At 40.7% G+C, this 116,066-nt stretch overlaps 1 protein-coding gene across 1 annotated transcript; it reads left to right on the forward strand.

Moving 5' to 3' along the window:
- The first annotated feature begins 19,327 nt into the window (after positions 1–19,327).
- cacng2b (calcium channel, voltage-dependent, gamma subunit 2b) lies at positions 19,328–110,117 on the forward strand. Its single transcript, XM_084714808.1, has 4 exons — positions 19,328–21,439; positions 83,398–83,481; positions 103,610–103,750; positions 107,887–110,117. Exons 1-4 carry the CDS (start codon positions 21,229–21,231, stop codon positions 108,417–108,419), a joined length of 969 nt encoding a protein of 322 aa, XP_084570934.1. The 5' UTR covers positions 19,328–21,228; the 3' UTR covers positions 108,420–110,117.
- Positions 110,118–116,066: the final 5,949 nt, after the last annotated feature.

Below are 116,066 nucleotides of genomic sequence, written 5' to 3' on the forward strand. Positions count from 1 at the left end.
AATACAATTCACTGCAATACAGCAGTAGATCTACAGGGGGCCTTTGCATCCTTGCATTATTGGTTCAATGTACTGAGAGGCAGGGGTTTGATTTCTGGCCAGCGTAACATTTTAACTGTATGCACACAATTTAGCCTAGCATAATTTTTGTGTGCAGAAATTGTGCTTTTTACATCCAAGATTTGACTTTGATGAAAGATATGGTCATATTTAATCAACAAATTCATTGAAAAATGGATAGAAATCATTCCAAACCCCTGCTTTACATTGAGCCATTCTTTGCAATAGTGCACATGTCATCTAATGCATTTAAAATATGCATTTAATTATTTTGGAGTATTTTGTGTTTTGCTGGGCAGAAAAAAATAATGCCTGAAGAACTTTTATTTGAGCAATATTCCTACCACAATCACAAATACACTTTAAAACAAATTAATTTAAGAGTGAAATGTCATCTCAAGATGAATTTAGAGTGGAATTTATGTGATTTTTTTTACACATGCAACCTGCATTCATTATAATCAGTCACGTGTTGCAAACAGTGATTTTCACTAAAACAATTCCTACTGACCAATTCAATTTGCACCGACCAAGCTGTTTTAACTGACCAAACTGCAAAAAAGGTTGATTTTGAAAAAATGCTTGACATATTATAACTCTCTGTCAGTTATTTCATGTCTCAAGCTTTACAGGGTTAATTAAATGCATTTTCTCATATCAGTATTTTGTATTTGTATTTTGATACATGTAATGACAAAATATTTGTAATTTGTGACACGATACTTGTGTGTCATCTCTGCAGGTATACACATATCGAGTTCCAACTATTCCCACCAACACCTCAGAGTTATTAAACATGCAGTGGCAGTGGATAACCATATGATGGCAGCTTTTGTACAGCAGACAAGACAAGAAAAAGCTTTATGATCAGCTTTGGATACCGGCAATGACTGTGATTGTCTGTGCACACACAAATGATGTTGCTTGCCCTGTGAATGTGCATGTGTGTGCATGTGCATGTGTGTGTGTGTGTGTGTGTGTGCGCATGTGCGTGTGCAAGACAGAAAACCACTTTGTTTGATAACATCCACCACCTCCCTCACACTCTTCCCTCTTCACCCTCATCCTTGATTAAAGAATGAGACAAGCATGGCACTAATATGCAACACACACACTCAGTCACACTCACACACACACACACACACACACACACACAGAGTCTGTGACACATGCACTCAAGAAAAGATAGATTGAGCTGTAGCTGATGTGAGAGCTCTACCAGGAAGGCATGGACACATAAAGACGCAGCGAGACGTATTAGCAGAGCTTGTCAAGCTTTTGCAAGAGCAATGAGGAGCGATGGAAGGAGGAGGGATATGGTGGTGGTGGTGGAGGAGGTGGGAGGAGGAGGAGGAGGAGAAGGGGGGGCTTGTTCCCATGGAAACTGTGCAGTCAGCACATCTGTACGTGTTATGCGCTGTCCTCTCTCATCGGCATCCCGCGGCCTCTCCCCACCACAGCTGGACATGACAGCATGCGCTCACATGTAGAAGAGACGCGCACACACGCACGCAAATACACTCAACCGCTGCCCTGACCCCGTTACCATGGTGACCATAGAGCCCTCAACCCATGGGATGTTATCTTAGGATATGGGGAAAAAATGCATATGTGTGCATATGTGTGTGTGTGTGTGTGACAGAAACCAGACATCCACACAAGTTGCTATACCAGCATTGGGCAACAACTGTCTCACCCTCTCTGTTTCATCACCAGGTTTTATCCTCTTTTTCTTCTCCCCCCCTCTCTATCTCCCCCTCCCGTCTTTTTTCCTCCTCTCCCTCTGTCTCTCGCCCCCTCTCCCTCCAAGCATGAGGAGAATCAATATGTTTTCAATTTGCAGCAGAGCCTTCCTCCTCTGCATCCTAATCAGGCTGCACTGGCCCTTTAACTTCCAGAGAGAGACGTAGAAAAAGACAGAGAGACAGAGAGAGGGGTAAGAATTAGAAGAAGAAGTGGGTAAAGACCTCAACCAAAGGACATTTCTAATACGCAGCTAAGATGCCCACATCAGGATCAGTGGAGCATGTGCTAAAGAATATTTTTCTGCTGTTTCACTACAGGGTACATGAATCCTATAGAGTCCTGACGTCACATCTGGGCCATCCAGTGTGCCACTAACTTCTATAACTAATTACAACTGATTATAAACTAGAGCCTGGATTCTCAAACTGTGGGAAGTGATCACTGGTGGTACGCAAGCTTCCTCTAGTGGTACACGGAGGAATGTCTGAAATTAATTTTAAAAGTTAAATAATACATTTAAACCACATAATGCCACCTAAAGCCAACACGCTTTCAAAGGAAGAAAAATAGAAAAAGAGATAAGTTTTATCTTTCCTGTATTTTTGTCTCAATATCAGCCTGCTATGTAGTCACGATCATGCGCACGGTGCTTGCATACATTATCCATGATTGTCATGAGCTAAACTGTGATGGCAAGATAACAAGCAGAGGTACAACATGGAGCCTGAAAATAGATGGTTCAAAAAAACTGCAAACCTGGAAGTATTACGAAGAAAAGTGCAGATCGGGGAGGTGTTGAAAATGAAATGGTCAACAGAGATCTGAGCACAAGTGCTACTGGCCATTTAAGAAGTGTCAGTTAAGTGTCAACAGCAAACAGCGCAAAAGAGTAGGAGGGGTTGGGTTACCTCCAAAGTAAGTGGGAGATAGACTTACAGGGAATATAGCTGCCTCCTATGTGAACTGTACGTAGATGAACAGATTTCTGAGGTGGTACACAGTGTAGAAAGTTTGAGAGACACTGTTCTAGAGAAATAAAACAGCTGTTTCTGGTTAAACAAAACATTACTCTTAAAAAACAAAGGTCTGTCTCTGTAGTGGTCCTTTCCACAATGTCTGTCACTTTACATTTACATGATTTTAAACATGAACACACGACAAGATTTGAAAATAATGGCACACCACAAACGGGATATTATCAAGAGCATCGTACCAAAGATGAGAGCACGATCTCACGTGGTTATATGTGGAACTTGATCTTGTGTGATCTCACGGGGAATCAGACGTAAACTGGAGATAGATGCACTGGAGTGACTTGCTGTAGTAACATTAATGTTTTGCATTGAGAAAAAACAAAAGCACGACTCAACACTTAATAAACACCTGCCTACAGAAGAATCCGGAGAAGTACAAGTTAACAAGCCGCCATTGCTGCAGTGGCATCTCCCTGCAGTTTGAGCGCAAATTAATGCGAGCTGCCATAAGACGTTTACAATTTTCTACTTTTACAGTTACTTTTGACAACAATGTCAGGAAAAACCTTTGCAGTTTGGCTGCTCCAACAGTCATGTCAAATTTTAACTGCGGACAAAAACGGAGAGACAGAGAGTGTACAGAGAACCACGATGTGTCATAGTGGATCAAAATATTAACAGAAAGCAAATTCGGGGTTCCCTTCTAGACTCAACCACCAAGAGCAACAGACACAATGTGCAACTGCAGCAATGGTGGCGCCGCAAGATGGCAGATCACACAAAGCAGTCGCCGGATTTGTAAATAAAAGAAGAGAGGGTTTAATCTAATTTAATCTGGGAACAACCAGCAATGCTGCATCCATGGGTCTTCCAGGCACATGTGGAGTCAAACGCAATGATGATTCTTATTTTCAGGTGATTATACACTGATGAAAAGATGGCCATCTTACAAATATTTTACTCTATTTAGCCATATTCTGCCCGTTAACCCCCATAAATGTTACACACTGGACCTTTAAAGTAACTCCCATATGACAGGAGCATCGACATGTGGACTTTTGGGAAATGGTGTTTGCTAAAAACTAAATTTTGAATACAAAATAATATCAAAGTGTTTTTTTTATTAAGAGTTTACCATCCCTAATATAATGTACTGCATGACATAATGTTGATAAAGGCCACGTAGCATAGCTGGACTTTTTTTGTCATCAGGTTTGCTTTCTATCGATAAAAACCAACCATCTGGACACAGTGGACATGCCAGCAACACTGCCAACAGCTACACAGTTTGTGTAATTCATTCGTAAAGGTACCCTGTGGTGTGTTGGACCACTAGTGGTACGATATATTTGGTGAGTTAGTTGTTATTTTGCACCCGATGATAAAGCCGTCCACTGTCTCTCCATGTATTTCTATATGAAATTGTGGTATTAAAGTAGATGCATGCATTACAAGTTAACATCCCCCAGAGTGATGCTTTGTTTTACATATATATTATGTCTTTATTGGCTCCTGTTGGTATCGGCTGATAATGACTAGATTTCTCCACAGGGATCAGTTATTATCATCTTATCCTATTGTGCTTGTAAGACAAATAGTCATCCTGATTCATTAAGATATATTATGTCTGCATTGCTTTTAATAATGCTGTAATCTGGCTCATTCATACTCAAGTCTTTCTGGATTCCCTCCTCCAGGAGGAGGTCAGAAGTCAATGTCAGCTACAGATCAGTGATCCAGGAGATGGTCGTGATTCAGGCTGCGTTCCAATCCACTGTACTCCCTGCTCCCTGCTCAGGGAATGTCAGTTAAGGGAACTTCCGTTGACAAAAATTCCTCCATTCGGAAAACACTGCAATGTCACCAATGTAAACATCACTTCCTCCACTTGTTAGGGTGTTAAACTAAAACACCTACGTACCTTTTGTGATGTAAGCTGTGAACAGTATTGGGCAGTAATATGTTCCTCAGTAATATATTACTGTAATATTACTAATTTACCCAGTAATATGTAGTGTAAGGGATTCCAGTTTCCAAAACAGTAATCATATTGCAGCTAAGTAACTTTGAGTTACTTTTTGACTCCTCTTTGTTGGCTCTTATGACGACACGTGTGCAGCAGATCAGGGCAGGTCACCTCAACTGCTGACCAAAAAACTAAACAAAGGACAGAGGACGAGGGAGACGGAGAGAGTCGACTTTCACAGGTGGAGGTATTGTCATTAATTTGAGATTGTTTGGCTTCTTTGTTTCCTCAACAGCCAACATCTGGACAGCAACAGCAAACGCTTCGTGAGCGTCAACGTTCACTGGATCAGGGGTTCAACTTCGGAGCGCAACAAGGTCAACTATCCCTTTAAGGCCTTTGTAAGCAACTTAGTGTGTGTGTTTCTCTAAAGAGATACATATGGATCGCTTTTTCCTGTGATACAAACCCTCTATCCAACACAAAGCTGCTAGAAATGATGAAAGCTGTGATAGTGGAAGAAATATGACCAGAAATGTTGATCATGTAAAACCCATTTGGATCAAAAATGAACCCTTTGGTACGTTTTACCAAAAACATAATCAGTTAATGAGTGTACTCACATGCAAACATGAAATATTTAAAAGGTCTGTTATATTATGAGATATAATCTGTGATGATGAGTTGCTGATCAATAGTACAGATGATTCAATCTTGAGAGTCTTGTGGCCGACTGAGCCGTGGAAGTGCTCCAGCTGTCAGTCACATAGCATCGTGTGTGTGGCAAATGAAATGATGACTTGAAAATTATTATTATTTTTACTTCCTAATCCAGTGAGTCCCAAAATAACTGCTCCCACTTCACAACTCTGCAGGACATAAACAGGCTCCTTACTGGCGGTGCAGCTTGCACTGCGACTACACGACAACTGTAAATAAACTAATAGAAAATAATGACAGGTGACAGCGGATGAGGTGGGCTCTGTGTAGGCCGGTGTGTCGGCTCAGCATCGTCGACACCACGAGCGGCAGCAGGCGCGGAAAGAGCCAGAAACACACTGACAGAGAGAATCTCCAACAGGAAGTCAGAATATAAAGTGAAAAATAAAGAGGCAGAGAGAAAAAAACGAGTAAAAGAAATCTTGATTGAGCTCCTGTCTTCCTCTCCCTCTGCTCTCCTCTGCCCCCATTAACACCAACTTCTGAGGAGGGAGGAACGCCTTGGGACCTCCCGCGTTCACCCAGGAGACGAGAGGAGAGAGGAGTTCACCTCTGTAACAGCGGGGTCTGGGAGACAATACCCAGGAGGAATGAAAATCCACAGCAATTAGCCCGTCTCTCCCTCTCTGCCTTCATCGCGCTCATTCCTGCACTTATCTGCTTATTTAAATTGTACCCATGGATTAAGGATGGAGGCGTACATGTTGTCTGGCGATTAGCTCTTTGACCTGCGGTCCCGACCTTGATTGAATGTGAGGCTTTGGATAGGTGACTAGTCACTCGTCATCTGTAAAAAGTGGTGATCGCACAGTAACACAGTATTTTTCAGTTGAAAGGGTGAGCAAGACATTATCAAATCTTAAAAAATTACTGTAAACGGATTTTTCAACTTTAAAAGTTGCAAAAGGTCTAATTCTTAACGGCTAAATAGGCCATTCAAAACCTCTTGTGTTAGCTGAAAAAATGTGAAGCTAAAATTAGGGGCATTTTTTCTATCATTGTTACGCATGTCTGTAAAGCTGAACCATTCTTGAAGAAAAAAGTAAAAAGCAATACTACTAACACTAATTCCTTTTTTTTTGGTGAAAATTTATTCTAAAGGATTTATTTATATGAAATATATGTAATTTAAAAAATGTTTTAGTCTGCTTTAATTTTTTTTTAATTTCTAAACTTGCAAAATATAACATTTTGTCAACTCTGTAAGACCGCAGCTCCATCAGAATTAGTAATTCTTTCAATATAATAAAAATAACACAATAAATAAATAAATATAGACACAGCCCTGTGTGTGATTCAACTTCATCAGCTGGCTGCCAACTCCGTCACAGAGACAGTGGTGGAAAGAGTTGTGACAATCTGTACTCAAGTGCAAGTACTGTTACACTGCTAAAATATTATTTAGTTCCAAGTAAAAGCACTGGAGTAAGAGTACAAAGTATTTGTTGCAAAAACTACCCACAGTATTAATTACTTTTCACAGTTGATGTCACTGACACCTCTCCAAACTAGGGTTGCAAATTTTCGTTTTCTTGAACCAACAGTTAAAAATACTAACAATCAGTTAATTATTAGTAACTTATAAGATACAAAGCATCATTTTCAATGTGTTTTTTTTTTTTTTGTTTTTATGCTGCAAACGGCTCCGTCAGACAAAACAATGTCAAATGAGGTGCAGTTACTGCCTTGACTATTGATTAAATATTCATGAATACATTTTCAATTGGTTAAATTCTTAACAGCAATTAATCAATTAGTGCTTAGTAATTAACATCCTTAGTCCAAATATGTGCTGCTGTAGCGTTTTGTTTTAAGTACAGACTTGAAAATCTACTCATAAGAGTACAGGTACCCCAAAAAAGTGCTTAACTACAGTAACTTGAGTATTTGTAATTAGTTATTTCCAGTATTTTTTTCTGAATTTACATAAAAAATAAATTTAAAAAAAATCATAGTATTTGACGATCCAGGAATAAAACTCACCAATCAACAGTCTTTTTCCAGAATCTACGTACTGCACCTTTAACAGGAACACTGAACATTTAAAAAACAGCTCTGAAGTCATTTCACTTGGTCTGTTTTGGTTCGATCCAATGAGAAACGTGAAACAAAATGTTCCAACAGAGCAGAAGAACATGAAGGTTTTTTTTTCTTCTGTCTGAGCTACATGAGCTTTCACACAAAGAATAATAAGAGCAACTCCACATTATCACGCTACATTTTCAACATTATTTTTCTCAGTAAGTTGGCCTCTTTTTTGTTTTTAATTGTTTTCCTTTTGTTAGCTTTGTTTTTTTGGTGGAACCAAGGAGTTTGCTTTCTTCAGTTTCTCATATGGCTGCTGTAACTATTAAAGTTTTTCTCTCTGAATTCATTGTGGTAAATTTCCCTCTGATCCTTCTTTTGTCTGATCTTTCTCTGTTTAGATGTGTTCATTAGAACACTAGAAGCAAGAAATGTGAATGTAGGTTTGAATCACAGGAGGTCAGAGGATATTTAGTGCAAACACAGACTAGGAAAATGAACAAAAGATGTGTAACAAAATAATTAGGAGACAAAACAAAAGTCTGATTTCATGCAAAATAAAAATCACTTGCCAGTACTTCAATTACTGTAAAATTGTAATTGATGCATGGATATTTCAGGCATAAATAAACAAGCATGCAGTTTGCACACTTAAAACATGGCATCTGCTCGTGACTTTTTATTTCTGCTTTTTTTGCTTTTGAGGATTCGGAACCCTTCTACAAATACTGGGGGAGAGAGTGTTGATGTATTATTTATATCATGCAAATTAGTCCTGAAAGGAGGTCAGGTCAAAAACATTTGACCAAAAAGAACTGCCATCTCTTTAGTTAAGATGAGAAAACACTGAAGATACCGCTACTTGTAGAAAATAAACATGATACTTGTGCCACTACAGATAGTTGGGCCAATTTTGTGTGTGTGTGTTTGTGTATGATTTGGGTGAAATTACACCTTAAACAGTTTTGCATATTCTCTAATAAACAGATACATTTTGAATAAATGAGCAAAGCTGTGGCGTAGCATTTTTTGCTCTTTAACAAAGACCATATTTCTCATACTCTCATGTTTGTGAGTACAGTGAGCATGTTGCTGTTTACCCCTCCGGTAACAGCTTTTGATAACAGTGAAAATTTATTCTGACGGGGTCAGCTAATGTGAAGACCAAATTGGAATAAAGGAGACTTGGATTACAGCCGCAGCCCATACATGTAAGTATAAGATTGCAAAATAATAAGAGGTCCAGTTTTGTGCGCCACAGCATTCAACACAAACTCTGACCCATTTTTATTCAGTGTGCAGGCTGCCTGTTGTCTCAGTGATGGTCTAATTTGTTGAGGGTAATTATAGTAATGTCTGAAAACGAACTTGGACATGATTTATTCAAACGATTCCACTTTAAATGTTTTCACTGTAAATTAGAAGGCAGCAAAACGGGGAAGTGGAACAACAGAAACAAAACAAGATTTCACTTCATGTCTTTTCCTCCAAAAACTCTAGTTTTGAGAGAACAGATAGCAACAAAAAAGAACAGCTGGACAAAAGCTTTTCAATGCTTGCTTCATTGCTACAGCAGAAGATATGAAAAAAAGCATGAGCCCCTTTACATCAGCGCTGGCAGGAAATTTCCATTGTTCTCCCACTGAAAACAATGAATAAACCAGTTTGTCCTCTATGGAGTACCACCACAATGTGAATGCAGCATGAAGTGCTCTTAAAAATATATTCAAAGCTGTACACTTTTCTTTCTTTGCTCCTCTCTTATCTGCTCTCCTTCTCCCTCCACATTGCTAATTCACCAACCCACCACCTCTCTCTGTCTGGCTGTGACTTTGCTGGTGGCGCTGGAGCAGAGCAGAGGAGGAACTTTCGAAGTAGGCCAGGTTGCAGCAGGTAACGCAGAGTCATTCATGCAGACTGGAAGCTCGCGATGAGAGCGAGAGGAACAGGACACCCTGGCTCACCCTCAGGCAACAAGGGGGAGAGGGAAAGAAGGGAGAGGAAGAGGGAAGAAAAGAGAAGGAGGCGGAGGAAGGGTAGAAAAAGTGCTCGGGAGTGTGACGGAAAGAGACAGAAAGATAAGAATTGCGAGGCTGAAAAGGAAAAATGAAGCGAGCAAGAGAGCAAAGAAAGACAGGAGGTAAAAGAAGGAGGGAGGAGAAGAGAAGGGAGCCACATTAGCTTAAATTAGACATGTACGAATGGGGCTCTTGCATGTCTGTAAGGTCTGTTGTTGCGTCATTTTGTGCATGAAATGCACATAGATCCACTTAAATTATTATAATGCTTTAAAAATGGAGCAGATGTTATGCACACATCTTCTGCACACTCATTCTTACACAAATGCTAAGAAAGCAGTGGAGAGAGCCTGCACAACATGACTGTAATCAGTGCATTGGGTCATGGCAGTGAAGCACCTCTGACACTTTAATTTGCATGTAAAAATGGTGATCCATCTCCAAAATGGTCACTTTGAAAGGGTGTCTTCAACGGGTCTAGTACACAAAAGCTGATGATTAACGGATTGATCAGTGATATGTTTCAGAACAAGCTGGAAACTTTGACGTATTATCACCATAATAGTGAACTTTTTGCACACCCACTGGCACAGATGTAGTCAGTACCACAAATTGTGGACGAAGCGTCTGTGGCGTCACCCATAGGTCTCTCAAGAGGCATTGTGAAGCGCACAGCGCGGTGAGTCGATCTGGCCATCGCCATGACTCACCTCCAGCTAATCCAAACAATAGGCGAAAAGAATAAAGTGGCTACCTGGCGGCTAGCCATCTGTGACAGCAAAGTGGGTGCACCCTCATTGTAATTAAAAATTGCATATCAAAATTCATTCCCATGTTAATATCTTCTGTTGAGCGTTTTAATATGGGGCTCTATGAGGACTGATGCACTTTTGGCGCCAGTCTCAAGTGGCCATTTGAGGACCTGCGGTTTTGGAACAGAGCAACATTAGCATTCATTTTGAGTGGTGTTTACTGACAAATGTAAGTCCAATATTCATTCTCGCTTTAGCTCTGTTTTGGCCTCGACACCTCCTAAAGGAAGTGTCATAATCTATGACTCATCAGCTAGCAACAGCCTTGACAACAGCACCTTGATTGGTTGACATACATACAGGCAAATCAGTGTTGAATTCAGAAGTGTGGTGTGTTGTTTATATTTTTTAAAAAACTGGGTTAGGTCCTAGATTCACAAACTATGAGCATCACTGGTGGTTCTGGTGGGGTACACCTTTAGTCTCCTAAAAATATAAAAATGAAACTAATTTGAACGCATAAAATCAAAATTCTACAATATTTCAAATAAAAATCTAGTTTAAATACATTTTGTCTTTTCTGTAATATAACAGTTACAAGTCTAAGGTACCTTTCAGACTTTCGATCAGTCCAAATCAGCCCAGCAGTTCACTTCAGCTCACTTCAGTTCCAACACCCTGACACCAAAGAAAAGAAATACCATCCTGTCACCGTCCTCTGGCTCTGGTGGCTCTGATAAAGCTGCTAGACTGAGTGTCACTGTTTCAGGTTGTTTACAGGTGGTACAGGCTGTTTGACACTGCGGCAGAGGAGTGGACACGCCCCCAGTGTTTCAGAGCAGAGATAACTGCTTTTTCACAATTTTGAGAGCTGATTTTATACAACAATTTTTTTGTGGTGTCACAAACTCAGAGCACAGTCCATGTTGCTTTACAGTATCTTTAATTGTGAAAACAATGTTGTTGAAGAGGAGTTGTCACTTCGTACAGTCCCTTTTCACATCATTATTATTGATTTTTTGTCATTTTTTAAATTGAGAGTCACCAGATTGGGGAAAAATATGTATTACACAAACAGAAACAGCAGGAGAAGTTCTACTTCTTGGCGCAAATCACCATGATGTTTACTGCAATGACTCACGACTCGGTAGATAAATGACTGTGCTCCTCTTCATGGGCTTTATTTTTAGTTTTAACTTGCTGACAAGTTCACTGGTAAGTTAGCGAACACTGACAATGTAGCTAGCGTGCATGCTGAGTTATGGTGCTTATGGTTGCAACAACATGTGAAAGAATTTAGCCCATCATTTTCTGGTGTAAACCTGCATGAAGATTAACATTCAGACAGTTATGGATATGTACCACTAACAGGCTTCCTAAATTGATCTATGACATTTGTTCCCAGCCTTATATGGTATCAGAGAACCCAGTAAAAGAACAAGAAATAACAACTACAACTCTAATTGGAACATACATATGAGAAAAAGATAAATCGTATCTCTTAAATAATGGCAGGTAGAGCCTAAATGGACCATAAGAAGCACTTATAACAAAGTGGATCCTGAGACATACCTTTGAAGGAATTAGTGAATTAATAGAACATTTTTTTCTGAAAAAGTACGTTGAAGCATATTAGTATAAATCTCTATAGTTTTGATGGATATCTGGTGCTGCATCGAATATGTTGCTTGACAATGCAACAAGCCCGTCTAAGACAAAAACGCAAAAAAAGAGAAAAACAACAGACAAACTGCACACGTGTCATCGGCACGCCGCTTGTGCAGAATGGGCTCATAAGATACAGCAACAACAATGCAGCAACAACAGCGTGCTGGTCATGATTAAGGGATTTTCTGTGCCTCTCCTCTCGTCTCTGGCCATCAGTAACCAGAGTGCAGCAGGGACTTGAGGCTGTGGCTGGATGAGAGGAGAGGAGGAGGAGTAGAGTAGAATGTTAAACATGTCCTCTAGACCCCAGAGGAGGAGGAGGGAGGGCGGCCAACATGGCAGACTGTTCACTCTCTGCCTTCTCTCTTCTTCTCTTACGGCTCTGTTTTCTATCCCTCGCTATCGTTTTCTCTCACTTTCTTCCTCCCACTCCATCTGCGGCTTCTCCTCTTCTTCGGGAGATCTTTTGTGTCTCTCATTTGGAGAATGTTCATATTCATCATGCTGTGCGTCTTCATAGCATCTTAAGATTTAGTTTTGTCGCTGCAATTGTAATTCACCCAGTGTATGAAATGTTATTAGGCTGAAGCATTTGCGTCACTGAATGAGGTAACGCTCATTTAAAAGAAGTTAAACCTGTTCTTTCACAATGATTGATACAGCAATATCATAATACCTCACGGTACCTTTTTGGAACACTTAAACACCCTTGGTTAACAAATCCCAACATTTTTTGTCACACTTCCCTTTTACAGACAAGACTCTCCCACAGGTGAGGACATGCAGCACATTGTAATCACACTGAAACTAAATGAGACTTCCAACACACACCAAAATATGTTGTTAAAAATGACCCACACAAACATTTTCTTATCTTGACTTGCACAGATTTTGTTGATTTAGTTAATTGGTTGATTTTTGCTCAGTTTTTGTGCTTCTACTATTGGTAAATAGGCCTCAGTTTTGTTTTTTTTTTTGGTCTGTTTTATGATTGGGAGTCTGCACAGAGTCTATTATTTCCAGATTCTCTATGCTGTTCCTGTGTCTCCCTTCCCACCCAGCTAGACCTGCTCTGTGCAGCTTGACACTAACCTGATACACCAGATGGTTAATTACACAGAACCATCTGGGAAGCTGTCCTTAGGAACAGTGTGGAAGAGGGCAGGCACTTTCAAAAAACACTTGACAGGTCACTGGATGAACCATCTGTCTATGAAGTCTAACACGGGCTAACTTCAACCAGTCAGATCAAACTCTTACTGAAGCCTTCGATGCTCTTCTTTACTGTTCTTTCAGTGAAGAAATACTCTCCAGTTCTGATATGACTGATGCTATTGCAGTATCTATGCTAACCTCCCCAAGAGTGACCATTGTTTGTTTGAGACGAGTCGCTTCCATGGATGTTTCTTCATGTTGTCTGGCAAGACGGATTTTTGCATGATCTTGCAAATCCACCAAGGTAAGCCTCATATGACAGCCGTCAAAAATAGACTGTGCATTTTCTCCATGGAACAGGGTAGAGAGCCGCCTCTTGGACACACTGCGGCGCATCTTGAATCATAAGCCTTTTCTCGATTGGTCGTGATCAGCCCCGTGCCCAGTGGAACCAAACGGCCATATTGCACAAAGATGGTGTGTCATTGTACACATGAGGAGGTTAGGGTGAAACCAAAAGTCAACATGGCTTTATTTTGACTTTTTCTTGCTTTACTGTGTAACATATTTTACTCACATCACTAACAAAACTTACACACTTAATAGCTGTTTAACTCTGGCTGGTCCCAAGTCTGGCAAGTCTTAACTCTGGCTGGTCCCAAGTCTGCGCAAGAAAGGAAAAAGTCTGAAGTTAGTGTCCGTGTCCCATAAAAAATTCACATGAGCAACTTGGGAACAACTAGAGTCCTTTGTCAATGGACTATATCCAGGAAGTGGTGTCAGGCATGAGTAAAGTAGCCTAAAACAGGTTTGTGGTACCTCCCTGTTTCCAGTCATTTTTCTGAGCTAAGGCAGTGGTTCCCAACCTTTTTCTTTAAAGGCCCTATTTTCTATCCATTGACTTAGCGACTTCCTCTATAGATTTTTTCATGATACATTTAATGCATAACATTAACAGTACAGATGTTGATTGTACCATCAACCCAAACCGTGAATGCAATAACTGGATTTGGATGATAAGCTGATGCTGATGCTGATGTTTGGCCATTGCTTTATAAGTCCTTTGGCTGTTTAAACTACATACTTTGACAATGAAGGACATTAGCAGATGTGAAGACTTTACGAATATTGTGGTCTTCTTTACATACTTATCCTGTGATTTTAGTTTCAATGTTAAATGATAATCTAAAATAACAATTTGATTTAGTTTCATCCACAGAAATGAATGAAATTCTCATTTTTCTTACTTTGTTTTTAAAGTTCTCTTACACCCTTTAAAATCAGTGCGGCTTCACAACCAGATTGGGAACTAGTGACCTAAGCCAACCATCTCCTGGCTGTAGTTCGGTATTTAGCATTGTGACATGGGTTATATCAATCTTAACCCTCAGCAAGATAACAAATATGCGCATAATCAAATTGCTCTGTCAAATTTATGTCCCTACAGGGTCTTTGCATTTATAAGGTTGATGAATATCCGTTTCAATGAAATAATCTGATGCAGGGGTACATGCAGTGACAGGAGCATGTGTGGACTTTGTGTGTGTTCCGAGACGACATTAACAAAAATACACTGTGCATGTCATCACCCACAAATGGTGCAGGCAGCTCTAGGCCAATCGGTGACAAGACAGAGCCTCCCTCATTACATCCAGATCAGGCTGCTGCTGCAGCAGTTATGGCCTTTCAAAGTTTGAAGTTTTGACATTTAATTACAGCATCCCCAACAGGCAACATAGTGTAATTCCAAAATGCTAAAGCAATGCCAGAATCCATTGTTCCAAATTTCTTCAACAGTCCAGACCAGAAATGTGTCGGGCATCATCTGAGACATGTATGGATGAACTAACGTGCTGAACCAGTGTATTTCTTGGTTTACACATTCACTCCGAGTCTCCTGAATTGCTATTTCAGGCCAGCAGCAGCAGCAGCAGCAGCTTTGTATCTCAAAGCTGTAGTGAGCAACTTTGCATATCAGAGGCTGCAAATGACAGCGAGAGATAACTGTGAAAAATCTGAACTTTGGTACCTAGAAATCATGAAATGTTGTGTAGGAATCGCACCTCCTCTGCGAGTTAGCCTTTGTACTGTATAGCCCACAGCTACGTTGCTGCTGTATGTGTAGGATGTGAGCTCTGCGCATCTGAAACGTCATAACTCATCTTATCTGAGAGAATCTATTTCTTGGTGCCTGTAATCATTCTCGTTAGATGAGGACTTTACTCTGCACATCCAATGCAATCTAACTGTAAATCATGATTATGTTAGTGGAGAGTAAATCCTATAGGATCAGCACGATTTGTTCTAAATATTCCTTTCTTTTCTACCATGATGGAGATCTACATGCATTTTGACCATATTAAATTGTGAATGAATAAAGCTTGTTGTTTAAAATTCTACAACATGAAGAACTGACATGAGCAAATAGAGCAAAACAAGACGATCTAATAACGTCTGGATATAATATTATTCTCTGTTACCACCCCTTTTGTGCTTTAGAGTACTAACTCATTAACTTTTAGGAATGCATGATATTGGACTTTTGCCAATATCTGATATGCAAATATTTTCCATTTTCCATTCATTTTGTCTTATTGCAGATGCCCATATTTGCACATATTTTTTTCACCTAATTGCAGAGAACATGAAGTCTCTCCTGTAGTGGAATTAACATTTTTATGCCCACATATTGTGATGAGCCACTGGCAGATGCAGATATAAAATGTCTGTGTCTTTTTGTTCTTCATCAGTTCCTTGTAATGTCGGCTCTTGATGGGCAAATAAATCTGCAGTGTTTTTGAAGCCTTTATCGGCGGATACCAACGCTGTGCCAATATTATCGTGCATCCCTACTGAATTTGAGTATTTTTGTGAACGACGTTTTCTGTCTGACCCACCAGGTAGACCAGAGCAAAGCGAGCGATTCAGTATCCTGCTCAAAGACATCTCAGCAGTGTTGATGTTTGCTTAAACTACTACAGTACTTTTTATTTAAAGGCACAGATCACTCCAAAATCGAAAATATGTATTTTTCCTCCAGATTGTTTTAGTTTGAGAGATGTCACCCTTGGCTCATCAGCAATGTCTCTTTCCAGAAATCATGACCTGGTGACTCGAGATAACCAACAGTCCCTATTGTGAGTTGTTTATGGTAAAATCTACCAGAACTACTTTCTTTCAAGTGGAAACTGCTCACAGCAAGGTGTGTGGATTATCTTGAGTTACCAGGTCATGATTTCTGGAGAGGTACATTGCTGTTGAGCTTTTCAAAAGTATTTATCTGTTTATTTATTTTTTGGAGGTGCTCTGAGCACCAGAAATCGGGTGTCATCTAATCCCATTATACTGGAGAGAAGGTAGACATCTCTACAAGTGATATCTCCAAAACTTGGCAACACACAACAAAAAGCAAAAAAAAAAAAAAATCTAGATGGATAAATAGCTCTACAGGTCAGGTGATCTTTAATTTTCAAGCAAGACCTGGTCAAGAAGAGAAACAGAAACAAAACTGAACAACTGAAACACCTGCATGAAGACATTAACCTGATGCCTCCATGAACAGCAAATCACCAACAGGCAGAAATGCAGCTTCGACCCATCTTCGCCTCTGAACATCAACAGTTTCTGTTACCTCCAGGCCAGCTTGCTGCACCGAGCGTGCTTGTGCGTGCGTGTGTGTGTGCATCTGTGTCTATATCCCTGGCAATCCCCATGAAAATACCATGTGGCTACGGAGCAGCCTATCACAAGAGGGAGACAGTTGCTGTGCTTCTGGATCCAAGCGAGGGAGCTGTCCATTTCAGCACCGCGACGAGGCAGCAGTAACCATGGTGCACTGTGAGGACGAACAGGATGTGACTAATGAAACACAAACAAACAAACAAGACGGGAACATTTTTACACAAACTTCGGAATATATTTAGATATATAATTAAAAATATACAGACATGATCTGGTCTCATATGCAGATGAGGTCTACATTCACACAGATTCCTGGTGTTGTATATCCACCTACATCCATCACTGATATATACATTTGCATGCATAATGTTTGGCTACTGACAGCCTACTTTACCACGAAGATTAATTCATTTTAATGCATGCTCTGTGATGATATTTGGAACATGTGTCTACATATAATATGAAGTATGTTTCAGTGTGACAGGATCAGAATCACTGTCTTCCCTGCAAGGCGAGTGGATATGAAACATATGACAGAGTCAAACATACATATCATGGATCACTGAGCTTTACAACCTAACCCATCTATTTCTGCTGAACCCATCCGAGCCCTTAACCGCCAGGTCAGGTGTTTTACTCTCACCGCTCACCCCCTTCATCACCCGTGTCTGATATCTCCCCCCTCACCAGGAAATTAAAACACACGTCAGTCCGTTGGAAAATAATAACCCGCTCATGATAATAACGTGACACTTTATTGATCCCCGTTATAGAATTGTGGGTTTTTTTTTTCTAGACTCCCTCCTCTGTGAAGAGGTCAGAGGTCACAGGGTGGTGGTGCCTTGCTCAGCGGAAAGCTGCAGCCAAAGGGATTTGAACTTGGGGACGGTGCACGTTTATAACCATCAGTCACACCTGCTGCAGGATGAAACGCAGTCAGAATAGTGCAGATTTTTTTTCTTTTATTGCCATGGTATGTCTCAACTGAAAAACATAAAACACTGTGCATTGTAACCCCAGATTCATTTAGCAATTTAGGGCAACTGTACTGCAAAAAATATCTGCCTTAACAAGTGATTTGCTCTACATTCAGGTCTTATTTTAACGGGGCCGCAGCTGCCATCGGGGCCAAACCCTCTATATTTTGGGACTCTTTCAGGTGTTCAGTGAAAACTGGAGGAAGCTGCTACTCCAGATTTAAAAACATTCACATGGACACTATTTTTTGGACTTATTTCACTATGTTTAGAAGGGACTGAACAATATGTTGAATATTGCAATATAGCTGAATACCGTCCCTGCTGTGATATGACAGTTACTTCATTAACATTATTATTAAGGACTAACACTGACTGCTGCATTTTTCTTGTTTTGCGATTTAATTCAAATTCTGGCTACTGTCCGTGATATTATTTCATCTTATTATGCACTGCATAAGCAGCAGTGCAGTGCAGCTTTATGCAATATAGCTATGTTTGTGATTCTAATTATTTTTATTGTATTTTATCTTATTCTATCTATTTTAGTCTAATTTAATTTGTTCACCCTAAAATCTTCAATAAATATTTCCCCTGGCCTGTAGTGGTGTTTATTCATCTAGTTTTTTTGTTGTGAGTTTCAGAGCTGTGGAGATATTGTCTGTAGAGGGGTCTAACTTGTCTCCATTATAATGGAACTAGGTGGCACTAGAACTTTGGTGCTCAAAGCAACCAAAAATACATTTGAAAAATTCAAAACCAGTCTCTTTCAGAAAATCATGACCTGGTTAATCCACAGACCTTTATAAGAGAAAGAAAATTGTTCTAGTAGATTCTGAAATAGTTTTGGTAGATTCTACTGCAGAGAGAAAGTAACACCTATATATGAAACTGATCACAAAAAGGTCTGTGGATTATTTTTGAGATACTGGATCGTGATTTCTGGAAAGAGACATTACTGTTGAGTTTTTCAAATTTATTTTTTAGGTGCTTTGAGCACCACAGGACTAGTGGCATCTGGTTCCATTATATTGGAGAGAAGGCAGAAATCTCCAAAACTCTGCAACTCACACCAATATATATATATATATATATATATATATATATATATATATATATATGGATAAAAAGTATTACAGGCTGGAGGAAAACTATCTATCTACTGTTCCTTTAATTGATTTCATTTGGCCTTGGTGTTTAAAAATATTATTCCAAAGCATTTCATGTAAAATACTTTGAAATCTCATTGAACAGATAAAAATGTCTCAATATGATGTGAAAATTAGATCAAGAAAATAAAATAAAGAAAATGATTCTACAAACAAGTTAATGTGATTTTTTCTCACCAACACGCCACGTGTCTTTTTTTGTTCAAAAAAAGAAACACTGAGATTCAGCACTTGGATGATCTGACTTGTTGAAAAGGACATTTTTTGCAGTGCGCTTGTTTTTGCGTAAAGTGCTGCTGCTGCTGCGCACGGAACATCTCCCTCTCTCTATCTCTCTCTCTCCCTCTCTCTCTCCCTCTCCCTCTCTTCCTCGCTCTCTGGTTGTGTCGATTTTTTTCATCCTCTGCTTCTAACCATCATCCACCCCCTCCTCCTCCTCTCCTCTCTCCACTTCTATCTCAGCTCTGCGAAGAAGAAAAACGAGGAAACCAAGGATTGATGTGTTGCTCGTCTTGAAATTTTACATTTTTTTGTTTTTGCGCACATAATCCCCCCACGCCTGACAGCCTCGCCAAAACAATCATTTGCTTTTGATGATTTCTGATGATTTTCATGTGATGACAGTGAACGGCTGCGTGTGTGTGTGTGCGCTCGTTGTGCTCCGGTTGGCCGTGATATAACCGTGTAGGATCGTTTGGATGCTGGAGGAAGAGGCTCTGACGCTCCGGGAAGCTTCGTCCATCCCTCCGTGTCCTCCTCGTTCCTGCGACCGGCTGCATGACCGGTGATGCTCGGCCTCTCCGCCTGGATGCGCCCCTCTCTCCGCGGTGTGCCGTCGGTACCGCTGCCTGTATCCCCCTATAGCAGATTTCCACTGTCGCCGGAGAAAGGTCTAGGGACCACATATGGAAACTGGGGATCAGAATTTTAGGAAAAAGGAAAACTAAGCAGGCTGTCGTTTGATTTCCATAACTTAATATTTTTTCCTCCTCTTTTTGGCTTGATTTTTTTTTTTATTTGGAGAGAGGGGTTGATCGTCCCTGGTTGGTTTATTTTCCTTCATCTCTTAAGGAATGGCTGGTTTTCATGGCAGTCATGGTACCGGCTGATTATTTGGCATTATTTATCATTCTGCCCTTGATTTTTGGGGAGCGCTTGATTCTGCTGGTTTGAATTTGTTCTTTCATTTCCTTCAGCACATCCAGTCCTTCCTATCCTTTTTTTTCTCCACATATTTTGGGCCCTGCCTGTCTGTCTTGCCTGTCTCCCGTCACCCTCTTCCCACAGAATACATGTGTGATTCTTCAGAGATGAGCCTCCATAATTCACTGATCCACTGGGTAACATCAAGGTAGTCAGATCTCATCCTGAATCGTGTCCTCATCCGGTTGGAGGTCTCTGCTTTTTTTTTTTTCTTAGCCTTTTTTGGGGCCATTTTAAAGAAATCAGGCCGCCAACTGTGTTAGTCTTAACCACCCTCCACCCCCACACCCCAGTGTGTCTTCATCCCTGCTCAGTATGAATTAATTCACACTGCGTGCATGCGTGTGCTCGTCCGTGTACAGGTGTGTGAAAGTTTGGCTGTGTGAGCGAGTGTGCATGTGTGTGTGTGTGTGTGTTTGTGCGCGTGTGTGTGAATGACAGTGTAAGCTGTATCTGACGGCCCATGTGGAGAGTCAAGCGCTCCATGACCATCATTCCATACATCACCGTTGAAGCTGTGAGGATTGTATAACACATTTAAAACTGCTTTAGTCAGCTCAGAAAGCCAAATTCAGGCCCGAGACGTCCGGAGAAACAGAGCAAAAATCCTCCATCTTCTCATTATCTCGGCCTTTTTCAGAGTTTGACATTTAGAGGCCTTCCAACTCAACAAAGTAGGCCTACATCCCAGACCAGGTCTCTTGTGGGATCTGCTAGAAGCCTGTGTTTTTAGGTCAACATTTTTTTCCAGAGCAGGGCAACTTACTGCCACTTGAGGACTAGAATTTAGAAACCTCTGTAGCTGAGGGTTCTGTCATCCTCGCCAAAGTCTGTTTGACCCATCTGCTGGGCCAAACAGCCACCCATCCACCCCACAAACCTCCACCCCCCATCTTAATTTTCACCTGTTTGCTGTCCCACCCCAAAACCAACCATACGATTTCCCCCGAGCTCCCCTAACTCCCCCGCCCCCCCAGCGGCCCCCCGCTACCGTCGTCCACCCGACACTGCCCACCCCCCGTTTTCCGAGCTGGCGTGGCGACGCAAACTCACAAATATTTACTTCCTATACATCAAGAGGAAAGGGGGCCCCCCTTTCGTGGAATGCGGCAACATGGGCGTGTTTGACCGCGGAGTTCAGATGCTGCTGACCACGGTAGGGGCCTTCGCCGCCTTCAGCCTTATGACCATCGCCGTGGGGACAGACTACTGGCTGTACTCACGCGGCGTCTGCAAGATCAAGAGCACCAACGAGAACGAGACCAGCAAGAAGAACGAGGAGGTGATGACGCACTCGGGCCTCTGGAGGACCTGCTGCCTGGAAGGTGAGCCGGAGATGCACTGAAGAAGCCATATATACATGCACAGATACACCAACAACACTCAGGCGCACAGGCAGATCGATTCCTCCATGCCCACACACACACACACACACACACACACACACACACACATACACGCACAGTCCTGCATTTGCACTCACATGCCTACACATACGCTCACATGCCCACACTATTCTGTATGTACTCTGCATCCATTTCCACTCAGGAAAACGCTGTCTTTAACCTACACGCACACCTCTGTTCTATCTATCTATCTATCTATCTATCTATCTATCTATCTATCTATCTATCAGGGGTGAAAGAGTACACAAAATTCACGGTTCGGTATGCACCTTGGTTTTAGGGTCATGGTTAGGTATGCTTTCGGTGCAGCAAGAAAAAGACATAGAAAATAACATCACTGTCATTTATGCAGAAAAAAATGAAACATTTAACAGTGACTCATTGTCTTTAATTCTTACTGTAACAGTAAAGATGCTTAAATAAGGACATTTTTTCAATAGGACCTGTCCACAACGGACTGACTAACATGCAGATGTGAAGAGACATCCCAGAGGAAATTTCTGTTTCTCACAATTGTCTTTTCCTCATCTCACAAAAAATAAATTATATTTTGAGCTTACTGAAGTCTCATCTCCCCCCCCCCCCCCCCCCCCCCCGCCTCTCAGGAAAAAAAAGGAGCAAAACTAAAGTAGGGGAAAAAGCAGGAGATGTCTCAGAGGTTTCTCCTTGACGATGGTGTGGAGCTACAAAACTTTAAATTGACCACTGAGACAAATTTAAGGCCTCATTTAAGACGACAGAGTTTTTTGTAAATCTCACTGTTATTTTCAAGATTAGTACATTAAGGCAAAGAACATTTTAATATCATCAGTTGGGCTCAAATTTATTTCGGACTGAGATAAGACAAAGGCTATTTCTCAGGAGCCGAATTTAAGAAGCATCAGAAATTTGTCAAGGCCTCATATTGGTCTTAATATAGGCTCATTTATGTCTAGGAGACGCAGGCTAGACAAAGACGAGATCTTAATTTGAACTTTTCCTTTCCTTTGGGATTGCAGCAGACTATATTTGACTACATGTTTAAATCCTGCATTTACTTATTGCTTTGGTCTGAGTCTGCAGTGAGAGGCTGTCTGAACTCTGTGGGGTGAAGGACTCACCTGTTTTTGTCACGTTCAGCTAATCAACACATTCTGGCGACGGCGTTGTGAATTATGTGTTAAAGTGTTTCCACAGATGAAGCAACAGACTTCAGTTGAACAATGTTGGCAGCAGTGTTGGGGAACTTTCAAAAGCAACTTTAAAACCTTACAAAAGTACTGTCATTTAAAAGTAACAGGTTACACTACAGCTTAATCATTTAGAGTGTATTTGTATTACTAAAAATGAAAAACCCCTTTGCGATTTTCTAGCCCGTGTTGGTTATATTGTCCTGACGGTCTAACGGCAAACTGGCTGAAGGCATCACACAGCTGAAAACAATAAAACATTTCAAAAAGTTTGTCAAAAAGTGAGTTGGAAAGTCGGTTCCTCTGATGAGACTTGCAGGGCTAAAAAGCCCCTCTACAGATGCACCAGTCTGGATGGCGTTGAAGTATTCTCTAGAAGAAAGTTTTGATCATGGGGAATTTGTTCAATACATTCATCTGACACCCGACTTCAGATACTCTGCAATTTTGTTGTCTCCTCGACAGACACTGAAATCGTAAGCTGTGACTTTCCCCTGTCTCAAATGCAAGAACGTCACCCTCAGTCTCCTCCGGCAAGAGGTGCAGGTGGACGTGTGGTAAATCTATCTACTTCAAATATTAGAGGGCTTTTAATCTAAAATTGCAGCTTTCTTCTTCTTCTTTACATTTAGTGAAGTAAAGGAAGACATAAGACTTAACCTTCCATTGAGATGTTGGAGTGAAGGATGCAGCTGCTTCCCAATACACGATTTGGATGAAGCTTCCCAGCATATGGTTTGGTTTGGTTGCTTTCTTGTCCGGGGTTTCGGTTGTCACTGTGCGGTCTGTCATGGCTGGTGTGCAGGCTGGCTTTTTTAATTGTCTCAGCAGAGAGCAGATCGGCTCACTTAGCTTAACTGCCACATCGGACCCCAGAGGACATACATGGGTCAAGCAAGGTATACAGCTGACTCATACAGCCACCAGTCCTGTTATAAGCTTGTAGCTGTAGGAAAAGTATGCAAAACTTTACTTGGTTATCTTCCTGACAGCCGGATGTCTGTATTTAGAGCGATGGACAGACACACTAGAATCCATTTAAGAGTTTTTAAGTTTGTCTTTCTCTTCTCCATACTAGTCTTGAAGTGTTAGTTAATCTGTGCAAGACTGCTGTTGCAAAGGTGGAATGAAATCCAAACTTGAATCAAAGCTTTAGCAGATTGATTCAAAGAAATTGCACTGTTTATTTTACCATACTTTGAGTCCAAATCCCCTCTTTGCTGCATCTTCATTCCTGTGTCTGTGCCAGAGGGATACTCACTGGTGTCAAGTCCCTGCAATGTTGTTAGTATGTTGTTTGTTGAACCAGCGTGTGAGGTTTGGCAAAGAATCTGAATTTTGAGAACTCTGAGAAACAGACTCAGATGAGCCCCGTGTAAAGAAGACGAAGGATTACAGAGACTTAAAACAGTCACATATTTGTATTAGTCAACACTCAAGTTGGGGTCTGGGGTTGTGTTTGGGTTTTTAAACTTGAAATGGTGACTGTAAAGGGATAAGAAGCTGCCACACAGGTTTGTTTGAGAGCTGAGATGGAGAGAAACCTGGTTTAAATGTGGCATAAATTGATTTTGGCCTATAACATATCCCTCAAGACATCATTTAAACATACGGACCGTTACGTGTGTGCGTTCGACAAATGTATGCATGTATGAAGAAAAAGAGAGAATTTTAGCCTCATCCATTCCACCCCTCCTTGCCATCAACCCATTTTTGTTAGGGAACAGAGGATCTTTAGGGCGAGGTAGCAGGTCAACATCTGCCACATACAAGTGGTATAAACCATTTGCAAGACAGGAAGTTTAATTTGAGACACAGCTCAGATGTCTGTGTCAAGTTTTTGAAAGTTTTTGAGTTTATAAGGGCTTAGAATATTAAGATTGATGTATATGATATCCATTCCCATGGTCAGTTATGTCTCAAGTTGTTCTAGCCATTTGTTACACAGATTTGGTGCAGAATTTAACCATTTTTGATCACTCAAGAATTGATAAAAATGGTCAGAAATCCCTCCAAAATCTCAAATAAAGACACCGGACCTTGAGGAGCACCACCAGGAAATTCATGCTTTTGGACACTTCTGTTTTTCTGGAATTAAGAGACCCTGTTATTGCCACACGTCCTCTGAATGAGAGGACTAAACAATCCCTGAGTTTTAAGGCTTGCTGCTTCTCACAAGGAAAGTGATATAAGTGCATACACACACGCTGGAGAGGGTCTCTACACACACACACACACACACACACACACACAGGCGTACACCATGCCTGTGTGATCCAGCTTCATCCTAGATCACATACTGTAATACGCAGCCTCAGGTTTAGGTTATTGACAAGACAATGCTGTATTGTGATCACAGTTTTAGTGCATTTGTTTTATTTCTCCCATGATTCAGGTGGTTGTCTTTTGGTGATTGCTACGGGCAGGCATACAGAGAAAAATCATCTAACTTTGACCTTGATGCCATACATATTTTGAAGTTTCCAGTTTCCAACTTTGTGTTAACATGCGCACTAAAGCTGCTGTCATGTTATGTGGTAGCTTCTGATTGCCATTTTTGGGTTTGTAAAGTGGTAATTATGACGTGGAATGACACACATCGCTGAGTCAAAACTCTTTCTATAGGTTGAGGTTTGTCATAATAAGCACCTACCTATTACTCATGTCCTTTGTGTTGGCGTGTGTGTGTGTGATTGTGCGCACTCATGCATACCCAATGATGGTGTTGACGCCGTGACGTGACGCTCTCTCATTGTGACCTCACATTTGTCTCATTGGTGGAGTCATGCAGCCTGATCCTGTCACACACCTGGTTATCCACTGTCACACAGCCCCACTGTAGCATTAAGATCTATCATGAGATAAACTGACGACCCAAACTGACGAGCTCCTTGCCACAGTTCATGGCACGTATAGCAGAAGTCCTATATATTTATGTAGCAATTTTCATCTGTTCTACATCAGTACTGCAGCTGGTTCTGTTTTTTTAACCTTTTGCAGAAGCAGAGGGGTGTAATTGAACACTAAGCTCTTTACAACATGCTAACTGAATTTCCTGATCTGACATTACAGAAAAAATGTGCAAAAGCTCAAATAAAGCACATGACATTTAAATGTTGTATCAGTAAGAACTAGTGTCAATTTAATGTCAGACCACTCATCCTAAAATGAAACATAACCCCTTAATTCATACAAAAATGTCAATCACGAAAGATTGGAGGTCGAGGTTGAACTCAGAAAACTTGTGCCACAACATCAAATGATAGTTAAACATACTCACCTGTCGTCCAGCTTGACTGCTGCTAGTTTTATACCTCAGTTCCATATTATACTCAGCTAACTTTTAGCTAATGTTGTGTTTGGTTCATAGCAGGCTAGACTGTTCCTGTGTTTGAATCTTTTCAGGTTCACACAGGTGATTTTTCTGCTGCTAACAGGGCAGATATCACAGAAGCCGATGTGCCGATGAAGCTGAAACATTATAATGGGCAGGCAGCTGATTAAATATTAAAACATATGTAATACCGAAGACAAATTTTCTCAGCTTTCCCAAGTACTAAATCTTGCCCTCGTTCCTTTGCTACATCTTTATTCTGCTACTGTGGCTAAATCCATTTTTCATATAAGGCTATCAGGGGTAACACATTGAAACGTATGTGCTTCGTCTCTTTTTCCAGCAAAATCTGCACATAACCCTCAAATGCTCGCTATTATTCAACATTATTTAAACAGGATTATGCAATTTGTTTTACAACATACATTTTCCTTGTTAATAAATCTTGTTTCTATTTGATGCATTTGTGTTAGAAGTCAACCAGACACAACATACTTAGCTTTGCTGTAATCTTATTGTACTATGACTAGTTCTCCTACTTGCCTTGAACAGTACGGCTTGGTTCTATGTTATGCAGGTTGCTGCTGCAGCGTTTTACCAGGACAACCAACAGTTTCCATAAGTTTTACATTTTCATTTATGCTTTTTGAGCTTTGTCAAAGGCTGGCCCCTGGCTACATCTCGAACCTGTTGACCCTTCATAGAGCGAGAAGGTCAGAAACTCGGCTCTTAAGGCCACAACAGTGGATATTCTTTTGTCTAAGTCTAAGGGACTAAGAGAAAGAAAAGACTTACTGTTACATCCCCCAGCCTGCCTAAAACAAGGCTTAGAGCTGCACAAAGTTAGACTTCAAAGTGGTTTAGACAGCTCCACATCAGTGTGTGGCTCAGACTCTCTAGAATGTCCAAGAGGAAATCACGTCTGATGTTTATAGATTATTATGTTTACTCAGTTAAAAACAGTATGCTGTGTAAAGTACACCACACCTACAAGGTTTAGTACAGAGCAAAAGCATTTTTTTTAAATTCTATTTGTAAAACAAGACATACAAATATAAACAAGGTTCAATAAATTATGGATGACCAGAAGACACAGTGGAGGTAATAGCAATAGATTGCAGGAATGTATCTATGTTCCCCGGGTACTAAGTTTCTCAAGTCTTATGTTCCCAGGTTCCCCAGCTCCATATACACACAATTAGTTAGGGGTTAGCATAGAATATAGGACCCAGTAAACATAGCAACCTGGAAACACAGGACTTTAGGAACTTAGGACCCTGGAAACGTTGACACATTCCTGCAACAGACAACAGACTCTTTTAGCCCTGACATGGGAAACACTCTGCTCTATGTTGATCTTTTACCACAGCCGCTGCAAGAGCTTTTCGACATTTTAGCAAGGCTAGTCAGTAATAAACTGCAAGAATAGTAGCCAGCACAGTATCACGGTAACCAATATGAGCCCCTAACTGGTTACTAATGCTAGCTGACTGGGGAAAAAAACAAACCAATCCAGTATGAAACTACTGGGACTGGCACTGAGATGCAGTATTGGGGAGGCTGAAATTTTGAAATGTAATAAGTTACAGATTACTAGCCCTGTAAATGTACTTTAACTATAGAGTAATGTAAGTCATTACATTTGTTTACTTTCTGGTTACATTTCTGTCAAATGTTTCATACTGGGGAATAGAGCTGAAAAGTACTAAAAGTATGAATTTAAACTAGGCAGTTTAAACCTCACAGCTTTATTTTGTGTGACTGATTGTGGTTACATTAACTTACCTGCAGAGCTGCAGAATATCAGAGTGATTTTCTGATTTCAAAAGGAAAATATTGTTGAGACTCCAGCACGGAAAGGTGTGATTGTCCGGTGAAATGGCCACCCGCCTCGACGTGGTCTGCTGGGTTCAATCGTGGCGACTCAAGTTGCCTCGAGCAATGTGCGTCGAACTGATTGACAGATGGGAAGTGGTGCAAGTTAAAACAAGAGAACCAATCAAAAACAACACTCAAAATCTGAGCACATACTGCCCGATGGAGCCTGTCTTGGCATGGAGACAGCTCCTTGTAAGCCATCCTACCCTCGATGGTGCTGCACTCAAATTTGATGCAACAGCCTAATGCTGACCATCATTGTCCAGAAATATGGTGCAAAAAAGGTGCAAAGCATTAAAGTTGTATTCTACTTATTATATAGCTTTGTTAAATACTCAGTTCTGATCGGTCAGTCGCAGCATTCTGTTATTTCTGTATAGAACAGACGATTGATATGGGCACAATTCTGATAATTTACTCTGGAGGAGCAATAAAAATCATTTTTAAATCAATAAAATCATATTTAAATGCATATTTTGTGTAACCATGTAATAAGGGGGATAATGTACGGCGAGCAGGTCAATTTTGCAAAATAAACCCCTTCAAGACCCTTTGCACCTCATGTCAATATCACTTACTAAGCAGAACATATTTGGATGTAACCCCTTTGTAATCACCAACAGAATTGCATTTATTTTGTAATTGAATTACTTACATGTAAATAGTTACATGTCACTATTTACTCCCGAACACTGGCGAGATGCTAGCTACCTGTATACATAACCTGTCCAAAAAAGGCTGGTAGGAAAAAGGCAAGAATTACTGGATTTCAGGCTCCTTTATCAGGTCACTTACGTCGCCCAGAATGAAACATAACTAATGAGTTTTGCTCTTGTTCTGCGCTTCCGTGTTCCTTTCATCCTGCATCATGAACTTTCATTCCTCTCAGTTATCAGCTGGTTTCATTTGAAATTAAACTCAAAAGCCAACAACTGTGTGTGCAACTTGTTTCACATCACTGCTTTTTCAAGCTCTGTCTGAAAACTGCTAATTTGGTGCAGGTGTGATAAAAGCTACCTGTGATCAACCATGTGATCACGTTATGTAATCATATCAGAGACAAGGTCATGAGAGTAATTTTACTGCTGCAAGTTTGGAGCTACTCAGACACTGGTTTGTTGTGAATTTCAGGACAAAATGTGTTTATTTTTTCCAAGACAGAAAACATGAAATCTTGGCAGAGGTTGCAAAATTGTGTCAAATCACCAACACATTTGTCGATGTGAATGCAGCCACGCCAACTCACTCCATGTGATATGCTTATTTTCCCCGCTAAGTGGCTTTACTTTTCACACTCTAAGCTCACTCGGTGTCCTTGGCACTGGAGATTTGAAATGGTTAAGAGCAGAGAGGAATCTGAGAGAGATCCAGCTCACTCTGTGTGCTTCGCCTTCAGAGCTACAGTTGCTTTAGAGCTGCGTGGTGCAGAGAAGAGAAAGGGAGAGGAAGAGAGAAATTGGGAGGTGTTGAGAAAGAGAAAAAAAAGAGGGAGAAAAAAAGAACAAGAGAGAGAAAGAGCAGGCAGCCCTGGTTTTCTGTCACACCCCCTCAGGCATCCTGTGCTATCTTTAACACACAGGCCTACGTTCTATCTAACCTATCTTGCCCTGGCTTTTAACATAATACGTCACAGTGTATGCTTTTATTTTAATGCTCGGGACATGATGTACGTGATTTGCAGATACCGATGACTGACTGACTGTTGTAGCTCTGTCATCGCAGTTAGCATCACATGTTAGCATCAAGATCACACATGACATTTCCACGTTGAGCCTTGAGTTACATATTGCAGATTTGATTATGTTTCTGCCTTCATGCTCAGGCCTCTACACAAATGTGAGTGCGTTTGAGTGTGTGTGTGTGTGTGTGTGTGTGTGTGTGTGTGTGTGTGTGTGTGTGTGAGGCAGGCTGTCTCAGAATTGGAGTGCATTACGGCGATGACATTAATTATGCTAATAGCAATCAGCTCTGTTAGCTTTGCAGTGCTGATCATCAACAGAGCCTTTCCACGCCGCCTCTTTATCTAAAGCTCCGACCAGTGATTTGCCAGGATAGGGATGTAACTAATTACAAGGAATCAGATTACAAAAAAGTAAAACTAAGAAAAAAAAACTGCAGAGCGCCTCTTTATCTAAAGCTGCAGTTCGTGGTTCAGAGGATGGGGAGCACAAATGACATGTAATCTGATTACTCAAGTAAAAATCATATCGCACACTGGTGCTTTATGAGGCTTCATTACTTGATATGATGGGATTGGAAGTGATTATTACGAGCCGATTTATTCAAAATTTCTGTGATAATGTGTGATGTGGGGTCTGTGGGCTGCCAGATAGGAAATAATATTGATGATGGCAATACAGACAAATTAAATGATGATTTTAGGAGATAGTTCTGTTAACACTGTTCAAGTTACTGTCTGCACTTTTACAGACAAATAATTTCTTTTCATGTCGTTCTGTTTTGGAGGGTTCTTGGTCTCTCGGTCACATAATGACCATTGCAGACAACCAATCATGTGCATCCATAGACATATCAGCCAGTAGGGCACATGGGTCTGTGGTCATGTGGCTTCAGGCCAATCATTGGCCTAACAGAGAGGCAAAAGGAGGGTCCAATTAAAGGCATACCATAGTAGTGTAGCCAAGGTGTAGTAACAGGTTTAACAAACTTTTATACAGTGTTATAGAGAGAGTAGCAAGATACATCACAATAGAATGAATGCATCAGAAACAAAAAAATCAAAATATCCATAACAAAGAAAGCACTACAAAACCCCATGAATGAGGGATGTTTAAGAGCCTCTATAAAAACTCATTAGTTGTCCTCATTCAAGCCCTGTAGAAATCTAAAATGCTTTTTTTCTGAAGAAATTGACATTACCACTTCTTTGACTGGTCCTGATGCTGCTTTTCACTTAAGTGTCTGACAACGGGACCAATCATTTATTTATTTTATTTTATTTTATTTTATTTGGCTTCTTTTGTTTTGTTTGAGTAAACAGGCAGGTGTGAAGGGAAAAAAGAAGACTGGAACCTAGAAAGAGTGGATGGTTAAAAACATCAAATACTAATGATTAAAATATTAAAACAATAGTTAAATTTCTCGTGCTCCTCAGTGACACTCAATATCTGTAACGTTACTAAGATAGTTGATAGTCGCAGGAAGCAATGATGATCCGTCAAATTTGCGAAAAAGTTATGGGATTGGCTGAATTTGCGTGAATTGTTGCTATCACAACTTTGCAACTTCCAGGAGGGCCTGATTTTGTAGGACAGCTGGGGATATGACAGGAAAGGGGGAGAGAGGAGGGGAATGACATGCAGCAAAGGGCCGGAGGCGGGAGTCAAACCCACGGCTGCTGCAGAGGACTCACTGCCTCAGAACACGGGGAAAACGTTCTACCAACTGAGCCTCCAGGCCACAGCAACAGTTTTATTGTAAGAAATGCAAACAAGACAGGAGGCCTTGTTTCTGCTCTGAATCTGGTTTTGGAGTTGGAGTTTCAAACTTCAGAACATGTCTCAGAACAGGAATATGATGCATTAATGATACCCACAGTTATAACATAACTGATACTTCCTCAAACTAGCCTGTGAGATTATTCATTATGATCAATTTTATTGCCTCAAGTGGACTCAAGTGTCTCTCTGTGTTCATCCTTCCTTATTCCACAGACTGAAACCACATTTTTTTACTTTGTTGCAAAGCCATTGAGTATTTGATTTGAATAATAATGTTAATAGTTGGTCACTTACCATTTGCACTTATTGCAAATCAGTGACGGGAAAAGTCTTCCCTCCGAACAAAAATGGGAAAGCATATTAATGAACATCTGAACTCCATCACTTCATTCACATTTTGAATTTAATTTCCTATTAAAGAGAAATTTTATTTTATTATCCACAAATTTCCACAGATCACGAGTAACTAGTTTTAGGGAGAACAAAGGTCAAAGCTATCGTCCCTTCATAAAAAATATTAAAAGATGTAACAACGCTCTATTTGTGGTGTGCGATGGAGGAGTGCTGGGTAAGGAAATAAGAGCCATTGTTCTGCCTCTGCACTGAGGCTGGCAAACAGTCAGCATCCAGCAGCGCTCTGTGGGCGTGCTGTTGTTGATACTGTAATAGAAGTGACTGACAGGTCACGGCAGCTGTCAAACCTCAGCCGTCAATGTGCTGCAACCACCCAACTCCTGGAGACTCTTCTTAACAAAGCAACGACAACAACAAAAAACTATTTGAAATTATTTTTAGACTCATAACTTATTCAAATGACGATATCAGTTGGTTTTCTCTGTCATGTAAAGCACACCAACATTTTTCCAGCAAGAGCTGAAAAATTCTGACAATTACAGGCTTCCTCTGTTTTGAAAAAGATGTTGATTTGATTTTAAATCATGATGCAGTAATTATAGTAAGTCAATATTATATTACCTGATACTCAGAAGGTGCAATAATGTAGCAAATAGTGTTTATAAATGATCCAGTGAAAATCATGTTTTAACCCTGTTTACATGTCAATGTGGTGTTTTTCATGTGTTACAAGAAATAAGCAGTAAACTCCCTGTCTGAGCATTTCTTGTTTTGACACTGTAGTGACATCATAAACCAAAGGAACCAATCCTGTCAATCGAGAGGGTGGCGCTGTATCATAAAGCGGCGATGCCCAGCCCAAAGGAGAAACTGGATGTAGCTAGTTACCTTGATCAGCTAGAAAACCAGAGGAGGAGCCAGGTAGGGCTACTTAGGGGTAGAGGTGGGGGTTGGAGGGTGAGGACAGGGTGGGGACTGTTTGCATATTTGAACTTATTTTGCTAAAAATGTAGCAGACATATCAGACACAATTGATCACTTCTTGCAGCGCATTTGTGTGTGTGTGTGTGTGTGTGTGTGTATTTAAAGCATGACTGGAGGTGGACGTTAAACACCAAGATTACTCATTGTTCCAAAAACTACAGTACATGTTTGATTCTACATGGTGTATCACATTTTAATTTTTCATTTTTATTCCTACGTGCTTATTTTTAGGCATGCTAGTGTGGCTAAAATGGATGGCAAATGTTGGTCAGTCAGAAAGCCCACTGCTTTGGTCCAGATTGTCCTGATCACTGAACATTCATGCTCTCCAGAGGATGAATCCTAATGACTTTACCACCATGAGGTTCACATAGGTGATTCTCAGTTAAATGTCTCAGTCACTATAGGATAGACTGCCAAATTTGGATCAGGCATTCAGGATTAACTGTAATCACTCTGGTGGTTTATGTCCAAATACCTGCAAAACTAGCAACATTCACCCCAGCCTCAGCTATACTTTTACTTAATTAGCATGTGTTAGCATGCTAACACATTAAACTACTGGTGAACTTGATAAATTATTATAGATTACATTATTGCAATGCATTGTGACGCATTACATATCTTATTTAACTTAAAAAGAGGTCAACAATGACTCGGTTACACACGTGACACGAGCACCATTCTCCTTGGTGAAAGTCCTGTCTTTGTGTGACGCACCATCCATCCCACCTCCTCCAAGTATAAAAATATTCTCAATATGCTTGTGCATCATTTTATGTAGATTTCCCCAAAGCTGAGCCTGTTATTCTGATAGTTTTAGATAGATTTCTGCAGTTTTAAACACAATAGACACAATGTGCAAAATGTGAGAGCAATACATGAGGCAGGAACATACACACAGGATAAACATCACATTAGGTACCTAAACCTCTGTTTATAAATCACACATACAGTATTAAACTGTGTAAATGTGTGTATTTGTGCCCATAGTATACAAGTGCACACACACACACTGACACACACACAGACTTGTCAGCCTCCTGATAGCCGTGCAGCCATCACACGTCCTCTGGGTCCTCACACTGCTCCATCCAGCAGCTATCGAGTCTGCTCCAGTTGGATTCACTCTGTGTGCCTGTCATCCTGGACGGATGGCCCCGTGTCGGTGGTCCAGCTGTGGAGGCCGGCTCCAGAGATCCGGCATGTCGCGGTCCTTCCATGATGGATCTTGCCTCGGGACAGTCTCTCGTTCCCAGGCACAGACCGGAGCTGCCCTGGGGGCCCCAGCCTTGACAGGTGGAGCTCAGCAGGCTCTAAATGCTGCTATTAATCTCCATCACGGCGGGTTTGAGAGCGAGCGAGGTGTGTGTGACAGGAGATATGTTTCTGGGAATGAGGTGTGAGTGTCTGAGAGTGTGTGCGCTGGGTGTGTATGTGTTTGTAGCAGCATTCAATTTTAGCTTTCATCAGACTCAAAATCATTTTGTTACTGGAGACATCTGAACCCTTTGAACCTTTGAAATGCTCACCACCTTTAATAATTTCCATCTAAGCAGCAGTAGTGGCCTGAACTGACACTGCGTCCTCCATGGCTGGAAAAATCAACCTTTGGACAATGGTCCTTTTAAATTTACAGTTCCTAAGTCAGGGATACTCAGCTTACTTAGCTGAGGGGCCACCTTTGCAAAATGACAAGAGGCCAGTTAATAAGCAAACATTAATAATAACATTATTTGTCACATAAAATGAATAAACCTCAGAAGACCCATAACTCATCTTTCATTAACATTCTTTATTTTAAAATTAAATTACTGAATAACTTTAAACAGACGAATCAGATAATTTACTGCAATCATTCCCAAACTTAAGAATCCCATGGTCCAGTCTGAAATCTGAAAATCTGAAATCTTTAATCACAACTCTGGTCAACACAGAAGACCAATCCTACCTATGACAAGATATAAGATACTTCCCAATCTGATGTAAAACCTGAAGTATAAGCGGTAACTTAAACCCTGTGGCTTTGTTTTATTAATTCTGAGCCCTTTTTGAAGTTCATAAATATTTTAAGGTAATATCCAACTTTCAAAATTGAAATTTTATTTAATTATTTTCCATGACCGCTCAAGGCCCACATGCAAAGGCCTTGGAATCCCTGTTTTACTGGATTTAAAAACTGAAACTGCATTTTAATAGGAAATGCTACAGTTACATTTGAAAGAGTTTATACAACATCAAAAATATCTGGAGCCTCATCCATCATGAGATTCTGGAATGATTCTTAAACATAAACATATAAACATAAACTGTTCCCACAAGACAGAATGAGTAGCATATTTAGGCATATTTAGTATAAAATACACATTTATGGGATCAGAAATATCCTCATTTGTGCGTAACTTCCTCTTCGCCTGCAGAGCTCGCCATCTGATCCTGCTGTACAGTGCACAGCCGGAAAGGCCATCACACAAAGATCAGCCGTCTCACAAACAGCCTCATTTATTCACACAAAACTGGCATATCTGTCCCTCCTTCCGGGGAAAAGCTGGATGAATTAATTTGCTTTCATTGTGGATTAGAAAATGGTCAGAGGGCCACCCAGCACCATACTGGGGGCCAGATTTGGGCCCCGGGGGTTGCAAGTGGAGAACCACAGTCGTAAGCTTCGATAGGTGCATGTTTTTTGTAGATGAGTATGGAGGTTTTCTCATGATAGCTATAAGATTCAGTCTAGTAACAAAATTTGGTTCCCAGAAGGTTTATTTTACAGCTGTGCCCCGGTTTTGCATTTTCATTTTGCACAAAGTTAAAAGAAAATCCTGGTATTTTTAAACCTCGGTCAAAGCCTCAAATCTCTACAACAGAGGTATGGAGTTCAAAGTTTGAATGACCCATAGTCCGAACGAAAATGAATAGACTAAAAATAATCCCTCTAAATCATCTTATCAATTCATAACCTGCTAGAAGTGTGTGGTGGTGTTTGCTGCCTGAGCAGACCCCGCCCTCCGCCCGCGTTCTCTTATTTTATCATGTTTTGCTGCGTTGGGGACATTTCTGGGCTTCAGCCTTGGAGCCCTCAGGGCTTCAGCCTTGGAGCCCTCAGCCAGTAACAGCTCACAGGTTTTGAGGTTGGAGCTCTATAAAAAATGTCCTCTGCTCTCTGTCTGTCTACCTTTGAGTTACAGCACAAACTTTACAAGGGGTGCTTGTATACTTGTGCACATACCTGTGTGTACTTGTACTGACTATATTGTCGGGACGTAAACCTGCTCACACAGTATATGAGCGAGGATTATCTTGTGGCTTGCACACTGTTTCCATGCACACACTTAGACATGCTTATGACATTTGTGTATATTCCATGTGCATATGTTGGTATGCTTGGGTAAATGATTATAGTGCAGCTGTAACATGGCTCTGCTCAGTATCATAATTCTTACCTTAAACATATTCAGAAATTTATTGGGGTGCATTTTTCCATAATGTCTCTTACAGGCTACCCATCATGTTTTTCCTGTTTTAAAATTGGAGGCGTCCCAATGAGTCGTCCAGCTGATTATCAAATCAGATGGTGGAAGCTTTTATTGAAGAAGAGAACTTATATATGTATATCCATCAATATCTATTTTACAACCAGCTTCACAGCTGTGAGATGGCTTTTGCCTGGCCAGCACTTTAGGAAAACCTTTAAAAAAAATGTTTTCCTTGAGAGCAAATGTTAGTGATACTCACGTAATGACAGTTTGTAGTTGTAGTTTGTAGTTCTCATAAATTTCTCATCATCTGCAGCAGTAGTTCTTACAGATGCTGGAAATCCTTTAAAATGAATTTGAATTATAATGTTGTGTTTTTAAGGTTTGAAAAGCGCTTTGATTTTGGATAAAGTGCTCAAAAGTGCTTGAAATTGCAATTGCATTACTTTCACAACAACTGAAATCAGAGAATTTAGATTTTTTTATCTTCTTAAAAGATGACTCAAAATAATTAATTTCTTAATTGATCTTTTCATGATCTTGTCGCTTTTTTAATAATTTATCATAGTTAATAAATTGTTAATTAATGCATTGTTTTCTCAATTAAGTAATTAGTTGTCCACTAAATCTCAGAAAATGCAGAAAAATGTTGGCCAGTCCTGAACTGTCTTCTTTTGGCCACAACACAAAAACATTCAGAGAGGTTCTCTGAGAGGAGTAAAGAAATCAGAAAATATTTTCATTGTTAAAAGCTGAAATTACAGATTTTGGACTTTTTATTTTCTACTGACTAATCGATTATCAAAATGCTGATTAATTTAATTATAGATTAATAACCGATTAATTGATTAATTGATGCCACTCTAATAGAAGTCTGCTTAAAGAGAAATTACACATTTTGAAATTTGAAACTTTAATGTGTTACAGTGAGGTACCGGACTTTTCTACTCTTCTTACTTTTTCTACTTTAGACTTTTTCAAAGCCCTTTGCTGTATCAGCTGTTTTAAATCTGTTTGTAGGTTTGTGGCTATGAGAGGGACATCATTTTGTATTTTCTTTTGAAATATTGGCAAAGAAACTGCAAACATTTTGAGGCCTGACTGTCTTGTGAAGCTTAAAGCATTCTGTTACACACCATAGTATCATGTTTAATCAGTAATTCTGTGTAGTGAATATCAATCTAATTAATTAACAGGTATGATTTTACAAAATATATACATCATATGTATTATCTTTTATCACTCAGTGGTGGTTCAGTCCCTAATGATCTTCTCTTCATTAGTTAATTATTGCAGTCAATCCACCTTTAATACCCAGCAGCTCCTCTCGTCCTCTTTCATGGCGGTGCGGGGTATCTGCGGCCACATGATGCTGCGTAACTATGGCGATGCAGCGCTCTGTTGGCAGCACAAGGCCGCCTGTCAAACAGGCATCACAGCCTCTCAATCAAAGAGACTGTTTACGAGCACTCACACACACCTGGGACTGACACACACTCCACTCTGCACCATGGGAGGGACATCAATCACACACACACACACACACACACACACACACACACACACACACACACACACACACACACACAAACACAAACACACAAGGATACAGAGCACATCTACACGCACACATATGGTTACAGGTGTAGTGGAGACACAAGGACATACAGTTATCACACAACACGTGTTTACAACATGTTTAATATTTTAAAAACCACTTGCTTATAAGCTCAGCCAAAGAATTTCTTAACACAACATGCATCGTGTGATTGTTTATCTCTATGTGTATTATGATCCAGATCCAGATAAAAAATGTATAAGCATGTTCTATTATTGAAACAAAAAAAATCTGAAGATTGTGCTTTCTGGTCGACTGCTGCACTGTGGACTAGAAAGCACTAAACAAAATGCTAGAGGCAGCTCTTCCAAAACACATTTAAGAGAAGGCTGTGATGCTGGTGTATATCATCAGTTTTTGTTGCAGCTATATTTTGTTGTGCACCCTTTCCCTCTACTCTTCCAGAGAGGTGACGTATACTGTATGTGCAGACATATACACAACAATATATGACCAGTATCATGGGTTGCAATGTGATATATAGGAAATAAGTTTCTGCTACACGTTTTTTGCCAATGTTGTGTGCAGCCGTTATGCTGGGCTAGTCAATATGTGTAGAGTAAGTTTGTGGCAAACACTTCATCACAGCGTGTTAGTGATGTTACTGAGCAAATGATATGTGCAGATTTTGCCTGTAAATCAAAGCAAATAAAAAAACAGTCTTAGCAATGGTGTAACTTAAGTTTTTGCTGTGAGAAAATATAGCCTTACTGTGAAATACCTGCTTTTAGAGTGGAGTTTGGTTTAACAGTCTGTGCACTTGAAAGAGCACCAGGAACAGAGGGTATTTCAACGTGAATAATTCACCTAAATTAAGCTGACTTACCTTCTAACAATGAACCTTGTAAACAGCATAAAGTAACGTAGGAAGTTTGGCAGAAACTAACCTGTTTTCTGTTTCTCTCAGCTTGTAGTTAAAGTTCACTTAATAAGCACAAACTGCAATCAAAATAGAGACAACAGCTCCACTTTGCATGGCGTTACCTAATGGCAATCCTAATAAACTAACACACTAATTTAATTTTGAGCTAATATAAAAACAGAAAAATCACCCTTGGGTTAAACCGGTCATTGCCCATTGTGCAAACTTATTTTCAGGCTCCAGTGTGTTTATTTGCAGAATATGGCAGAAATGGAATGTAACATCCATAACTATGTTTGAACAATCTCCTGAAAATAGGAATAGCTGTGTTTGCGTTTTGGCTACTGTAGGTTTTCCTACACGCTTGGAAGGGGAGGGTGAGACAAACTGCAATCTGCAATCTCACTGCTAGATGCCACTAAATCCTACACACTGGTCCTGTCAGGGGTTGTAACCGAGTATATCAAGTTCAGCGTTTTACAGTGCAGGTACAATAAATCACACGCTGTGTTTTAACAGCACTCTCAGTCATCCAGACCATGAGTCCTAACAAAAGAAAACTGGACTTGCTTCTCAATTTTGAATATTTTTTATCAGTTCAAGACAGAAAAGGTCAGTCCTGACTTACTAGTTCTCATTTCACACTGTTAGAGTTTGTGCAGCTGTACCTGGGCTGTGGGTTTCAGAACATAATTCCTGCCGTTCAGATAAATCCAGATACTTTACTTGTTAAAATCTCAACCATGATTTCTGAACAGCTTTCTGTAAATAAATAATGAGTGCTAACTATAATTCTGTTTTATTCAGAGATTAATTTGATTGTTAATAGTAGGGCTAAATTATATCCTGTTTTCATGGCATGGGAACAATTTAATTAGTCAGTATTTTACAGATAAGTAATAGTGTATAATCTTGTGTTCCCAACTGTTTCGTCTCTTAGCGTGAACTTGGAAGAAGTCTTACCAAAGATGTTTTCCTTCTCAGACTGTTTCACTGAAGGAGTTTTAGAGGCCTGCAGATATAAAGTATCCAGTATTACACAGGGGGAGAAAAATGTGTGATTTCCACCATCATAACAGAGTGTCACGTGCTGTGTTTCACAGTGGAGTCCAGTGTTTTATGGTAGTAACAGTATGTCACGTTCTTTGTTTTACAGTATAGTAGGTTGAGTGTGGTGTAGCAGAGAGCTGTTGGCACCTCCACACAGTCTGTTTAACGCCTGGTGGGAGAGGTGCTGACAGGCCGACTGCTCCCTAATCCTACAGACATCGGGAGCCAAAGGGAATGACCAGGGAACTCAGTGTGTGTGTGTGTGTGTGTATGTGTGAGCAATATGCATGTACAGTATGTCTCCTTCTGCAGATAGATATACACACGGGTAATCCCACGGCTGTTGTTTGTGACTGTTGACTGTGATTTTAAAAAACTTTTGTGAAAGGGATAGTTTGAATTTTTTGAAATGGGGTTTTGTGAGGTACTTATTGACAGTCAGTGTATTTGCAACAGTAAATGGCCCTCAGCATGCCCCAGTTTGGAGAAGCAGAGAGGAGTACGAGTATGGAAGCTAAGCAATGCACTGCTGTGCAGGGGTCTGCAATGAAAGGTATTTCAGCCACTTAAAAATGTCCACCTAAAAAAAATCAATGTCAGTTTAAGTGGACACTATATTTAGGATATTTTCACAACTTTACCTTGCCATCAAACAGAGTCTTGCAGCAGGAAACACGGTTATTCAAGCCAAATATCGCTCTTTCCCTACCAGCCAGACTGTTATTGTGTGACTTTGGTGTTTCACAGGGACAGTTCTGATTCACCGAAGTCACACAATAACACAGACAAACTAACAGATCGAGGCGGTGGTAGACCAGCAGCTCCTGTGTTCTTCAAGGTAAAATGACTGATTTTGCCTGTGGAGTTTGGTTGGGGAGGAGATAGCAATATTTGGCTTGTTTTACGGCAGTTTTCCATCATAAAAAAGGCTGTCTAATCACAAGATAAAGCTGTGAAAATATTCTAAATGTTTAAATTGACCGTTTTTAAGTGACTAAAATCTGTTTTGCTGCTGACCTTGTCCATCACTGTAGGTAAGACACTATGAATAAGTACCTCATATAACCCTATTCCTTTAAATACATGTGGAGCTGTTTCAACAGAAAGACCTAGATACTCTATACTCTTAAGACCGAGAAGTACATACTGTACATCAGCCGTGTTTGTGTAAAGGTCTATTGATGTCAGCTACAAGACAGATCAGCCATCAGAGCCTTTGGTCCCACCTACCATCAGTCACAGCAGAGTGACAGATCGACTGAGCTGCTCTCAGAGGGAACGCAGGGCAAAGCTGCTGCTGTAGCTCCATTATGGAGTTTGTCTTAGTAGTAACATATGGTCCGACTGATGGAGTAACAATGCTGTCATCTGTAAGCTACATGAGTCATAAAAACACTGTCATAAACATAGTGTCTGTGTGTGTGTGTGTGTGTGTGTGTGTGTGTGTGTGTGTTCCCAGTCTCACTTGCCTGTATTTGATACATTAGCCCATTGATTACTGATAAGCAGTCAGACAAGCAGCCCCCGACACAGAGCCACACAAACACACGCACATGTTCCAAGACACAAACACACTCATGAACACATGCAACACAAACTACATGTCATTTTGTTCTCACTTACACGCTGTGTGAGTAATGGTAGTAATATGGTAGTAATATCCACTTTCAAAATAAAGGTCTTGGATAAAAATCTACTAACCACCCCTATAAACAAGATTTCCCATAAGCCCCATTAACTTGATCTATGTAATGGTTTGTCACACAGAACCGTCTGAGAGGTTGGCCTTGGGAACTGTTTAGAAATGGGCAGGCACTTTCAAAAAAGTACATGAGATTAATGAATCATATGACTTAATCAAAATCTTGCCGAAACCAGTCAGTACATGTGCAAAAACATCATCATCTTCGATGAAGAAATTTCATCTGATTCTGATATAACCCATGCTAAAACAGCATCTATGCTAACCTCTTTTGGAGCCGCCAGTGGCGGTTTTGAATGAACAGTTGCTCCTCATTGTCGTCACATCTAACCCAACGCCTGTCGCCGCCAGGATTTGCTCACAGGAACTTGATTGGTCCAAACTACCGGGGTTCAGCCACAAGTGCATAACTTGAAGCACCTGGCAAGACAGATTCTCTCATGATTTTGTGAATTAGCTGGCTCACAAGGTAAAAGCCCCGGATCAATTTTATGCGTGTGGACAAAACCAAGTTACGATGACCTAAGTACCTGCATTGCACCCCTTGTAAGTTCTCACTGGAGCTGCAGTTTTTCTTATGCTCACAAAATAATCGTCATTTTTGATTTGTCTTAGAATATGGAAAGTAAATCCCAAAAGCATGCTTTAGTTTTTCAGAGAGACCAGTGAAAGAAATGCTAAATGAGAGATTGCGTTAGTTACAGAGGTTACTGGAGTTTGGCCTGGATGTGACGTCATGACTTCAGCTCTTTATAAATACCCAGAGGAAAGTTTTCTTCTTCACAATCGTCTTTTCTTTGTCTTATGAGAAATAAATGACATTCTTATTTTGAGGATACTGCAGTCTGTCAATCTGTTTCTCTGAAACCCCTCTTCAGACAAAAAAGGAACAAAACAAAAGAAAATCAGGACATCTTTTGCTGACTACATAGGTGCCTCAGTGGTTTCTGCTTGACAACTATATGGAGCAACCAGACTTTAATTTGACCACTGAGACAAATTTAAGATCTCATTTAAGACCACCGAGTTTTCTTTTAGATCTCACTGTTATCTCAAGAGCTGATTATTTAAGACAAATTTAAGATCAGTGCAGCGAGACAAAAAAAAAAAGAACATTTTGGTCTCAGGCTGAGACGAGACAAAGGCGATTTCCCAGGAGCCGAATTTAAGAGGCATGAGAAAGTGGTCAAAGTCTCATATTGGTCTTAAATTTAGCTCATTTGTGCCAAGAAGACACGGGCTAGACAAAGACCAGACCTTATTTTGAACCTTCTTTTCCTCTGATTATACACATACGGTACAACAAATGAACGCACACAACAACTTGCGTCGTCTTTAACGAAAAAAAACTTCTTTTGATATGTTTTACAGCTTGTTTTCTCTCACAGTGTGTGACTGTGTGTTTGTGTCTCACATGTCCCTGTCTCTACTTTTCAATCAAAGAGGTCAGAGTTCAGAGGTCAAAGGTCAGTTCTGTTGTCTTGATGTATCATGTATAAGGACTATCTCTCTCTCACACACACTGTATGAGATTTACCACCTTATTATAATGTAAATCCACCATTCAATAACTATAACCATGAATTATGTTGCATAGGTGTTAACATTTTGTCAAAGACAGAATTTTATAGGCGGCCTGGTAGCTCAGTTGGTAGAGTATTTGCCCCATATACAGAGGGTTTAAGTCCTCTGCAGTGGCTGTGGGTTCAATCCCTTTGCTGCATGCCCTTGCTCTCTTGCTCCCTGTCCTGTCATATCTTCAGCTGTCCTGTCTGAATAAAGGTGTAAAAGCACCCAAAAAAATTTTTTAAAAAGAGGGAATTTTACTCTCAAACAAAAGCAAATAAATCAATTGTTTCAAAACACACAATAGAAACAGGAACAAACAATTAGAAGCGCAAACTGAACTGAAGTTTTTTATTTATATTCATTCATATAGGAAGTTCCCCCAGATATCTCCACACTCAAAACAAACTGTAAGATGATATTTATACTTAGATCGTAGTTGCAGATGCACTATTATGGGCTGCAGTCCAGTACACTGTAAAGTACACCATCTGGCAGACACCAAATATGTAACACTGGGATATTTTACAATGGCGCTTGAGAGTATCAGTGGATGAAATGATGTTGTGGAGTGAGGATGGTGATCTTTTAGGCTGCGGTCACAGCACAGGGTCTTAGGTGCCAGAGGTTATCACAGCTGCTTTGGGACTTCAACTTGACGCTACAGGATGATGCGAAGTTGGTCTGGCACACTTTAAATTTCTGATTGAGATGCATTAAAATGAGATAAAAGGCTAGTGAGTTAGTCTCACTTAGATGAGCAAGACTGAGTAGTTACAGAGTTTAGAACTGCACAGACAGTAGGAACATGCATGATATGAAAAAATATTAACAGAAGGCAAACACTGACGTAATACTTTTTTTCTTCTTCTTCTTTTTCTTCTTCTTCCTCCAGACAAAATTTTCCGGTCTTATTCCTGTCATTAATGTGTAGTGCTGAATAATGTGAGGAAGAAATTCTAATTTGTTTCAAACTTTAAAGGGATAGTGCACCCAAAAATAAGAATTGAGTCATTATCTACTCACCTTCATGCCGATTGAGGCTTATCTTGTTAATCCGCAAAACGCTGCTGGAGCTTCAGTGTTGCAGAATTTCCAAAACAATGTAAGTGAATGGTGACCAGTTTTCACACATAAAAAAACAAAAACAACAAAAACTATAAAATGCCTCCATACTGCTTGTCTGGCAGAATCCCAGATCCTAAATTCCCGACAGACCATTTGCACACCGTCACACCACACACAAAAAGTTCAGGCAGTGTCCATGTGTTAGTGGACGTGGCTCCACACTAAGGATATGCAGTCAAGATTCAGGCTAAAAACATGGTATAAATGACATTTATTTTAGTCAACTTGTCATGTCGGGGCTTTAAGAGACTTGGATTACACCAGATAAGAAGTATGGAGGTCACCTTTCACTTATATCATTTGTGAGATTCTGCAGCACTGTTTTCCTGTGAAACTCCAGCAGTGTTTTGTGGACTAAAAAACTAAATACGACCCTCAATCACTTTTGGGTGAACTATCCCTCTAAGTTTTGTTTCGACAGGATTCTCAGAAAACATCATTATCCTGATGAGGTGTATGTCATGAAACACAGACACTAGATATCTGAGGCCCTTGTTACACCTGACATTAACTTGTCATGGTTGATCACAAATGGAAAGCTTCAAGTATGTCACATAATACCTGGCATGCGTTTCGAGTGTCCACTCGTAATCAGATCTCACTTCCCTGCTCTGTATGCAAATAACATGTAAATCATTTCCATTTGCAAAGACCAAATGTGTGTTTTTTTAACCTGAATTTGATGAATTTACTGTTTATCAAGCATGAATGAGGCAAAAATTAAATTGGAAAAATGATAGATGATGCTGGAGCAGGGTATTTCTGGGGGCCGGACCTCACTGATTACTGTAGCTTCTTCTTGTTGTTTCACATTTTAATATTATACCACTGACGCGCGAATGAGTATGTGCTTCTGCTTAAATGCAGAAGGCATCAATTAGGTGGGCAGTCCTTAAATTTTGCTGGGAACACATTCATATACAAACTGCTAAAAAAGACAGAATGTGGTATGAGTGAACAAATCTCAGTGCGTCCTCAATCTGTCTGGTGAAATTCCATCTGTGCCTAGAGCCGTCCACTTTTGATTGGATCACCCACGATGCATGTTAATGCCAGGTGTAAACAAGACCTAAAGGGATAGTGCATCTAAAAGTGAAAATTCAGTCATTATCTACTCATCCTCGTGCAGATTGAAGGTCAGGTTTAGCTTTTTACTCCACCAAACATTGCAGGAAAAAAAAAACGCGTTGCAGAATCTCCCAACCATTTTAAGTAAATGGTGACCAGTTTTCAAATGTTAAAAAACATTCAGAAAAAAATAATATGCCTCCGTACTGCCCGTCTGGTGTAATCCAAGTCTCCTGAAGCCCCAACATACCATGGTGACCTGAAAGACGTCATTTATACCATGTTTTTAGCCAAAATCGTCACTGTAGCTCCTTAGCATCTTAATTAGCACGCAGCACTCTCACGCAATCTGAACTTGCGCTTCTCTTAAAGCGACAGCATCCTGCAACAACAGGGATGTGCCGCTCTTAATGTGCCAGTGTTATTTCACAGAATGAAACACCGATTGCTATAATAATTTCATTTCAGTCCATTAAATTTAGTCTCTGCACAAAGTCAAACAAAGCCATTACGTGGTCAAATTTGCCTAATCTTCGTGGATTCTTAGATCCGGTGGAAACACTAATGCACTAAGAGTACTTTTAGTACCTGAGATTGTTCTTGGATTTAGCTCCTCAAACTGTTTAAGTCAGAAACTCTAATCATATATGCTGAAGCTTAGTTTCTACAGTTTTTACGATTTCAAGCAGTGACTGGACTTTGTAGTCTACTGAATGAAATTAAGGGTCGAGATGCTCAAGGACACTGCGTTGTTTTTTTGTGGCAATCAGAACCATCCTGTTGCCCTCTCTGTACAGACCTTAATGGTTAAAGGTATAATCTGCAACATTTTTGGAAATAAAACAATATATAGACTCATATGACATAATCCTTTTCAGTCATCACCCTGCCTTCTGCCTGTGTTTTCTTATTTTTTCTCATAATCTTGGCTGTTCTTGGGACTTTTCACCAATCCAAAACCTTGGTATCTGACGTCTTGATGCATTTATGAACAACCCGGACAAATCCAACTGACTCTACCTTTAATGTGACCCTGTGGCTTTAGAAAATTAATTGACATGTTAATTAGAATCTGCACATACCTTGAACATGAAACCACCGGAAAGAATCTTTACCGTGTTGTTACCGCTGAACCTGTGGAAACTCCAGTCACTGTGTGCGCTGAGGATGAAACAAATAGCTCTGTAATCTGGTTGTTGACTGTGCGAGAAGCAGCCAGATGTCTTCATGACACAAAGTGAAACCCAGCGAGGTGTCAGGTTCGATTCATCAGCTTTTTATGGTCAGCAGAATGAGTTTACAGTGACACGCCAGATGTGGCTAACTCACGTTAACGGTAATGGTGCAACATTAAGCAGGCGATGATGAACTCTGGTGTCTGTGTTTTATGACTGGTGGTCTGCAGTAAATCCCCACTGTGTTTATGTACTGTACAGTGTGTGTGTGTGTGCGTGTGTGCGCGGGCTTGTCTATCGGTGGGTGGGTGAAGTTGTATATATGTGCCTGTCAGGATGTGTGTGTACTGGAGTGTGTGTCTGAGAGATTCTGTGCATTAAGGAGTGATTTGGTGCATAGATGCATTAAATATGTTTGTGTGTGTGTGTGGTGTTAAACTTCTGACATAGCGAGGACCATGTTTTAGACCTGGAAAGTGAGGACATTTTGGCCTTTCCTCACTTCTACAAAGGACAGCTTGAAGGTTAGGACTTGAGAGTTCCCTGAAAACCTATTTTTCAAATCAGCCTCTTACTATTATGGAGTCCTACAAGAACTGAAATGTCTGCTAAAATTAGACCAGTTTTCCTTTTTTCACGAGAGACGTCTGTATTTTTGTCTGTGCTCCTCTCCGATCAAGACGTGACAATATTTGAATCAGATTCTGATGACAGTTGGTGGGTTGTTCTGTAACTGTCAATCAAATCTGATCATACCGAAAACAGCACAGTCCTGATGAAGCACATTAGCTGAGTTTCTGAGAGTTCAGCTTGTAGATAATAACTACAGATGTTTTTAACTGAACTTTCAATTTAAAATCGATTATTTAATCATGAATATTTAAAAGAGAACTGTGCCGATTGTTTGCAGGTCTTGGGAATATGACTGCATATGTGAACAAAGACAAAACATTGGTATGAGTAAATGTATTTAATAAAAAATACACTGTTTGTTCAGATTATACTTTTCCCCTCCAACTGAAGCATGCACTTGTTTTGGTCTGAAATGCTGGTAGTACACTGCAACCTCTAGAGGAAGTAACAAATGTATATTTTAAATACGTCAAATGCACAAATACAAGCTTGTGAAGTATTTTCTTACAAATTAGGCTACAACTTATTATTTCTCCCCAACAAAATCCAGATTACAAAATACTCAAATGTTGGGTTCAATTTGGGGTTGAAAACTACAGTTTTGAAATTGAAAATAAATCTGCGTGTGGAGTCAAACAGAAGTGAGCTCTAAAGCCTGCTCTTCATTGCTGCTTGAGGCCAGCAGCTCAGTGCTACATTAGCTGCTACACTTGGCTGCTACGTCAGCTAGCACATCCAAATTTCCTACCCAACTGTCGATGGTCGAGTTGCATTGTGGGCAGTCGACACCAAGTTTTGAAAAGGAAGAAAGACTGTGGAATAAAAAAGATTATCTCTCTGCTTCTGCTGCATCAAGTTTGAGGCTTTTTTGTTTGTTTGTTGTTAAAACCATCTCTTGTGAGTCCAACAGTGTAACAACTTTACAAAACTAAATCACTGCAGTGTTTGTTGTAGAGAAATATAAAAGATTTTAAACCAAGTTTGACAATAGAATTTGGGTTACATTAAAGTAGAAATATGTAATAAATTTACAGTGTGTCATCAGAGATTAAGGAAACAACAATGCCATAGCCAGCGTGTTCCATTCTGGTGTGTTTTTTTTTTGGGGGGGGGTGGGCCACACTTTCACAACTATTCACTTTCCAGAGATCTAAAATTAATGCAGAAAGTCTGCAGAATGAGTTAGTGTCGGTTTATGAGTCGTAAGAAACCATTAATAATCTGAAAGTAGTAAAGGAGGCAGTCAGTGAACTCCAACTTCAGAATGTTTTCAGAGCAGTGGACTTTGGTTTTTAGGATAATAGGCTTTGCTTTGCATCCACAGACAATTTATGGTTATAAACAGTGGATCAGCTAGGACTTATCGTAACATATTGTATAAGTATAATGTCGCGTTCGTGTTGCACTTGCATAGGCTACCTGCTTGAGCTTCGAACCTGAGGAGGTGAAAGCAGAGGGAAAAAACTCGCTTCAACCTTTAATATACCATCTACGGCTTCAACTATTTGGACTGCAGTGCTCATTTTTGAATGCTAGGGAGCTATATATTTCACCTTTATTTCACCCCCCTCTGAACTGCATACTGGAGGTACAATCATGGCGTTCTTGAGAAAGGCTTTTTTTTCCTCTTACAATTTAGATGCTATATAAGCTGTTGTTTATTCACCTCCTTGTTTACCAGCTGTTGTGCAGTTGCAGCTCAGTCTACTCTCGCTGCCTCACCTCTCAGCGGGGTGAAACTCTCAGAGTGTTAACCCCTAAAGAGTAGAGAAGGCAAGTAGGTAGCGATTACTATAATTAGCAGGTGAGTGTTTTCCTGAATTAATCCGTCATATCCTCCAGCCTTTCTGATTTCAGCGCTACAGTCACAGAGCAAAGGTGTACGAGTGGGAAAATGGTATAGAGAAAATTGAGCCTGAAGAGATGAAAACAGACCATTATTCAGATTTTGTAATTTGCATGAATTAGCTTTAGGCATTTCTCTCACAAAACAGCTACCATTGCTTAGCCTTTTGGGCATGTAAAGTGTCTCAGGTGTAGCTTCCAATGGTTTAATCTAAGTTGGTTCCAGCATTGGTTGTCTATAATCACGAGGTAGAACAAATTTCCTCGTGTTTCATCTTTTTAAAATAGTGCAAATAGCCGCTCGTGTGAAGTGAGGTATTCACTGGAAAGATTTTATGACTACAAAGTTGAAACAGTTGACTGTCTGTTGATCACATGCACTTCGGTTCTGCAGTGCTCATCTCCCCTGCAGGACTGAACCGGAGAGTCACAGAGAGACATGCAGTAAGTAGCTGCAGAATGAATCAGTTACTGACACTTTTAAACACTCGCTGATCAATTGCAGCTGCTAAATGACCCAGTAAAAGACTGTGTTTGTGTTGGGCAGGTGGTGTTGTGTGGTGGTGTGTAAACGTAACAATGAGCTGGAGTGTGTAGCTGAAACACTTGCGTGCTCATCCATTATTCTACTGGTAAAGCTGCTTTATATTGTTTTATTCTCATTATCTTATTTTAACAGGTATGTAAGAGTAAAAGAAAACATACCAACATGTATTTACAGTACTCTTTGCCCTCAGGCATTTATCTGCTATGTTACTATGAAGTTAAGTAGAACTTTACTGGGTAAAAAACACCTGGAAAACAAGAATAAAATATTCACTTAACATTCCCCCTGCTATGTTGCTGGGGTGAAAAGACAAATGTAGCGATGCCTGTGTGTTAGTTCAGGCAGTCAACTCGAGCTGCACCACAATCACACCTGACACGCCTCACTCTCTGTAGTGCATACCAAATGCACCCTTCCAATCTGGCGGCCATTGCTGCTTTCCCACCACCACCCCAGCATCCACCCGCAGCCTCCGACAGGCAGTCCAAGATGTTTGTTCGTCATTACTCAATATCTCATGTAAACATAATATGCGAGGAGTGATGAGGTCTGAGCCTAGACGCCAAACTCTATGTTCTGCTGCTGCAATAAACATTCTGAAACGTGAGCTGTCTGACAGAACTAACACTTCTTCCAGACAATATTTGAAACATCAGAAATGTGGGACGTCTCCATCAGGCAGGGTGATGCAAAAATATTGATTCTTGAGCATATAATACAATGCGATATGATGATGCAATGTGATACAGCAGCATACAAAAAAATTAATTTTGCATCATTGGCAGCTTTTTTCAGAAATTAAACAAACAGTACACATGTGACATGTTTGACAAATGCACAAAACACATAAACCAGTTATGACTATACTTGCCAGCCTTGCCAATTTTTTCATTTGCCCTCTCCCTATTTCCTCCCGGGATCACAGTTCTCCTGCATATCTCTCAAATTCTGACAAATTACGACAAACTATATTTTGTGTGATTCCCGCTTCTGAAACCAAACTAATACCGTTGTGTTGTTTCCTTGTATGGAAACACAGTTAAGATAAAGATTTTGATGCGCAAGCTAGATGCAGACTCCTGCAAACAGCTGATGACATGGTTGAGACTGTTTCGAGGGAGCAGGGAAGCTTCTTCCCTTCAGCAGGTACTGTAGCACACGAGTTGAGTCAGAACAAAGCGAAACGATTCAGCAGTTTCCCGAAGCCTCTCAGAGTTTGAGTTCAGGTCAGTGCAGTGACAGCAGCATGTGGACACAAAATGGCCTCCAGCTAGTCGTGCTTGTTTGTTTTTTGGTCGCTGCGCTCAGATGTGCTGACAGACAGGTGACACACGCAGAAACAACTTTATTCAGTGCAGGTTTGCAGTGCATATTTACCTGCGTGTGTGTAAGGAATCAATTTGTTCTGTGCACATAGCGCTAATTTCAACCCTTTTTGTGAATTAAGTGACTGTTAAAACACGTCGTGCCGACAGCCATCTGCTAACTGTACAGTGGAGTGTCACTTCTCTCACAACATCACATGTTTCATTGTGTGTTTTGAAGCTCCAGACTGTTTGCTCTTCTCTCTTTGTAAAGGCTTGAGGACTTGAATATGTAATGTCAGAAAAAAAAAAATAGAACAATCATCAGACTAGACCAGATGCCACAACTTTTCCATAGATTTTGTGTAACTGTACTGTAATTTTCAACTCATTAAAAGGTTTAAAAAAAAAAAACGCTTAAAAAGGCAGAGTCAAAAATGTCTGCACACTGTGAACTTAAAAAACTGCAAAATGTCTTAGAAGAGCAATCTGGTTTTGATGATTGTGGAACCTTTTCTGTAGTTTTTGGATTCTGGTCAGTCACCTCGCTCTCTCATTTTGAGCACATTTTGTCTGACAGCCACAAATTTAGGGAGGAAGTCTGGGTTGATTGATGGGACAAAATCATGTGCAGGAGACAGATGTTTCCTTTCCTTTCCTTTCCAGCAGTTACTTAAATACAAACCATAACGTTTCCTTTACCCTCAATCTAAACCTTCAGTGGCAGTTCAGAAATGGTCCTATGAGTAATTTCTCATTCTGGGGAGGGCATGAAAAAACTTTACTATCCTGCCAGTAAGTGGCTTGGATCAGAAAATGCGCAGTTTTTGAAGGCAATTACAAACATATTTTTCCTTTTGTTTGGAGGAGTTTCAGAGAGAGATGGAAATTTAGCTGTAGTTTTAAAATTTTGGATAATAAGTGGTCAAAAATGTAATTTTATTAACTTTTTTTTGCTGACACTTTTTTCAACATGTCTTAATGCCTAAGGGACAGAACAGGTTGATTGGCAATAAAAATAAAAATTTGTCTTCTTCCCATCATAATTACTATGGCCACTAGAGGTCGTGGCTAAACACACTTAAATATGGGTTGTAATAAGCTGCTTTTACAAACGATTGAATGGCTATTTTTCTGGTGAGGTTGGGTTGACTTTTTTGTGTGAAGCGGTATCCCATTAAAAAAGTTTAAATGTGGATTCCGAGAGAAACTCACTTGCTGCGGTTTGCCCTCGCTGAGGAAGAAGCTGGTGTTTTAATATGCTCCTTGTGATATTAAATGAGAATTATTCAGCTAATTCTCCGCTGCTGTTGAATTAGAAAGTGTTTTGAAGTTGTAGTGGAACACAGCTAAAGGCTGGCCTCTTGGTTTCAAGATATTTATGGAACTAAATAGTTTATGAACTTCAGGAGGGGCAAATATTTTTGTTTTTGTTTTCTAAGCATTTCACCCGCCCTTCTCTCTCTCTTTCCCCCCTCTCTGCCCTCGGTTCCTTCCTGCTTGTTGTGAAACGCTCGGGCGTTTTTGTTGAATATTCACAGATCATTTAGACGGCAGAGGACAGGAGGAGGCAGAGGCAGGAGGAAGAAAAAAAGGGAGAGAGAAGAAGAAGAGGGGAGGGAGAGATGGGGGGATGGGTGGAGGTGATTTGGCGGATCCAAACTCTGCACCCATTGGCTTTTTCTTAAATGAAGGACCAGGGGCGAGAGCTGCAGCGAGGCGCCGCTAGAATACTGGATGCTCCCTCCTCCCCTCCCTCTCCCTTTCAATCCCTCCCACATTCTCAAGGAATCAATAGTCGCAAATTAATCATTCTGCCCAGAGCGCTTTGAGAGAGAGACACAGCGAGAAACAGAAAGAAACAGAGAGAGAGAGAGGGAGAGAGGGAGACAGTGAGATGGTTTGCATAAAGATAGCAAAGCAGCACCAGTGTGCATAATCACACCTTCAGCGCTTTGAGCCTGATTAGATGTTATTCATTGTTGTTTCACTTGTTTGGGGATGAGTAATCATTGTTGTCATGGCGATTGTTGTGGCGCCCCCGTTAGACGCTCTTTATATCATTTCTGGGAGGAAGTATCTCTCGCCTGGTCTGGAAATCCAACAGTCGGAGATTTTAAAGGCACACCTACTCTGGAAATACCGGCTGTGCTCCAAAATATGAAACTGAAACTGAAAAGTTTGTCTCACTGAAAAAAAGAAGGGACAACTTTTTTTTTCTAATACATATGGACTTGTTAGAAAGTAAGAAGACTAAATTTGATAAATGATACAAAATAGGACATTTGTGACAATATTTACACTTGAGTGTGTTCATGATTTTTTGGTACCTCCTATTTTGGCATCAGATTTTAATTTTTTTTAATTAAATATTTGCATTTTTCTAGATATTGATAAATGTTCACTTGTGTTTAGTCATATTTCAAGCAACACAAAATGTTAAAAGGAAAAGGGAAAATACGTGTTCTCAACCTGACTGCTGTAGTGTATTTTTTTTTTTTTTTTTTTTTTGTGGTATAGTTTTTGAAGCAAGAAAACATAATTGTTAATCAACATCTTCATTTTTTTAATCCAAACATGCAGTAAAAGTCATAAGATCTTTTAAATGGATAAATCAATAGATCAGGTCTGTAAATGATAAACCCAAATCCAGTTGGTTGAAACTTTTCTTTTTGACATTTTAAAAAACGTATCATAAGAATCTTTTTTAATAGACACACGTTTGTCTCAGGAGGTCTCATGAGAGCAGGATTGTCTGCTTGGTTTATGTTCCTCTTCTGTTTTTTTTTTGCTGACTCTCAGCGTCTATTTCAAGGCTGATTAATCTATTGATTATTCAATCAATCTTTTAGTCTATAAAATGTCAAAAATAATGACGAATCACATCAATGCCACATCACAATGTTCTGTCACAGACCACAGTGATGTCTTGCTTACTTATTCCGACCAGCAAGCCAAAAGAAAAAGTAAGAAAGAAAAAACAACTGCTTGTTAACCACAATGATTTTAGAATAGGATAAAATGCAAACATGCATTTATTAAATTGCACCCTGGAAATATTAATATGAACTTAAAGCTGCTACAAGCAACTCTGAAGACAGATAATTGATTGTTGAGTTTCATTCCCAGGTTGATTGTTCTTCATAATCGCTTGTAGCGGCTTTAAATTATAAATACAAACTCAAATCAGATTTGCTACTCAGCTGTTAAAAGAGAGGGATTTCCTTGCTCTTACTGAGCGAGGCTGCTCTTTTTCTGTGTGAAGTTTCCTGACATGTTGTTTACGTACCCACATACGTAAAGTAAAAATGTGGGCCTTTATTTAAACTGCACAATTATCATTTGTACTTTGGAACGACCGCTTTCAATATTAATCATCTGCACTTTGCATTTCAGGACATTATGCTCATTTCCTTCGTGTTTGTGACAACAGATTGGGCAAAACTATTTAAAGCAGATTTTCTTTTTAAAGGAAAATGCAAATGATCCGTGTGCTACGGCGTCATTCAGTCGTGGTTGATGCAACTTGTTTCTTTTCTGTCATTTGTCTGGTTCTCATTGTTATACCCATGTAACTCACGTTTGTTGCACTTAAACCTGCAATAGCCGATTTGTTGGCCACTTGGGGACAGTGAGTTTTGAACTCAGCATTGACATAACATCACCTTTTAATTTAAAATGGCAAATGTTAACAAACAACATTTTAATTCATTTTGTGTTTCTGTCCATCCAGTGGGTCTCATGCATGAATGTTTCCTACTTTTCTTTTGTTTGTTCTGAAACAAAGCAGTGGGAGGAGATTAATGAAACCCACCTGTGCAGCCCAGCCAGCAGGACGCAGCGTTCAGGATTCTGTGCATCACACATTATTTTGAATCTTTGAATCTGCCTAAGTAGTCTAATCATCATTTATGTTATTAAATGACTAATTAGTTGTATAACATTTTTCTTCTGTGTTTTAATTAAGCAAATCTTCATAATTATTAATATTTCACAGCACAAAATGCAAGTTGGCTTTTGTGCATACTGGCTTACGAGTGGTCTGGACTCTCTTAAAGACTGTAAGTTGCATCATCTGGACATTCATCAATTTTTTTCTTGCCTAAAAACATCAGAAGTCCAATATTCACTTTCTTCAAGCCCTGTTTTTGGTCACTATCAACACTTGAGGGAAATAGTTGGCACTTCAGCTAAATGCTGCTGTTTTTAGAGCTTTTTCACTGTAAACAGCCGTCTGCTGCAGCCAAAAACTCGGCCGTGTGAGCGGTGAGAGTGAACAAAACAGTGAAGCTGTGGGTCCGACTGCTAAACAACAAGCTGAGACTCACTGTGAAGCTCTGTAAAGCAGAGGGAGATGCAAATTTGGATGATAATTCTCTGAGGGATCAACACGATGAGCAATCGCCTTCACATTGTCTTCACATCATCGTTTGACACATCGATATTATACAAATATTGATTATAAACATATATACCCACACTCTTTTGCCAACCCTGCACCACCTTGTGCTTACACACACCAGCACACACTTACACAGCTTGCGTGACAGTATGTGTTGCTTTCTTTATCCAAGCTGCGAGCATGCGACTGTGACATGACCCCCCCAACCCAAACAACAAGTACTTCTTTAGCCTCGGGACACTTTTCAGTTTCATTATCACTGCAGGAGAGATCGTCTCCGTCCAGAAAACATCTGGGGGAGATTTCAGGGTGAGGCAGAAGTGCTGGGGTGAGGAGGGAGGAAAAAGCGTGGAGGGAGGGAAGGGAAACAAGAGGGAAATGAGGAGAGTTTGAATATTTGTGTGTGTGTGTGTGTGTGTGTGTGTGTGTGTGTGTGTGTGTGTGTGTGTCTGTGTGTAGAGGGAAAGTGAAGAAGTGAAGGAAGGAGTGAGGGGTGGAGAGAGGAGGGGAAATTGGGAGAAAGAGCAGATGGAGAGACGAACAGAATCTGGTGAAGAAGAGAAGGTGAAGGAGTGAAAAGATGAAGAGATGTAGAGGAGAGGAGAAAGAGATGGAGAAGAAGAAGAAGAAGAAGAAGGAGACAGGGACGGGTAGACATGTGCCAAACAACATCTGCGAAGGAGGGAGGAAGAGGAGAGGAAGCTGTGTGTGTGTACGGGAGAAAGCCTTCCAAACAACATCTGTAATGAGAGCAACATCTGTAATGAGAGGAAGGGAGGAGAGGTGAGGCGAGAGGAAGAGAAGATCTTAAACTGAGAGTGAGCTGAGGTGACGACTGACGCCGCCGCGAGTGATTCTTACTCATAGTTGATGTTGTTGACACAGCGAGCAAGTTGAAAAATCCCGACACTGGAAGCCGTTTCCGTGGTCACAACATCAGCTGATAGTGACCAACAGCGCTTTCATCTTGTTTACTCCTTGGCCGATTTGGGAAAAACCTGACTGCAGCTGAGCTTTTTGGGAAACATCATCCATCACCAGCGCGGCTTACGAGCTTTGCTGTTTGTCCAATCTATCACCTTCAGTGCTACAGGCGCTTCAGCTAGCACTGAGCGAGCTTTAAGTCGCCATTGGACAGCAGGATTGTGATGCTCTTTGTGTGAGGGCAGATAAAAGCTGATGATTTTTGTGCTGAATAGTTTCCTTTGTCACATAAATGTGTTTACACATTATCTGTATCAGTATCTGTTCAACCAATCCGTATTCAAACAGAAAATCTGACATGGGCGTGGCTTATACCAGGTTTTTACTAAACTCAGTTTTATGAACTGAACCCCACCACTTTTCTTTACCTGGAGGACAGTGAACAATCAGAAGCTGCAAAAGTAAAAATATAGATTGAAATATTCTGTATTACTCTTAAGAAACTCTTAAGATATCAATAAATATCCTTCAGATGATGCAAGAGAGGCAGAAGGCATCATCTGAAATGTTGTCTGTCGTTCATTCTCTCCTCTCGAATTGCTTATTGGACTGTTAACAATGACCAGCACATTGAAGACGAAGTCTTTGTCTGAACATCCACTGGCTACACTGGAAGTCCTGAAATATCGGCTGTTGCTCCGAGAGGCTAAATAAATAAATTAGCCAGTGGGTTCAGAGATTGTCCATAGTATGACTCAGTGTGTCAGTCCATAGGAGAGATCTAAAAAGGCAAAAAAATGGTCAGAATACACAGAAAACAGCAACGAATGATGAGAGGTGGACAACAGCACAAGCAATAATTGTGGTTGGTATTTATGGCATCATCACACATGCAGATTCTTGTTTTTGCTTCGTGCGAAGTTCAACATTGGTGAACTTTGACTGGCAAAAGGACAGCATGGCAGCTTCGTGCAACCGTGCCCACATACCGAGGAAGCTAATTAGGGGAATCGAGGGACAGGCGTGTAGACAGGTGAGGGTCATGTGACCGGAGAATAAAAGGAAGAGGTGAACTGCTGGATGATGAGGGAACGGCAGGCTCTGAAATGACAGAAAAGATGAGTGGCTGGCAAAATACTAAAAGTAATATTAGGAACCGATGAGAGGCCTCTCTGTCTGTGGACAGTTTCTCAACAGACATGCAAATAATATCTGAGACAAAGTGTGATGCAGTAAACCTGGTGTTCATAATGTTCCATAAATGACGCAGCAGTGACATTTTTGTTGCAGATCTTTTTTACGATACAAGAAAATACTTGGCACACTCCTGCACAAAACTGTGCAGGTCTTTTCATTTAAATGTTGTCAATATTTTTATTTTATATTTTTTTTTCCACATTTCATTGTCTGGTTTCTATTTGTGCTTCTTGACCAGCAGTACTTGCTTTTTGATTGTTTTTTTCTATTGTATTGTTATGCACCCAAAACACCAAGGCAGATTTCTCTTATGTGAGAACCTACTTGGCAATAAACCCGATTCTGTTTCTGATTCTGTTTTTGACTCTGAAGATCTGCCTGCTGCAGCTTGAAAATCAGTTGATGCACAAGAATGATGAGAATAAATCAAAACACTACGATTGTTGGCCGTAAAATCAAAAGAATGAAATGAAAAAGTTGCTAAAATGTTCCATGTTACACATTCGTTTGAGCCATTGTTAGCGCAGTATAAACATATTGCTGCTTTAAGACTGGATTAATTTGTCTTATTTAGATTAAAGTTAGGATTTGGCTTTGACAGAGTTTATAACTAAATTGTGACAAAACCAGTAATTAATTTGCATAAAAAAAACTTTGCATGAGATCAGTCAGAGATGCGTCTACGTGAGAGAAAGTTTTTTTGTGACCGTGGACTGGTGTAAGATTTCCCTCTGACCTGTTCTTGGAGTGTTTATAGGCCACTACACTATCAGCACTGGTTGCTATGGACCTATATGAGCTTTTGCACAGCCGTTGCTATGCAGGGAGAGAGAGAGAGAGAGAGAGAGAGCCAGAGGCCCATGCAGTGGATGAGTCATAGCCCCCCCGGCCCTCCCTCCCCTCACACTCATACCCCCTGCTTTCCTTCCACTGACTCAATGGGACCTCACACACACACACAAACAACCACAGTTGGGCGTATACGTGCATGTGTACGGACACACACACAAACACACGCACACACACATAGCTCCTGGTGGTTTCTTACCAATCCTCTCAGTGGTAGCCAAACCTGTTAACATGTCTCCCCTGTGGAGACCAGCTAATGGCTCATATTCATATGCATGCATGCACACACACACATGCATGTACAAAAACACAGCCACACACACTTGGCCGTGCTTGTAGACACGTCTGTCTAAAGCGCAGCTGCACACATATACTGTATATGCAGTGTATATGTTGTCTGTGCACACACACTGGAATTCAGCCACAAGTGTATGCAAACAGCCACAAAGACACACACAAACATAAATATATTGTAAGTATACACACACACACACACCTCCATCACCACATTCTGCCCTCAGCGGCCACTGCCGAGGTGTTTGAGGGAAGCACTTAACCTCGTGGCTGCTTACTGAAGGACTGGCTGAACTTTGGAGCTCCCAGGTGTGAATGTGTGTAACGGGTTGAACAGCAGCATGACAGCTCGGAAGTGCTCAGTCAGCTCTTCCTTTATAAATTAAGATGAGAGGGTATCTGCATAATTTAAATTACACAAATGAGTGAAGTGGGCTGGATACAGACAGACAGAGAGATAAGATAATGCAAAATAGAAAAAGTGATCAAACTGTTGCAAACCGCATGCACCGTGACAATAAAGTGCTTTATGCTACAGGTTCAGCTATTCTGTTTCATAAAGTTAGAATATTGCAGCATGAATAAAGGAATAATGCCCCCAAAATTACCACTTTTTATCATTTACTTTTCCACTTCAGCCTGGAAATGCCAGACAATGTTCTGTTCTGCATTGCCAAACCAATTCTAAACATGAACTAGCCTGGAATCTCGCAGTTAATTTTTGATTTTCAAGGGGCATTTTTTAGACCAAAATGCACAATTAGATAGATCAGATCATCAAAATCAATCAGTCAGAGTGATGAAAGGTGTGTCGTAGCACTGTTGGTAAATTTAACTCAAGAAATCAAGTTTTCCCATCGTCAGTTTTGGCTGCACCAAGTCAAACTGTGCCGTGCTGTTTTGCATTTCCATCACCAGTTGTAAGTAACAAATTAAATAACAAAATAGCAGGGGACTTCTACTGTGAAGAATTTATAGAAACTTGTATGAAACAGTGTTAAAAGTTAAAACCGGAGCTCATAGTGCACAAAGTTTCTGTTTTTTTGCTGCATTGCCTACCTGTCAGAGTGAGGGAGAAAGAAAAGATGTCTCAAAAACTCACGAGTGAGCACCGTTGTTTTGTATGTTCAATCATTCTGGTCATTTGAGACAGAAGATGAGGATATCCATTGTCTCCTGATAAATTTAAACTCAAAAATCTACTTAGAGTCAGAATCAGGCTGGCAACAGAATACAAATGAAGCTTATTAAGAAAAAAATGAGGCTTAATGTGACATATTTCTGTTGAGTTTTCAGGATGATATCAATTACGAGAGCAGAAAATAAACAAGCAAGAAAACAAATCAGGATGATTCACACATAAAACAAAACTGATGGTGTTAAAATCACCACAAAATAAAAAAAAACAAGATCCAAATGATGTTTGTCATTGTGAAGAATATTAAAAAAAAAATTGGTAAACAGCTTTCTACTGTGATTGGTAGTTGGGAGGATGACACTGAATAAATTACTGGCTTTCAAAATGCATGTTCACTTCATCAAACAGAACAGAAATGCATACATGGGGGAGATACGGAGGGATATTTGGATGTGGGGAGGAAAAGGGGGATGCTAGAAAGATGTGGGGATGGATGGAGTGAGAGAAAAGAGAGAAAGAGCAGACCAGTGTTGCTGCTAGTATCTTGGTTATTTATAGTTTAAATGTCCTGGCTCCTTTTGCCTGAATTCATTGTCTGCCCCTCTCTGTCTCTTTCCTCCTCTCCCCCTCTAGCCTCTCTCTCCCTCTTTCTCTCTGTCTCTCCCTCTCATTTTATCTCCCTCCACCCCCCTCTTTCTCTCCTGTCTCCATTCTTTCCATCTCTCATCTCTCGCGCTGACTTCACCTCCGCCCTCCTCTCCATCTCCATCTCCATCTCCATCGTTCTTTATCTCCCTCCCCTCCCATCCCCTTCATCTCTCTTCTCTTTCATTAGATATTGGGTCAGTGCTCCCTGCACAACTTCCCCCCGCTCCTCCTCACCCCCCCCACCGATGCTGCTCGCTGGTGTGGTGTTTCTTTAGTAATGTTACGCAACGGCCATCGCAGACACACTGTGGGGCATGGGAGGGTGGTAGGAAGGGGAGAGGGGGAGAGCTGGACGGGGGAGAAAGACAGAGGATGAGAGACACGGAGGCAGAGGGATAGAGAGCTTGCTATTCATTGCTCATTGACCCACTATCTTGGTCCCGTCAGTCACATCTCAACCTTCATGAGCTAATGGCTGATTCTGACCCATTTACACGCCAGTTTTCCACCGGAGCGTGAATGCATTTTAATGCGGCGTAATGTGTGACATTATGACCATGACCGGCTTTTTCATTCAACTTTTTAGTCTGCAAATCAATGCAGCTCATTAATATACAAATGATATGATTGTAAGTATGTGTGTGTTTGTGGTGTATAATCAATTCATAATATTCAAATTTTAATTGCAGTGTAGCAGCTATGAGTCACGCTGTACGCTGAGAGTAAGACCGCTGTTTGAATCATTTATTAGATCAATAGGCCAGTGCGTTTAATTTGCATAGGCTTATATATATAAAGCAAAGGAACATTTTCGGATATATGAAGAGGTTTATTCTAACTTTTTTTTTTCTTTATCGTTTGAAAAATGCACAAAAAAGGGACTAATGATGATTCTGTTCTCAGAAAATGATTATGCAAAGATGCAAGGATAACTCAGGACATTGAATTTATTCTCTAAGTGGGGTTAATTAAATGCTAAAAAATATTTTGTGAAGGTGAAGCCGAATATCTCGTTAGCGCAATGGTAATTACACGTTCCTTTAGCCAAAATAAATGCAGAAAATATTCTGTGCAGGGAATAAGATATTGTATTGGATCAAATGGTGACATAATAATAGAAAAGCATTATTATCTGATTTCTGAAAACTCAGAACATCTGTCCACAGACAGATAAGTAAACACCTGTCAAAGTACTCAAAACCACTACAGTAGGTGTCTCCAGGATTATATTTTGCCATGATGACGCACACAGAGTAGTATCTAGTTTTATGTAGTATTAATTTTTTCATACCTTCATACCCTCCTGACATTATACCACATGGTATCACGGCGGTATTTGTGTAAAACGAGTCCACTGACTCTTCTCCGCTGTGCTGTAGTTCTCTCACAACGTTGGCAGAGTTGAATGTCATGGCGACCAGATTCCCACAGCCGAGACACACTCAGGAGCTCTACTTCGGTTTTGAGAGGCTGCAGCTTTCATTCACTGACAAACTCAAACCCACACTGTAGAATTTGCAGTGCCATCGCTGCTCTTTTACTGCTGACTTGACAACTTAACTGCTCACCTTTTCCTCCGCTCAACGGCATTCGCCGTCACTCCCTGCCACCAGAGACGGGTTAGACGGGCCAATTAGTCTGTCTCTCGCATTCCCTCACGCTCGCTTAAGTTGCGTGCTCGCTGCGATACACTACTCTGACCAGTCAGTAGTCTGCAGTGTTTGTTAGCTTACCTTTATCATTCTGGAGTGAATCCAGAATAATCCTAAACACAAGCAATTTTCTTCTTTATGGGTAGTTAGTCCTATAACTTCTCACAGATAACGTGTTTGTCTCCATCTTGCACAAAAAAATCTGTCCGAGACATAGAAGCACCTAGGACAGTACTTAAAACTGCCTTTGTGGCAGTTCCTGCTACAGCAGGGGTCTACAGGACGACATTTTTCCATGATGACACAGACTCACAAGGTGAAAACAATACCACCCACGCTCTGCCACAGGCCTTTATCAAGCAGTACTTTACTCATTGGGACTGAATTTACACATGTTCACAGGTTTCATCACACATCTGCATCTAAAAACCCTTCCTGACCTGTCAACGTTTCCTTGTCTACACAATCTGAGCAGTTTGACTCAGATTAGCTTACTTTTAGCGAGAGCTTTAAGGTCTTTAAATGAGTGTCTGGACACAGTATCGTGATTCAACATGGTCTCCTTTAAGTTATGTTTGTATATTACTACTACAATAGCAAATACATTCTAAAGGAAACATAAGGTCAGCAGGATTTGTGTGTTTTCCTACAAAATCAGTCCCTTCTTCACAAAATATGTTCATAGAAACTTAAATATTTTTTTAAATTATGTTCCTGTTTATTTTATTAACATTTGATCAAAATATTTCCCCAACCTTGAAGTCCTTTCTTGCCTTCAGATTACAACATGGATTTGAACCACCTTGTACTCTGGGGTTATTTCTGATGTTCCCAGGGTCTTATTTCCGCAGCTCTATAGCGCATGATAGGTTGGATTAGGGGTTGGTGTATAAATAACAACCCCACAGGACCCTGAGAACATTAGTAGGGCCCCCCGTCTATCCCCCCCAGCCACATCCCAACTGCACGACTTCAGTCTTATAAATGTAGTACTTAATACACTCAAAAAAATGTTTACAGGGAACCTAATCCAGGCATTAGTAGTATGAAAACAACATTTCCAGGAGACAGGGTTGTTCTCACAGTATGAAGTTACTGTAAATGAGCTGAGTGCCCATTTATATTTTGCACATGTGGACTGTGACTAACACTACTGCGTTTTTTTACGTGTATTTATGCTGCAGATGTACATAGAGTTTATGAAGTCATGCTGTAGAGACAATGCAAAAGACTTTTAATATTTCTGTTGTATTCAACGATTTTTTCATTCATTGTTGCATAGAATGAACTTTAACTTTGCATTAACTATGAAATGTGAGTTTGTGCAAGGCATTCTGACATACCTTGGTAATGTTGTGGGTCAGGGTCATGTGCAGCCTGTTTCAGCTATTGATGAGTTTCTTGTCCCCACCGCCAAAAAGACACAAATGTGATTTTTGGGTTTTATCCTGAATTTCTCAACTGTAGTGGCGCAACCAGGCTCAAAGCTGGACAGAGAAAGGGAGAACAAGCAAGAGTTGTAACTTAAAATAAGGGATTTTTTTTTTTTTGCATGAATAAAAGGAGATTAAAATAAAGGCACACAAAATACAAAAAAAAAATAGTGGAAGCACTCAGTGCCTTTTTCCAAGCTTTGTCTGAGGGGCTTCCACAATCTCAGACTGTGAAAACCCCTGCAGAAGAAATACAGCAAAGTTTGCTAAAAACAGAAACTACTGGGATGTTATTTGGATATCCTTACTGCAATGCATCATGGACATCTGAGTCTGACATCAGTTTTTGGATTCTTAAACACTGCAAAAGTAATTTTTGTTTTTTTGACCTATGAATGAATACTCAGGTTGTGTGGCATTACTCAGTTTCACAGACCGTTATTATTATTTAAATTCAGTAGATTCTAAAGACTTCACACCCACAATATTGTCATGCTGCATAAATATAATGCAAAAGACATCTTAATACTTCTATTTTCCAAAAAACAACAGCTTGGATTTGAGTGTTTCACTCATTACCTTGCAGAAAAATGTTTCCCTTTATTCAAATGCTAAAGGGGGAATTTCACTAAAAACAGTAAAAGATTAAATCTGAAGAAGTGACACCAAAACCGTCTGTGATTTTTGATAAGCTGCCAGTGTAGCGCTACAGTAATATAAATCATTTTAATACTGTAAAATTTGAGCTCGCATCATCCTTTCTGGCTCTGCTGGCCGGCGTGTTGTAACAGAGAGGATTTTTGGGAGGATGTAATGTAGAGCTGCAGAATGAGGGCAGGTAGCTGTTCCACATATAGCTGCCTGGTGTAATTTTATACAGGACCAAACATCTGTTGCCTCATTTATCAATGAGCTTTGCCGGGACGCTTCTCAGCTTTGAGAGCCGCTCACATTTCTTTCGCTTCTGTCACCTCTCTGTCTGTCACATATCCTCTGTCTGCCTCTTTCTTTCTCTTCCTCCTCCCTCTCTACCTCTTTTTAGTACCTCCTTTCCCTCCTTTACCCTCTTTCTCTCCCTCTGCGCCAGATGAACTCATCGGGGTGGGAGGGGGAGGAAAAACATCGCGGAAAGTTTCACTAAACAAAACTAGGATAGAGCAGTGAAGGGACCAGAGGGAGAGCTGAGGGATTTCTCAAAAGGGGGACAGTCTGCTTGTTTGCAGGTGGTTGCTGTTGCTCCCCATTAAAACTCTCTCAGACTTGTTTATTAACTGTCATTGTTTCATCGTTTGACCCTTTTCTGTTCCAGATCCTTTCTGCACATTTCTACATTTAAACGTGTGCACCCATGAGAGGGGACGCAAACGTCTTCCGTAATCAGTGTCTCATTGGCATCATTATCCCTCTTCCTTCCTGCACTCCACTTGTCTTAGTTTAATCTCTTTTTCTCCTTTCATCTCTCTTTCCTAATTGGATGCGAGTACTTTTGTTTGTTTTTTTTACTTTTAGCATCTTGTTGTTAGCCACACTACCAGCGTGGCTTTAGTGATCTCAGCATTGGTTTGTCTGTCCACCACTTTGACGCTGACTGAAATATCTTGGATGGATTTCCCAGAATTCCTTGGTCAGTTCAGTTGCCATCAGTAGAATTACTTGCTGAAGTAAATTGCTGCAGTTCAACCTCAGGGAACTCTGACATGTGAATTTACGCCACAGACCTTTTTCGCAAAACAGCTTCCAGTGAGCGGGTGTGCACAGTCACAGCACCCCGACTCTGTTTGACCTGAATGGGATGGAGCCTTAATTAGTATCATTGGTAGCAGCTGTGTTCGCCCTGCTATTTGTTAATATGGCTGCCATGAAATCGGTCTATTGACCAGCAGCAAAGCGTCTTGACAGTGCTGACCTTTGAGGGAACTGAGAGAACTGGAGAAGACAAAATCATGGTTTAATGCTGCATTCACGTGCCTCTTTGATGGTCCTATTTCCAAGTTGGGAAGTCGTTCTTATGACTTCATTGTGTTCATGAGCTTTTAACCCTCCAGTCCACAGCAGAATTCTGGGACAGCTCTGACTCAAAAACAGAAAGAATGGTTTTCATTTGACAAAACACATTTTCCCCTTTAATCTGATATTAAAATATGCGGAACTTGTAGCTTTTTAGACCAAGTTTGATTCAACAATTCTAAAAACACCAGAGAAAAAACAAATAGCATGAAAACTGCTGTAAATAGTTGTGATGGAATGATGGAAAGTAACTTCAAGTCAATTTCATAATGCATATGATCCAAACATTTCTCTCTGTTTCCTTTCTGGGTCAACATTCAGACTCTGACAACAGACAACAGATCCTTCACTGGATAACGCAGCACTTTCAAAATAAAAGAGAAATTTCCCACACTTTCCCCCACACAATTGCGTTATAAGAACAAGCATCAGTAACGTGGCAGTAGGTTGTGTTTTTAGCAACTTATATGAGAAAAATCATTGAATTTACCTGTAAAAGTTGCAACCTGCTCAGTCATCCCTGACTGACTCTCGCCAGAAAACAGCTTTATCCTGGGCGGTGAGAGTCGAGCAGGACCCGCTGTTTATTGATGCTGATCATGTGATGTGATTTCAAACAAAAAATTCACTACATCTTTGTCATTTCCCATGATGTAAGTTGTGTTTTTGGCAACTTTTATGAGAAAAATCACTGACTTTATATGTGGAAAAGTCACAACCCAGTCAGTCCTCCCTGCCAGCTCTACGTGACGCTTCCCCTGAGACAACAGCGTCTGCCTCAGGCAGTGAGATCTGGGGAAGTCCCAGATCTCAACATTATCATGAATATATTCAGTTATTTTTATTGTTAACAACTTAAAGTATCTACACCACAAAGTTCAGGACCTACAGAACAAATTTTAATACACTGGGGTTGATTTTAAATGGCGGGCCTTCCTCTGTGCTATAGTGAAACAAACTATTCGCCACATTTCCAAGTTGTTTGTCCAACTTAAGTTGGTTTTCACATGAATTTTCCCAAGGAAACCACATGAACACAGGATAATGTAACCCAGATATGTATAAACTGCTATGCAAAAGCAGTATAGTCTAGTTTGCAGTCAGTCATGGGTGTGGATGGTGCAAATACTTTTCATTGAATTAATTGTGCTGGTTTCATGTTAACTGCAAATTTTGTTTCAGCTATTGATGAGTTTCTTGTCCACATCGCTGAAAAAAAAGGCGTTAATGAGGTTTTTGAGTTTGTTTCAGTTATTATCTCTATTTTTGCCAGAATTTCTCAACTGTGGTTGCTCAACTGGGCTCAAGACAGAGAAGAAGCAAAAACCAAAATAAATTTCTTTTATGTATCTAAAATAAAGATAGAGACAGACAAATTATAACAAAACCAAACAGAGTGGAAGCCAGGCAAAAGAGCGGAGTGCAACTAAATTCCCTGAGGGTTTTCACTGTGTCGCAAGTTTCTGACACCATCAGTTTTGCGAGGATGTGTGAATGAATTTCGTTGTGAACAGACATGTAGACTGTGATCCACTTTTCACCGTGTAGTTGTCAGATTCAGTAAAATGCTTTATTTACCGCTGCAGCTGGCGGGTTCAGATTGTTGTACATGTTTTTTTGGGCGGGGGGCTCTTAAATGTGCTCTTAAAAACTCTTAGCCTTGTTTGAGACTAGTGTGCACTCACCAAGTTGTACCACTGTCTTGTCCAGAAAGTGCTACACGCTGGTGACACAGTACAAGTCCTACTTTCGACTGCTGAACTACAGTAGAGCTGCTCTACAGCTCTGTCCCAAAAAACATTTTTTTTCAGCTCTCTGAAATTACATTTATATAAACTATTCAAAAGAGATCTGTGCTTCTAATATGGGGGAATGCATGAAGAGGGATGTCAGCAGCTGTTTGACTGATCTGATGATGGATGCACAGAGAAGGAAAGCATGATGGGAACTTAGCAGCAGCAGTATCAGTGATAGAACTAACATTCCTCTACATTATACATGACACTAGCGCAGATCTAAGAGCTCGTGGTGCAGCGTGGTGCTTCTTACATGTACATTAGCTTGTAAGATTCAGCAGTTTCCCTTTAGCAGATACAAAGGCAGAAAAGGAGCAAACATTGCACTGAGGAGGTTTGCTGGTTGTGTTAAAAAATTGTTTTAAGTCACAGTCCTCTGCCTTGAGCACTTGAAGTACATGCTTTTGTGTATCTGTACTTTCCTTTTTTTTTAGAGAACTTAAATCATGAGAGTCCACGCAGTATAATGACTGTGCATTTCCTCAGACGTGTGCACATTTCACCAGTGTGGTCAGAAGCAAGGTTCGCCATTTGTACACAGGGGTCTTCATTAAAGCAATGCTCTGTCTTTTCAGTATCACCGCTTACCCCGGTAGGTCTGCAAGATAGCATTAAAACAGTCAAGTATTCTTAGGAATATATTGATATAATGCTGCAGCACAGGATTTTACATTCAGTTACATCCAGTCCCACTGGAGGAAGTAGGGGCCCTTTATGTTATAAGATAGATAGTGTATAATCTGGGTAGAAATACTTTTCCAAACCTTAACAAAGTATTTTAGTTGCCTAACCCTAACCATACAATTGTTGACATGCTTTGATGTTCCATAAGTAAATATATTTTGAAATGTTGGTATTGAAATTTCAGAAATGCTTTTATTTAATATAATTTTTAGGTTGTGCTTACTTGTCATGTTCTGTCTGGTGATGGAAGTTCTGAAAAGTTTGTTGCTTGCTCCCTCCAAGTTTACAGGACTTTCAGTGGATTATGTGGATTATGATTTCATCAATGATAGCATCACGACTGTGCAGTCATGAAACTTTACCGGAGTGTAGTTGAGCTAGAAATGAAGGCCGAGTTTGAAGATGGGTGTAGTCAGAGTGAGGGCACTGGCAGTGGAGGGGTAGGAAGTAGGGAAGGGGCCACTGATTGCATCAGTTTAAACCTCTGGTCCACACGTGTTTCAACTCACAGACAACTTTATCTTAGTTTCAATCATTCCCATTCCAAGACAAGGTTAAGTTTCACCTTGCCAGTCTATGTTTTTGTGTGTCGTTATGGCAAAATGTGGTTCTGACAGTTTGCCATGCTGTGGTGGAAACTACCAAAGTGGCAGTTTTGAGTACTTTGACAGGTGTTTCTATCTCTGTGGAGAGATTTTGTCAATGTGGTAGCATCACAACCGTTCAAGATGCAGTCATGAAACTTTGCAGGTGTCGTGGAGAATGAAACATGAAGGCTGAGTTCAAAGATGGTGTGGTCTGACCCACGAGCGCTGACTACCAGGATCGGGAACAGAATTTGTGATCGGCTGTCACTTATTGTATCACCCAGTTCATAGGTCTACAGCTGCTTTTATCTGGATCAAACAGTCATAATGTGCTAATACTAATAACGTTATATCCGTGGTAATAGAAAAAGTAGGCCTACATCTTTGTAAAACTTTTTACTTGTCTTGTAACTGAAAAATGATAGTGTTTATAGAATCAGCCTTTATATTTATTGTCTTTTTCTTTCTGACCTTTTCCACCTTCCTTTTGTTTTTTTCAGTCCTTTATCCATTTAATTTGTATTTTCCTAACCCTTAACCGCTTGACCTCTGATATGGATGGATGAATCCACTTGAAGGGGTGGGGGGACGTAACAACAGTCGCTACTACTCCCTGGTTTCTGCTAGATTGCCAGTTAGATCCTGCTGTCTGCTCATGTAATAACGTAATGACTGCTGAGTATTCACGGGTCGGAACGTCAACACGTTGACAGGTGATACAGCTGGTGTGATTCCAGCATCTCTAATTTGTTTTGAAGACATTTTGCAAACGGTTTGTTGATGCATCTTTAGTTCTTTTCACCAAGTTGGAGATTTCAGAGCTGTCAGACACTCCTGACATTTCTCGAAGGCTCACATGAACATTTTTTTCTTGCTTGTTCACTTGTACCTAAAATATAAATAATATGATGTGAAACTGGCAGCAGTCCATTTACATTTTTGCAAGGACATGGCTAAATAGAGTATACTGTTTGACTTTCAATCATTACGCACAACCTTGTCAAGTTTGGAAGTGAGTGCATGTGTTGGTTTTAGGGTTGTGCTGAATAGTTCAAAGCACCAAAGCTTTGTTCATAAGATTGACATTCAAATTGTAAATCAACATTTAAATGTTGCTCAGCTTTATACATTCCCCGTCTTTTCATTCTGTCTAAATGCTGCACTTCTGCACATTTGCAGATAAAGATAGGATAGAGTAATACTATTTGTATTATACTATCTGTAGAATTAAAGTGGTGATTGCGTAGGATTGTTTCAGACTTGCATGAGCCAACAATTCCAATAACTCCAGAGCATTGTAATGTTCAAAAAACTACATTTACTGAAAAAATATAAATGTACTTTTTACTAAAATTCACAACTTGTTTTTATCTTTACAAAATATTCTGCTTCGATCCATATTTATACGACTGGCTTTTAGTGAACTACTGTGAAAATAAAGCTGATTTAATAAAAAGAGACTAATTTAATCCAATGAATTACTTTACTGAAATTGAGTTATTTTTTTTCTCGGGGGGTGATGTCATAAATATGACAAGAGACATTCAAAGCTTCATTTGAAATCTTCAATAGAAGCTTTTAATCTTGTAAAAAATCACATCCTAATAGGTTTGCACACATTAGAGTGTTTGCCTCACTCATTTGAACACAGAGGGAAATTTTAGCAGAGATAAACTCATTTGGATTGAATGTGTGAACACCTGGTTATGGGATAGTCTCAGACCACCTGGCCTCTTCGCTGCCCTCCGCCACACTGCTCACGTCCTGCCAAATTACAATTAACCAGCCATTTGCGCTGCTGTCACATTAGCCGCTTCTTGTTTTGTGCCACACGACGACACGCTGCTCCATTTCCCCCGTCTTGAAAAATCAAAGACAGGATGGAGGCTTTTTTTTTTCCAGCAGCAGTGAAACCCAGCAGTTTTCTTTCTCCTCTGTCACAACTACACATCAAACTAATTTATGTGTTGTGTGTGCACACACGTGCGTGCCTGCAGACAGGAAAAGTAATTGCTTACTCTAAATTAGTTAGTGCAAGTAGGGTGAGAATCTAATTCCACATTTATTACAATTATCTTTAATAGGTCTCTCTATTGTCGAATGTGTTCTGAAATTGTGCGGAAATGAATTGGGCTGTCCGGGTTCAAAGATTAAAATGAAATACAGCTCACAATGAAGTCGTTTAATGAAGTGAATGCATTTCAGGCGACTGTTCTCAGAGTTTTTATCCTGAAATGCATGAAGAGTTGACTTAGTGTTGATTTTTTGTTTTAATTTTCTTTTCATTCCGCAGCTTTTCAGTGTATAGCCAAATCAGTACACTCGTGCATATAGACACAGTGACACTTAATACTGAAGTGAAGTCAACAAAGAGGTACCAAAACTATTAAAAAAGGAAGGATATGAAGTTTGTGATAATACTCACAACTTTTAGGCTTCATAAAAGAGCCCATATGATCAGTCGTAGGAACAGATTTGTTCTTAAGTGGTTTGTATGAGTGATTTAGGAGAACTTGTCGCATTCACCGAAATTTTGAATTCCCTATTTTTCTACTGTCAGGCATTCAGTCAGGCATATTGGCTGCATCTTCATGTGCAGGTTTATGTAAATTGCTGTCCAGGACTTGGACGGTGGGCCCTGAATTGTGATGTATTATGTCACACATATGTTACACCACAGTTTGTGGTCATTTTGAGACTTGGTTTGTAAAGTTTACAGTAGGGATACTCAACTTTTGCAAATTGACAAGAGGCCAGGAGGCAGTTAATAAACAAAAATTCAAAATGTTTTATATCAACTAAAATTATAATTAAATTTTCTGCTTTTTTTTTTTTGCACTGAAGCCAGCAGGTTTTGACCTCTGATGGCACCTGATATTAGAAACTTTGCATTCACCAACTGTCATTTGTCAAATTAAATTAGTGTTTTAGGATTAGTATGAGGTGGCAAAATAAAGAAAAAAATCATATGTTTTTCTGTGAATTGCCAGTTTTCATTTTTGACCTTTCCACATCTGCTTTTCTTCACTTATCTTTGCCAAGTGACCGATCCAAATGCAGCAGCAGGTCGGCTGTGCGCAGAAATCAGGTGTCACCATAGGTGGAAGTTCATTCACTGTGAGAAAAATAGTATGAATCAGTTCATTTTGAGTCTTAATCAAAAATGGTTGGAAGGCTACCGGCACCATATTGAGGACTGGATTTGGCACAAGTTGAGTGTCCCTGGTTCAGGGGGCAACCCTTCAAAGTTGCTCAGACAGTCCGGGGTTGTCCTAATCCTGTTTCTTTAAAACAGAGTATCTCCACGTATTGAGCCTGGTCTGATATTTCTGTTTATTATATTTCTGTTTATTTTGTCCCACATAGTACAGATGCACAGTGCATACTGTAAAGTGACCTTGTTGTGCTCACAGGATGGTAGCAGTATGTAGAATATTCGCACACCACTTTTACTATAAAAAGTTATCGAAAATAGAGACATGCTTTACATGTATAGATAGATTACACCTCTTGTCCTTTCAGGGATTGCAGGCGTTTTTAAGAAACAACACCCTGCTGTAAAAATAATAGAGGTAAGGTGCAGGTCAGAGTCTATATAAACAACCTTAAATATATCATGTCTTCTAAAAGCAGTCAGGCAGTTCTGCAATGTAATAAATCCATGAAAACTTTATAGGGATTGAGGAGTAAAGGGTTAAAAATATATAACCTTCACCACTGCTTTCCTTTTAAGGGTTCTTGTAGTATTTTCTTTAGTATGAGTGTAAGAGTGGATCTGCTGTGGAAGAGCACTTTCTGAGGATGAGTCAATTAGACTGAAATGTTGTTAAGTGTAGTTGTGTGCATACGCTGTAGTTGTAGGTGAGTCCATGGCTTGACTTGCTCACCAGCCATACAGTGTTTTTCTGAGGTGATTTGGCAAAAATACTTTAAGAGAGAGACACAGAAACTACAGACTGACTGGCTGTTTTCGTATCTATTTCTGCTGTTAGATCCATGCAAATCGAGTAAAAAAAATGTCACAATCCTGTATTTGTGATTAGTTTTATGTCAAGTCCTAAGCTACTCACCAAAGCAGGTAGTAAGAGTGACTGTGTTACCTGTCACTGCCAAATTCTACCCACATTTGGCGGGTGGGCGGGTGCTAATGTCAATACCTGATGCACACCCACTAAATCTAACAGCCAGAACCTAAGGATGTAAAATAAAAATGGTGTTTCCACAATTAAGATGTATAATATCACTGACAAAGATGCAAAACAACCAAATGACGCCACCTGTGTGGTAGGAGGGGAGCATTTTGAAGGGGCGAGTACAGTCCATCAGCTGTGTTTGTTGGATGTTCTAACAGCTTGAGAAAAAAAAAAACTCCTTCCAGCACACCTTTCTGATGTCAGATTAGGGGGGCTGTGTCAACCACTTCTGTATCTTTCTGACAATCCAACTTTCACACCCACTTCACGCTTTGATTGGCCAGGTGTGTGGAGGCGAGAAATGAGCCAGGGTTTGAACTTGTCTCTGTAGCTGAAACTTCTAAACAAGATTTTTAAAAATTAAAATTTCTCACAGCTTTTCATGCGAAGCACTGTGCAACACTGTGAATGTCTTCTAGGAGAGCCTGTCTGATTATTTGTGCCTTTATCCCAGTATTTAAATGCAACAATTGTCTCCCCCATCCACCATTTCATTCGGAACACAAAAAACAGTCAAACATGCTCTCAGCAGGTGTTGGACTATGGAAAAAGTTGCCCTTTGTCTCATGATTTTCTTGAAGAAGATCCCAGATGTCATCTGGGATGAGGAGAGTGTCCAGTTCAGGAACCTCAGAATTGTGTCTCTGCTTTTTGCAGATGACATGGTTCTGTTGGCTTCATCAAGCCATGACCTTCAACACGCATCCCAGTGTCAGGGGTTAGTTGGTGGTTGTCTGCTGGTGACAGTGGATTGGTCCCTTCTGATTGGGCAGCGACTTGCTACCCCAAGTGATAGAGTTAAAGTGTCTTGTTCTTGGACAGGATTGGTACACTGTCAGCAGTAATGCGTGTGTTGCTCTGGACCATCATGGTGAAGGGGGGGCTGAGCCAGAAGGCAAAGCTTTCAAGGTACCAGTCAATCTACACTCCAGCCCTCACCAATGGCTATGACCTTTGCTTGTATCTGAAACTATGAGGTCACAGATACAAGGGGCAGAAATTAGTTTCCCCTGTAAGGTGGCTGGGCTGAGCCTTAGAGATCACGTGAGGAGGTTTTCTTGACATGTCCAACGGGGAGGAGACCTGGGAACTCTTCAGGGTCCATCGGGAGGAGCTAGAAAACCTTGCTGGCAAGCGGGACATCTGGAATGCCCAGCCAAGCCTGCTGCCATTGTGACCCAAGGCCATGGTCCTCTGCTGGAAAATGGTCAATTGCTTCCTCCAGTTGGGGAATGAGTTGCTGCCCCAAGCAAAGGAGTTGAAGTATCTTGGGGTGTTGTTCACGAGTGATACTACCATGAAGTGTGAGAGTGTCAGGCAGATTGGTGAACCCAGTAGTGACTGAAAGAATGAGGTAACAGATACAAGCAGACAAAATTAGTCTCCTTCGTAGGGTGCCAGGGCTCAGCCTTAGAGATGGTTAGGTTTAGGAGCTCAGACATCCGGAGGGAACTCAGAGTAGAGTAGCTGCTCTTTCACATTGAAAGAAACCAGCTGAGGTGGTTCAGGCATCTGATTAGGATTTCTAATGGACGACTTCCTGTAAAGATTTTCCTGGCACGTCCACCTGGGAGGAGGGCCTGGGGTAGATCCAGAACTCGCTGGATGGATTAGATATCCCATCCACCCTGAGAATGCTTCAGCATCCCCCAGGAAGAGCTGCAAAGCATCGCTGGGGAGAGAGTCTGCATTCCAGCACTTAGCCTGCTGCCACTTGCAACCTAACCCTGGATAAGTTCTGATTCAAGTGTACCCTGGCCCTTAGCCATCTGTGCCAAGTCCATAGGTAGAGCTGTTTTCCAGTCTTTTAGAATCATGAATAAGTTGCAGTTCTGGATGTTGATGTTCATTACAGATGGGGAACCTTACCTCACTACAAGGAAACATTTGCAAATGCTTCAAAGGAGGCAGAGAAGTGCATCACTCATGAGAAAACCCTCTCCTGGATGAATTAACATCAACAGATCAAGAAAAGAAAGGAACACATTTTCTGTGCATCACATTTGTAATCAACTGAACTGAGCTGATAGCCATCTTTGCCGTGCAACACGTCTCCTTTGAGGTCTCTGATGTTCATCCACCTTTGCAACTGAGGGATTACTTTAATGGCATTTTAGCATACAGATAGACTGAGTCATAATTAGCATAAAGAATAAAGATGCTACACCAAGTATTTGCATAACACACAGAGCTGGTTCAGAGGAGGGCATTTGTACTTTACATTACATCTCTTATTCTCCCACACACATGCACACACACACACACTTTGCGCAGTGGGTTAGGATGTTAATACTTCATAAAAGGATGTCTGATAGTGTTTCATCACAGTACATTAACTTATCCCTAACAGCCATGAGGTCAGTCGACAAGCAGGCCTCTGATTGGCTTGTGACAGCAGGGGGGGTCACCAGGGGTCTGGTATTATTGGTATAAATCATCTGCGGAGAGTCACAGGGGTCTGTCTTGCTGTGAGGATAAGTGGGTGACGGAGCCGTCCTGACCCCTGAGGTGCAGGTTGGTCTCAGAATAATAGTATCTGTTCCATGTTTAAGCAGGATGTATAATTTAACAGGGGCAATTTGGAAGAGTGACACCTCATTATGACGACTGCAGGGAGGAGGATGGAGGAGATTCTCTGGTGTTTTATACAGAAACGGACACAAAGGTTTTGTTTGTTTCAGTGTGAACAAAAGATTGGTTGATGCCGCTGTAGATTAGAAAACATACAATAGTTTATTTTAATAGGATGGTGGCATGACTTTTATAACAATACAGCTAAGCTGTTGAGTGCAACACCATTGTATGAAGTGTAGAAATAAATTATAGTTTCCTGCACAGATTTGTCTTGTTCAGATCTGTCCTGTACTGTATTTAACTCCCAAATCAACAATGAAACACCTACAGATAATTAGATTAGAAAAGGTTATGAATTAAAGTCTGTTACTCCAAGTGTCTACTCATTAATTTGTTATTCTGAATTAATAAGTGGGTAAGCCAGGAAGACTTTATTTTATATTTTATTTTCTACTTGAGTTTTTGCCTCCACAGCCTTGTAGAGTTTTGTTGTTTGAAAGGGATGAGAGTTTAACATTCAAGCTGCATATATTACTGGGGGAGAGTACCGGTAATGACAAGCTTATGTAGTCACATGACATGACTCACATGACATTACACATGTGGTTTATGTTGTAAAACAGTCACAGTTTAAGCACAAAACCTACTTGGTTTGGGTTAGGTAAAGATTGTGGTTTGAGTTATTGCAATACTTGACAGAAGTGAAGTCACTCGTGCAACAGAGGTGACACGATTGACGTCATGTCCATAATGAAATTTTAAGCAACTCAGAACTTCAGATATCTTATTGTTCCACTCCAGATCCTGCACCTGTTTCAGCATTCATCCACCATATTTCCTCTACATGTGTTATTAGTCGTTACTCAGACTTCTCCAGTCATGTTCACTGTGTCCACAAGGAGGTGGCACCAAACAATTAATGGACATAATCAGTCAGAATAAGCTGCTTGCACTTTTGATCAACACATATATTTTTCTGGTGAGGATAGCAGACAAATTATTGTCATGACTTTGGGAATGATGTCTGGAGGCTACAGCCAAGGAAAACTTGAGTTGGAGCTTGGAATATTAGTAATAATAATAATAATAATGTTTTATATTTGCATAATAACATGTACATATGCAGCATGTGCAAGATGTGATAAGGGTTAAATAAGTAAATCTGTCACACACATGCTACATATCCAAGGTACACAGGTGTTTTCACACTACATTTACTGGCCACTTTATTAGGTACACCTTGCTAGTGGTCATAAAGGGATGGACATGGTCAGCAACAATACATAGGTAGGCTGTGGCATTTAAACGATGCTCAATTGGTATTTAGGGCCCAAAATGTGAAGAAAATATTCCCACAACCAGCAGCCTGAACTGTTGATACAAGGCAGGATGAATCCATGCTTTCATGTTATTTATGCCGATTCTGACTATCTGAATGTCACACCAGACATCAAGACTGATCAGAACAGGCAACATTTTTTCAATCTTCTTAAGTCCAATTTCGGTGAGCCTGTGTCAATTGTAACTTCAGTTTCCTGTTCTTGGCTGACAGGAGTGTCACCTGGTGTGGTCTTCTGTATCTGTTTCAAGGTTCAACGTGTTGTGGATTGAGAGATGGTGTTCTGCATACCTCGGGTGTAACAAGTCGTTATTTGAGTTACTGTTGCCTTTCTATCATCTCAAACCAGTCTTGCCATTCTCCTCTGACCTCTGGCATCAACAAGACATTTTTACCCAGCAAACTGCCGCTCACCGCATATATTCTCTTTTTCAGACCTTTGTCTGTAAACCCTAGAGATGGTTGTGCGTGAAAATCCCAGTAGATCAGCACTTTCTGAGATACTCAGACCAGCCTGTCTGGCACCAACAACAACGCCACGTTCAAAGTCACTCACATCACCTTTCTTCCCCATTCTGATACTCGGTTTGAATTTCAGCTGGTCGTCTTGACCATGTTTACATGGCTAAATGCATTGAGTTGCTGCCATGTGATTAGCTGATTAGATATTTGCGTTAACGAGCACTTGAACAGGTGCACCTAATAAAGTGGCCAGTGAGTGTACTTTGCTTGATTAGACCCCTTCTGTTGATGACATGTTGGTGTGTACACATCGGCATCTTCTTCATATCTCTGCCACCATTACTGTTATTGCAGGGTGGAATATTTATGCAGCATTCCAGGAGGCAAAATGCACACGTGAGCTAACGGACACCACTATACATTTTATTATATGGAATTCAGTAACATTGGCGACATATTTTGGCATCAACTCCATTGCATATTTTCGAGTACGAGGAAATTTTTGAGTTCTGAGTTGTCTTGAACGCTGCATAACTCCATTCAATGTGAAGTTACTTTAATCTGCCTGAGTAATTGACAACACTTGTATGAGTAAGTGTGTGTGCAGGACCTTTAAATGTTAGATAAAAAGGTATTTTTCACAGCAGACGTTTTGACTTGACACAGCACAGGTGTTACTAATAACATTAATGATGGCTCTGTCGCATTTGTCTCCCAATACGTCATGACAGTGTGTCAGTGAGCCAGCATGAACAATAACAGCACCATTTAACTGAAGCAGCTAAATTCAGACAACATTCATTTTATTAGTTAAACCTGTGCTTTTCCTCCTGTAACATGTCTAAATGTCATCTGTGATAATTTATCTCTTTATCTCCGTTTCAGCCTTCCACCCACATTAAGTCTTTCAAACCCAAACAGTGTTTTTTATAAATACCACACGGATTGCTTGAATTAGAAAAAGATGGTCTGATATTTTAGCATAAACAGTTGAAATGCAGCTTTTAAACAACACTGATGTATGACTGTCAACCCTAACGTGCACTGTTTAGTATTCCCACTGTCCATCCATCCATCTTCAACTGTTTATCCGAAATGAGGTCGCAGAGGTAACAGTTCCAGCAGGGGACCCCAGACATCCCTTTCCCCGGCTACATTAACCAGGTCTGACTGGGGGATCCTGAGGCGTTCCCAGGCCAGGGCGGAGATACAATTCCTCCACCTAGTCCTCGGTCTGCCCCATGGCCACCTCCCAGCTAGACGTGCCTGGAACACCTCCCTAGGCAGGCGATCAAGTGGCATCCTTATAAGATGCCTGAACCACCACAACTGGCTCTTTTCTTCGCAATGGAGCAGTGGCTCTCCTCCAAGTCCCTCACTGATGACTTAACTTCTCACCCTATCCCTAAGGGAGATGCCAGCCACCGTCCTGAGGAAACCCATTTCGGCCACTTGTATCCGCAATCTCCTTCTTTCGGTCATGATCCACCCTTCATGACCATAGGTGAGAGAGCTTTGCCTTCTTTGCCTTCTGGCTAAGCTCTCTTTTCGTCACAATGGTGCAGTAAAGCAAACACAATATGCTTCTTCCAGGCAATCTTACACTCCATTGTCCCCTCACTCGAGAACAAGACCCCAAGATACTTGAACTCCCTCACTTGGGGTAAGGACTCATTCCCTACTCGGAGTAGACAATCCACTGGTTTCATACTGAGAACCATGGCCTCAGACTTAAGGTCCTCATCCAGGCTGCTTCACACTCAGATGCAGAACCGATCCAGTGAGTGCTGGAGGTCACAGACTGATAACGCCATCAGTACCACATCATCTGCAAAAAGCAGTTTTGCAATCCTCAGGCCACTGAACTGCAAACCCCCTCTCCCCCATGACTATGCCTTGAGATCCTATCCATGAATATCATGAACAGGATTGGTGATAAGGTGCAGCCCTGACGGAGGCCAACCCTCACCGGGAAAGAGTCCGACTTACTACAGAGGACCCAGACACATTTCCCGCTTTGGGCGTACAGAGATTGGATGGCCTTGAGCAGTGACCCCCTCACCCAATACTCCAGTAGGACTTCCCACAATGTCTCTCGAGGAACCCAGTCATCCGCCTTCTCCAAATCCACAAAACACATGTAGACTGGATGGGCATACTGCGAGGCCCCTGCCAGGATCCTTGCAAGAGTGAGAAGCTAGTCTGCCGTTCCACAACCGGGATGAAACCTGCATTGTTCCTCTTCAATCTGAGGTACAATTATCAGCCTGATCCTCCTTTCCAGCACCTGAGAGTAAACTTTCCCAGGGAGGCTGAATAACATGATGCCTCTATAATTGGCAGACACCCTCTGACTAGTATTAGTTTTGGTACTTATCCACAGCCAGTACATGGCGGTCAGCATGCCTTTCGTTTGTGTTATTGTGTGACTTTGGTGAATCTGAGCTAACCCTTTGAAACACTGAAGTCACACAATAACACAAACAAACTAACTGAGGTAGCAATAGATGAACAACTCCTGTGTTTTGCGAGATAAAATGACTATTTTTGCTATTTTTTTGTCTGGTTGCTTTGAAGAGAATGATATCTGGCTAACTGTATAGAGTCAGATTTCCATTAAAAAAGCCTGTCAGCAAGGTGGTAAAAATACAGTTTTATTCCAGTGTACACTTAAAGTGATATTTTAGATATTTTAGGTGTGCGTCTTTTTAAGTGGCAGTTGCTGCTGACCTTGTCCACAGTAGTACATTGCTTAGCTTTCACCAGTACCTCATGCAACCCCACTTAAAATAATTGAAACTATTAGTGTAGTTAATTCTAAAATAAAGGAGTTGTCACATATCGAACATGAAATATAATGACAACAATGTGGTAAATGCGATAAAGTTCTCCATTGGCATTTCAGTGTTGACAGCAACATGTTGAATGTGTTTACTAGTTGTTACTGATTAAAAATCAATTAAAAATGTTGATGATGATTATGAGTAAATCTCACAAAATTCATCCCATAATCACAAAATCATAACATAGACTGAGGAGTAGTAGGGTGCGTTGATATTTGGTTAATGTGTGCATGTGTATCGAATAACTAGGAGTGTATATAAAATACTCACTGAGACTGATAAATGAATAAAAACAACATGCTGAAATTTCAGTTCCATTTGATGTGTTTTGCTTCGCGGCCATCTGTTAAAGTCAATATCATCAGCGGATCTCAGATGATGACATAATGCTCTGCTCAGGCTGCACAGGTTTCATCCCTGTCGAGACAATAACGTGTGTTCTTGATTTGAATTTGCAGAAAGAATAAAGAAAGAGGGGGAGGAGGAAGAGAGGAGAGGCTGAGCTGCCAGCTCAGTTCAAATGGGAATGTGGTCCTCGGGGTGCACGCACATGTACGCATGTGAGAGACAGATAGAGGGGAGGGGGGGGGGGGGGAGGGAGGCCTGTGTGAGAGAGAGATAGCAGAGGGAAGGAAGGAAGGGAAAATGCAATTCCAGATTACATGTGCTCGTGCTGCAGCGTGGGTGGGCATGTGTTGGAGGGAGTGAGGGAGAGTGTGAAAGAGAGAGGAGAGAGCAGTGATTGAGGAAAGAGAGTGGATGAGATGATGGAGATTCTGCCCGGCAGTGAGTGTGTGTGTGTGTGTGTGCTTGTGTGTGTGAATTGATGTGTTTGACATAATGTGAGATCTTCATGTGGAGATGCCAGCAAATTAAAACTGAAAACCAAACACTGACACAAAGAAGAAATGTTATTATTAAAGTTGAGGGAGAGATGGTACAACTGTGTTTTTACTGTGTCTTCTACTTTGCACATCTCCTAGCAACCACAACAGACACCATTTTGAATGTTTTATAATACCGTGGCAACATGTAAGTTAGATGGTGAGAAAATAGCAGAAATCATGTGAACAGATTCACACAGGGATTTTAAAAAAAAAAAAATAGCGGTTCGAGCAGGTAAGGATGACACAAACTGGCGCAAGACAAAAATCCACAAAAAGTAAAGTACCGAAGCTGCTGAGACGAGTCTTGTAAACTGTGTAGAGAAATTTGGAAGTTGGTGTATTTTGTAAAAGTGTGTCAAACTTCAGCTGAAGTGTGACTCTGTACTGAAACCTGAATGAAGTGCATTATTAATGTTATTTGCTAGCTAATTACACCCAAACTATAATCAGCTCAACAATCAGTTTCGTCACACAAAGCCACAAAGATGTATCCACTTTTATACTTAAAGAAATTTTTTTTTTACTTGATAAGAGATGATGAAAACAGAGAAAAGTGAAGCTTTAGTCGCACTTGATGTTGCTTAGCACATGATATCATCAGGTGAAGATGTTCACTCAGACAGCATCACCAAGTGTGTCACTATAGGGCTGTCATGATAACGGATTTGCAAGTCACAATAACAATATTATCGCGAAATCAATAGGAAGTTTAGTATTAGTATTAATGTTTAATGCCTTTTGATAAGAGGTTTCTGTTTCTCCAAATCTTCAGTCTAAATTACTCCAAACCTCTCCAAACTAAGATTGCAAATTTTATGCATTATCTGCATAACAGAGTAGAATGCTGTGTGCAAACAGTAAAAGGAGAAGTTTACTGTGAATCCTGAAGTTGGAGGTATTTTATTTTGTATATAACTGACTAATAATACACTCTAAGACACATGTCATTCTCATGATATTGAAGCTGAGGTCAGGATTTATTTTCTGAGAGAAAATTAGACTTCTGCTCCTGGCTCTGTTTTCAGGCTTTAGAAAATCTAGCTGTGTCTGGAGACTTTGGGCAATCACAGGTCGATAATATACTTGATTGCTGAGTCTCATTCCAAACACGTCAGTATTTCACGACCAGCGAATGAGACTCAACAGTCAACCATCTTTGAGCCACCAATTCAAAGCGACAGCTACCGTTCTCCGGAATCGGTCACTGCACCTTTAACTGTATTAAATACAGTAACGGTCGGCCACAACCGGGAATATCCTGTTATTTATAGCTGCCATTATCTCAATACAAAGCTAGTAAGACTCATCACTAATGAATCTCCAACTGAACAAGTGATGATGTAATGTTTCTGATAGTGATGAGTCAGTCGTTTAGAAATGCTGAGATCTCATTCATGTCCACCGGAGGTCAAACTACATCACCTGAGAGACTCATCGACACTATTTCTCTGCTCGACTAAAAGCCTCTAGAGCGCATGCAGCGTGATTCAAGTCTGTTTAACTTTGTAGCTTCCCTCACATTTGCACAACAAATACTTACAGTAAGTACCTGAGACAAGAGAGGATGTGAACGTGAGGCTGTTTTCCTCCTCAAACGCACCGCGCCGTTGCTCCTCACAGTCCTCTCTCAGGTACGGAACAGAATTTCAACACACGGCTCCGCACAGTTCACGCCGAAATTATAAAAATGATGAAAGCGTTTTGCTGAAAGGTTTTTCCGAGCCGCTTCCTGGTGAAATATCTTTAATGTATCTATCAAAGTGTGCCTGATGAAAAACACTTTGTTCGCCCGAGTGTTTGCTGAGGTGTATTAAAGATATGTAAATATGAAACAGGCTTGTGGTGGTTGAGTTCTGTCATCATTTCTCTTTTCACTTTTATCTGTCGAGCTTTGGTGTAAAATTGTTCTTTTTTTCTCTTTCTCTCTGTGGTCATGATGAAAATGCAAAATATCTGAAAACTTAGCCGTGAGTGCTCTCGCCGCGGTGACTGAGAAAGACAGCCAGCGAGGCTCTCGACAATAGGGCTGATGCCACCGTATATGAGTGTGTGTGTGTGTGTGAGTGTGAGTGTGAGACATATTGTGCGAGTGTGTGTGTGTAACCGATGCCCATTTGAAAGCCGGGCGCAAGTCTTTCGTCCTTCAATCGCCAATTAACAAGGGCCCATTTAATTGCAGTGGTTTGGGAGGGCATACAATTACCACTGGAGCTGAACCAAGCTAAACACACACACACACACACACACACACACACGCACACACACACACGCACACACACAATTCTTCTTAATGAGCGGCACTATCAGCTCTCCTTTCTTCCTCTCTTTCATTTGCATTTCTCTTCTCCTGCCTCCTCCTCACCCTCCCGCCCGTACTGTCGAGGCGTTTAGATTAAACTCCTCCTGTCTCCTTCCTCCTCTGTCTGTCACTTTCTGTCCTGTGATGTGTCTCCTTCAAAGCTGTTGACAAACCTCTCCTTCCTCTCCTTGTTTCCTTTGTCTCAAATGTTGCATTTAATCCTCTTCTCCTCTTTCCTTTTTAGTCCCCCCCCCCTTTTTCCTCCACTCCTTTCTCTCGTCCTTCTACATCTCTTCCTCCTTTATTTCATCTGTCATCATCTTAATTTTTACTGCAGTGAAAGTGATGAGAACACAGACATTTAAGTAGGCGAAGAATCGTGAGAAGCACATACACATTTACATATACATTATTGTTTTTTTCAAACTTTAATGTCTCCTGTCATATCAATTAATTTAACTGCTCTGACTGTATTCTTAACTCTTCTCTTTTGTCTTTATTTTTCTCTCAAACAGGTTCCTTTAAAGGCATGTGTAAGCAGATAGATCACTTCCCTGAGGATGCTGACTACGAGGCGGATGCTTCAGAGTATTTCCTACGTGAGTCCTTCCTCACATCCACCCATCTATAAAACCAATCACAATGTTTGTTTACAATAACATCTAAACCCCAATTTAATGGCAGCAACATATTGAATGTTTTCTTTTTTGTGATGTTATTTAAGTGTATACATCCTGATTAACACTTTCACCTTTATTACAAAAAAAAAGCATACTTAATGTTAATTTAATTAAGTATATTTTAGATAGTAAGTACACTATTATCAATGCACTAATAGTATACTTGTAAGTGTACTACTCTAATACTTGTTGGGACTAAATTGGCCCACATTTGAGTGTATAAAAGTATACTTTAAGTATAAGAGTAGTAAACTTTAGGTGCTCAAATAGTTCACACCTAAGTTTTATTTGGTACAGTAACTAAACTTGAACTATACTATGAGTGAACTTTTACTAGTTAAATACTTCTAGTTTATTTTCTAGTTTATGAAAATGTGATATACTGCAAATAAACTTACATATACTTTACTAGTTATGTTATAGTAGTCCACTTTCTAGCTTATGAACGTATACTTTAAGTGTGAGAGTAGTAAACTTTGAGTATACAACTACTTTACATCCAAGTTTTATTTTGTACTGTACAAACTTTTAGGTATACTGCTATTTCACAAGTTTTTGTACTGCAAGTATACGTGTATAGTCATGTTTGCTGTAAGTGAAGTTAACATGATACCTACAGTTTACTACTTATATATTATTGTCACACTTTAAAGTATACTATTTGTATATTATTTTTTAATACTTGAAATAAACCTTTAACTGTACTTTAAGCAGATTTGAAGTTAAGTCATACCTGTTGGGGCACAGAGTTCACTCAGAACTAGCAGTAAGGCTGTATTCAGTGGTTGCAGTGATAAGTGCAGTGGCGTGTTGTTTATATGTACTTTAAAGATAACCACTGGGACACAGTCGGAAAATACAAAAAAACAGAAGCAGTCTGAATAAGAGTCTGGAGCTCAAAATGTCACACAAATAAATTCTTTAAATAGGATCCCTTTAGTGTACAGATCTCTCCTTCTCTGTTTAGGTATTTTTATGATCCAGCACCCATCCCACTGGGATTATCGATGTGCGTGTCTCTTCATTTTTTCACACAATCAGAAAATAACATTTTATTTCTCTGACTCACCTGCTGATTCCCTCTCTCATTTGATCTCTACCTTGTTCAACCACTTCTCTCTCTCTCTCGAATGGACACACACCACAGGAAGCTTCTTGGTGTTGGTCAAGCCATATGTTAAAGCTGGTTTCATGAAATAAAACAAGCAAGGACACAACTGAGGGAGTATCATCATTTAGTCCATGAACCCTGTCTAGATGGCATCCACTATTTCAGGCTGAATTTGTTATTTAGATGTGATGATTAGGTGGTTATCAAAGACGTCAGCAAAGCACCAAAGTACATAAAGATCAGATGTGTTTAAAGATATATATCTTTAAATGTATCCTGTTTTCTACCCGGAAGTGACTGTTGTTGTTGTTAGTGTGACGTCACTGTGATTCTGTTTATCCACAGAATATATTGCGTTTTCATCTATTTTTGCATTTAGTATTTCTTGTTCTTATGATGATTAATTTCTGGTTTCTTTTACTTCACGACTACCTTCTATTTCTTCTCAAAACTCCTCCTTTCAACAACCCTATCAAAATACTGAGATTAATCATACAGTGCAACATACTTGCAGTGCCTCTACAAAGTTGCTGTGTGAACTTTTTCAGCGTTTTTAAGCATCTTATAGTTTACCTGAACTGCACTGACTGCACAAAGCATAATTAAATCTGAAATTATGATCACAGTTTTTCTGTGGGACCACTTGGCACACATAGCACTGAATAGAACGATACTTGTTGTAATTGGCTGTGAGCAAAACCATAGAAATAGTCATTTCTTTCTGAATCTGGACACAAAAAGTTTTGACGCTCGTTGGCACCGGGTTGTTTCTGTTGGTACCAGAAAGGGACCAATGCCACCAGCAAATTTAAACCGTTAGAGTTTCATGTGAGAAGGAAAGAGAGAGAAGGTTAGATTAGGAGAAACCAGTGAGGAAAGAAGGAAGACAGAAGGGATATGATGAGTTGGAAGAGAGCCGGTGAAGACAAAGATTGAAGATGAGAAACTAAAGAGAGCGGTGTAAAGGTGGAGGTCCTTAAAAGAGGAGGAGGTCAGTGGTGTGAAAGAGCGATGCAGTCCTAGAGGAGACAAATTGCGGGAGGTGAAAGAGGACAGGAGGACGAGGTGGCAGGAGGAGGCAAAAGACAAGGAGAAGGGAAGGTGAAGGAGGTGAAGGACAAGGAGTAGGGTACCAGTGCAGTGCTGTTGCTCTCCCAGCGGCTTGCCAATTAGGACACTTTCTTCTATAAATACTCCAGGCTCCGCTATGTGGGTCACACCTCTCCCTCTCCTCCTTCCTTCCATCCATCCCTTGCCTCCTCCCTCTTGCTTTCCATCCATCTGCCTGTCCATCTCCACCGAGGCCTGCACGCCTGTCTGACAGCTGGTGGATTCCGTGGGGTGGAGCGAGGGGATGATGGGGAACAGGACAGAGAGGGAACTGGAATCAGTGTTGGAATCCACTTGAAGGAAGTTTTAGAAAGTTTTCAGCAAGTTTGGTTTGAAAAGAATGCACCAGAGCTTATAAAATATTTTGTGTGACAGTTTGTTTCAACAATTTACAATAAATGATGACCGGCAGTAGTCTTCTGGTTCAAGGTTCTATGAGATTTTCACCTTCTAGACTTCAGCAGAATTCAAGTGTTGCTGCAGTTCACTTAAATGAGAATTTCTCCTACTCAACCCAAACAAACAGCTTCTGCTCAAAAGCAGAAAGAAATTGACAATTACAAGTAGTTTTCATTTGATGCCGAATGTGTGGAATCTGCAGCTTTTTAGACCAAGTTTGACTCAACATATTTCTAAAAACACCAGACTAAAAAAGCAAGTAGCACTGAAACTGCTGTAAATAGCTGTGATGGCACGAATCTCGGTCTGCCTATAAAAGAAGAGAAAGTAACTTCAGGTCAATTGTGTAACAAATATGATCCACAACATTTCTCTCTGTTTCCTTTCTGAGTCAACATTCAGAGTCTGACTACAACAGATCCTTCACTGGATAATGCTGCGCTTTCAAAATAAAAGAGGAATGTCCCACACTTTACCCCACACAACTACGTTATAAGAACAAACATCAGTAACGTGGGTTGGGAGTGTTTTTGGCAACTTATATGAGAAAAATCGCTGAATTTATACATGGAAAAATGGCCTAGTGAGTCCTCCAACTCTTTGTTGCACTTCACCCCAGAAAAGCTCTTCCATCTTGGGCAGCGAGAGCTGAGTAGGTCCCGCTGTTTACAGATGGGGATTATGTGACTTGTCATTTTTCAAGATGGTGTTGTAGGTAGTGTTTTTGGCAACTTATATGAGAAAAATCACGGAATTTATATGTGGAAAAGTTGGTTGCTTGCCCTCAGACAACAGCATCTGCCTCAGGCAGTGAAGAGGAGGGGAGGTCCCAGTGTTCAATGGAGGAAAAAAAACAGAGATTACAATGTTATAATGAATATATCCTCTTCTGGTTATTGATGACAACTTAAAGTATCTACACCACAAAGCTCAGGATGCTTTTTCATATTTTAATATTTTAATACACTGGGGGTGATTTTTAAAATGCACTCTAGTGAAATACAGGTGCTCTGGGCAGGTGAGGTGTGACTCCACTGGCAACACAGTGACAGCCGCCTGGTTGTGTTTAGAAAGGAACCCGGAACCATGATCTTTCTCTAACCATAACCATTTTTTCTTTTTTGTCTCTAAACCGAGTAAACAGAGCTTTTATCTTGACATGGCAGCTGCAAATCAAAAGAGGGAAGTGAAAGAATCTATCCTACAAAAATATGATAGACCTGCAAGTTGAGACCCAACGACTCTATCAGGTCATCAGTGGTCATAGTTTCACAATTTGACCAGAAGTATTAAAAACTGCACTTGCTTTCATGACAGCTGATTATCAGAGCAACACTGTTTCAAATAAACACTACTATTATCACTCTATTTTTCAATCCACATTTTTTTGTTACTGCCACCCTTAAATGATAAATGCAAATTTTGTCTGGTGAATGATGAATATAAGGTGAGGACAATGATGAAACAAAGTTCTGTCGTAACTGTTTTAATTAAATTGGCTTTAAATTAATCAAACGGCTTGTTAATTTATTATTCCATTTTTCATTTCACATCCATTTTTCCATTCCATTCAATTGACATGCATTTTCAGCACCTCCATTTTTAGGAATTAATTTGAGTTATTTCCATTCATGTACCCTTATATGAACCACAGAGTTGTCATGTAATAAAACAGAATTATTTTGCACAGTGTGCACAATGAAGACAAACACAAATCTCAGGAGAATTTCATAAATCTTGAGTTCCCTTCTAGCCGTGTCTAGAAGGGAAGAGAATAATCTTTCTCATATTACAGCTAAAGAGTACACAAAATTATGTTTATGGAAATATTTTAATCATAAAATAGACAATGTAGTAGCAGAATCTTGATCCATGTTTGATCAATTCTGTCCAGTTTGACAGTTTTATAAAATGAACATCGTGGTGTTTAGAGGAAGACATGAAACCAAGTGGATAAACTTGTTAGGAAACTGTTTACAGAAGTCAGAAGTGAGAAGTAGGGTCATTTTCTCATTCAATCATTCAACCATTAGGAAGAATGCAGGTTTGCTTCACTTCTCAGACCTCGAAGCTCTGTTCACTTCTTCTTCTACTGTCTATGGCAGCTCCGCTGTAGAGGACAGTATTTACTGTATGCAGCCAATCGGGCGAATATGAAAGCACCAGCCATCCCAAAAACATTCCTCTTCAGATAAATAAACCCCGACAGAGATAAGTCATCAATCAGCTGGTGCGCTGGTATCCTTTACACCCTTGTGGCCACTGAAAACAGCATTCTCCAGTTTTGGAGTGGAAGACAGGAGTTCCCATTCATTTTGAATTTACTGTGTTTTGTCCAGATGAACCACTCATCCAGCATTCCTCTCTTTCATTCCCGCTGTGCGTTGCCACGGCAACCGTTTGAAATATCCGCGCACTTATGTGTTTGCATATGAAGCTCTGTGTGAGGTACACTCAAACTCGGGACAACGAGCACAAACCATCAAGGGCTGGACAAACCACACACACTGTAAAGATTGTTTACACAAACCTGCAGAAATTATTTCAGTCTTTCAGTCAGGAAGGAGCATAAAATACAAAATAAACAAGCACCCATGTTTAAGGAAATGAAGGAACATGTCATCCAGTGCAATGGCGTGGCAGTGTGGTTAAGAGTTTTTGGATACCAGCTATACCACCTCTTTAGTACAGAAGAATAAGATATATCAGGGTTCAGGCTAGCACATTCTCACTCCCAGCTCATCAAATACAACAGCTTGGTCAGCAGCCCTATGCATCAAACTGTGACGCTGTAGGTACCCCTGTGGCATCAATTTGGAAGTTTGGGGCTCCGTGCTCAAGTTTGCAATAATAAATATGCAATGTCTGGGTAGACTTTCAAAGTAAAGGCACAAAAACTACTTGGTTAGGTTTAGGAAAAGATCATGGCTGGTGTAAAAATAAGTATGTTAGTTAAGTTAATGCATGTGAGATAATTTACACAAGTTAAAAAAAAGTTAGCTAAAAAGAAGTCAGCATCGGCTATTGTTTTTACATGGGACATGAACACTGGTCCTGTTTGTTTATTCCTGCATTGCCAGATCTCTCCACACTCTGGCTCATTTGTACTTCTTTAAAACAATCAACATTTATTTTGTGCAGCGCAAAGCCCAGGATGCAGCAATGGCGTCCCTCCAAACACGTGGGACAATGGCCAAAAAAAAAAGGTTAAAAAAGGTAACAGCTGCTAATTTCTTAATGTTCGGACCATTATTGACCAGATGCTAACTTGCAATTTTCAGTGAGTAGGTTGATAGCTCAGAGGTTGTCTGGCCAATTATGATCCTCACAGTGTACATCAGGAGGGCCAGACTAGTGTTTGACCCATCCATCCACCCACCTCCTTCCTTTCTTGCTCTTTATTATCACATGATGGATATATCACATGATTTCGAAACTGTCTTACTGTAAATGTATGCCAAAACCAGTTGTTCATTTTTTGCATGTGCACCAATTTATGATGTTTGACCAGCTTAGTCATGAGTTATTTAGAAATTAAAGATCATTTCTAGTGAGTATGTTGGATAGCTACGTACAGCATGTATTAGATGTCTAATTTGATGTTGCGATGTCAGGTCCGTAATTGTATGTGACTGTGACCATTAGAACAAACTGCCCTTCTGTTCTTATTCTGCTTGTTCTCTGAGCAACGCTTTCATGGAGCGCAGGATCACATAATTATTGTAAATGCGCTGACACACTGACTCTTGCACTCCTTGCTTTTTGTTTCCTGTAATCTTCAGTGATATGGTAATCAAAGCTCATTCTACTGTTGCACTCGCTGTAAGTCACTCTGAATAACAGTGTCAGCTAAATTACTAAAATGACAATGTAAAGTGTGGATGATGATCCATTCTGACAGATGGAAATGATGCAACATTTGTGCATCACTCATACACATTCCCACCTGGAAGCTTCCCAATGCAGTCTCTCTTACAAGAAGCTCTGCTGGACTGGCTGAGAGGCTTGTGGCTGAAAGAGGGGGGACCACTGGTCTTCCCTAAACCCTGTTAAGCCTCAAATGTTTGTTCTTCTGATTCCAGGGCTTCTGCCACCTTGAATTTCAATCATATAGTTTTTACTGCCTTGGATATTGATATAAAAAAAAGGTTGCCAAGGAAGCTTAGTGAAACGGTAGCACCCAGTGTTTGTTGACACCTGATATCCAGAGTTATTACAGGGAAAATCCACACTGAATCATACAGGACAGAAAGCCAGAAGGTAAGAGCCTGCTGTCCATACTCTGCATTTACTTTGTCTGTATTTTTTCATTTTTTTCTGAAAGCTCATGGATACGGATGAAACAAAGCGGTACCTCTGGTAGACGTAGGGGCAGTGTAGCCAATAGTTCAACTAGAAAGTACTGGAAATGATGTTCCATGTCAATTAATTACTGAAGAGAAATCTCCATCCACACGTGACTATGTATGTACAGTAATGGCCACAGAGAACACCGATGTCTACAGCGCTGCCTCTTCTTTTGCCTCTTTCTCAAGAGGTACATTATTACAACCTTCTCCAGCATCTTGTTGCCAAAAACTTTTGACTCTTCTTCTTTGACTCTCAGTAGCGCCCTCTAATGGATGTATTTACATCCATGCCAACATACTGTACAAGATGCACGAAAGTATGTGGGCAGTTACGGTTATATTGTTTAAAACGTATGTGTCTAATTTTGTACGGAAAGTTCGCATTAATGAGCCTTAAATCAGTGATGTTATGTCAGGTGCTCATCCTAATCTAGGTCATCTACTGACTGCAGGCAAATCAGATTTGTTCCTAAAATCAGATGTTTAAGATGAGTGAGTGTCCATATTGTTTTTTTTTTGCAAGTGATCAGATAGCCTGGCAGTGCTAACCAAACATAAACAAGCAGGTAGTCTGCTGTTATTTTTGTTTCAAGGTGAATGTTCATTACACAAAGCAACAACGGGCATGTGAGTATTCAGGTGATTACGTCATTGTTTCCTAAATGCCCTGTTTTATACGTGCACAAGGATACAAATCTGCACCTTCTAAAAACACGGGTATTTACAAAAAAAAAAGAAAGAAAAAGAGTAGTGAACCAAAATGATGTCCATCCATGGGAGAGTTAATGAATTAGCAGTTTTCCCGAGTTGCTCAGGTAGATTCAACATACATCCATGATCATTCGAAGGTTTTTTTTTGCTATTTCTCCGTTGCACAAAATAGCCACTCACGTAAACAAATGAGGTAACAGGTTGGATGTCGGACAAAGAGACAGTGGTGTTCATTCTGACGCTAGAAGCCAAAACCTCCAGTTTCCCTGCCTTAACAACAACACTGAAAACTGAGTTTTAAAAACTCTTTACCATGGCAGGAGTTTTCAAAAACCCTCTCTATCTAGTGATCTAAAACTGTTTGTGTGTGGAAGAAAGGCCAAAGTGCACAGAGAAACCTTCTATCTATCTAGACAAACCTAAATATCTGTGCATATGTGAACCTAAGGGATCTGAAACCCAATGTACACATCACGAGAAGATTTACCCTTTCAACTGCTTCAGAATTAAAACTGATCTGAGAGAGTATATAGGCGCAGCAGCTTTTCAGTTTTAGCAAAAAAAAAAAAAAAAACACTTTGTCAAACCCATTTCTGGGAGTGATAGACAGAAATGTCACCATTCCTGAACAGCCTGCCACCAATTACACCGACTATACCAACAGAAACAGCAGCAGACCAATAATATAATTCGACTGGATGAAAGTTGTCATTCATCTTAGATTCTTCACACTTTCCCTGTTCCATTCTCCATCTTTCCCCCCCCAAGAGTCTTTTCGATCTCTCTCTCTCTCTCCCTCAGTCTCTCACACTCTGAGCCGTCTCACCCCGCCACCCCCACCCTCCACGCTCTCTGGGTGAATTTGTACATGTGGTTATGTAAGGGCGAGCAGTCAGCCTTCCTCCTGCAGCAGTACTATCAGCCGCAGCCACAGTGAGAGAGGACAGAGCCACCACCCCAATCCCTCACTACGGCATAATATAGAGGACAGGGCTTACAGTTTACCACGCTGCTGTACCCAACTAAACCACGGAGAGAATCCTCTGAAATCTGAACAATTCATTTATTAATAATGACGAATCCATATGTGTCAACATAACTAATACCTGAGTGAATCCGACTGGATCAAAGTGTATTACCACATCAGCAATCCCCATCAGAGTCATTGTAGGAGAACACATAGGTCAGTGGTTCCCAACCCTTTTTCCTTGGAGCCTGCCTTAAAACTCTATGTGTGAAGAAGTTCAAATAAAAAGAATCATTAGCATTGCATAAGTGAATCATGTGTTGTGGGCTACCATTGTGGATTAACGGGCTGTTGGACAAATGGGCTTTTAGTCCAGTGGGACTTTTTTTGGACTATTGGGGTTTTGGAATAATGGGTCAGTGGAGGAGAAACAGAATACAAAAATATAAATGAGGCAAAATCACAAGCATTACATTCAAATTGAAACTGGCAGAAACAGTTAACACACAACTGTCCTGTCTATCAATAAACTGTCTTATCACGATCATAGAGTGACCAGGTAAGTGGAGAATGCTGACTCTGGACAATTTAGCTAAATGTCAAATCATATCTTGACCGTCAACTGGATTGCACCAAAACGACAAAGGTTTCCTCTTTCATTGCATCCATACCAATTATTCCAACAAAACTGGGATGGCAAAACTCTCCAGAAAGCAAAGATGATACAAAGACATAACATTGACCTCAGACTGCTGAGACTCTGTGATGTCCTACATAAGCCAGTTTTGATGTATAGTCTGATGTCCAACATGTCTCTTGTACTGTCTGCTATTATTGCACATGAACCTCTGTTGTCCTTGAAACCAGAGCTGTTGTTTGTGTTATTATTGAGTTATGTGACAGTCATAGCACATCCACCACAGGAATTCAGATCCAGATTTGTGGGTTGAGATGTGTCTGTGAGACTGCTTGTGTACATTCAGACTCAGTAACAAAGGAACTATGTGTATTTGGTTTTTAATTTAAATTGTGTAAACTGCACAACACTCGGTTATCACTAAAGGTATGTGTCAGCCATCCTGTGCATGTTGCATGGTTGTGTGTGTGTGTGTGTGACAGAATAGATAGAACAGTGGCTGTGTGTGTAGGGTTAGATAGAAGGGGTGTGAAGTATATAACACACAGTGTGTGAATGTGTGTTTTTGTAGGTGTGTGTGTGTGTGTGTGTGTGTGTGTGTGTGTGTTTGTCGTATCATGCATGGAGCTGTTGAATGGGATTAGATATGGCTAACAGCTCAGCTCTGGCCCTAACTGGCTTGAACAAAGCACAGTCTTCCTCTCTCTCTCTCTCTCTCTCTCTCTCTCTCTCTCTCTGTCTCTCTCTCTCTTTCTCAAACACACACACACACACACACACACACACACACGTGTGTTTGTATTTATATATTTGTGAGGACCCTCACTGAAAGAATGTACCCCTAACCATCCCCAACCATCACAACCACTGCCAAAGCTCAACCTTAACAAGTGTTGGAGGGAAGCAGTCAGCTGATGTAAACTTGGGCATTAAAAATGCAGGTTTTAGAATATTTTAAAAATGTAGCTTTGCAAATGCTTAATGAGAAATGTAACAAATGTGTTTGCAGCAGCTCCTGAGATTAGCGATGAAAAGAATCTGTTTTAAAACGATGCAGGGAAAAGTCGCAGCAGTGTAAACTCTTATCTCTGTTTGACTCAAGCTGGCAAAAAGTTGCCAGTGGCTGATTTTACACTGTAAGACACCTCACCTGTGTCAACAGCCAATCAGCTCACATCAAAGTCAGCTGGTCAAGTCAATTACAAACTAGCAGTAATGGCAGATTTGGGGATCACCTCATCAGTTTGTTTGAGGAACAACCATATCTGCAATACACAAGGCTTAACATTTGCCTTTTATTCTGCTCAGTTCACTTTGTCATACATTTTATGTTTTCACCACATCATCAGTACAATAAATGTGACAAGTAACTCATCATCATGTTGCTTATTCATATTTTAAGGCACTACAAATTGTATCCAGCTACAAAAAAGCCTAAAAAGTCAGTAATTAGAATTTAAGTACTGAGAGTTGTTGCTATGGAGACAATCAACCGTCTTGTCTAGTTGCATTGTTGTGAACTGGCAGGTTCGCAGAACGTTAAAAGCTTCAACTTGTCTCGTTGCAACTCTTTAGTTGTTGTACATGTTGTACAGCCATGTTTCTACAGTAGCCCAGAACGGACAGACCAATAATTGGCTCTAGATGCAGCCTTTCACATTTTTCATGAGTTTCACAGCCACTCTGGGATGAATTTCACAATTGGAAGGGGAGGGTGAGACAAGGTATTTGCAATCTCAAGCTCACTGTTAGATACCACTAAATTCTATATAGTGGTCCTTTCATATTGTTTAGTAGCTGGAGGGGGCGGAGATTATTTCTGTGGCGTAGTTTAACAATTTACATATTCATATTTGTAGTATGGTATTTAGCAAAATTATATGCCATTTTTAAACCCATGTGCAATACTACATTCCAATATCAGGGGCCACATTATGTTAATTATTATGTTCAATATTCAATATCGTGGGCTATATGTGCAAAACTATTTTTTCTATTACATTTAATGTCATGTTTTAAGACACAATGTTACTTTACATTATTTTCATGTACTTTTTATTACCTTACAATATCACTGCCAATAATACTTTCAGTGTAATTGCCATTACTGCATTTTCTATTTAGCTTACTTTTGAACTTAGCTTATCTGACTTCTATCGTTATTCTATTAGGCACAGTTTTTTTTGCCATGTATTTCACTTATGTGATGCTCTATTGTTGTTATTCTTTTGTTACTAGAATTTTGGCACAATCTCGCACAAGCATTTCCTCAGGGAATATTAATGTAAAGTATCATGTCTTATGAACTTATCAAATATTTTGTGGGTAAAATCTTACTCTGTAAAGTAACTAATAACTACAGCTGTTGCATACGTGACGTAAATAGTAAAGTATAAAATAAAATATGCAATTACATGTTAAAGACAAAATTACTTAAATATAGTATTTGAGTAAAATTTTGTTACCTTACACCAGTGCACAAAAAGCCATTTGAACTAATAAGGACTGGCCAAAATGTCCTCACTTCACATAAATGTCCTCATTCATGAGGTCTAAAACATGGTCCTCACAAAGATGGTAATACAAGAATGCACATACACACAGACAGAGTCCTGATTTGCTCTGAACACTCTGAAGTGGAAGCGGTGCGCAGTCTTGCTGTTGCTATAATTAGACCGCTGGATCCTTGTATATAATGCTAATACTCCGGATCGGGAGGAGGCATGTGACGTCACCCACTGATGATGACGTCATCCGACTTGCTGATGTCACCGCAGCTATTTTTGGGTGCCGAGTTGTGACATGGAGGCATATCACGATTTGAATGAGTAATACGGCATGATAATGACTGGCAGGCTGCACAAGCACCCTCGTGTGTACAACAATCATACAAAAACACACTTACGCGTGCAAACACACATCTGCCTGGTGGCGCGGTGTGTGTGTGTTCTTACCCTCTAAATAAGATTCGTTTTCTAAAAACGATTCCACTGGTGAACACGTCAGCTGTCAGCTTTACATGGACACACATACACACTCACACGGTTAGTTATTCCCCCGTAGCTGTTTTGCCAAGTTCCCACTACCACATGTTCTTTGCTGCTGGGCTCTCCCACGTGGGCGAACTGTGTGTGTGTGTGTGTGTGAATAAGAAGTTAGATGAGTGTGTGTGTGTGTGTGTGTGTGTGTGTGAGAGAGGGAGAGAGAGAGAGGGAGCAGATCGTTCCTGCGTGGGTAGTGTACAGTGTGTATGGGAAACACCCCACTTTGGAGCGGGAGAGTGAGCAAGTGAGTGGGTGGGAGGCTGATCGATGAGTGTGTTCACTTTGTAGCTTGTTGAGTTGATGTGTGTGTGTGTGTGTGTGTGTTTGTGTGTTACAAAGTAATGGTGCACCGTACTGTAGTTTGTGTGTGTGCATTGAAGTGTGTGTGTGTGTGTGTGTGTGTGTGTGTGTGTGTGTGTAGGTGTGTGTGTGTGTGTGAGTGTGTGTGAACCCAGGGAGCTCCCATGGTGGTGTCCACCCCCGCCTCTATAATTCAGCCACAATTACAAGGCTCTCCTCTGCCGCAGCTAATGAAACCATAAGTCAGCCGGAGACACACACACACACACACACACACACACAACGATATAAACACACACCACTGCAGCAGAACCAACCAAGCGGTGGGAGAAATGGAGGGAGGGTGAAAGTGTAACAGAGAGAATGAAAAGGAAAGAGGTTTGAGAGGAGAAGGAAAGAAAGGTTTTTGTGTGTGTGTGTGTGTGTGTGTGTGTGTGTGTGTGTCTGCGCTCTGCCTTCTGTCTGTGTATTGTATCAGAACCATAGCGCACAGCAGATATTGACTCACATAGTAAAAAGATGACAGGATGTCACACACAGTGTTGCTCAACTTTGATAATTTGCACAGAGATTCAACTGCAAAAGTAAGCAGAAAGGAAAAAGAAGTAGCTTAGCATCAGCTTCTTACCACCTGGGAGTTTATGCAGGTTATGATTTGTGAGATGAATTATCAGACAGTGGATGATAAGTTGTATTTATGATGAACTGTGGGCCAATATTATTGAAATACCACCAACGTGTCATTATCATCAATGTTCCTGTCTCCCTCCTCAGGATAACTGTTTCAGTATGAACAGGTGTTACGTAAAGCCTCCCCAACTGTCTTGTAATTCCAAATATCATTAGTAAAATTATAAGTCGTCCGACAGGGAAACATTGAAGCAATATTACAAATCATTTACATCCAGATAATTAGCTGAGGGTTGACCAGTCCAGGGTGTTCTTCGCCTCTTTCTCAATATGAGCCGGGGTAGCCTCAATCCCCCTGCGACCCTGTGTAGGATACATGGGAATAGATAGTGCATGGATTGTTAGATGCAGATAATCAACTGTTGATCCCTTCGGTAGTAATGCCGGCTTATTACTTTCAAAATTCATGGCCATCCTCCAACATCCATCCTTGAAATATAAATAGGCTGATCTGGTATGTAGTAAACAACAGTTTTGGGGAATGGTCATGATTGAAACGGTATTACGGCCCGTCCTCACCAGAAAAACAGGTGTACAGGTGGTCTGTAACAATGTCTTGGACAGCAGATGTTTTGTGAAATGTTTGACTTGCTTAAGTTGTGTTGCATGCTGAGGCAGGATGGCCTGAAGTTCACAGAGATAGTCCCACAACCAGGAAGTCAGAGGTTCAATCCCCACAGCAGCCTGAAGCATCCTCGACAAAGAAACTAAAGACGTACTGTAGACGTCTCCTCGCGCTGCTGCTGCTGAAGTTCGTTCGTTCTCAGCTTACCTCTCTCCGTCTCTGTGCCGCGATTGCTTGGTGGCAGGGTGCGCCTGGAGGCCAGCGCATCTGGTTAAAAATTCTTCCTTTTAAACTCCTTCTGCCTCCTGCTTAAAGCCCCAGTGCAGAGAGGAGCGGAGAGAGAGGGAAAGAGAGAGACAGAGATTGCTTGAGGCAAAGCAGCTTCACAGAGAAGTGAAGGCCTGCAGTCTTCTCACTTCTCCTCTCGTCTCGTCTTTTTTTTCCTCTCCTGCTTTCATTACTTTTCCTTTCCTATTCTGTTTTCTTTTCTTCTCCACTTTCATCCCTCTATCCTCCTGTATTTTGTCAATTTCAGCTTCCCACCACAGTTGCCTTTTTGTATCATCCTGTTATTCGTAACTGAAAGGTCCAATATGTGGGATTCACCTGAAAATGAGAATAATTGTGTTTTCGTTGTCCATTACAAACGACAACCAATGTTGGCATTGGTGATGCCTTACAATGTCCCATTAGTAAGACTACTACTAACTTTTTTGCCTTCCATGACCATTTCCACGATGTGTTCCAGATGTTGACCTGTAGGAGCACAGAATGCTCCTCTGTGTACACTGTAAACATTGCAAAACAAGTGAGGAATGATTTTGTTGGTGTTGCGAAGGGAAATATGAATCAGATAAAAGGTCTCTGTCACCTACATACATACATACATACATACCACTGTTTATTTATATTGTTGTTCCTGGAAGTTGTCCCCGAGCACCTCCTTCCCTGTGACATCACAGATGTGAAAGACTGCAAGTGATGACTGGTCTGGGGGCAACGTGTAGTCTGTCATGTTTCCCGGCCAAGACACAAAAAGAATAATGACTCTACAATCACCTAATCTGACACAGTGACCACTGGAAAAGACAAAAAAACGTTGTAACCCTGTATTAAAAGCTGCCAGAAAACACTGAGGTTTTTTTGATCTGAATGGAGTTTTATTATCTCCTGAACAGGACCTGAAAGTCCTGATTTCACTTTGATTCTCTATAAACCTCCTGTGGGGCTTTGTCATTGGTGCTTATGGCTTTGCCGCACTGATTTTCATTCACATTACCACTTATAACACGCCTGGGCAGAGTTGTGACCCAGAATGGACCACGTCCAGACTGAGGCCAAAGGGCACCCGACTCGCCTATGAGTGGGTTGCCAGTGATGTCTCAATCACTGTGGACAACTTGTGAGAGTCGACTCATGAGCGTGCAGGAGAGCAGAGAGAAAGGCGTTTTTAAAAGTGTGTGTGTTAAGCTCTCAGTTCTTTTGTAGCGTCCAAATGATGTAACAATGTTTAAAATGGACATAAAACGGTGAACTTTTGTTGCATTTTGGCCATTCGCTCACATGACAATGGCATTTGGGATGCTGAAACCGCAAACCTTTAGAACCCAGTTGAGCCTCACGCTCAACCGTGTAATCTTTCAAACTGCTAGTCTACATGGCAATAAGTGGGTCCTGTGAAAACGGTGACATCACATGCATGTGTATTATGTTTTCAGTCAAATAGCCATGCACAGATAAAAGAACAACAAAAACAATGGCAGACCACCAAGCATTGTTTGTGCCACTGATTCCATTAAGCTTATTAACACCCCACCTTATCGTCCGTCCAAACAACATTATCTGTTTTCGAATATACATTTGTTTGCACTCACTACCAGTTGTTTTTCTGGATCCATGTGCACAGGGATTGTCTTCACAGTGTTGTTGTCTACGTGCTGAACTTTTTATAAATGCAAAGTGAAAACATTTTTCCTGCATCACTGCTTGTACGTTCAGGTATCTGCTTTATTTTCATTGTTTTGTTAAGTTAGTGCTGATAAACAACCCAGCAATTCCTGATTTTGCTGCTTCATAACAAAAGCTGTTCAATGACAAAATGACAGAGAACTTTTTGTGAAGAAAAAAGAAAAGGTCTTCATACACGTTCTGCAGCTGTTGACTCAAGCCAACTGTGCATCAGTCAAAAGACACACCTTGAAGCAGGTAGCCCTTTCATACTTGAGACACCAATACCTGCTTCAAATGAGTCAAGTGAAGAGAATCAGCCAAGGAAGACACAGTATGTTACACGTTACATGTTAATTAGCTAACAAGCTAACAAGCTGTCAATTTAGCTGACAAAATCAGTTGGTGTAAAAATGCTAAACCTGTTCCTTTCTTATTTCTTACTGTAATCAAAGAAACATTATTTCTAAAATTGCAATGAACTTTGAGTGGCTAATGTGCCACTGCTGTCACTGCTAACTATATAGGTTGTGGCTGAAATGCAAAGCTTGACAGGTGTAACAACAGTACTGAAGGCCGGTGGGGGTTGGGAAATGGTCAATAAAGATTTGATTACAAAATACAAGCTTACCATATATTACATGCTGTCCAGGATAGCATGCACTCTGTGTGTGCGTGTGTGTGCGTGTCTGTTAACATCAGCAGTGTGTTCACCTCGAGTGAGTGATAAATCAAGTGTAGTACAGGTGTGTGTGTGTACAAGTGTGTGTACGTGTGTGTGACAGGAGACATTTCCGCTTACTCTGGAAAAAAAGATATGTGTGTCTGTGTGTGCATACTGTATGTGGCTTGTATGGGGGGGGGGTCCACCTTGAAGACAATTTGCCCTGACAGCACATGTCAATGAAGAAGAGGAGATGGGGTTAAAACAAATACGATGGAGGAGGAGTGGGTGGAGGCGGAGGAGGAGGAGGAGGGGAAACTTGGTGCAGTGCCAACTCTGAGGTCACCTTAATATTTGATCTGCTTTGGTGAATGGAAACATCACAGTACAGAGAGAGAGAGAGATACAGGGATGGAAAGAAGAAAGTAAGAAAAAAGTAAAAACAGAAAAGGAAGGAAAAATGAGATGGAGAGTTATCTTCGTAATTAGAAACAAGATCAAGGACAAGCACCAGCGACATGATGTTTCCTTCTCCAACAGCCATTTTTAGGTGCCCTTGAGCAAGGCAGTCAAAGGCTAACTCTGATTTCTTACAGTTTAAATCGAATTTTACTACTTTTGGTCATCATTTCTATTAGTTAAGATGACATTGTACTCTGGGAACACATCACTATGACAGTGATTGATAGGGGAAGAAACATGAGCAGTCAGACGGTGAAAGGCTGACCCCTAATTAGGGGTATCATTCAAAAAATTTGATACTGGTGTCCTGAACAATATTTTTTTGTATGCAAATTGTATAAAAAGTTCAGAATTTTTTTACAAAATAACATTCTACATTATGGTAAAACTTAAAGACAAATGCTGTTCAAAGACTTGGAAGCAACTGTTAAAGCTCCAGAGGAAGGCCCTTTTCCACCGTGCCACACTGAGCCAAACCATATTGCGCCAAATTGTATTTCTATTGCCACTTACAGCGCACCGAGCTGTGCCAGCCCTTCCTAAGATGGACCTACTCTGGAGTGACGTGCTGGGCTGACAGGCCGAGTCAAACCGAGTTGAGACAGGCCAGCTCTGTGTATGGAAAATGACCCGTTGTGTTGGCTGTACCAAAAAAGAGGCAGCAGGCTGATAAGGTCTGAAAACCCATGTAGACAAAAACCGAGAGTGTGCACATGATACCTCCTGTCCATGTCTCTGCACGTTTGAGAAAAGAATGAAAGATATAATGACAAGGTTGAGGAAAGTATTCAAATATTCGTGGGTAATTTTCTGAAGCTGCAAAGCCTCGAAAATGGTATTTTTTTTACAGCCCTGCTTCGCTGCACAGCAAAACTGTGTGCATACAAGTATGATTAATACGTTACAAATCTGACCAGATGACTGCATGTGCTTCTTGTTCCATTATACATTTTTAATGTGATTAGTGCAATGTTATTATTACTGATAAATAGTGTAATAATGATGGAAATAATGGCCAAAACTACATATATAATGTACAAGTTGTAATAAAATTAAATCATAACCTATATTTTAGTTCTGCAACCTGCTGCATAAATTAGCGACCACCAAACATCACTAGAGATCGGAGTTTGTGGACTTCATTGATACCAGTGCCATTATAGATAATGCTTATTGTTCAGAATCTTTAACGATCCTCCCATTGATTCCTGATCAATTTTCTGTGGGGACAGCACACAGGTTTTCAGCAAGAACACAACTGTTTTATTATGAGTCTGAACACAGTGCAGAAGCAGATTGGAAAAAGGCCTAGCATGTGACTCAGGTGTGGAAAAGCTCCACTGTTTAATTTGGTTGAGAGGGATTTCCTGGCTGAGAGATGATGGGAGAGTTGAGCTAGCTGTAGCCTGGAAGCTAGCTGTAGCAAACAGTCTGTCTATCATTGTCTACAATGGATGGAATGAGGGAGAATATTTGTATAGCATTTGTTTTCATTTAGGTTGCCTGCATGCACGGTGCTAATGTTATTCCAACAGGATCTTTACCGTCTCTAACGGACATGCTGCTTATAGCATCAGACACATATCATTCCTGGAATTTAAGTCCACGTTGTGCAGAAAGATCAGCATCAGTGTCAGCATATTGCTGGTGCTTACATCCTTACTTGGAATGATCATTTTACAGATATTACAAATAGCACTGCTGGCATCTTTCTGAAATGGAGCCAAGCTCTGGACCGCTTCTTCCTCTCCGCCATGACTCCCTCTTGTTTCCAGCACTGTCTTAGTTTGATGTCATTGTTTTGCAATGTGCAACTGTAGGGAAAACCATACCGACATCTCGCAGCCCATCCTCACCTGTCCACATGTGGAAGAGGAGTTTCAGTTACAGTTCTTAAGTTTTGTTACATACATGATTTTTGTCACTTGACATGTGTAACATACTTAATTTAAGCCAAACCACAACCTTTTCCTAAACCTAATCACGCCTAAACCTAACCAACTGTGACCATTTTACAGTGGTAACCATGTTTAATGTCGTCTGTTATGTGATATGACATATATAACATAATTAAGGTCCAGTAAGCCTTACACTGCTGGCAGTTATATATGATGTTCTGGGAGTCATTTGCAATCGACCTACTCTGTCTTGTTGGTATGACTGTGAGATTAACTGAGCTAACAAAACTGATGAATATTTATCAGTAGCAGAGCATTAAATGTGATTTTTAGTGGTTCAAGACATTCTATTTCAATGGTTTTAATAATAATATCAAGAAAAAAAACAATGGTTTTAATAATTATTTTGTGTGACGTATCCATTTGTGTTCTTACAAATAATGAGACAAAGATATAATGACAGGTGAAAGGAGGAATATGATTATCTTCAACAAGGCAAGCAGAATTGTGCAGGAAGCTGAATCGTCATGAAAACCGCTAAAAGTTCAGGAATGTGACTTTGGTCGCCTCAGAAACCAGATCGAGCTCCGTGACCACGGCAGCGCCATGACAACCCCGAGGCCAATCAGCAAATCAGCCACGCAGAGGGCAAACAGACAGACAGCTGATGGACAGACTGATAGGGGGGTGGAGGGGGGGAGGACAGCGACAGACGGAGAGTTAGAGAGATGGAGTGATAGAGCGATGGAGAGGGGACTGATAGAAGGAGACGGACACACTGCACAATGGAGGAGAGATCTTTGATACAGATAGAGAAGAAAAAAGAGGCAGGAGACGGAGAGGTGGAAATTTGCAAGTAAATTTATTGACATGATTTAAAGGAAGTAGTCAAGATACAATATAATACTAACAATGCACTGCAACCATACATCATATATTAAAAGGGATTTCCACTTATTTGATATACCGTTTAAGGCTCCAACTTGCTATTAGGACTGCAGAACTAATTTTTGCATGCACAGTTGTTGCATATTGTTCCTTTAAAGGTCTTCCATCCACGTCATTGAGTATTCGGTCATTCAGCTGTCATACAAGGCTATTTGTAATAATGATAATAATATCTTTAGCATGTGTCCAGTGGTGGTAATTATGACAATGACAGTTATTTTTCTACTTGATGTGTGTGTGTCCAGGCGCTGTACGAGCCTCAAGTATCTTCCCCATCCTGAGTGTGATCCTGCTCTTCATGGGGGGGCTGTGCATCGCCGCCAGCGAGTTCTACAAGTCACGCCACAACATCATCCTCAGCTCCGGCATCCTCTTTGTCTCCGCAGGTATGAAGGGGAGGGAAGGAGTGGAAGGAGGCGAGGGAGGGTGTGGGAAGGAGGGAGCGGAGGAAGAAGCAGGATAAGCAGGAGATGTCAAAGTGAAAGTGTGAGAGGCAAAAGAGAGGGAGAAAGAGAAAAAGGAAGGACAATTATGGAAAAAAAATGGAACGCAGAAGGAAGAGGAAAGAGAGAATCAGTATGAATGAAAGACAGGGCGAAGGGAAGTGGAAAAAGGGAAAAACAGAAGGAGGGTAGAAGTATATATGATGGAACGCATCTTCAGAAAATCAATTTTGTTTTGGAATCAACATATCTTTCTTTGGGAGCTGTCAAATGAATGGATGGAAACTGATAGAAAATTGGACAGAGGACAGTACAAAGATGTTACCCTTAAACCTGCACTCATTGATTTTTTTTTTGGCCAACTGATGGCAGCGAAACAAGCTGTAACAACACTGACATATTGGCTATCGCCTTATAAAGCTGATAGTGCTAAGGTGTATTATTTCTTTATTTAAATGTCGTGCAGTCGGTGAGCAATATTAGCATTTATTAAGTGTCATGTTTCCGGCTACCTGACCAATAAAGGTCCAGTGTTCAGTCCTTGTTTAGGTGTTATGTCACCACAAGATAGTTACTAACCTGGTCAGTATGTCGATTTGTGTTAAGCAGAAGCTTTATGAACTTTTTCCCTAAAAACTGCTATCGATTATGGCCAAAGACAGCATTGTGAGAGAGAACCAAACCAATAAAGTTCCAGGCCATTAAATTGAAACAATAAGCTGAAGCTGTTATATCACTCCTTTAACACAAACAATGATTTAACCTGGATGAAATCAATATTGGTGTAAGTCTACGCTATAGTTAGAATATTTTCCACGCTTCACTTTGCTGTTAGGCAGCTGCCGTCTGTGCTCTCTTCACAGCCACACAAAAAGGACGCGGAGGCTCCTGGTCCTCTGCTGCTTCAGTCCACAGCGAGAAATGTTAGTTCAGACCCGATCAAACGTATTAAAACACTAAAGTCACACTTAAGTCAAACAATAACACAAACTAACTAATAAACACAAACGTAAACTCCTATACCTCCTGTAACCTGTGAGGTCTCTGTCCATGGAGTCTGGTGGCTGTAAAGAGAGCAGAGACGGTCACTTCAGTTCCCCGTTATAAAACCCTGCCTGATGACAAAGTAAAGCAGCGAACATGTCGGTGTGTCAGTGAAAGTTACGTTTGTTTGATCCATCCATCCCCTCCACCTCCTCCGAATGCAGACGTTCTCACTCTTTGCACTGTGTCACCTGATGCGGATGAGCTTTAATTGAAGTAAATTTAAGGCCTGGTGTGTCTCATATGTGGATGTAGTAAAGGGATATTTCTCACTCACTCACCCGCATGCTCATTGAAGGCTGGGTTTAGTTTTTCACGCATAACACTGCTGGAGTTTCACAGGAAAACAGCATTACAGTATCTGGTCTCATAGAGCTGTTACCATGTGTAACTGTATGAGTTGCGGAGGGGCGTGACACATAGTCATTTGATCCATTGTTCCAATAAGAGCAGATTTAATGTCAGGATACAAAAAATAAAGTTAAAAACTTTTTTTCATTTGACTATAACTGGAGATTCAATACTACACTCCTCCATCCAGTCATGTTTCATGAGGGACCCCTTTGACCCCTTTTTTATGAAAAAAAAAAAAAACTTATTCAGCAGCGTATAAAAGAAAATGAGGACACAGAGTTGAGGGGGAAAAGATGAAGAGGTGAGGATAACACCTGACAGAACAGTATCAGAGCATATTAAAGAGACTCAAATAACTGTTTTGTGGAACATCTGAAATTAAAAACGTACCGTTTTTGAGACAGCCGAAGCCACAATGGCGCTCGCTGACCACCAGGTGATGTGTTGCGTAGCTTTTGACGTATGTGCACCATTCAACAATGGCCTCAGGACCAAACTAGGGAGACAAAGATAGCGCAGGTTGCCATTTTGCCAGAGCATTTTTGTGTTTTTGTGTGTGCATGCATGTGTGTGTTTGTACCCTGGTTCTAGGCCATGGCCTACTGTGCTGCACTAGATAACTAGTTCCCCTCCAAGTCAGAAGTGAGAGATGCGGTTCTCTCTGTTTCTCTCACTCTCTTTCTCACTGTGTCTGTCTCTCTCGCCCTGTTGCTAGGCTAAGAGGAGGCCACTGGGATTACACTCTAAAAATAAGGTGTCCCTGATACTCCTCTGCTCTGATCCATCTCAATCAGGCCCTCACAGGCCTCGCACCTCACTCTGCTTTTCGCTCTTTAGACAGGATTGTTTTCACTCTTTATCTGCATATTTGTCCTTTTGTCTGTCTGCCTGAGAGTAAAGGTGAGACAGACGGGAGAGACTGGCTGTGAATTTGAACATAGCTGCAGACAGGAAAGGCTGGAGAGGGTGCACTACAGAGATCCAGAGAAAGACATTTAAAATAAGAAATAAATGTGAGCTACCCCAGTTTGCATCTCAAAGGTGGAGAGAGAGCAGCAGGGAAAAGAGAAGAGAATAGAGCAGGTCCCTTCACTAAACAAGAAAATTTAACCTTGATTTTTGAAATGTTTTTAATGCCAATGACTCCAGCAGTCAAAGCTGAAGAGTGGACTCTTTATCTCTTTATCTGAACTATTGACAGCAAAACCGTCAATAGTTCAAATACATAGCTGTTTTTTTTAATTTTACCTGAATTTGATTCACTGTAATTCAGAGGGTGTTGATAGAAAGTCTAAAATACACACGTCCATGTGGTGTTTTTCATGTGTTGCAAGACATATCAGGAGTAAAATGAGCAGTAAACGCCATGTCTGAACATTTCCTGCAGTGAGAAAGAGCAGTCTCAAAGAAACAGATTCAGTCAGGGTGGGATTATGATGTCACAAACCTAAGGAACCAATCCCGTTAATTGAGGGGGTGGTGCTTTACATATAAATAGTAGCAATGGCCGACTCACCAGAGAAACCAGATGTAGCTAGTTACCATGATTAGCAGGCAAAATAGAGGAGAAGCCAAGTGCAGCTACTTATAATTGGGGGTGGGGTTTAGGGGATGTAGGGTGTGTGGAGAGGGCAGGGGCAATTTATATATTCATTAATCCTTGAATACTAAATGAAGGCTAGGCGTAGAGCTATATGTTAGCCATTTTAAAGGGATAGTTAACCCAAAAATGAATCATTTTCTCATCCTCATGCTCATGTAATTTATAATCTTCGAGTCAACTTGGCATTGGAGACTTGGATTACACCAGACAAGAAGTATGTGGGCATTTGAAAACTGGTCACCATTCACTTCCATTGTTTGGGAGATTCTACAACGCGTGTTTTCCTGTGAAACCCCAGCAGCATTTTGTGGACTAAAAAACTAAACTCGACCCTCAATTAGCATGAGGGTGAGTAGATAATGAATTTTAATTTTTGGGTGAACTATTAACAAGGTGTTTGAACTTATTTTGCAAAAAGAAAAACATATCAGACACAATTTATTTCTTCTTGCGGTGCATTTTACATTGGTTAAAACACGACTGGAGGTGGAATCAAAAAGCTCAAGTCCACGTGAGGTCATGAGTCACCGGTATTAAAGTCTGAGTCGAGTTACAAGTCTTTTTTGATTTTGTCAAGTTGAGTCTGAAGTCATCAAATTTGTGACTCAATTCTGATTGCAGTCCAGGTCATGTGACTCGAGTCCGCACCTCTTGTGGATACCAGTGACTCATGAGACAGCATGAGCTCTAGAAACATGGGAGTTGTGCACAAGTATGTGGATTGCAGGAGGAAAATTCTTAATTGGTGTGAATCACAAAGGATACACATACAGTATATCCATTCTTATTTCATCTACTTGATGGAGGCTTTCTGATTTTCTGCCTGCTTCTGTGAAATGTGAAGTAGAGGAAGTTTTGTCCTTAAAACCTAAGGTTTTATTCTGCACCTGTAGGAAAAATCATGAGTGCTTTTGTTCAAACTGTGACCCACTCTTAGATTCTTACACTGTATTTTTTTTCAGCTGACAAAGATAATGACTGTGATGACTTTGGTAGTTTCATGTGTGGGCCCACTTGAGTAACAGTTTGGCTGTATTTTAGTTTTGATCTAATCTCTCTCCCTCTTTCCCTGTCCCAGGCCTGAGCAACATCATAGGAATCATTGTGTACATATCAGCCAACGCTGGGGACCCTTCCAAGAGTGACTCCAAGAAGAACAGCTACTCCTACGGCTGGTCCTTCTACTTCGGCGCCCTCTCCTTCATCATGGCCGAGATGGTAGGCGTGCTGGCCGTGCACATGTTCATCGACCGCCATCGGGAGCTACGCGTGGGGGCGCGGGCCGCCGACTACCTCCAAGGTGCGGCCATCACGCGCATCCCCAGCTACCGCTACCGTTATCGACGTCGCTCACGCTCTTCGTCCCGCTCCACGGACCCCTCGCACTCCCGCGAGGCGTCACCAGTGGGCCTGAAGGCCTTCGGGACGCTGCCCTCCACCGAGCTGTCCATGTACACGCTGCCTAAGGGCCAAACGGGCACCCCGACAGCCACCTATAACTCCACGGAGAGGGACCACAACTTCCTGCAGGTCCACAACTGCATCCAGAAGGACCTGAAAGACTCAGGCGGCCACAGCAACACCGCCAACCGACGCACCACTCCTGTATGAAACTGACAGAGGGACCTCAGACACTCAAAAAAATCAGAGGGAAATTGGGGGGAGGCGGCAAAAGACAGATCATGGTGTAAGGTGACGGAAAGAAGCTTAAATGGATAGATGGAGTGAGGGGTACGCGACAGAAGGGAAGTTCTGGGCGCTCCACAGCACCTCAGATGATCACTGAGTTTCTGTTTAAAAAAAAGGAAACAGAGAAAAAAATGCATAAAAAAAGAAACATGCATGATTTTCCCATCTACCATTGTTTAACAAGTTTTGAACATGTTTGTAAAGATTTGAGGGGGAGGATGGGGAAAGAGGAGTTGGGAGGGGGGGTGGCAGGTGGTCTGTCTCGGGGCTGTGGAACCGTGGAGTGGTGGGCTGGGCCAGACTGCCCGTTAAAAGGTGAACTTTATATTTTTTACTCTTCCTCAGTCTGATGAAAAGGGGGCGTAGTTGAGACCTCGGCCCCGCCTATGATCCCGCCCTCGCACTTCCATCCCACGAGCCCCCCCAACACACACACCCTGACCTCCCTTAAACCCCACTCCTTTCTTTAGTTGCTGTATCTTCTTGATTTCATTCTTTATTCGCATTAATACTGTGAACCATTGCGGTGTGGGATTTTAGCAGGGAGCAATTCAGGCCGCAAAAAAAGAAAAAAAAAAAAAAGAAAAAAATACATAAGTTAATATATGTATTGATTATATATAAATATATGAATATATATGTTAATAAATCATGACTAGACTTCCCTGGCGCAAAAATATCAACAAGAAAAAAGAAAACAAAGTAATCTACAAGTGAAATTAAATCAAGTCGTCATGGAAACCAAACAAAGACGGAGGATTCATCGTGACTGGCTCATTTGACGGGCAAAGGCGTCAGCCTACTTGATAAACTGATATTGGTTAGTATTAGACACATCATTACATTCTTTTACAACGACAAAAAAAAAAAATCTTTTGGCCTTCCGCCGAAACCCTGGCAGCCATCGTTGTTCAGGGTCAACTAGAGGTGAAAAGTTGACCTCGCTTTTTTTGCTCCGAAAAGGGGCGGAGCGAAGAGAGAACTCTGGGTAATGGAGGATCTCTCAGCAAACTTGAAGAAGACTGTGGACAATGAGACGTCACTACTGCCAAAGACACAAAGTAGTACGTGAGAGAACATGGCTACCAGCGAGGTGAAGCTAAGTGACTCCAAAAAATTAAGAATTTACATGCATGCTAATCAAAAATCATCCGATCTGCTTTTAAGGAACCTATGTTTTGAACAATTGAACAATGATACCATGTAAGGGCAGTGGGGTGACAAAGTAGAAATTAATGTTACAGTACTGTGTCTATTTCAATTTTTCTTTTCTTCTATTTTTTTTTTTGAGTGGGTAATTTGGGTTGGGGCTTCATTACGCTTGAAACAAAAAGAACAAACTTTGGAGAACGTATCAATGCTTTTTTTAACAGAAGAAAATCTTATCTTGCCTTTTCATTTACTTTTATTTTCTCGGTTCCTTTGAACTCTCACACAGCCTTAGTCTCTTTCTTTGTCTCATTTTTCTTGTTCTTTGGTTTTGCGTTGTGTTGTTGTAAATGGGAAATTTAAAAAAAGCGTAATGTCTTTCAAGGTGCCAAAACTGAATGATTCTGAACTTGGATGCATCAAGTCCTGATGACGAATAAAAATTGAACCCCCCCGTAGGGAACAGAATGAGTCTGTGTTGTATCATGTTTGGTTTAAAAACAGAGTTACAACATCTCATGGGCCTCATGCAAGAACATTTTCACACTCTTAAATTTCTTTTACTTTTTTCATACAAATGGCTCGTATGAACATGTCACGTCAGATTTAGCAAACGCTGATAACTTCAGATACCTGTGCAAATGATCTGTTTGTGTATAATTGTGTATATGTGCATGAGACTCATATATTAGAATAAGGAATGCCCAAATAAGTCCATATAAGACTATGCTTCCTGCCCTGAAAACGATCTTTACCAGCTTTCAGATGTCCGTAAAGGAAAATCTGTTATTTAACAGCGTCAGCAGTGAAATTAAGACCTGCTAAAGCCAAAAGTGCTGTTAATACCGTGCTACCCGATGAGAGTTGCACTGTCTCTGAAATAAAGTAATGTCTCCATATGAAAATAGCTTTATGGAAAAAAAAAGTCTTGCCAGCAAGCTGATCATTGACTGCAAGAAAATAGAGGGTCAAAGGGAAGTTTCCATCATGTTCGCCTGGACAGCAACTTCATAAACCTGCTTATGAAGACAATACGCCCAGCAGTAAGTAATAATACATCATTAAATCAATGGTGATAGGCTTTATGTGTAAATTTACAATTACATTATAATTTGAAATAGAGTCCAACAGGATCATGTTGATGTAATTATGAAGTGTAATTTATTTTTCAAACTTAAAATGTCTTCATACATGAAACATTAGTCATTAGTCAAAAACTTTGGTTTGAATAACAGCAGACTAACTGCATGTAACTCTACCACAAGTCTCAACCACTCATCAATTGTGTTTGTATTTGAAGGAAAATTCAAAATGCGTGAATGCGACAAGTTCTGCTAAATCACTCGTACTCACCACTTATGTAAGAAGCCACCAAAAGAACCAGGAGTCGCTGGATAAAATGACTTAAGATACCATGAGTTATTAAGTGAGGTAAATATAACTACAAGGAACAGCAATGTTGGTGTTGGTGATGTATATTGTGCAAGATAAGAGATGTAGTTCACTGAGTAGTTTTACACAGAACTAAATGGTACTTTACTATGTTTTTTATGACAAACAGCGACTTTGTTGTCTTGTAAAAAATAGTTTTAATCAAGTGGTATCTGCCAGTGGTAGAAGAGGAAGAAGAAGGAGGACGCAAGGTTGGATAGAGATGAGACCTGCTAGAGTACCTGCCAAAAAGGCTAAAGGTTTTCAAGCAGCCTTGCAGCATTCGCTATCTAAGTTTTCAAAGTCCCCTGGAAACAAGAACAACCTCCAAGCTGCAATATACACACTGAAAACGTCAAATTAGTGCTGCTAATGGTACGAATGTAAACAAGCTAACAGCTGTTACCTTTTCTTTTGCAGAGATGTAGTCATTTTAATGCAAATGTTCCACCAAAACAAGTTCCCCTCAACACTACTTAGCAGAAGCACCGTCGCTGCATCCTGGGCTTTGCGCTGCCCAAGACATTTGAGATTGGTTTAGAGAAATGCAAACAAGGCAGGGCATTTTTTTCCCCCATAGTCCAATGTGTATGCATGGCATTAGACCTTTCTCCAGCGCTGTGCACTGTGGTGAAAGGTCTGGCAATGCGAGACTAACCCTTGTCTAAATGTAAGGGTCATGTGATGGGACGCCCAATTTTCAAATCCCAGTGTTGACAGGTATGTCCTTATCTTGTCATTCTCTCCCAAGTTACCAACAATTTTGTTTGCATCATGTCTCAGTGCCCCGGCTGGGTGGGCTGTCACTCAAATATATAAACAGACCCACCCACTTACAGTAAGAGCTTGGAGGGTAAATGCATATTCTGATTCAGATTTTTTACTTCAAAACAGAGTAATTTTTGTGATTTGAGTTGTACTTTACTGTAACGCATCCATGTTTTCAGTGGCATAACTGCCAGAGCACATAACCTCATCATACACTACATGACAGCCCAGTATTGCAGTTAGTGAAACTGTCACAAACTGTAATCTTTAGATTTGTGTGCATGGACAGGCATTGTCCAGTTTTTCATGACAACACAAATTTCAAAGGAAAATGGATGAAGGTAGTATAAAAAGTGGCAAAGTCCACGCAGACAGGTAGCTGGGATGGGTATGGGTCAAACACAGGACCGTAACAAAGGAGACCAGGTTCATTTCCATTGAAGACCAGTGGGGCTTTGCACCAAGCCAAACCGTATGGTGCCCAGTTGTATCTCCATGATCACTTTCAGCACTCCGAGCCGCGCCCGAGATGGACCTACTCTGGAGTGGGGCCAAAATGAACCTGACCCAGCTCTGTGCCGACTGCATTGACATCTCGCCAGCCATTGCCAGCCCATGACAAGCTTTCTTTCTCCCCCTTGAGGGTTGTCATACTCAGCTCATATGTGTGCAGGAGAGCGGAGAGAAAGACGCTTCTTAAAGTCCCTTGCTCAGATGTTCAGCTCTCAGTACTTTTGTAGCTTCTAACAGAATCTTTATGTTTGAAATGTAGTTTCTCCCCTCTGTCACAGTTTGTACTTTCAGGTACCTACATTATTTTACAGTTTCCAGCACTGTTAAATAAATAATGAAAACAACACGGGACTTTTATTGTGAAGAATTTAAGGAATCTGTGTTTATCTCAGAGATATATATAAACGGTTTATCCACGTTTATCCATGTTTTGAGGCCTAAACCCAACCAAACTGCTTTACCTTGGGAGTGTAACTGGATGTTGCAAATTTATTATTGATAACTTGATCACAGAAACAGAACAACTTCGGAAAATACATTAATTTGAAAGTGGTGCCACAAAAAAAGTGCTTTGTTTACATGGACAATATTTCTTCAATCCAACTGAAATCATTCTGATTATAATTTCCAACTTGAATGTTTGCATGGGACCTAAATAAAGTGATTTAAAGCCGAATTTAACATTTTTGATATGTGTAAACTAGTTTGACCAGCTGTGAAGCGTCTGATATGTTGGAAACATAACAGAAAAAGAAGAAGAGGTTCGAGTTTGCCGACTGGTAGAAAAAAGAAGTGATTCTGCAGTAATTTTTCACTCATATCAAATCCTGGGAACAATAATAGCGCCTGTAATTCTTGTAAGGTTTCTAACAGAAAAGTTCTGTTTTGCCACCACCCTGTTTCTGTTCCTGCCAGAAACTTGTTCCTGACACATCACCTACCCCCACGTGTGGCAGACGTGCAGAGAAAGAATATTTAATTGCAGCCAGAGAGAAATGATTGGATGAATCGCTTACATGGTTGTTATTTTCCTACTGAACGGATTTTGAAAGGTTTACACCACCCCTCTCAACCTGATAGAAAATTCATTCCGATCAGGCTGAGGTGTTTACATGAGGCGCCGATTCAGAAACACAGACTAAATTAATTTTCTGTGACAATTTCACAAATTTACGTGAGACTGTATTTTGCATGCACTCATCAAAATGACCAGCCGCTGCGGCAGAACCTGCCTGGATTTCACCATCTCATACTGCACATTTTCTCACATTGCTTCATGTTGTTGGGTTAATAGTGGTAGAAAATGCAGCAGCACATTGCAGCACAGGCGGACCTCCTCAGGGTGCAAACAGTGTGTACCGCAACATGTTGGTGGGGTTTAATAATACTGTTACACACAGCTTTTAATCCACGGGTAAAGTATGTGGTACAATTAACAATACTTCCACTCATCCACTAATTCCTTCTGTCATGTCCTTGTGCACTCCATCACTTTCTCTGATTCACTGTCATTCATTCAGTCTCTCATCTTTGCATCCTTGATCACTCATTCACTCCCTCCTGCTCTATCTCCCTGTTAGCTCTCCAGTAGCTGCCTGACCTGCCATTCCATCAGAATAAATGTCAAATTCTTCAACATCAGCCTCGATGTCCTGCTGCATGATACTCTGTCTCTATGTGTTCTCTCCTTCTCTATCCCTCCTTCCCTCCCTCCCTCCCTCGCTCTCCCTCTCCTCCCCTGGTGCGATGATCAAAGTGGCTGGCATGTCTCTCTGCAGTACTGCTGTGATCACTGAAGAGAGGCGAGCGAGGGAGGGAAGAGGAGGGAGGGAGCGAGGAGAGGGAAAAGGGAGTGGAGCGGTCGGACGGCCTGACTCAAGCAGCGCCGCACTGCCCCCCTCTGGTGTGGAGGAACATAATGATTTTATCACATCAGTGTTCGAACTCGATGACCTCGCCAAAGTACATGGAACATATATCTTCCACAACAGCGCCTGTTAGCACCATGAATATATTGTAGTGGAGGGTAAATTAGTTGACTTTCACATTTGCAGAGACGATTTTCCCTTTGAAGACTAACATCAGTATGACTCTGAATTGATGCATTTGGGATCTGGCGTACGCTGCCAGAATAGACTTTAAACAGTATTGAATTATAATCAGATACTACTACTACTATGCAGTGATTAATTACATTTAAATTTAAATGATGCATATGACTCCAACACGTAGCATCTGTCGTGTCTTGGCAAAACAAAACTGCCACTATTTCTTGGGGCTGGGAGAAGTTGCTAGACAACCACCAGTTACCGCTCCCAGCCAGGAAATAGTCCAGTATATAACCCCCACAAACATGGCAAACTGTTATTTTTGTCAGCAGTGTAGGGACTCCCTAAAAACGTTGCATTTTGTCTGGATGGGTGCGGTTTTGCAGGACGTAGTAGTGAACACATTGGCGAGCACTGTGACCGCTTCAGCCCGTGCGCTGAGTTCATGAAAAATAGTTGGACTGAGTGGCAAAGTATAGGCTGGTTTTCAAAGTCTGTGAAATAACACATGCATACAATATGAGACCTGTTTATTTGTTGTTTATATGCCTTGCAAGCCTATTTGAGCAAGATACTACACTGATATCAGAATACAAACCCCATATCTTTGTATATGTTTTTGTTGTTGGGCATAATTAAGTCCATCTTGTCAATATGTATAGCATTAGTTAGTTCAGGGGCTGTAGTGGGGCTAAACCCAAATAAACTCAGTGAATTTACTCATCTATTCAAACTCAGCTACATCAATAAATGAGGGAAAGCAAGTATTGCATTACTGTATTTACCACTAGAGTGTATCTTTGTTAACTGATGATCAAATGAATAAAAAAAATTGTCTCTGCAGTTAGCCAGCTGGAAAGACTGTTGAAGGCGCTTGAAAAACCCACTGGGGCGCTTTCAGCTGCTAATAGGTACCGTGCGAGTCTGTATGAGTCGCCGAGCAGCGGTGACAAATCATTAGTATGTGATGAGTTGGGAATGAGACTGGGCTGGTAGCCCGTGTGATGCTGCTGCCGATGCTGCGGTGTCTGTCGCTCAGACGTGAAACCTACCTGCAGTTTGTGTGACAGTTAAGTTGAATTGAATTGAAAACAAGGTCTCTTTACTTTTATCCAAAAGAAGGAAAATAGTGACCAAAAATATGTTGTACTAAGTTTAAAAGTGGAAAATTCCCTGACATGTGTTACATCTGTACAATAAATAAATATTTCTACAGAGCTACAGCAGGACCGTGCGAGAACAGGGGGTATGAGGGAAACAAGACTGACCGTGCATGGCTCACTCCACAAGCACAACCTTGATTTACTTGCACACGTGTCTGTTCACGCCAAACAGGCAGGCGCAAGCTAATGAGCAACATGCTAACAGTTAGCTGTGCGTGTGTTTGTGTGTTAGTCTCTGACAGCACCCTCCCGAGAGTGTTGTGTCTCTTTTTTCCCCCCCTCGTCTCTGACATCCACAGCTCCATGACTCCTCCGTGGGTCACCGCTGCATACAGGTTGAGAAGCAAGAGTGATGACGAATCCACTTTTTAAACACGAAAGTTTGAAACAAAAACTCTGAGCTCTCTGTGATTCTTCCTCCTGAAGCTCTGGTCTGTCCCCACCTCTCAGCAGCTGTCTGTCAGCACTGTGCCTCTGTTTCGCCTCCGTGGGTTTGT

This window comes from Lutjanus erythropterus, chromosome 3 (assembly GCF_056507025.1).
Source record: "Lutjanus erythropterus isolate fLutEry1 chromosome 3, fLutEry1.hap2, whole genome shotgun sequence".
Taxonomy (NCBI): Eukaryota; Metazoa; Chordata; class Actinopteri; order Lutjaniformes; family Lutjanidae; genus Lutjanus; species Lutjanus erythropterus.

Coding starts and splice junctions, on each gene's coding strand:
- cacng2b (XM_084714808.1), top strand. CDS start 21,229: ATGGGCGTGTTTGACCGCGGAGTTCAGATGCTGCTGACCACGGTAGGG. Junction 83,482..103,609: donor TGCTTCAGAGTATTTCCTAC/GTGAGTCCTTCC, acceptor GTGTGTGTCCAG/GCGCTGTACGAGCCTCAAGT. Junction 103,751..107,886: donor CATCCTCTTTGTCTCCGCAG/GTATGAAGGGGA, acceptor TCCCTGTCCCAG/GCCTGAGCAACATCATAGGA.